This window comes from Mixophyes fleayi, chromosome 1 (assembly GCF_038048845.1).
Source record: "Mixophyes fleayi isolate aMixFle1 chromosome 1, aMixFle1.hap1, whole genome shotgun sequence".
NCBI lineage: Eukaryota > Metazoa > Chordata > Amphibia > Anura > Limnodynastidae > Mixophyes > Mixophyes fleayi.
In genome coordinates this window covers 43088292-43226316 of record NC_134402.1, presented here as the reverse complement: position 1 = coordinate 43226316, position 138025 = coordinate 43088292, and the positions used below count along the sequence as shown (strand labels likewise).

The 138025-nt window shown below is 39.6% G+C and overlaps 1 protein-coding gene across 1 annotated transcript; it reads right to left on the bottom strand.

The window, feature by feature from the left end:
• Nucleotides 1-81860: 81860 nt before the first annotated feature.
• LOC142104314 (uncharacterized) lies at nucleotides 81861-123831 on the bottom strand. Its single transcript, XM_075188913.1, has 13 exons — nucleotides 123625-123831; nucleotides 122962-123069; nucleotides 116417-116503; nucleotides 115303-115428; nucleotides 111562-111624; nucleotides 108542-108568; nucleotides 101705-101785; nucleotides 98631-98723; nucleotides 98478-98504; nucleotides 98023-98049; nucleotides 89724-89999; nucleotides 83814-83849; nucleotides 81861-82322 (listed from the first exon to the last, which is right to left on the bottom strand). The coding sequence occupies exons 1-12, from the start codon at nucleotides 123632-123634 to the stop codon at nucleotides 83827-83829; spliced, it is 948 nt and encodes a 315-aa protein (XP_075045014.1). The 5' UTR covers nucleotides 123635-123831; the 3' UTR covers nucleotides 81861-82322; nucleotides 83814-83826.
• Nucleotides 123832-138025: the final 14194 nt, after the last annotated feature.

Genomic DNA, 138025 nt, shown 5'->3' with positions numbered 1-138025 from the left:
TTGATTTTGCGGTCAGATGCAGCTGACTGCCGACAGGAAGGAGGGAGAGTGTCCCGTTGCCTAGCAATTGGACACTGATGTCAATGCGCATGCACGCGCACTGAAAACCTGGAAGAGCGCGGCCAGCAAGGAGAGACAGGTGCCCGTCCCCAGCACCTAAGAGAAGTGCTGAGATGGTGCCTGACACCTTGTTAACATAGACCATATATTTGGGATCTACTTGTGGATGTTGTAAGGGGTCCAGTGCGGGAGTGTGGATGTCCTGATCAAAGGAGGTAGAGCCAGGAGGCTGGAATTCAATACCATGAAGTGTCAAAGGTGCTGACAGAGTGGAAAGAGTTTGTTTATTGGTTAATGTGAGAGAGGCATGTGAGGGGATGTGAGTCACGATCCTGTATGATAAGGAAGGTGTAAGGGGGCTGGTTTGTCTGTGTTTGGAGGGATGATTGGTGTATGGGTGAATTTTACAGGTTGACAATGTCCACGGTGAACTATGTATCAACAGCCATACTGAATCCTAGACTATTAACTTTGTTTTAATATTATGACCTATCTCTATCTATAAATGTCAAACAGATAAAGCTGACTGATGTTGATGATGATTGGACTATAAGCAGCAGGCTAGGGCTATGAATATAACTGCATCAGCAAATCTCTGTAGGGGATACCAGCACATATGACATGTTTTAAGTCAGGCCAGTTATGTTCCTTGCCTCAGATAGAATTGAATCTACATAGAAATGTTGTGTTATGAAGAAGATCAACAAAAATTTAAAAAAGCTCTTTCTACATTATATAATGGCTTTGGTGAAATACAAAGATGGGAGCCAGAAAGATAAAGCAATGCATGTAGCAATAGTTGCCAGAGAGCCTGCACAAAGTGATATATTAAAGTCTGCTGAAGTTAATGCCCCCTCCCAAGATTGGGAAATTGTATAAGGTTATTAGAGTTATCATCATGAAATACTACCACAAAGAAAGAATGATAATTGACACAAGTTGCAATCAGTCTGTTTACTCATATTGCTGTAGTGAGTAGAACTGGGCATTTGGTAGAATTGATAGATGTTTTTGAAAAAGGATGTGTGGCTTGGAGAGACATGTCATGAGCTTACTTAGAAATCAATTCAATTTATTTTATCTAAAATGTATTTTCCTTCATTCAGTTTTATTTACAAACACACGGTACAGCCATGGACACTAGGTTTACTCCAAGCTTTGCCCACTTGCTTATAGGTCACTTTGAATGTCAATACATTTGTTCTGTGGCAGATACAAAGAAGATTTTTTTATTTTTTTTTAGAAACACAATCTTTAAACCATGAACAATCTATGTAGTGAGGAAGGTGAAAGCAGTAAATAGTTAACACTTTATGACTTGCCATGCCAAATTTTAAATGAGTGGCTAGTGCTCTTATGGAGATGGTATCAGTTGTAAATTGTACATTTTGTCTCCAGACATATAAAGTCTCACATTCAGGAACAGAATAAAGTCGCAGACAGAGATAACAACCACCATGTAATAATTACCCACTCGATGGGATACTCACTTGTAGATGCTTGTGGTAAAATCCTCCGATAATGCCAAAACTGTGGAGCAAGTACAGACTCTAATTAAAACAAGAGAAATCCAAGACCCCAACACCAATAAAAGTGATGAGAGCCACAAATGAAATTCCAATAGCGGCAATATGCAAGTCATGGAAACACCTTCCCTCCTTATTTTTTGACACATTTCGTTCACATAGATCTTTATCAAAGCATATTCTGCAATGTACCCACAGGCAACTTTATATCCTGATACCAATGGTAAAAGGAACGCCCATCTTGCTAATTAATTTAGGCAACACCTGTTTTCCTGTTTCTTCATTTCATTAGCTTTGTTCTGTTTCATTCTGATTAAAAATGTAATCATACCCAAAATATAAATCTCAGTTGAAAATATTATAAGATCATTGGTAATAAACCATTATAAATGCATAGCAAATGTTCTAAGTATTGAAACAACCTTTGTTACTACATTTTTGCATACATCGATTGCAAATATATAAGAATTAAATAGAAAAATAAAAATAAACATTCAAATAAACAATTTAAATGTACTAACTATATTAGCAAATACATTAACCTATTTCTTTCTAACATACAATAATGCATTTATTTCTTAACAAATCATTTTATCTACTACTTACTATTATAATTAGGGACTCCAAATCTTAGACAACTGATAGTAAAAATGCATATGTTATATTCCAGCATTGCCACACAGACTATTTTATATACCTGCATTGCCACAAAGACTATTATATTCGCCATTGCCACAAAGATTGTTATATATCTGCATTGCCACAGAGACAGTGTTATATTCATGCATTGGCACAAAGACTGTTATATCCCTGCAGTTGCCACAAAACCTGTGTCCTGCAATAGACTCAATATTGTTTTTACTACAACATTGCTTTATATTCCTGTGACTTCCTAATATTACTGAGACTGATATGTCACTTAACCGTTTTCTACCCATTGTCTATTTTACATTTAGTCTCTATGTAAAACAAATAATCTGAATGTAATATTAATTAATAGGATATACTTACCCTGATCGTTGGTCCAGAATGGCTGTGGACATTCCCCCCTCCAGATGGCATCTTAGAGAGAAAAAGTATATCACAAAATTTATGACCATCATAAACATGACACTACTTTAGCTGGTTCTGGTAGTCAAAGAACTGACTATAATAATGATATTTTCAATGCTAGAGAAATGTTATGATAATAATATAATAAATAAAAAACTATAACAATTGTGTGTGTGTGTGTATATATATATATATATATATATATATATATATATATATATATATTGTAACAGAAGACAGGCAGGGCGCCTCAATGTGTATTACCACTTATATAGTATAGATGGATATAATATCATGCGTACCATAAGGTATTGGTAGGTCGTCTAATCAGAGAAGGAGGATCCTCTTCATAAATTGTTCCTCCCAGTTGGTGAAATAATGGACAATGCAGAAAACAGAATATAACATAGAGTAGTATTGTCAGGATGTGCAATCACACCACCTGTGGAATATACACCACCTATAGGACTTCCTTATCGTGCAGAAACACATATGCCCAGAAATCAACAATTATGATATATAGGACACCCGTGTGTACCAGCCCAAAAAAGGGTATAAAAATATAAACTGCGTACCAGATGGTCTCTTCAAATTGGCACAAAATCAATCCTTTGGAGGATCAGTTGTATAGTCCCTCTCTTCAAATCTCAGTCATTGGCAGCAATAATGATAAGAAAGGAGGTGTAAAAAGTACAATAGCGCTTTATTAAAAAATAAATATATGCACTTACATCAAGGAGTGCAGATAGATGTTAAAGGTAGTAGGCTCAACGCGTTTCGTCCCGGTAAAACGGGACTTCATCAGGAGCAGGAGAACAGCAGATACATATACCGCTACATTACCGGCTTTAAATAGAGCCCGGACGCCATCTTGGCGCATGCGCAGATGCCGCCACTTACTGCGCATGCGTCAGAACAACTTTATTGATATTCACAAAAACACTAGACGGAACAGTAATCCCGCATATGCAGCGTGACACTCCAGTGGAGCCACCCATATGCCCCTTAATAGACACTAATAATATATCAAGATATTTGCTCTCATTAGCTACGTTATATAGTGAAGGGATATAGTTGCACATGTTACATAATCCCCATAACGCCAGCGAAATCTGTAATATAACATCCATATACAAGAAACATTAAAAACAGTTATGCATGATGTGATACACAATATATAAAACATATACAAAAAACACATATATGCATGCACATACATAATCACATATAAACTAATCAAATCTACCAAAACAGTGGGTTAATCTATATCCATTATACCTAAACTCAAATCTGGTGACAATATACCAGATACAGATACCAATTTTGCTGCTTAGTACACATCATCAAGCATTAATATCCTAATATTATGAGATGACACCTAATGACTATATCTCTGAACCTTGAATATAATAACTAATAGGAGCAATAAAGTTAATAAAACCAATACCACCCACAGATTAGCATCCTAATAATGGACCCGATATAGTGACTGTACCTTCTAAGAAACTAAAACATTATATGTTTACCAAGGACACCAAGCTGTATAACCTGGGTGTAAATCAGAGAGCCATTGATAACTTTAAAGAACTACACTGCCACAGAATGGGGGGAGGGGAAGGAGGGGGGAGAGGGGAGAGGGGATGGGGAAGAGGGGATGGGAAAAGGGAAAACACACTTGTGTTGCCTATTGTATCTTATGACTATATAGTAGAAATCAATTCTTAGGAATCATTATATTGCAACCGATGTGTGACCCCAAAAAAGTAACAACCTGCACCACAATGGATAACAGTATAAAAAGAATATTTAGAACTACAGTAAATGTCAAGGACCCCCAACTTCCAAACTACAAGAAAGGGGCCAGCTCATAATTCTCATTGAGTCCAGATGGAGTCATAGTACCTAATTGAAAAATCCAAAACATTTCTCGTTGAGAAAGTTTACGCTGTAGATCTCCTCCCCTTGAATTGAGAACTACTCTTTCCAGAGCCATAAATTTAAGGTGTTTTGGATCCCTATTATGGTTTAATGCAAAATGTCTGGAAACTGAATGACTTTGAACTCCATTTTTGATGTTCCGGATGTGCTCCTGGATACGTCATTTTAGAAGTCGTTTGGTCTTACCAACGTACTTCAATTTACATGGGCATTCCAACATATAAACAACGGAGGTTGTTAAACAATCCATCCGCTGTTTAACATTAAATTTTTTACTGTTGTCATGATTGTAAAAAAAAAGTTACCGCTGGATTCATGTACTGACATACATTACAATGAGTACATTTGACTGATCCTATCCTATCAGGTATAAAACTAGAGGATCTCTCAGTAGGTTTATTATTAGAGAGTAAACTTGGAGCTACCAATTCCTTCAAACTACGACTTTTCCGAAATATTAAAAGTGGTTTGTCCGGGAGTATTGTAGAGAGAATAGGATCTCTCTGCAGGATACCCCAATGTTTTTTTATAGTTGACCTAACCAGATGTTCTCCACTATTAAATTCCGTGATAAACGGTATGATTTCCTCTTTCCCTGATTTAGTGGTATATCTTAAAGTTTCAGTCCTATCCTTTTTATTAATTTTATCAGTAGCCTCATTAAGAACCTGTTGTGGGTATCCCCTTTCTTTAAAACGATCGACATAAATACTGAGTTGTTGCTCAAAATCAGTATTGTGACTGCAATTCCTTTTTATTCTATTAAACTGGGAATACGGAATATTATCCTTCCATCTTCTCTGATGACAGCTATTATAGTGTAGATAGCTGTTTGTGTCAACAGGCTTGATATAATTTTTGGTAATCACTTGTGTATCGTTAGATGTTAAAACAAGATCCAGATATTCCACTTGTATATTACTTATGTTGGCTGTAAATTTAAGATTATACTCATTCCTACCAATATACTCAAGGAATTCCTCAAATTCATCACAAGTACCATTCCAAATAAGTAGAATGTCGTCGATATAACGTTTGTATAACTTAATTTTATCTGAAAAGGGATTGAGTTGATATATATACTTAGCTTCCCAGCTTCCCATATGAAGATTGGCGAAGCTGGGTGCAAAAGTGGTACCCATGGCTGTACCCCATGTTTGAAGATAGAACGTATCCAGAAAATTAAAATAATTATGAGAAAGTATAAAATGAATAAGATCACACAAAAAATCTCTGTGTTCTACTGAGATAGAGCTGTCCTGACTTAAAAACTCTCTACAGGATTCAATACCCTTCTCATGTTGTATAGAAGTGTAGAGGGATTGTACGTCAATAGTAACCCAATGGTAGCTATTGTCCCACACAAAGTCTTATAGTATCTGTAAGATACTCGTCGTGTCCTTGAGATATGAATTCAAAGAACTAACATATTTTCTAAGAAAAAAATCTATATACTTAGACGAATTACAAGTAAGGGAATCAATACCCGAAATTATCGGTCTCCCTGGTGGCTTCAACAAATCCTTATGGATTTTAGGGAGGTAATAAAAAGTTGGAGTAACAGGACAAGATGTAAATAAAAACTGAAACTCCTCTTTGGTCAAGATGTTATCGTGGAGCCCTTTCGATAGTAGCTCCCTTATATCAGAGATATAATCAGTGGTTGGATCTCTATCTAATTTTTTATAAGACAGATGATCCCCCAATAATCTATTGGCCTCAGCCACATAGTCTGATTTATTTAAAATAACAGTGCCCCCTCCCTTATCGGCCTGCTTAATGACAATGTTGCTATTAGTTTGTAGTTTTTCCAAAGCCTGTTTCTCATGCTGGGTCAGATTCCCATGTCCCTTTTTCTTATGATTGGTACGACATAAGTCTTGTATGACTAAATCCTGAAAAATATGTATATAGTTACTCTTAGATTCTAAGGGATAAAACTTAGAAGTCAATCTCATGCCTGATTTTGATGATAAATTATGGTTTTCCTCATAGTTTTTGAGGCAAGTCATGTCCTTCCTTGCAAAGTGTCTTTTTAGAGTCAATTTACGAACAAATTTATGTACATCTATGTATGCCTGAAATTTGTTAAGATGACTAGTAGGAGCAAAAGAAAGACCCTTATTTAATACAGATATTTCAGGCTTCGACAATTGATGTTCAGATAGATTAAAAATACCCTTTTTTCTTAGCTCATTGTTAGAGGTTACAAGAATCTTTTTTTGTGAATTCTGGATTCCCCCTCTTCTACTTCGTCGTCTATGTATCTCCTTTTTAGGGGGGAGGCTACCCTTGTATTTTCCTTGCAACGGGTCTTGTAATGTAACAGCTTTTCCCGTCTGGAAGGACCCGGAGATAAAAAATCATCCGTCTCACTTTCAGATACTGAAAGAGTAGAATACCTATTCCTGAGTTGGGGTTCAAAATGAACTTGTTTATTAAATTTGGGACTAGATGACATAGTCCCCCTTCCCACTGGAACCTTGTTCCATTTGTTAGTGGAAGCTCTTTGGGATGATTCACCATATGAGGATTTGTGATTAGTTTTAAATTTGGACCATTTTTTTATTTTTGCTAGTGCGTAATCTCTTTTGTCTCTCTGAAATTTACGCTCTTTAGTTCTAATTACATCCGCTTCAATCCTATCTAGTTTTTTATTAAGTACAACCTCATTGGCTTTAAAGTTTTCATTTTCCCTAAATGGTTGTAAAATGAGTTCTTTGGCTTCTAGTTCTTTCTCAACATCCTTAAAAATGTTAGTTTTTTCAAGTATGATTAACTTGATTAATTTCAATGAACAGTCATGCAATATATTATCCCATTCCTTAATAAAGGTATGGTTTTCCTGTCCGAACGTGGGTGTTTTATTAAGTCTAAGACCCCGAGGAATCCTATTGACCTCAAGGTAGGACTGTAAACATTTAATGTCCCACCATGCTTTCGTTTCCTTAACCAACAATTTCTCAATATCCCAAAACAGTTGATCAAGCTCATCATTCTTATTAATGTTCTCAATATTATCATCAAAAATCTTTTGACTGCAATCCTTTCTCTGATTGAATCTATTAGTTGATTTCCACATTGTCCTAATCTTTATAGAAAACGTGAGTATTGAGCAGCCTATATCAAATAACCAAAGTAATAAAAAACAAACAAACAGATATATAAAATGGCGCTCACAACCACAACGTAGTCACAATATTGTAGTATAATAAACAGCAGAAAAGTTCCAGATGTATAAATAGCTCAAGTATGAGCGGCAGCCACGATATCCTGTAGCCAGATGGTTAATCCGGAAATGAAGACACTGTAACAGAAGACAAGCAGGGCGCCTCAATGTGTATTACCACTTATATAGTATAGATGGATATAATATCATGCGTACCATAAGGTATTGGTAGGTCGTCTAATCAGAGAAGGAGGATCCTCTTCATAAATTGTTCCTCCCAGTTGGTGAAATAATGGACAATGCAGAAAACAGAATATAACATAGAGTAGTATTGTCAGGATGTGCAATCACACCACCTGTGGAATATACACCACCTATAGGACTTCCTTATCGTGCAGAAACACATATGCCCAGAAATCAACAATTATGATATATAGGACACCCGTGTGTACCAGCCCAAAAAAGGGTATAAAAATATAAACTGCGTACCAGATGGTCTCTTCAAATTGGCACAAAATCAATCCTTTGGAGGATCAGTTGTATAGTCCCTCTCTTCAAATCTCAGTCATTGGCAGCAATAATGACAAGAAAGGAGGTGTAAAAAGTACAATAGCGCTTTATTAAAAAATAAATATATGCACTTACATCAAGGAGTGCAGATAGATGTTAAAGGTAGTAGGCTCAACGCGTTTTGTCCCGGTAAAACGGGACTTCATCAGGAGCAGGAGAACAGCAGATACATATACCGCTACATTACCGGCTTTAAATAGAGCCCGGACGCCATCTTGGCGCATGCGCAGATGCCGCCACTTACTGCGCATGCGTCAGAACAACTTTATTGATATTCACAAAAACACTAGACGGAACAGTAATCCCGCATATGCAGCGTGACACTCCAGTGGAGCCACCCATATGCCCCTTAATAGACACTAATAATATATCAAGATATTTGCTCTCATTAGCTACGTTATATAGTGAAGGGATATAGTTGCGCATGTTACATAATCCCCATAACGCCAGCGAAATCTGTAATATAACATCCATATACAAGAAACATTAAAAACAGTTATGCATGATGTGATACACAATATATAAAACATATACAAAAAACACATATATGCATGCACATACATAATCACATATAAACTAATCAAATCTACCAAAACAGTGGGTTAATCTATATCCATTATACCTAAACTCAAATCTGGTGACAATATACCAGATACAGATACCAATTTTGCTGCTTAGTACACATCATCAAGCATTAATATCCTAATATTATGAGATGACACCTAATGACTATATCTCTGAACCTTGAATATAATAACTAATAGGAGCAATAAAGTTGTTCTGACGCATGCGCAGTAAGTGGCGGCATCTGCGCATGTGCCAAGATGGCGTCCGGGCTCTATTTAAAGCCGGTAATGTAGCGGTATATGTATCTGCTGTTCTCCTGCTCCTGATGAAGTCCCGTTTTACCGGGACGAAACGCGTTGAGCCTACTACCTTTAACATCTATCTGCACTCCTTGATGTAAGTGCATATATTTATTTTTTAATAACGCGCTATTGTACTTTTTACACCTCCTTTCTTGTCATTATTGCTGCCAATGACTGAGATTTGAAGAGAGGGACTATACAACTGATCCTCCAAAGGATTGATTTTGTGCCAATTTGAAGAGACCATCTGGTACGCAGTTTATATTTTTATACCCTTTTTTGGGCTGGTACACACGGGTGTCCTATATATCATAATTGTTGATTTCTGGGCATATGTGTTTCTGCACGATAAGGAAGTCCTATAGGTGGTGTATATTCCACAGGTGGTGTGATTGCACATCCTGACAATACTACTCTATGTTATATTCTGTTTTCTGCATTGTCCATTATTTCACCAACTGGGAGGAACAATTTATGAAGAGGATCCTCCTTCTCTGATTAGACGACCTACCAATACCTTATGGTACGCATGATATTATATCCATCTATACTATATAAGTGGTAATACACATTGAGGCGCCCTGCCTGTCTTCTGTTACAGTGTCTTCATTTCCGGATTAACCATCTGGCTACAGGATATCGTGGCTGCCGCTCATACTTGAGCTATTTATACATCTGGAACTTTTCTGCTGTTTATTATACTACAATATTGTGACTACGTTGTGGTTGTGAGCGCCATTTTATATATCTGTTTGTTTGTTTTTTATATATATATATATATATATATATATATATAAAGAGAGAGAGAGAGAAATACTAAAAACATTGGAAAACAAATTAAAAAATATAAGATATTATGGGATTATAATTGGGAATAGTCCATTTGTGGATGTAACAGGGGCTGGGCTAGTCAAACCAAAACAATTGACCTGTGTGATATTATTGACTGACTGGCCGGCAAGGCTGGGGGGGCAGGGGGCCATCTGCCCCTCCTGGGCTGGTTCCATAGTGGGCTACCTTGGGCTGTGTCACTGGGCCACCTGCATTTTTTTTCTTTAAAATGTTCCTAATAGGCTCCTGAGTGGAGACTTGCCCCCGGGCTAAAATTTGTCAGCTCTCCTCTGTTGGCTAACCTGTCTGAAGTGCTGCCGTCTACCCCAGAAGACAGTAAATCTGTTCTGATTATCTCACACTAGCTTATATATATATTTTCACAATATATCATTTCTCACTGTTTTTCAACCTATAAACACACACCGCAGTGGATCACAAATAATTATTAATCAAATTTATATTATTATTTATATTAATTTTAATATAATCACTTTAGGTTTTTTAATATGACATTTAATAACAATAACACCATGGATAAAAAAGATCATACACGAATTTACACTAGTATATGTATTTTAATTTAAAGTTGTTAAATTATCAAATTTCATTAAATAATTTCATTGCCGCTAAATTATTTTGGTTTAATTAAAGCCCTCAAATATTAAGATACATATAATACACAGTAAATAATAAAAGCTACAATATTAACTTAATGATTTGAGCCAATGTAACCATGTTTATGAAACATTAAGGTTTGATTATATTTATGCAATATTGAATTATCATGAGTAGGGAATTATTACAATAAAACAGAATTTATCTATCAATGAGATGCTATTATACTATTTTTTTCATGTTTTAAATGTAAATAAATATGAGACAAAGAGATTGACAGGTTCAAGTGTTAATCAATCAACTCTATTAATGATTGGCATCAAGAGAATTAAATATGACAAGGTAGCTCTAAGATGAGCGATTACTTCCATTCATTTCTACATGCCACATTCAGTACAGTGATCATAGCTTATTGTTAGCACATGAGAGTACCTTTGAATGAATAGATCATCTGTCTCACTAGCGTGAACACATTAATTAATGCAGCTTCTATGCTTTAGACTGTATTTCTGGGAAGTGAACCTACTATGGACTTTTTCACTAATTAAAAATAAATACTGTTATAATCAGTTCATAAGAATCAAGAGTCTACAAATATTATACACTTTTTTAAATCTACAAACAAGTAATAATTTTTACATCATAACACAGACTCACTGAAACATATTAATGAACTTTTTGAGTCCGGTTAAGTTTACCAATGTAACCTAAGTGATTATATGACGTTGAAAAGATTATTAATGGACAATGGTAGTTATTTTATTCATGCAGAATATTGTTGTGACAGGGTTAGTAAATGTCAGCAGAAAAGGTCAGTGATTTGAAGAAGTGAATTCACTGACTAATAATCCTGTTGCAAATATCCTACCTATGGCAATCAAATATTGTTTACTGATACCATGGAGAAAACAGATATCTGCAACAGTATGAGTGAATTAAATAATATAGCGTGTAATGGTGAACAAATTATTAACCCTCTCCCATTCTCTCTAATAAGTGCCTTTCCTAAAAGTTTAAACTAAAAAAATTAAGTTTTTACATCATAGACTGCAGTTGTGTTTAACTGATGCACATTCAAATTAAATATCGCTATAGAAATGTATACATAATACTAGAGGATCACTGGCGGGGGTCCGCAAAGAGTGACTGATACAGAATAATTCCATGCCTACCCCAGTTAGAATTAAAATGCATTGAAATTGGGATTCACAATAATAATAGATGATCACTCAAATGAATGGAAGATCAGCAACCCCAACAATAAGATCTATAAGTATATGAAGAGATAGATACCCAAGTTTGGGGATTGATATATGATTTAAGTTTGTGTCTTTGAGTAATATAAATGATGGGTATTACAGTTGTTGTGTCCATAAACAGAATCTCATTATACAAGAATAAATAATGTTAAAACAATGTGGAAGCGTAAAAAATTTTTTTTTATTAAATGAAATATTAGTTTAAGTTAAGGTGGTTACCGCCGGATATCTCTAGTTATACAGAATCCTTTAGTAGTGTGGATTGAGCAGATAGATTCACAACAAAGATTCATTGCATATGATTTTCTGTGCGGTAGTTCATCAACCTTATCCTCAACTATGTTACTTAACTTGTTTGGCCACTCACACAACTCTCCTTTGCTTTTACAGAAAGCAATTGAGACAAGAATTCCTTTGCTATAAAAATTAAAGTCCTCCAAAATTAAGTTTGCTAAGCTTATATTTTTAAGGTTATAATTATCGATCTCTGTTTTATTTGATTGACTCTGTAATGTCATAATACTTGGGGAATATAAGTTTTTAATAAATTACGGTGGTTTTATTGCACAGACTTAATTTAGTGCCATAACTTAATATTAAGAAGCATTATTTTTCAACAGATATTTTTCCACGAGAATCTTTCTGTTAGTCTATTGATTCTCTAATAGTATATTGTTTTCCAAATGTGTAAGGAACCAATTCCCTCATTAGTGGGAGCAATGAGCTATCTCAGGCTATTTGAGATATAACCTATATAGTCTACTTTTGAAAATATTGTGCTCAGGAATATTCATACTTGACAACTCTGGAGATCACCCCTCCAGGAGATTTCCAAAGTTGGCCATGTCTTGGGGCGTGGTCACACAAATTGCATCATTAGACCCTGCCCCTGCGGTACAATACAAATTTCAGTCTATTATAGCATAGGGCGCTGCCAGGATAGTGTGATTAGCCCCACCCACTTCACAAACAAAGTGGGTAGGTTTCGGGAGGTTGCCCTGCTCTCCTGGGAGTCTGGGAGAGCTCCCAAAATTTCAGTAGTCTCCCGGAATGTCCGGGAGAGTAGGCAACTATTGGAATATTTGAACTACCTATTCTGGCACCATCTATTTGTAGGGGTGATTTTTTTGATTTATAACAAGTCTGCCTCTAGGATTTCCTGCTTCGATAGATTCAGTGTGTCGACATGGTTAAAATGTGTACATTGTGACTGTCGACAGGTAATAAAGACAACAGAATGTCGACATTCAAAAGACAATGCCAGCGGACCCAGCGGCACAAAATAGTTAATAAAAAAAAAAACACAACAATAAAAATAATTCCCCCCCAACAAATTAACCAAATTAACCTGCTGGTATTTGCAAAATCAGGGGACAAAAACTGTAGGGTCTGCCGGGATAACCACAAATGCCAGCATGGGACATGTAGTGTACCAAGACAAAATGTAAATAATCACACACCTCGTGGTAAAAATAATTTTATTTGAAATAAATGAAAAACCCTGGTAATACTCACCAACATTCAGGTTCTTCATCTGTAATCTCAGATGGTCCATAAAATGATGATCCTCCATATAGCACGTTGAACCCAGTAAAAAAAAATAATCCATAAATTTATATCCCTTGATCTGGCAGCTTGCACCTAATAGAAAAGCTATAAAAAAATAAAATATATATTTTTTTCTGTTCTTGAAACTAAATAAAAAAAAAAATCCACAGGAACATGCTTGAAAAAATAACAAACCCTTTCCATATGATGCAGACTAGTTTGAACTCACAAGCTCCTGCCGCATAATGAGGAAATTATACAGATTAGGTCTATTTAGAACACTGGGGTTTTCCACAACCTCAGAGCTGAGGTGGACCAGCCTGGGGTTGTTATTATGGCAAAGGGACCCCACGCTGCGGGTTCCCCTGCTATAGTGCTACCAGCCTTGACCTGGCAAAGCTGTTACTAGTAAAATTGAGGGGCCCCATGCATTTTGTTCCCCTCTCCCAATTTTGCTAGTACCAGCCTAGGCTTGCAGCACTAGCTTTAATCTGTTTGGGGAAGGGGGGCACGCTGTTTCTTTTTTGTTTGTATTTGTTTTAACTCTTTTCTGTCTTAATGTGCTTTGGGTAGTATTGCTGTTTGATTGTCGACATTGTGACTTAGTACCTGTCAACAGTTACAATGTCCACATTTTAAGCAAGTTGACACACTGAATTTGTTGAAAGCCAGGCAGTTGACAGATTCACCATCAACCGAATAACTACATCCCATGGCTGATGGCTGCTGATACTTTGTATAGTGCCAGCAAGGAGAATACACCCACTATTGGTTATAATCTAAAATTCAGCACAAATAGAATTTGCAGACTGGTAAATGAAGAACCATCCTACAGTCCAAGGGTCAGAATTCATGCAAATAATTGCAGCATAAAGATTCCAGTAATAGATAGTAGACCCTGGAGCCTTGGAGGTCTTGGAACACTCTTTTGAACTGTACTAAAAAATATATACTGTATATCCTCTAGAATGTAATCTTACAGCAGGGTCCTACCTAGTGTCTCATGTTTGTCTATTACCTGACTCCCTCCTACGTCCTGTCATGTCTTTTGCTATACTCTGTGTGATTCCCCATAGCATTACTCACACTCATCTGTGCTACTTATGTGTATTGCCTTATCTATTTGGGACTTGCTTACTGTATCTGGCGCGAGTCTGTGGCGCCTTATAAAATGTCACACACACACACACACACACACACACACACACACACACACACACACACACACACACACCCATGGTAAAGATTTGAGAATGACACAAGTATTGATTTTCACAAAGTTTGTTGCTCCAATTAACCTTTTTATTTAATAAAGGTTTTTAGACCTTTTTGTCAGATGTTGCTATGGTATACTAAAGTAAAATTACAAGCATTTCAAAAGTGTCAAAGGCTTTTATTGACAATTACTTGAAGTTTATGCAAAGGGTCAATATTTGCAGTGTTGACCTTTCTTTTTGAAGACCTCTGCAATTTGCCCTGGCATGCTGTCAATCAAGTTCTGGGCCACATACTGACTGATGGCCACCCATTCTTGCCTACTCAATGCTTGGAGTTTGTCAGAATTTGTGAGGTTTTTTTTGTCCACCCGCCTCTTCAGGATTGACCACAAGTTCTCAATGGGATTATGGTCTGGGGAGTTTCCTGGCCATGGACGCAAAATTTCAATGTTTTGATCCCCAAGCCAGTTAGTTATCACTTTTAGGGATAAAATTATAAGGCGCTGCAATTAACCCTTATGTTACAGCTTGTGCTGCAGCTCTTCGAAGACAGAATCTGAAACTGTCAGAAATACTTACTTGTATCCTACCGGAAGCATTGGATCAGGACTGACTATAGAAGTTTGGAATCCACGGGCTCACGAAGAGAAGCTAAGTACCTGTTTGATATCCATCGGTGCCTATTACACCTATTGGTGCATTTAATATCTGGACACTGACACAGGTTTCTCTTATATTTGATATTGATTGAGCCCTACGAGGATTAGAACATCATTAATGATATAATCTCTTCAGTCCGCGGTATGGACATTCGCTACGGCAGTGTATTTTTTCTATATATGGTACCATATTATATCAACCTTTTGGCCATCAATCCTGATTCTGTCTGACTTGGCTTAAGTCTGTGAATTTAACAGCTGTCAGCGACTACATCAATATTGATATCAATATATTGGTTATATGTCTTATCCTGTTATTATTATATTTCAATATTTTCATTAAATAATTAATTATTTTTATATTATTCTTGTTGCTTTGCACTCTTCCATTTTTGCCATAGTTATCACTTTTGCCTTATGACAAGGTGCTCCATCATGCTGGAAATGCCATTGTTCGTCACCAAGCTGTTCTCGGATGGTCGGGAGAAGTTGCTCTTGCTGTTATGGCCACCAATGCATCATAAACTTGTAGAACTAGCAGAAGAGGTCTTCACCTATAGCAGCCGCCTTTCCCGTAGAGACTGGTTATGCTCACAGGTACTGGGATGCCCCCAGGTCTTACACTCAGCATAGTACAAGTTCATGGTCATGCCGCGGCACTCAGGACTGGGAGGTAACACACAGAGTAGGGACATGCCAGAGGTCTGCGTACTGGAACAGAGATGATAATGTCTGACAGGCCTAACAGAGCGCAGGTGGAGACGTCAGGTGCAAGCAGGGTCAGGGCCACAAGCAATGGTTCAAGTCCAGGTACAGGCAGAAGGTCAGGACAACTAGCGATGGTTCAGCGTCCAGGTACAGTCAGAAGGCCAGGGCAACTAGCGATGGTTCAGAGTCCAGGTACAGGTGTCAGGGCGACTTTCTGTATTTCCTCTACAGATGCAAATAACTACCTTCAAGTCAGTGTTAAAGTTACCAAGTGTAGTAGCAGTAGTAACGATTGATCAGAATGGAAAGTTTCAGTAACATAAAAGTATATATAAAAACAAGGTAGCGGTCAAGCTTAGTAATCTCAAAATGCTAATTGTCATCAAGCTCCTTATCGATTCTGAGAATCAGAGTTCTTTGAGGCTGTCATTGCTTCTTGATTCTGCAAAGTTTCACATTCATAAGCACTCAGCCAGTTCCCGTTATGGCTAGCTTCTTGATTTCAAACAATCATGCACACTAAAATATCTGTTTTAATACATTTAAGGAGATATTACTTATGTAGAGAGAAAGGATATAAGCATCATTATTGCAAAAATGCTGAGAATCTAATTAATAAGTTAACCTTAGCAACATTTTACTTACTACAAGTGACCCTAGACCCTCACAGTCCCTTCTCTTTATCATATTAATTAGGGTTTGTTTTGTTTATTTTATATTCCCTTCCTAACAGGAATTAAGCTAAAAGGCTAGGACAACGTTGTTGGTGACTACTTTTCTCAATGACACAGAGCTTGTCCTCTGATCAGAGCAAAGGTAATAACCATTCAGTTGCCATACCCTAATCACAACCTTCTATGACTCTATCGTCAAGGGGGGGTTCTCTCTCTCTTAAATCTGCATATGTCTCGTAAATGTTATCCTCTGCTCTCCTTCCAGCTCTGAATTGCCCCCATGTTTCGTAAATGTTGTCCATTGCTCTCCTTCCAGCTCTGGGTCATCCCCATCTCCTTAACGTTCAAAAAACCAGTTTCGTCATAGATTTCAGTGATATTGTCCAACAAGTTTGCTAACTTTATTATCATATTATAGTTGGACACAGTTCCCCATGTTCCAAAGGTTATTATATTACCCAGAACAATTGCTACTCTGTGTCCATTTGATTTTTTGCAGTAATGGAACATGCTTTTGTTTTATTACTTTTACTTCCCTCTTTTGGATAAAGTGATGCGCTCGTGTCCTATCTTCAGTGGCTCTGAACCCTTGCAACAGCTCCTGTTGTGATAATATGTATGCTGATGGTACCACTCGGCCTACAGTACAGTTTCTATGTCCACCATAGGGCAGCCACTTGTAGGCATAGCTACCACATAGGAAATAAAGCTCATCTGGCAACAAAGGGGGTATTCCTGTCCGTATCTTTCTTACGTTCTGCATTCCCTGTCTGGCTATGGTGGCGTTTACATAGAGTATTGTTTTGTTGCTCCCTGTTATATTTATCCAGTGGGGCAACTCCTTTTTTGCCCAGAGCCCTACCTGGTGCAATATGGTACCATTCCATTTTACTCTATACGGTGGATTTGTATGGTTAAGAGGTATATCTTTTTGTGGTGTCAAAATTTGGCCTATCTGGATCATAACTTTCCTACATGGTACCTCTCCCTGATGTCTTTCAATAGGAGTTTTAGCTTGGTCCCCATACACCAATCTTTCAGATGATTGGGGGGGGCGAATGATAATACAGAATGATATGGTTTGGTTAGCTAATTTAACTTTCATTCGAGGAGGATCCTGAAAAACAAATTTATTCATTGCTATTGAGATCATATGTAACCCATTCTTCCCATGTCAAAGGGAGGAACACCCATATTATCCCTTTCCCTGAAACAGGGGAGTGAGAGCACACCCAACAATCTGACTTATTTGTCATCATGTTGATTGACTGATGCATGTATAAAAATACGTTTTCCGGTTGCCATTGTGGAGATTTGCACCACCTGATGCATCTCTGCTCAGGAGGCATCCCACAATACTCGAAGCTACATTTGGGTATAGGAGGTAGGTGGTCACAATTCCTATTTCCTATCTGTCTCCTATCCCTATGGTCCCTAGGTGTTAATGGCGGGATTATAGACAGTTTTTAATTTTTGCAACAATGTCTCATGCATTGGCTTCTCATGTGTATTCTGGGGGGACATATGTATAACCAACATATCTCTATTCTTCTGAGTTTTACATATCTCTCCGAGTACAGCTGCATTGGCCCATTTTCCTGTTCACCTGTATTACTAATGCATATTATTGAAATGCAAAAAAGGATATAACATCTCATTTTCCTGCTGGAGGTTCAATCGTTATTCTGGTCTTCTTGCAATGGGATGCGTGTATCCAGGTGTCTCTTCCCAGAACCTTAACTAATGTGGGGGTTGTTAGCACAACTTGGTATGGTCCCTTATATCTGAGTTTGAGGGCTCCCCTTACGTGCCTCTTGAGATACACCCAATCTCCAATTTTCAGTTGGCGAGGGTTAATCAGGGAACCTGAATCAGGAAGAGAGGAGAAAACTTGTGCATGCAAATTAGTAAGTTGCTGAGTAAGACACAACATATACTCTGTTAGGTCCCCATGTTTATTCTGTAAGTCTTGGGGAAAATAACAAATTGTTTTTGGTACTCACCCAAATAATATTTCGTAGGGGCTTATCTTCAGCTGTTTTAATGGCGTGGTCTTAACAGCGAACAAAGCTATGGGTAAACATTCAACCCATGTTTTCCCTGTTTCTCTCATTGCTTTCTGGATTTTCAAGCAGTCCTGCTTGTTTCTGCATTTTTGCCAGGTCTTTTGTTGTTACCTCGTTCTCTTCCTCCGAGGATACTATGTCTGTGGCATGGTATGATTTAATAATGGGCTTTATTGCTGCTTCTTTGGCCATTTTATCTAAGGCATTTCCTTTTGCTTCTTGTGTTTATGTTTTTGTGTGAGCGACAACCTTTATAATGCCTGCTTTAATTGGTAGTTCTAGTGCTCTTGTTAGTCTTTCTATTAGGGCAGTATTCTGAATAGTCTTGCCTGTTGATGTCCAGAAATCCCTTCTTTTCCAGATCTTGCCATAGTCTAGGGCTGTTCCCCATGCATATCTTGAGTCAGTGTATATATTTACTGTTTCACCCTCCGCAATTTACAGTGCTCTCAATACTGCCATTAACTCCGCAGCTTGTGCTGAAGTACCCGGGTGAAGTGGTTCTGCTTCAATTACGTCACACAGTGCAACGATTGCATATTCTGTTTTGAGGATTCCATCAGCATAGTAGCTAGAGCCATCCTTAAAAAAAGAAAAATTTGGATTATTTATAGGTTGATCAGTCAAGTGCGTAGGATACACCCTTTCCAGATCCATCAGTGCCACACAATCATGCTCTTGATGTCCCCTGTTGTCCTCATCATTCATGGCACTCAGATCTGTCCACTGTTTGCTTCGTTCCCAGTCCTCCAGATCTGGTCTCCCTTTTCGTGAACTGCAAGGTTCATATAATAAAGGTAGAAGTGTTACTAATGTTTGGACGAGCTAAGAAGCGCTACTTCATATTTTGTTAATCTGGCGCTGGAGATATGTCTTGTGGTAGCTTGATGCAGTATCTTCATGACTGCATGTGGAACTTGAACTGTGAGTGAATGATCCAAAACAATATCTGCACATTTGTTCTGACTTGATGCAGTTTGGTAATGCCAGTGCAATGAGGTCAAGCAGCATTGAGTAATAGGCTAAAGGTCTTTGTTTCTTCCCATGTTCTTGTATGAGGACTCCCAACGCATGTCCTTTGTGCTCATGGCAAAATAATATAAACGGTTTGTCATAATTTGGTAGTCCTAATGCTGTTGCAAAGCAGATAGCCTGTTTAATAGCCTGAAGTGCTACTTCTCTTTCTTGATAATTGCCATTCCCTTTTTTTAATAAAGTTGTACAAGGGTTGGATGAGTAACTAGGCTCCTGGTAGTCATTCCCAGACAGCTTACTATTCCCAACAGTCCTCTGATCTGTCTCTGTGTTTCTTGTACCTTTGCCTCCATTATCACCTTTAATCTTTCTGGTGTGAGGCGTTTCATCCCTTGAGAAATGCAATGTCCCAAAATTGTCACAGTCTCACGAACCTCTTGCATCTTGTTTTTAGAGACCCTACAATCTACTTCTGCCAAGAAAATTAACAGGTGCTCAGTCTCCTGCTGGCATTCTTCCATGCCCTCAACAGCAAGGAGTAAGTCGTCTACGTATTGCAATAGATGTGTCTTTTCCGGATAAAGTGGGGTCCATTTCTTTAAAATTGTTCCCATTGCTCAGTGAATTTGAAAGGACTCATGGCTCCTCCTTGTGGAAATCTCGTCCAACAGTACTGTTGCCCGTCATGTGTAAATGCTAGATACAGTTGTGATTCTGGAGTGATCGGGACTGAGAAGAAAGCATTAGCCAGATCTATGTCTGTGAACCAATTTGCTTCTGGTCTAATGGAGTTCAGTAGAATTCGGTAGAGTATGGGGATTTGGTACTATAGGCGTCGGAATTGCCATCTTTTTATTGATTTCCTGAAGATCGTGTACCATCTGGTACGTAACGATCCCATCTGCCTTTGATTTCTTCTTAACAGGAAAAAGTGGAGTGTTATATGGTGACTTGCATTTCCGTATGATTTGCTTGTTCTCATATGCTGAAATATACTTCTTTATCAGTTATCAGATTTTCTGGTACATCTTGTTCCCTCAAAACTGTTTGGCTAGCCCCCATATCTATGAGACATGCCGCTTGGTTGCCATTTGGTAATTTTATTGAGACCAAATTTGAATCTAACTCACCAGGGGTGTATTGGAGCGTGTATATGGGGGTGCCAAACCTTCAGTCCATCTGGGGAGGGGATCCCTGCCCCTTTTTCTGCAACCATTTCTTATATTTCTGGCAGTTCCTCTTCATATGGCCTGGTTGGTTACAAAAGAAGCATCTACCTGTGCTCGGGGATTGGAAACGTTTGGGCTTTGTTCCTTGGTTACCTTGTCCTTTCACGTCAAAGGTGTAAATAACAATGCAATTGATTACTCACTGTACGGATTTATGTAGTAAGTCATTGTGGATCGTTATGGAAGATTGGGTACTCCTGCCAGTTGATGTGAGGTCCCGGGTTTCGGCACCAAAATGTCGGGGAGACTTTCTGTATTTCCTCTACATATGCAAACAACTACCTTCAATTGTCAGTGTTAGAGTTACCAAGTGTAGTAGCAGCAGTAACGATCGATCAGAGCCCAGAAATGAGAAACCACACAGAGTCTGGTGTCTAGACTGAACTTTTGAAATAGCTCATATATTATACAACAATCAAGGAAATGGAAAGTTTCAGTAACATAAAAGTATATATAAAAACAAGGTAGCGATCAGGCTTAGTAATCTCAAAATGCTAATTGTCATCAAGTTCCTCATCCATTCTGAGAATCAGAGTTCCTTGATGCTGTCATTGCTTCTTGATTCAGCAAAGTTTCACATTCATAAGCGCTCAGCCAGTTCCCGTTAAGGCTAGTTTCTTGATTTCAGACAAACATGCACACGAAAATATCTCCTTTAATACATTTAAGGAGATACAACTTACATAGAGAGAAAGGATATAAGCATCATTATTGCAAAAATGCTGAGACTCTAATTAATAAGATAACCTTAGCAACATTTTCCTTACTCCAAGTGACCCTAGACCCTAGGCAGAAGATCAGGGCAACTAGCGATGGTTCAGAGTCCAGGTACAAGCATAAGGTAATACACGGCAAAGCAATCCAAAGGTTTATCACCAACACAGCACTGAAGCAGGTAGCAAACTGGAACAGAATGCTATAACCAGCAGTGAGGCTCAGTTCTCACTTCCTAAAATAGTACTGGGAACCAATGAGTGCACAGAGTGCTCAGCTGCATAATTAGCCAGAGCTGCAAAGTAATAGACCTAATCAGCCATGGATGGCTGAGCCTAAACAGCCCTGCGTGCGTGTGCGCCCAGCTGTTTGACAGCTGGCCGAACGCGGTGGCAGGGAGCCCCAAGCATCCCGGTTGTTGCTTAGGCAACCGGGACGAGGAAACTGAAAATGACATTCAGGTCGTCATGGAGACGGCCGGGACGCCACAGACTGGAGGTAGTGAGTTGCGGCTCCTAACACTTGGAGGATGTTTTAGTACCATTCTTTATTCATGGCTGTGTTCTTAGGCAAAATTGTGAATGAGCCTACTCCCTTGACTGAGAAGCAACCCCACACATGAATAATCTCAGGATGCTTTACTGTTAGCATGACACAGGACTGATGGTAGCGCTCACCTTTCCTTCTCCAGACAAGCATTTTTCCAGATGCCCCAGGCAATCTGAAAGGGAAATCATCAGAGAAAATGACTTTATCCCAGTCCTCAGCAGTCCAATCCATGTACCTTTTGCAGAATATCAGTCTGTTCTTAATGTTTTTTCTAGACAGAAGTGGTTTCTTTGCTGGCCTTCTTGACACTAGACCATCCTTCAAAAGTCTTTGCCTCACTGTGCATGCAGATGCACTCACTCCTGACTGCTGCCATTATTGAGCAAGCTCTGCACTGGTGGTGCCCCAATCCTGTAGCTTAATCAACTTTAGGAGACGGCCTGGCATTTTCTGGACGTTCTTGGGGGACCCGAAGTCTTCTTCACAACAATTGAACCTCTCTCCTTGAAGTTCTCGATGATCTGATGAATGGTTGATTTAGGTGCAATCTTACTAGCAGCAATATCCTTGCCTGTGAAGCCCTGTTTGTGCAAAGCAATGATGACTGCACGTGTTTCCTTGCAGGTAACCATGGTTAACGGAGGAAGAATAATGATTTCAAGCACCACCCTCCTTTTAAAACTTCCAGTCTGTTATTCTAACTTAATCAGCATGACAGAGTGATCTCCAGCCTTGTCCTCGTCAACACTCTCACCTGTGTTAACAAGAGAATCACTGACCTGATGTCAGCTGGTCCTTTACTGGCAGGGCTGAAATGCAGTGGAAATGTTGTTTTTGTCATGGCAAAGAGGGACTTTGAAATTAATTGCAATTTATCTGATCACTCTTTATGACATTCTGGAGTATATGCAAATTGGCATAATAAAAACTGAGGCAGCAGACTTTGTGAAAAATAATATTTGTGTAATTCTCAAAACTTTTGGCCATCACTGTACATTGATATTTGTCTATATTACAAATGACAGTAATTGTATACTTTTAAAGTAATTTGCAAATTCATAATTGATTATTTGTCTGCAGATTTTTCTTTAAACATAAAGCTGAAAAATGCAGCTTGCAGAAGTATTCAGTACTAGTACTGGCTAAAACTACCTTTTGCTGCAATAACACTTTAAGTCTGTTAGGGTAAGTTTTTGGTAGGTTTGCACAGTTTGGAAGTGATTTTTGCCATTCTTCTTTGCAGATTTGTTCAGGTTGGTTGTGGACTGCAAATTTCAAGTAGTGCCACAGACTTTCAATTGGTTTGAGATCCGCACTTTGACTTGTAGAACATTCACCTTTTTGTTGTTCAACCATGTTAGTGTTGCTCTTATCTTGTGCTTGAGATGATTGTCCTGTTGAAAGGTGAACCTTCTCACAAACTTTAATTGGCAAGTTGTTTTGCAGCATCTCCCTGTTTTTTGCAGAATCCATCCCCATTCAATTTTAACACGATGACCCATGAAGATGAAGAAAAGCATCCCCACAACATGATGCTACCACCCCCATACTACACTGTTGGGATTATGTTTGCTCAGAAATGGGCATTTTGAATTGAGGGCAAAGATCTCCATTTTCGTCTCATCTGACCACATGTTACCGGATGGGCTTACTTTACCACAAGGTCTGTTAGGGGAAGAGGATGAAAGGATGTTCTTCTTACACAGTTTATCTGGGTTTCTTTCTCACCATCAATGACCTATTGTTACTGACCACTCCTACAGGTGTCATCTTGCCACAAGACACTTGCCGACTGTGAATGCCAACTGCGCAATGGTTGTAGGAGTATCTCGCTGCCACCACTAGGCTCCTTTATGGCACCTAGAACTGCTTATTCATGGGTAGCTGCCACCTGCTACAGCACCTTTTTGTTGTGGGTTGGCTGGTAGCTCCTGACCGCTTACTATGGATCAGGACTGCTGGGTTAAGGAGAGAGCATTGACACAGAGACGCTGGGTTCAACACAGGAAAGCCTGGGAACGGATTAAAGTGTAAGCTTTTATCTGTTGGCCACAGGATACATCAGTTAATAGTCGCAGGCAGAATATTCAACAGTGAGATTTTATTGCTCAAGAGTCTTTACAAGGAAACTTTCACACTAGTTAAAGGTACTAGTGATCTTCCAGAAGTTCAGATGGTATACTACAGTACATGGTCAAACAGGGCTCTTTAAATACTGTTTCTGACACACATGTTGTCATGTTGTAAACCAGCCCCCTGATCCTAGCTGGCACCACAAAGTCTGAGATATTACATTCAAAATTTAGCATTAGGATGTAATATGTTATCTAAACTTAGATTTAAAGCATTTTAAACTTAACAAAATTCACTCACTCTGTGATTTCCTAAATTACTTGCTGTTACTTTAGTCATGTAGTTCACTTATCTTTTTAACAGGCAAGGATACACAGGATGAGAAGGTAACAACCCCCTGCTGTGTATTCAGGCTAAAAAGATGTGTTGGTCACTCACATGAAAAGACTTACTTAGCATGGAATTTACATTCTTCCTTTCTTCCAAAAACAAATTTCCTCCAACATATGCCTACTGCATCAGAAGTCAATACATTTCCAATGCAACAAATCAGTACATTTGCAATGATATACATTTGCACACTGCGCCCCTAATTTAAATAAATTTATACAATAAGTTATTTATAAGTGATCCACCCACATCAAGTTGTATGCAAAGCTCTTGATTTGATTGCCTGGTGCACCTTCAATGCAATCTCAGCCACTAAACTCTTTAGCTCCTTGAAAGGGATAGTTAGCCTCTCTGTGGCTTCCCTCACAAGTCTCCTTCTTGTTCTGACGCTGAGTTTTGAGGGACGGCCTTGTCTAAGCAGTGCCTGTGTGGTATGATGCAGCTTCCATTTCCTCACAATTAATTCAGTACTGCTCACTATATCCAAGCACTTGCATATTATTTTGTAGCCTTTTTCTATCTTGTGCATGTCTATAACATTATCTTTCCTTTTCTTAGAATGCTCTTTGGTCTTCCTTTTTACAATTTTTCTTCAGATTCACACTATGACCAATGCTGTTTGAATTAGGGGGTATTTTATCCATAAAAGCTGACCTTTTGTAATGATTCACAGGTAAAGGCTAATTGAAGTGAATTGGTATGACAATATCTTTTATTTGTGTAAACTTGGTGCCTCTACAGCTGATTCAATTAAAAAATAATAAACTGAATTTTGTTGATATCTCATTTTCATTACACCCAAACCTCCTTCGCATGTCCAGACTTACTATTACTGTAATTGAATAAATAAGTAACCACAGGGACACCAATGTAAATTTGGAAAAGGGTCACATTTGTGATTTAAACAAAAATGCTTGCGGAGAGAGCAATATGAGTCAGCTAACAACTAATAGCAAAACCAAACATATGAAGATCAGATTGCCATTATACCACTGGTCCCAGAATATAATCCTCTACGATGTGGCGGCTTCCTAGTAACTGTCAAAACCTTTCCCATAGAGTTTCACAGATACTCAGATGGCCCCAGTACTTAACTCAATGTAGTAAAAGCTTATGAGCAGGTATCGATATAGCACAGAGATAGGAGAAATGGGGCCAAGAGCACTCTCCTCATGTCCACTCAAGAGGCAGCAATAATTAAATTATAGCCGCACGCCCCGGCTGCCTGTCACTAGCCAGGGTGCAGCAACGGTGTGAGGCGTCCCGGTTGCCCTGGTGCCAGAGTGAATACACCCCTTCTTGGGGACCACTTCTGCTGCAAGTCTCGGGCAGTCCCCATTACCCTAGGGTTGGACGAAGCTTACCCCGGGGCAATGATTTTTCCGCCCTTCCTCCCACATAAATGTTTACGAGTCCCCTGGTTTGATTAAAAAACAGCATTATGGCACAGATACCTCACTCCAAGGACAATGCCATCTTTACTTGCACCATTTTGCAATGTGCCCTCTCATCATCTTTTAAATGTCTACTAATACTGCTATCTGTAGTTGTCCACTGTTGTCTTAATGAGGGATTTTGTAAATCTGCCAACGGTGCACTTACTTTCTCCAATTCAATTAAAAAAATAATTAACCGCACATTACGGTTCTCTAACTCCATCGCATAGCAGAAATCATCATCCATCAAATCCCCATCGATACATGTATTCTTTGCCAGGTCTAAAATCTGTTCTGTTAATTTCTCAGAATGTGGACTTTCAATTGCATTGTGAAGACATGTTTTGGTCAACCAAATCTGTATCAATGTAAGTATTATACATAGTTCCATGTGTGGTAAGGGTGACTATTGGCCTATCTGAACTGTCTCTTTCACATATTTCTTACACATCACTAGATAGAACATATAAATATAATTTATATATATTCCATATTTATATACAATGGGGACCACATCCGCTGCAAGTCTCGGGCAGTTCCCTTTTACCCTGTGGTTGGATGAAGCTTACCCCAGGGGACTTATTTTCCCTCCACTCCTCCCCATAAATATATACAAGTCCCCTGGTTTGATTCAGAAGGGCAGCATTATGGCACAGAGCATATATGTAAAACAAGGTGTTGAAAGCCATGCTCTTGGCAGCCGATGAGTACTCTGGCAATATATTGGGTGTCTAATCTTTGAATTTTTGTAATAGGGGTGCAGGTCACATTCATCTCTCAGCATCATCATGTATTTACATAGCGATTGCAGGGTAATGAAAGCCATGCTCTTGGTAACCTACAAATACTTTGGCAATGTATTGCATTCCTATTTTTTGTAGTAGGGGTGCAAGCCACATTCATCTCAGCATTTTTTTTCCAAAATTATTTCACTTGTCACTGTCCCATAAAAGTTTACTTTCACTAGAAAAACTTTCAATTTTAAATAGTCTGATAATAGTCTGATAACAAAATCACTGTTTTTCTCAAAGAATATACTAGTTAGTTTAGAATGATATCTATCTAACTCAGTTTGTATATACTGTCTAGTACTATTAGATATATGACATACAATGCATTAACAATAACCAGTAGCTACTATTCTGGGTAAAGTGTATTAAGATTGAAATTAAATTGATTGATCAACAAACTATTGTAGCAGAATGATCTCTACAGAACTACTCTACAATAATGACAGGATTCTATTGTTTTCCTATGTCCCCTGGTTCATCCTGAACACTATTTTTTGAGCAGAGCACCTCAGCTAACCTCCTCCCTACACGCTCTGTTCTAAAATGGCACTTGAGAGAACAAGGGTGAACTATATATACAAAAGATGGTGATCCAAAACTTGCGAGTGTTTTGCAAGGAAAAATCACAAAAATAACATTTTGCCTAGTTTTGACATCCGAGTCACGACTCGGTTTCACTCACCCAAGCGTCAGATATTGTCGGATTCCACATAATCCGAACTTTTCATTCATAGTATTGTTACACCAGGCCTCAGGGAGCCTCAAAAGATGCATCCAATGCTAGTTATGTTTAACGTAAAACTAATTATCGCAGCCCAGAGTTATCTTACATCCAACTGTAAATCCGACCTATAATATTAACCAATATTGTGTGTGTGTCAGTGGCAGAGAAAAAAGCTGTTAGTTAAGACAGTAATTTTTCTGTTCAATTAATTTTGTAGTTGCAAACGTGTCAAATTGATCTAATATCTATTGATTGGCAGATGTGTCAGAGCAAGCTGCAAAAAGGGGGTGATAGAATAAAAACATAAAGAGAAGGCTCAGTGGAGCACACACAAACCAAGCAAGTGCAAAACACTATCTATGGTAAATTTATATCATGATACTGTGGGAAACAATAAGAGATCAAAAAAGGTATTAAGCATTATTGCATGGAAGAGGCTGATTTTCAAGGTAACACATTTCTGCAGTCCCTACTTTTCCTACCACACCTACCTTAACCTGGTGTGTTGTCAGCTAATACAGAATATTGTTTGTTATTTGATTTATTTTCCAGTGACAATGCAGTACATGTTGTCGCTGCTAATGTCATCATCAGTAGCACTGGCAGGATGACTACTTCTACTAGTAAAGGGAAATTCTCAAACAGGGCCATGTAAAAAAAACTCATTGGTCTGTCCCAAAACAAGAGCTCTTTAATGCATTAAGAGAAAACATAATGATAATAATGATTGTGATGAATTTCAAAACGAAAACAAAACATCCAACATCCCATACACCACCTACAGTGGTAAGGAAAGGCTCAGACCATGGCCATTGTTTTTACTAGTGCTGGTCCTACTACCTGTCATTCTAGAATGCCCAGTGCTAAAGTGAGTGCCCACCAAGGTTATGCATCTTCTGCAACTTCTCATGCATTACCTTCTAGCATAGGTCTTTTACCTCAAAAACACATTAATTATTCTGAAGAACACTTTGGCTGAAGAAAAACCATTTAGGCCTTCATGCAATCCTGACGAGAGTGTAAGGGTGTCCATGAGTTCTAGGTCTGCCAGAAGATACCCACTATGAGCGTGAATCCTAATCCCTAAATGCATTGCTCTTTATTTTGGGGTCCCAAATAAACCAAGCTTAATGGAAACTACTGAAGAGGAAAGGGATCTGGGAGTCACTATTTCAGGTGACTTAAAGGCAGATGAGCAATGTAACAAAGCAATGAGAAATGCAAGTCAGATGCTTGGTTGCATAGAGAGAGGAATCAGTAGCAGTAAAGAAGGAAGTAATAATACCACTGTATAGGTCATTATTACTGCCTCATCTAGAATACTGTGTTCAGTTCTGGAGGCCATATCTCCAGAATGATATAAATACATTAGAGACTGTACAAAGAAGGGCAACTAAATTTGTGCATGGCCTGTACTACAAAACTTATCTAGAAAGACTAAAAGATCTTAATATGTATAGTTTGGAGCAAAAAAGGGATAGAGTGTAGAAACTTTCAAATATATCAAGGGTTTTGACAAGGTACCGGAGGGAAACATTCTTCAAAGGAAGAGAAGTATTAGAACACGAAGACATGCACTCAAACTGGAGGGAAGTAGATTCAGAGGATATTTGAGGAAAAATTCACAGAAAGGGTAGTAGATAAATGGAATAGCTTCCCATCAGAGATGGTAGAGGCTAATACAGTAGAGCAATTTAACCATACTTAGGATTAGAGATGGTCACTGACCCCCGTGTTTTGGTTTTGGATTCGGTTTTGGATCTGGATTACCGTCGTGTTTTGGTTTTGGTTTTGGTTTTGCAAAACCGCCATTGCGTGTTTTGGTTTTGGTTTTGTTTGGTTTTGTTTTGCTATTTTTTTGGAAAATCCATGTTTTTGGGCCTAAATTAACCCAATTTAGTGCTCCAACTGTTTTAGAGACAAGTAATCTAATTGTTGAGGTAATAAATCATCCAAAAAAACAGTTTAATTCTTCGTTGGTAGGCCTATTCTACACACAAAACAGATTGTCTTCCTCTCCATCTATGCATATTGGCAATGCAGCCATCGTCTTTGAATGTATATTACACCCTACACTTATAGTTAAATATGTAAAGAAATGGAAAAAGCCAGTTTGGTTTCTGTCTCTCAAGGCCCCCCTCCACTTGTATAAAATACCAAAAAATTCAGCCATTATAGACTGTACAATATTAATTGACATGGAGAAAGCCAGTTTGGTTTCTGTCTCTCTAGGCCCCCCTCCACTTGTATAAAATACTAAAAAATTCAGCCATTATAGACTGTACAATATTAATTGACATGGAGAAAGACAGTTTGGTTTCTGTCTCTCTAGGCCCCCCTCCACTTGTATAAAATACCAAAAAATTCAGCCATTATAGACTGTACAATATTAATTGACATGGAAAAAGCCAGTTTGGTTTCTGTCTCTCTAGGCCCCCCTCCACTTGTATAAAATAACCAAAAATTCAGCCATTATAGACTGTACAATATTATGAAAAATGGACAAAGCCAGTTTAGGGTCACTCTGTCTATGACACCCTACCCTTAAGGATAAATTGCCCTAACAGCAGCCTTTCAAGATGGTATGTGATATGGAAATGCCACAAGTCCCTTTCCTCTTTGGGGGTAGATTGCACCCTACACTTACATAGAAAGTTTTAAAAAGATGTTATCGGCATCATCTTCAGCTTAATCCTCACCCTCATCAGTGTGTACGTCATCATCACAGACTATCAATTCATCGCCGCTTGAATCCGCCATTAGAGAACAGTCAGTGCTTGGATGTCTTGGATGGTGAAGGCCTTCCTCGTGGAAGATGTAGTTCATTTTTATAAACATCATTTTCTCCACATTTTTGGGAAGTAACCTTCTACGGCGATCACTGACTAAGTTCCCTGCTGTGCTGAACACTCGTTCAGAGTACACACTGGAGGGTGGGCAGCTTAGGTACTGCAAAGCAAGTTTGTACATGGGTTTCCAAATGGCCTGCTTTTCTTCCCAGTAAGGAAAGGGACTGTCTGACATTTCCATATCAACTACCTCTTGAAAGTAATCCTCCACCATCCTTTGCATGTTTATACTCATATTGGATGGAGTTATGGGCAAAGTGACACATTTTTTTGAAAAATCCTTCAAACCAGCCCAGATGTTAAATTGTTCTGGTCTGCCCCCTGTGTCTTCCCTGCTTCTTTTTTGGAAATTTAATTTTTTACGAGCAACAGCTTGAGAAAGTGAAGGAGGACACGTCGTCAAGCCGAGGCCCAGTTCAGCGGCCAACTTGCTGAGCAATAGCTCCTTGCAAAAGTTCACATCTCGCTCATTTACAAGTAAAGACTCAATGTAGGTTTTAAACCTTGGATCAAGCACAGTGGCCAAAACGTACTGATCCGAGTTCAAGATCTTAATAACTCGAGGATCATTGTGAAGCGAATTAAGTACTTGATCGACAAGGCCAACATACTTTGCTGAATTGCTTGCTTTCAGCTCCTCCTTCATTTTCTCAAGCTGCTTTTCCAATAGTCTAATTAAAGGAATGACTTGGCTCAAACTAGCAGAGTCTGCACTGACCTCACATGTCTCAACTTCAAATGGTTTCAGCACCTTGCACAGCACTGAAAGGATTCCCCACTGTGCAAGAGTGAAATACATCCCCCCTCCTTTCCCAATGTCATGACTTGTGCAATATGCTTGGATGGCTTTGCTCTGTTCCTCCATCCTCTGAAGCATGTACAGGGTGGAATTCCACCGAGTTACCACCTCTTGCTTAAGTTGGTGGCAGGGCAAGTTAAACTGCTCTTGGAGCTGCTGTAATCTCCTACATGCTGTGGCTGAATGCCTGAAATGGCCTGAAATTTTACGGGCCACCAAAAGCATCTCCTGCACCTCACGGTTATTTCGTAGGAAGCTCTGTACCACCAAGTTGATGGTGTGAGCAAAACAGGGAATATGTTGGAAATCACCCAGCTGTAATGCTCGCACTATATTGTTGGCGTTATCGGAAATGACATACCCTGGGGAGAGTCCGAGTGGTATAAGCCATGCATCAATCACATCTCTCAGTTTGCGTAACAAATTGTCAGCCGTATGCCTGTTAGTGAAGCCGGTGATACAAAGAGTGGCCTGCCTGTGACAAATGTTACGTAGTGGTGTACATGCTGCTGCTGTTCCTGCTGGTGAAGGTGAATGACCAACCCAGTGGGCTGTCACAGTCATATAGTCTTTGGTTTGGCCACTTCCACTTGTCCACATATCTGTGGTTAAGTGAACAGTGGGCAGAATGGCATTTTTCAGCGCAATCTCTACATTTTTACACACTTTTTGGTATAGTTGTGGAATAGCTTTACGGGAGAAATGGTGTCGCGATGGAATTCTGTAACGCGGACACAAAACCTCAATTAACTGTGAAAAACCAGCTGCGTTTATTGTGGAGATTGGACGCAGATCTAACACTAACATTGCAGCCATGGCGTCTGTGATTCGCTTGGCGACTGGGTGACTGCTGTCATATTTGCTTCCCCTCGCAAATGATTGTTTCACAGTTAATTGCTGAAATGTAGGACTGCTCATTTTATTAACCTGCCTCTGGGATGACGATTCACCCCCAGCAGCAGCAACAGCAGCAGCAGGACTAACTCTTTCTTCAGAGGAATCAATAATAGTGCCGGAGTCATCCAGCCTTAAGTGGGATGCCGGGCTAACTCCGAGCGCTACTGAGGATATTGATGAGGATGGTGTGGTGGGTGTATTTTGTAGCCGTCGGTATGTCGGTGAGCGGAGGGTCTTAGCTGATGAGGGAGTGCTTGTATTCTTTTGGGAAGAACTTTCAGCTTTTCCCAACACTTTGCCATGAACTCTCGTTAAATGGCGTAACATAGACGAGGTTCCAAGATGGTTAAGGTCCCTCCCTCGACTGACTGTGGCTTGACATACACTACAAATGGCTATACAATTGTTGTCTGGATTTGGGTAGAAATAATTCCACACATAAGAAGTGGATTTTTTTGTTTTATGCCCAGGCATGACAATGGCCTTTTTCTTGTCACGTGCCAGAACTGCTGCCACTGGTGCAGGACTTACACAAACAACCTCATCCTCATCAACATCCTCATTAGCGCCCTCGTCGCCTACACAAATCTCCCCCTCATCCTCTTCTAATTCTAAAGTGGCATCCTCAATTTGGGTATCACCGGCTACACTCGGGCTATTAAGGCACACATCAGCAGAATGCTCACGATTAGACATCCCACTGTTGGATGGACTCTCCACAGGGATTGTTGTCATTTGTGAATCAGAGCAAATATTCTCCTGTAATGCCTCACTGTTATCTTGCAGCTCGGCTTTGACGCGTAACAGTAGTTGTGCACCAATTGTAGGCTGGGTAACTTTTTGGGATCTGCCACTAATAGCCAAAGGTGAAGGCCTCATTCTCTCTTTGCCACTGCGTGTGTAGAATAGCATGCTTGCAATTTTTTTTTTATCGTCACTTAACTTTTGCTCAGTTACACTTCTTTTTCGCTTCAATACAGTAAATTTTTTTTTGGTTTTTGTTTTTTGCACTAATTTGAAAACACTCTGTTGTTTGACATCGCCTTGGCCAGATGACGTACTGGGAACACTAACATCAGGACTGGTGACAGAACCTGGTTGCTCATTCAGATCATATGTGGACTGCTTTGAATCCATTCTGAGCGCAAACCACTGGGGAGTGCTAAAAATGATTTAGTAGATACTGCTGACAGATATGACTTTTGACAGCCAGAAATATTAATGCACAATTAGGGAGGACACCCCAAAAGCACTGAGGAGTGCTAAAAATTATTTAGTAGATACTGCTGACAGATATGACTTTTGACAGCCAGAAATATTAATGCACAATTAGGGAGGACACCCCAAAAGCACTGAGGAGTGCTAAAAATTATTTAGTAGATACTGCTGACAGATATGACTTTTGACAGCCAGAAATATTAATGCACAATTAGGGAGGACACCCCAAAAGCACTGAGGAGTGCTAAAAATTATTTAGTAGATACTGCTGACAGATATGACTTTTGACAGCCAGAAATATTAATGCACAATTAGGGAGGACACCCCAAAAGCACTGAGGAGTGCTAAAAATTATTTAGTAGATACTGCTGACAGATATGACTTTTGACAGCCAGAAATATTAATGCACAATTAGGGAGGACACCCCAAAAGCACTGAGGAGTGCTAAAAATTATTTAGTAGATACTGCTGACAGATATGACTTTTGACAGCCAGAAATATTAATGCACAATTAGGGAGGACACCCCAAAAGCACTGAGGAGTGCTAAAAATTATTTAGTAGATACTGCTGACAGATATGACTTTTGACAGCCAGAAATATTAATGCACAATTAGGGAGGACACCCCAAAAGCACTGAGGAGTGCTAAAAATTATTTAGTAGATACTGCTGACAGATATGACTTTTGACAGCCAGAAATATTAATGCACAATTAGGGAGGACACCCCAAAAGCACTGAGGAGTGCTAAAAATTATTTAGTAGATACTGCTGACAGATATGACTTTTGACAGCCAGAAATATTAATGCACAATTAGGGAGGACACCCCAAAAGCACTGAGGAGTGCTAAAAATTATTTAGTAGATACTGCTGACAGATATGACTTTTGACAGCCAGAAATATTAATGCACAATTAGGGAGGACACCCCAAAAGCACTGAGGAGTGCTAAAAATTATTTAGTAGATACTGCTGACAGATATGACTTTTGACAGCCAGAAATATTAATGCACAATTAGGGAGGACACCCCAAAAGCACTGAGGAGTGCTAAAAATTATTTAGTAGATACTGCTGACAGATATGACTTTTGACAGCCAGAAATATTAATGCACAATTAGGGAGGACACCCCAAAAGCACTGAGGAGTGCTAAAAATTATTTAGTAGATACTGCTGACAGATATGACTTTTGACAGCCAGAAATATTAATGCACAATTAGGGAGGACACCCCAAAAGCACTGAGGAGTGCTAAAAATTATTTAGTAGATACTGCTGACAGATATGACTTTTGACAGCCAGAAATATTAATGCACAATTAGGGAGGACACCCCAAAAGCACTGAGGAGTGCTAAAAATTATTTAGTAGATACTGCTGACAGATATGACTTTTGACAGCCAGAAATATTAATGCACAATTAGGGAGGACACCCCAAAAGCACTGAGGAGTGCTAAAAATTATTTAGTAGATACTGCTGACAGATATGACTTTTGACAGCCAGAAATATTAATGCACAATTAGGGAGGACACCCCAAAAGCACTGAGGAGTGCTAAAAATTATTTAGTAGATACTGCTGACAGATATGACTTTTGACAGCCAGAAATATTAATGCACAATTAGGGAGGACACCCCAAAAGCACTGAGGAGTGCTAAAAATTATTTAGTAGATACTGCTGACAGATATGACTTTTGACAGCCAGAAATATTAATGCACAATTAGGGAGGACACCCCAAAAGCACTGAGGAGTGCTAAAAATTATTTAGTAGATACTGCTGACAGATATGACTTTTGACAGCCAGAAATATTAATGCACAATTAGGGAGGACACCCCAAAAGCACTGAGGAGTGCTAAAAATTATTTAGTAGATACTGCTGACAGATATGACTTTTGACAGCCAGAAATATTAATGCACAATTAGGGAGGACACCCCAAAAGCACTGAGGAGTGCTAAAAATTATTTAGTAGATACTGCTGACAGATATGACTTTTGACAGCCAGAAATATTAATGCACAATTAGGGAGGACACCCCAAAAGCACTGAGGAGTGCTAAAAATTATTTAGTAGATACTGCTGACAGATATGACTTTTGACAGCCAGAAATATTAATGCACAATTAGGGAGGACACCCCAAAAGCACTGAGGAGTGCTAAAAATTATTTAGTAGATACTGCTGACAGATATGACTTTTGACAGCCAGAAATATTAATGCACAATTAGGGAGGACACCCCAAAAGCACTGAGGAGTGCTAAAAATTATTTAGTAGATACTGCTGACAGATATGACTTTTGACAGCCAGAAATATTAATGCACAATTAGGGAGGACACCCCAAAAGCACTGAGGAGTGCTAAAAATTATTTAGTAGATACTGCTGACAGATATGACTTTTGACAGCCAGAAATATTTATGCACAATTATGGGGGACACCCCAAAAGCGCTGGGGAGTGCCAAATATGAAGAAAAAATAATAAACCTCTATCCTCCTCTCTGCACTAGCGATTTTGGTTAGAGCAAATGCAAGAACAATATTGTATTCTCTGTCCCTGCTCTATTTAGCCTATGACTACACCCTGCTCTCTCCCTCTGTCAAATGGCGATGGATTGCTGTGGAGGCGTGTATTTATAAAGTTGAAGTATCGCGAGAACCGAGCCCCGAGATCCGACGACGTCACAATGACGTTCGGCCTCGATTTGGATTCGGAACGGGCGGGAGAGTACCGAGCTGCTCAGCTCGGTACGCGGATACCCAAAGTTCGGGTGGGTTCGGTTCTCGGAGAACCGGACCCGCCCATCTCTACTTAGGATACACATAATGATATCCTTACAAAGAACTAAGGATCAAATAGGGTTTGTGGTTACCTTAGGTTTAAAAATGGGCAGACTAGATGGGCCAAGTGGTTCTTATCTGCCATCAAATTCTGTTTCTATGAAGCCAAAACGTGGAGAATGAAAGGAAGGGGTTGGAGCGCAGCCTAGCCCTTGCAAAGGGCATACCAACATAAAATGCACATCTACTATTGCTCTCATCAAGATAGGTCAGGGGGAGCCAGTGTTCTCACTCACCCAGGGCACTAAAATGCTAAAATGTCTAGTTACTGTTCTGCCTACAACTTTAATACATTAATTGGTTGAAGTTTATGATAGCATCCTGGTGGCTGCCGATCAGAAGCCACCAGGCTTTATACATTAAATAAACCATTTTGTAACGTATAAAGGTTTTTAAAAGGGTTTTTATTTGTTTTTTAAAAAAAAACAAAAAAACTTCTACACTTTAATTTATTTTTCCACATTAGTGTCTCATGCATATGCACAACTTACCCTCCAGGCTAATGTCACAGAGCATTGCTGAACTGCCCTGGTGATACTGTCTTGATAAATTGTGTTGTTTTTTTAAATCTAAATTTCTATTGTTTTAACATAAATAAAATTAATTAAACACTCTGGCCATTTTGTTAATGTTAGTTTAGACTACTGGACTGTTTCCTCAAATTAGGGACAATGAAATTGACTTTTTATTTTACAGTATTGTAATTTCGTGCATAGTTCAGCATGTGTGGACGTTTTACACCATAGTTGCCCACTCTCCTGGAATGTCTGAGAGATTCCCAAATTTCTAGGAGTTCTCCTGGACTCCTGGTAGAGCAGTGCAAACTCCCGCATTCTGCCCACTTCCCACTGTATTGGGCCAAGCAGTGCGGCGTAGGGCTTAACAATGTAAATCGCGCGGCATTGCCACCACACTCCAAGAATGTCACTGTCTGCAATGAAAGTATCGGCAAGTATGAATTTACATGCCGATATAAACTGTTTAGCACGAAAAACACCCTGCTGTGGTTAACAGTATGTTGTGCTTTATTTTCCCTTTATGTGAAGTTTGGGCTATTTTTAGACTTCTCTCTCATTTTACACTTCCTGATACTGGTGCAAACAAAAAAGGTGAGACATTGGATTAATTTTCCATTCAGCTACTTATTTCAGGTGCTCGACTGTGTTTATTATGTTCCTGCCCTCCCCACTCCTAGGGCAATAGCATATTTGATATCATTGTACAGTCTAAGAACTACAATTACATAATACGTATACTAATAATTACAATGCTGAAAGCCCTGTGCTATGACAATCGCAAATTTGTTTTTTTTTCGGGGGGGGAGGTTGAGGGTAGTGCTAAAGAGTCATTTCATCCTCGACCCCACTTGGTCTAGAACTGACCCTTCCAGCAGGGTACAGAAGAGGGGTGTACTGTCTGCTAAAGTATAATGAAAATGGGTAACATATAGATATTGATTAATTTGTTTTTAACCGTGATGTCTAACATGCACTCTACAATTTGGTTAACAAAAAATGCACTTCTACAAAATTACAGCAAACATCTGGGGGTAAATGTATGAATCTCCGGATTCTTCATCTCCGGCGTGTTTAGCCTCTCAGCGCTTAAATTTAAAGCGGCGCTGCATTATAAAGGGAAACTTCCCTTTACAATGCAGCGCCGCTTTAAATTTAAGCGCTGAAGAGGCTGAACACGCCGGAGATGAAGAATCCGGAGATTCATACATTTACCCCCTGGTCGTCATGGGGTACAGCGCCTATTTTTCACAGTTGCTTGTGAACTAGACTTAATAATGATCTCCCTGTGATGCTTAATTAAGACAAAGACGTTTTCTTGGGACTAGTTGTTGAGTTGCGTGTTTGTCATGCTAGATATCAATTTGGAGGCTTCTGTTTCAGGTAGAACTCAAGCGTATATGACATGTGTTCATGGTTATTTAGAGAACATCCTATAAGCTGTACATATATAATTATAGGTTGATTTAAAAAAAAAAAATTAGATCGCATGTTAACTGATGCTTTAAGTGAAAGAAAAGGGTAATTCAATCTCTGCAGGGTGCCAACTTAATGCACAGTGACAATGGTGACTGCAGTGGCAGATCCAGAGAGGGTTGATCGGGGCAATCGCCCACCCCCTAGCAGGGGAGGGCTACCTGCGGCTGCACATTAAATGCATGTGTCTGTCAACTGAGATTGTGATTGGTTTAAACACAATCAGAGTAGCCAGGCAGCATCCTCTATCTGCCTGTCTCTAACCACAAAAAAAACAAACATATTAATTTATTTTTGCCAACAGTAAATACTTGTGCTGAAGATCATAAATTTCTGTATGTATTGTTATATCAGGCCTCAGGGAGCCACAAATATATGTCTTCGAATTTGGAGATGCATCCAATGATAGTTATGTTTAACTTAAAACAAATTATTGCGGCCCAGATTTACAGTATTTTACATCCAACTGTAAATCCAACTTATTATATTAACCAATATTGTGTTTGTGTCAGTGGCAGAGAAAAAAGCTGTTGGTTAAGACAGTAATTTTTCTGTTCAATTAATTTTGTAGTTACAAACGTGTCCAGCGGCGCACAGAGGATTGTCGGGGAGGGGAGGGGGGGGGTCTCCCCCCGCCGACCCAAAAAAAAAACCCAGAGAGAGAGCTGCTCCGTTTCGCCAGCGCTGTCCTATACAGCAGCCGCGGCGCTGTCTAAGAAGCGTCTGCGGCGGTGCTGTATACAATACAGAACCGCCGCGGACGCTTCTTTGACAGCTCCGCGGCTGCTGTATAGGACAGTGGCCACTTAGTTAGCGCAAGGGGGGGGTTTCTAGAGACTCAGAAACCACCCCCTGCGTGCGCCACTGGTGTCAAATTGATCTAATCTAGATTGACTGTCAGATATGACAGAGCAAGCTACAAAAAGAGGGTGGTAGAATAAGAACATGTAGAGAGAAAGCTCAGCGGAGCACACACAAACCAAGCAAGTGCAAAACACTATGTACGATAAATTTATATCATGATACTGTGGGAAGCAATCAGAGAGCGAAAAAGGGTATTGAGCATTATTGTGTGGAAGAGGCTGATTTTCAAGGTAACACATTTCTGCAGTCCCTACTTTTCCTACCACACCTACCTTCACCTGGTGTGTTGTCAGCTAATACAGAATATTGTTTGTTATTTTATTTATTTTACAGAGACAATGCAGTACCTGTTGTCGCCGCTGATGTCATGGATCACTAGCACTGGCTGGATGATAACTTCTATTAGTAAAGGTCATGTTAAAAGAAAGAAAACAAGAGCTCTTTAAAGCATTAAGGGAAAACATAATGATAATGATGACTATGAGGAAGTTCATAATGAAAAACAAAACATCCAACATCCCATACACCACCTACAGTGGTAAGGAAAGGCTCAGACCATGGCCATTGTGTTTACTAATGCTGGTCCTGCTACCTCTCATTCTAGAATGCCCAGTGCAACATTAAGTGCCCACCAAGGTTATGCATCTACTGCAGCTTCTCATGCATTACCTTCTAGTATAGGTCTATCACCTCAAAAACACATGAATTATTCTGAAGAACACTATGGCTGAAGAATAACCATTTAGGCCTTCACGCAAACCTGAGGAGAGTGTAAGGGTGTCCATGAGTTGTAAGTCTGCCATTTCAGAGTCTGAGGTGATGATCCTGTTGACATCAGTGCTTACACCGATGAGGATGATGAGCAAATTGAGGAAGATACCCACTCTGAGATGTGAATCCTAATCCCAAAATGCCAAAATGTATTGTTTTTTATTTTTGGGGCCCAAACGGACCAAAAACTCCAGCTACAAAAGTGATGCTCCCTATCACTGGAGGGCTTGGTTTGTTAAATATTTCATGTTCTGTTTAATCTACAAGGATGGGTAAGAGGGCCAAAAGACAATGCCATCTTTTTGTACTATTAGCATTAAGAAGTGCTGGACAGGTGTTAGTGCATGGTTACGCAGCGCATTAGTTGTCATAGTAAATTGGGTGCCAGACCAGCTCTATATTGCACTACAGCACATTCTTAAACTGTTGCTAATAAAGTAAATATGTCAGTTCAAATACACATATACTGTCTCTTCCTGCACAGTTCTTAATGGCTACATAGACAGAATATTAATTGGACAGTCACATTTAAAATGGTGGCTAGCACACTTTCATCTCTCTCCGCAGTGTTCACTCATCCCTCCTGTGCAGGTGTAATATCTCCATTTACTTGGCTCACTCTCAGTCCTGCTCATCCCTCCTCTGTGGGGGTGACTATTCACTTACTTGGGCACTGAAACATACAGTACTTTCTAGTGTTCTCTGAGCCCTGCTCACCCCTTCTCTGTGGGGGTAACATTACTCACCTGGTTTGGTTGGTGTCTCAGTCTTGCACATAACACTGTCTCTTTAATCTGGTTCTGTTTATCTGTTAAGATGTCACACTCAGTCTTTGGCTACTGTCTCTCTCACTCATACTGTTATATTCTGAGGTAATTTGGTGCATTCCCTCTGACTGATGGGATACAGCCATGTTCAAAGGTAATTTCTCCCTCCCATTTCACTGATATTATGTATGTCATGATGTACCTTGGCCCCTCATGGTAGAAAGTCATGGAGCCGCTCCCCAGATTCCGGGATTTCCTCCCCTCCGTCCCGGGTCCCTGGCTGTCACTCTCTCACTATAGACTTCTCTACAGCTCATACCAGCCTTTTGTTGCTAAGCAGCAGTTCCTGGTATGTCGCCTCTGGGACCTAGTGCCAGCTCAACACATTAGCAAAAAAGTTTTTGCATCTTTAAGAAGTTAGTGGACAGGATAAGTGTCTGAGCATTTACCCACTATTGAAAAGGTACCCCAAAAAAATTTGAATGAAGAATTGGATCAGTGAAATAGAATGTGCTCATCAGGGTCACACTGCAAAAGGACCTTTTTTACATCAAATTGGGGGCATGTCACCTCCCCTGGGGGTATAAACAAGCCCTTTGGAAGGGTTGGGCTGTCCACAGCCCCCTTTCACCTCCGCTAAAATTATCCCTTCAAAGTGGCATGCTCCTGCCACTGGTACACACGACAATGAAGGCCCATCACTTAGTGGGAAATATTGGCCAACTGTCCATAAATGGAGACAAAAGACCTTTTAAACAGATTTGAGGAGACTTTCCTGTAATTAGTTCAGTTGGAAGGCTGTGCTGCTCTCTCCTACCTGTTCTTGCAGCTTTGACAACCTGCATATATATATATATATATATATATATATATATATATATATATATATATATATATAAAAGAAAACAGGGATACTCTGCACTCTCCAAACACATAATTAATGCTATATCAAGTACTGTTCTATATTAAAAACAGGGAATGTTAGTTCCACATATTGCAATATATGTTTAAGCTGACCAACTCACGCCAAAGTCTTCCCATTCTGGTCAGTCCTAATATATATATATATATATATATATATGTGTTGCTGCTTGGCCAGATCCTGGAATGTTGGGACTCTGGAAAAATATAGATATTATTCACTCCTGGAAAGCTGAGCAACAAGGGAACGCTCTAGCCCCCCCCCCCCCCTCCTCCCCCAAACATTAATGCAATAACAAATAACATTTAATAAATCAATTATATGGAAAATAATATTTCAGGGGGCTCTGTCCCTTCCTCAGGCACCTGAAATTTTTAATACTTTGGCTGTTTTGGAATAAAATAACTCCTATGGGAGAATTTGTTCCTTTATCTGATTGAGTTGCGGCTTCTTGTTTCTTTGTGTGTATAATACCTACTCTTCTCCCACATGTAGCAATTAGAGGGGTCCCTCTCTTGCATAAGATGATCAGATTGTGCTCTGTCATCAAGAGGAGTGAGAGTTCATCAATGCTTTTCAAATGGAGCTGAATAAAAGTGATTTGTTTAATATCTATAGGAGAGACATGGATCAGCCTCCATGTAAAAGGCTGCTAGTATGGTATTTTGTGGGGGCAGATAAGATAGGTGGGACTTGCATTTTATCTGAGATATTAGGACTGATGTCTTTTCAATATGACCAAATGGTTTTACTTATCTCGCTTTAACACAGGACTAACATTGTTTTAAACTGAAGACCAGGAAGCTTCTTCGACATTAAAAAACTTCACTCTAAAAAAAAACACCTTTTTACTCCCTTTGTGAGAAAAGTACAAGACGGTATAATTTAACTTTCCACCTAGCTCTACCAATCCCGGGGCAAATGCAGGTCTTTTAAAGAGATTTTTCAAATGCATGATTTTTGTAACAAAGCAGAAAATAATAATAGGAGATAAATGACCCAGTGGGATAAGAATGGCTGTAAATTTGTTTAACTCAATAAGTGGTATATACAGTGGTTGTAAATGGTTTTCACCCTCATTGGGCATTTTCACATTTTGCTGTGTTACAAATGGAACCATGATGGATTTATCTGAAATGTATTCCCACTAATCAACACAAAGTACTTGATGAAGTGGCAAAGAAAATTGAATCCAAAAATATTGCATTAGTATTTACTCTCCCCTCAAAGTTAATACTTGGTAGAACCAACCACCTGCGGCAGCAATTATAGCTCTATCTATTTGGGTAAGTGCCTATAAAGTTTGCACATCTAGACACTGGAATTTTAGCCCATTCTTCTTGGCAAAATTGCTCAAGCTCCCTCAAGTTGGATGGTGATCATTAGTGGACAGGAATTTTTAAATTGCGCCACAGATGCTCAATTGAATTTAGATCTTGGCTTGGACTAGGCCGCTTCAGTAAATTAACCTTTTTGATGGGATGGTAATCCACTCCACTGTGGCTTTTGCTGCATGCTTTAGGTCATTGTCAGGTTGGAAGATAAATCTTCTTCCAAGTCCAAAAGCTCTTGTAAACTTCAGCAGGTTTTCCTGCAGTATTTTTCTGAACTTTGTTCCGTTCATTTCCCCCTATATTTTTATGAGCTTTCTAGTCCTACTGCAGAGAAGCACCCCCTTAACATAATACTGCCACCATCATGTTTCACTGTAAGGATGGTGTTTTCAATGTGATGTGTAGCATTGAGGCTGAAGAGTTCCATTGTGGTCTCATCAAACCAAAGAATCTAACTCCACATGATCATTTGTCCCACATGTCTTTGGGCAAACTGTAGCCGGAGTTTGTTTCAACAAGGATTTTCTTCTTGCCATCCAACCCACTTTATGAAGCGTAATGCTACTGTTGTCCCATGCACATTTACTCCCCCCTCCCCTGTCGGCCTCTTGTTGAACTATCTTAATGCAAATCTTCCTACCCAGACACTCAGTTTTGCCAGACAGCCTGTTCTAGGCAGATTCAAAGTTGTTCCATAACTTATCTATGTTTGTATGATGGACTTAACTGTGGGGTATTTTCAATGCCTTGGAAATATTCTTGTACCCTTTTCCTGATTGGTCATTCTCAATGACCTTACTGTGGATCTGCTTGGCATGTTATTTTGTCTTAATTTTGTAGTCTTTGCTCGAAAATACACTAACTACCTGAGGGAGGTCACAGAGACAGCTGTATTTATACTGTAATCATTTGACACACACCATAACTGCACACAGGTTGTGAAGATACCAGGTTTATCTGGCCCAATTATACCTCACACTGGATGGCCACCCAGGAGTGCCTTACTATGCCAGGGAATCCTACCCAGTATCTTCTAGGGTTCTTATAGCCACTCATGCAAATGCAGTTAGAATAATACAACAGTATATTTATTGTAATGCTGCATTCAAACAAATAAATGCAAGGCAGGTTTACCATATTATCATTCCTTTACCCCACTAGCTTAAGAAACTTCAGTCACCTGGATGTTCTTCTGAGCTGCAGATGTACCAGCTTAGTCAAGTAGAAGCCTGGACTTCAATTCTGGAGTTGTTCCCAGGATCAAATCCAAAAGCCCCTGTATATTTCCCATGCTCCAGGGGCTCGGTCAGGGAAGGCCTTCGATAGTGGGATCCTCTGAGAGTGGCTGTCTGTTAAAAGGGGCTGTTACAGGGATGTTTCCTTCTCATCTCAATACATCCCTCGATCCCCTGCTGGTGGAATACAACCTGAGACAATGGGGACATAGTATACGTTAATTAAGGGGCAAGGTGATTAAATGACACTCCCAGTATTAACCCATTACAAGCTATTTCAGTCAGAACTAGCTTACAGGTGATCAGGACTTCCTGTAGAGAAAGGAGAGGAAAGAATGAATGTAGCTAACACCCCCTCACCAGTATCCTGGAACTGTACCCCTCCCTATCCTTACACATACCCCACCTGACTTCAGTTTGAGAACAATGCATAACATTATCACTTTAATAACAACAAACACATTTTTACAATGGGTAACATAGAATGAAAAATGAAGAAGTCTCCTATATAGGCATAGCTACAATCTCCACTTATCCACATGTAATTAGACACTGTATTTGCACTGTGGTGTGTTGGGGAACATTAACAGGGCTATAAAAAGTACATATTGTTATGCTTCACATTTTGTAAGAAATGAGGGACAGACTGGTTAAGGTGTTATCAAACTTTACACAGGTGGACTGCAATAAACTATCAATGTGACTTGTGAAGAAAGCTGGTTACTTCAGAGAAAAGCTAGTATGGATATACCAAGGGGGTAGATACTAATGCAATCACTTTTTCAGCTTTTTGTTCATAATTAAGTTGGACAATTGGTTGGATTACATTTTTCAGGGCATATTATCGAGTACTTTATGTTGATTATTGGGAATACATTTTCAATAAATCCAGCATGGTTCCATGTTGTAATAAAGCAAAATGTGAAAAGCCCAAGTAGGGTGAATACCTTTTATAGCAACTGTATAATAATATACTCAGTTGAAGAATTGTATAATCAGTTTGGATATGATAAAAGTAAGAATTGCAAAACATATAACTGATAACAGAAATAAATTAAAATACACTGTATAATAACTTATAAGCTCTGTGTGGAATTATGCTGGTAAATAAATAATTTGTTCATATATTGATAAATGCACTACTGGTAAATAGGTATTTTATTAATAAATGCATTAAAAAAAAACATTCTTAAAAACTTATTTTGGTATTGGCATCTTAGCAACTATGGGGCCCACCAAGTTTCTAGGGAGGAACATCCCAGTTCTCTCCTCCGACCCTGACAGCTTACCTTCACTTTCTCCTTGAGGAAGATGGGAACTGCAGAATTCACTTCCCAGCTGAGCAGAATTTAATTTGGAGCTACAAAATGCCATCTTGTACACTGCAGTCTGGGGCTTCACATCCCTAGCTGTAAATAATAAAATCAATAATTCACCTCAACGTATGCTACACAATATCACCATATGGAATAAGTGATAAAACGGGGTAAATAACTTCAAATTATCAATAGGAGTCCATATAGCGTTCCATGTGACTCTTCTCTGTACCATTTCGAAATCTCCAGAACATGTAAAAAAAGAAAATATAAATTTAGTGTAGTAGGTCAAACCAGATAAAAATTTATCCAAAACAGTGTAATTAAAGTAATACATAAAACATAAACCAAACAGTTATCAAATTCCACCTAGTGGTATAAATATATATGTAAACCATAATATAAACAGAAACCACCCAGTGGTATGAATAGAAATTTCAAGCACCAAACATCTTCTCTGGGATTTCCCCTTATCTGAATGTGCTTACTTAACTCCTAAAAATAATAGGCATATGTGTATCCAATACAAATCATCTGGAGGCTTTCCACTTGTCCTATATGAATCCTTTAAAGAATTTGAATGAAAAAGGGAAAGAGGAGCACCTAGTGCATTATCTCACTTTAATTGATCATAAAACATGTTAAAAAGCAAACACAGTATGAACAGGCAGCAAACTTGTCAATGGAGACATTAGAATCTATCTGCCTACCAGAAAACACAAGATGCAAGGGTGATGCCTGTTTATACTGTGTGTTTGGTTTTTAACTTGTTATCATTTTAACTTTTATGATCAATTAAAGTTAGATAATGCCGGGTAATTCATATTTCTGGAAATACATTTTCTGAGTATAGATGCTTTAATGTTTATTTATTAAAGTATATCCTTCAATGGCTGAACATCGTTTCTCTAATGGTTACTCACATATCTCTGGCAGCTGACCACTCCCCCTTCAGGAGTGTACCTCCCCTATATGGTACGCACACACTATTTCTTGTGCCCCTTCCATTGCATGCCTCGTTATGCTCCAGCCTGACACTGCCTGAGATAATGAAATAAAATATATATTCCTGGACGGGACGTGTTACCTCCATCAAAATGAACATATTCCTGAGACTACTTTATCTGTTTCAGACAATGCCAATAAGAATCCCTCCTGTGGCTTTTTCCTTCCTTCAACAGGTATTTGTCTAGTCTGGGGGGAAAAAAATGCATATTGTTCAAAGCTGATAGAGGCCTGGGTATCCTTTACTTCCGCATGTATTATTTTGCTGACAGGATGGACCAATGGGTTCAATAGAATTTCCATGGATAGCAGAGTGTTGATCGACATTGAAATAGGAGTTCTGTTGACTAGTTCCCTGCAAAAACATTTGTGGCTCCCGCCAAAACTGAGAATGACTTAAGTTTGATCCCTTCACATTGTCCACCAACCCCTTTTCTTTTGAACATACAGTTGTAGATTTCACAATTTCTCTTCAAACCCCTCCCTCCTCATCTTTATGTAAAGTAATCCCATCTGGACTATTCTCACATATTGGCACAAATTGTATTAGGGCAAATTTAAGATTTTTAAGTGACCTTATGAAATTAGAGACCTTCCCACCTTTTCAGATTTGCAGGAATCTCATGGGTTCTCAATGGGGCAGTTCCACCAGTAGATAGGCACTTTTATTACACCTCCAGAAATCGCCTATTGCGTAGACCTGTATGTAAAGACTTTGTCCTAGCAACCACTCATCTCAGGTCTACACTCTACTCTGCAATGCTAATCTCATCAAGTGTGGTCAAGGAACTTCATGGAATTATATGGACAGCAGATCTTGGAGAACAGTTAAATTCAGAGCATTGAGGGGATATCTGGGAAGTGGTAACAATATCCTCCATAAACCTAGGAACCAAAAAAAAACCTCTTACTCTTAAGAGATACTCTCTAGATGATATTATGTCCAGGTCAAACTAGGCAATATGTTTCTGAATGTATTGTTCTTTTGTTTAGCTTTATAAAGGAAGATTAAGGCCTTGTTTCCCTGGAGAAGGTAAATATTTATCCTGTATTTGATTACCTAGGGAATGTAATTTCCTGCTCCTGTAGTCAGTGAAAATATTCTTGCTTTCATAATGCATGAATTCAATTTCAAAGATGGGAAACCCATAGAACTAGTTTAATTCATTGTAACCATATTTTGTGTTTAATGTCATTGTTCAAATATTTAGAATTAATAGTATGCCGTAATTTCTCTAAAGTGAAAACATCAGAAGTGCAGCTGCCAGTGGCGGAACATGGCATGTCCAGGCCCAATAGCAAAATTTTGAGGAGGGCCTAGTGATTGTGATCCACCCTTCTTCAGGCACCTGTTACAGGGCTGTCTTTCCCATTGGGTATGCTGGGCTACTGCCCGGGGGTCCCTCGGGCAATGGGGCCCCATAGGCAGGGCTCTGAAGTAATAAAGAAAAGAAAAAAAACCATATGTTTTTACGGTCATGCTGTGGTGATCCGGCTCCCTGTTCCTCTCCTCCGTGCTGCGCTCACACTGAAAAGGAGGAGCTCAGCATGGAGGAGCCACAATGCAATGGACAAGCATGCGAGGAAGAAAGGAAACAGAAAAGAAGAAAACAGAAGAGATATAGGCGATAGAAAGGTAAGTGAAGGGTGGCAAATAGAAGAATAATGGAGGACACAGGCACAGTATCTGATACAGGAAGGGGGGCGACCAAAAGCATTATGAAGGGGGCAAATAGAAGAATAATGGATGGCACAGTATCTGATACAGGAGCAAACCAGAAGCATGATGAAGGGTGACAAACAGGGGCATAATGGAGGGCACTGTGTGTTGAACACTTTGATAATAAATTATTCATAGTTTAGAATAATTTTGTTTCTGCTGAACACTTGATTAATAATAAATAATTCATAGTTTATAATTTTGTTTATGATAAAAAAAAAATATGTGGATTAATCTCTGTATTACAGCATATTTTTTTAATGTTTAAACACTGACTTTTTTTGCAGGTAACAATAAATATAAACTTAATTTTATAGATAATTTACATTTGTATTCATGTGAGTGGTTGTGTAGGTAGGTAGATAATGTTGTTAAGATGGCCCTGACCTATTATACTCTTATGCTCTGGCATCCTTGCATGCTCAGAAAAGCAGAGTGGGGGTCTCGCAAATGTGACCTGACATTGCCAGGACCATACTTGCCTACTCTACTGGAATATACCTGAGATGGCCAAAATTCCCCTGGAGAACGGGCCTTTCATCCTGGATCCGCCCCTATCAAGTTGGCGGGACGGGGACATCAATGACACGATTTGTCACAAATCTAATAATTTTTTTCTGCCCCCTGCTGCTCACTGACACAATCACTGCTTTTCAGTGAGGGGGTAGGACCCAAATGACGTTATTTTCGTTGCAATGCCCCCTGCACTTTTCACTTGACCTTCTCTTCGGGATGTGTCAGAGGGGAGGTTATTAAAGTAGCCAAGTATGGCCAGGACCCACTCTCCTCCAGGCCCTGTAGTGGCCACATCCCCTTCAGCGATGGTAGTTCCCCCACTGCTAGATACACTCAATTGGCCTTGACCTAATGATCTTATGACAATGGGACCCCGTGCTGCAGGATTTACCTGTTATAGTGTTACCAGCAACATCTCCACTTTTTCACACCCACAGTTTAGTAAATATACCCCCTAATCTCAGATAATTAAAACAGATGATGGCAAAAATGTTTAATGACTTGTTACCCTATTGTTAAGCATATGCTCCTATCTTTTACCTATACCCAAATGAATTTTTATCTATCTGGTCTATTGCAGGTCTACCTGTACTTTTGTACTCTTGCATCAACTGTCTATTTGTCTATCTTGTAGAAGAGTTTGTTCAATACTGTTTGCCTGTATAAGAATTTGAATTGATTGATATATTAAATACCTTACTTCATTGGCTCTCAAATTCTGTTTTTGGTCTAATAAAGTTACATAAACAATTTATATTATTGTTGTTCATTTTAGTGTTTAGTGTTTTGTGCCTTATCATATTTTATATATAGAACTAAAGATACTTCCTTTTTAAAATGAACACCATTAGCCAGTCCCCACATGCAAAAAATATATTTGTTAATAGTATGAAAATATTTGTTTAAAGATCCCAAACCTGCCCTGGTGATTGCATTATACAAACTTTGTGGATCCTAGTATATAATGGAATCCTTGGATAATTCATGTACTTCCAAAATACCCCTAGTAATCCCACAACAACAAGTCTAAATAAATATGTCCTTTAGCATGGATCTGCTAGGCAATGGGGCATCTCCAGTTTTTAAGGAGTCTCTACCAGGTCAGGTGACCTTTTTATTTCCATTCTTCATCTCTTGGTTTTTCATGTATTCCCAGTTTGAAGTGAGTGTGGATAGAACAACTTGTAACTTATAAAATCATCAGGAGGCCAACTATATGTTTTAATTTTCTGGTAAGCAATGACCCATCCACAGATTAAGTCATGACAGAGTGGAATTTAGAAAGGCAGTGGCATGATGATGTTACTATGTTATATTGTACTCAGGACACCATAATATAGGCTCTTAATTGTACCATGGTGGAAAGAGCAAGGGCAATTTAATATGCTGTGGTCACAAGAATAAGGAGTCTCTATTGTACTGTGGTCACCAGAAAATGGGGTTTCCGTTGTACTTTGGTCACGAGAATATGGGGTCTCCATTGTACTGTGGTCACCAGAATATGGGGTCTCCATTGTATTGTGCTCACCAGAATATGGGGTTTCCGTTGTACCGTAGTCACCAAAATATGGGGTCTCCATTGTACTGTGGCCACCAGAATATGGGGTCTCTGTTGTACTGTGGTCACCAGAATTTGGGGTTTCCGTTTTACTGTGGTCACCGGAATATAGGGTCTCCATTGTACTGTGGTCACCAGAATTTGGTTACTGTATTATAATGTGGATAAATAGAATATGGGCTCTGCATTGTACTGGGTTACAGAATATGGTCTCTGCATTGTACTGAGGTTACAGAATATGGTCTCTGCATTGTACTGAGGTTACAGAATATTGGCTCTGCATTGTACAGAGGTTACAGAATATGGGCTCTGCATTGTACTGAGGTTATAGAATATGGGCTCTGCTTTGTACTGAGGTTACAGAATATGGGCTCTGCATTGTACTGAGGTTATAGAATATGGGCTCTGCATTGTACTGAGGTTACAGAATATGGGCTCTGCATTGTACTGAGGTTATAGAATATGGGCTCTGCATTGTACTGAGATTACAGAATATGGTCTCTGCATTGTACTGAGGTTACAGAATATGGGCTCCACATTGTACTGAGGTTATAGAATATGAGCTCTGCATTGTATTGAGGTTACAGAATATGGGCTCTGCATTGTACTGAGTTTACAGAATATTGGCTCTGCATTGTACTGAGCTAAGCTTGATTTGGTATTAGTGATATATCAGCTGAGTAATCACTCTGGCAAAATAATGCACAACACAAAAGAACAGAGAACAATTGCAAATAAATAAAATTTAAACATATTCACAACGGAGTAACTCCTTCATAATCAGCATAAAAAAAATAACTGAAAGCCTAGGCTAATGCAATCATAGTGCCCCCTTGTCTTCAGCGCCAGGCTAATATGTAGTAGCTGAAACAAACCCACCCCTAATTAAAAATCTGTCTTCTTTCACCCCCTGCCCCCACTACTGCCAATGTTTATGTTTTAGTGTATTTTGAAACTCAGCCCCACTTGGCTTTTTAAAAGGGTCTTAGGAATCTTTGTCACTCATTTCGCTTTTATTAAAATCAGAACTGTATAGAAGAACCAAAGTATGAACAAGTGCTACTGAGGGTGAAGATATGATGGTGGAGAACGCCATCCTTGCCTCTCCTACTCGCTTATCCTCGTGCCACGTCCAACGATGACTTGTTGTCTTCAGCTTGTACCATGGGAATACATCAGGATTATAACCTTACTATATTTTACCTTTTTCCTTTGTAGAACAACCATTCTCTTATTTCAAAATGAATTTCGGTTTATACTTCTCCCTGTCTCAATTTTGCACTCAAAAATGTTTGCACCCCCCCTTAAAGCCTAGCGCCCTAGGGCGCAGCCTAGTCAGCCTACTGGATAACCAGGCACCGCATAGTAGATTGATTTAGAATTTTGAAAGTATTTACACCTAGGGCCTGAGTCATTAAGGAGAGCAAAGCAAAAAAAAGAGAGTGACTTTGCACCTTGGCAAAACCACGGAGGGGGAGGTAAATTTAAAATGTAGGGACAGATTTATGGTTGGGATAGGGCATGTCCCAGATCAACTTTAAATTTCAGCGTAAAAATAAAGTTATCAAGTATTTGTGTGTTATATGACAAATACAGCCAGTATGTTCCTTACATGCAAAATAATAACCTAATTTACACCCTTTTGCGTTGTAACATGGTCTGTTCAGTATCAAATTTACTTCTTTAATTGCCTTGCTCTCCTTATTAACTCAGGTCCCTAATGTTTATGAATAGCGGCAGAAATTGCAGAATATACTTTTTAATAGTTTCCCCAATGTTTGTTATTTGTAATATAAGACTAGGGCAGGTTAGAAGTGTCAGAGCACCTTTTCAGCTGCAAATTTATACTTCATACATATGGTTGGATATGAATTTATTTGGTGCAGTGGACAGTGCACTATCAATGAAGATTATTCTGCGACAGATCAGTGGTTATTTTAGTGATTATTTTAGCTGTGTGTTGCATTGAATTTTTTTTTTTAATTACAACATGCACCATCTTTATTATAGAAACATTGTCTTCTCCCAGCACTACACACTCATCAGAGATCGTCTTTCTTACGTTTGTAAAACATGGGATGCTGGTTAGAGTGTAGTCCTGTGGGGGGACTAATCTGTGCTGCACTTACTCCATATCATCATCGTCATCATCATTATCATCATTATCTGCTATTTATATAGCGGCACTAATTCCACAGCGCTGTACAGAGAACTCACATCAGTCCATTGGAGCTTATAGTCTAAATCCCCTAACATATACACAGACAGACATACAGAGAGACTAGGGTCAATTTGATAGTAGCCAATTAACCTACCAGTATGTTTTTGGAGTGTGGGAGGAAACCCACGCAAGCATGGGGAGAAAATACAAACTCCACACAGATAAGGCCATGGTCAGGAATCAAACTCATGACCCCAGTGCTGTGAGGCAGAAGTGCTAGCCACTCAGCCACCATGCTCCATACTTGACTTGACTTGACTTGAGAGCAGGCAAGTCTTCCGCATCCTGTTCCCGACAGGCCTCAATGACACGACTTACTCCCAGGCCAGGCAACGAGTGTGTCTGCATTATCTGCTTCGCCACAGTGCTTACCACATCCCGCTGCCCTGTGCTCTCCTATGCTTCCACCCCCTTCTACAGTGGCTGAAACAAGCGGCAGTTCCCCGAGTTGGAAACTCCTCAACTCCTCTCCATGTTATGGACCTCAGTGATGTCAGTTTCTTATTTAAATTCAGATGAGAAACTCACTGACATCTTGTTCAGAAGAATTCACCCTGAAACAATTGTACCAGAAGTGCATATATTATGTTTCACATTACAAAGCGCTGTATATAGAATATATATAATCATTCGCATCAGTCCCTGCCCCATCAGGTACATGTCCCAAAAAGTTTTTTTTCAGTCAAATGATGTCTTCCTCATTGGAGCTTACATTCTAAACACACACGTTTTTGGATTTTGGGAGGACACTGGAGCACCTAGAGGAAACCTAGAACATACAAACTCCAGACATGGGGCCATTGTTGGAATAAAACTCATGATCCCAGCGCTGTGAGAAAGCAATGCTAACCAGTGTGCAACTGTGCTGTCTTATATATAGTACAAGATGTATATTGGGAAGCGATATAAACACATATTAAATGCAATCATAGGTGCGCGCAAAGGGAAACCTAGAGATGAATACTCTGCACCACAGCTCGCTGATGGAGGGGCGTGTCCAGCTACATATAGAGGGGAAGAGTGTCTAGAAGTGCCCCAGATCATAAAATGCCACACAGTAGTACCCCCAGTTTATATTAGGGGGGTGTCTAGAACTGCCCCAAGATCACCGAATGCCACAAAGTAGGGCCCAAAGTTCATATTATGCCACACAACAGAACCCCAAATTCATATTATACCACACATTAGTGCCCCCATATCACATTATGCCACAATATTGCCCACAGTTCATATTATTCCTCACAGCAGTGGCCCCAATTCATATTATGCCATGCAGTTGTGCCCCAGTTTATATTATACCACTGTAGTGCACCCAACTCATATTATGCCACACAGTAGTGCCACAAATTTCATATATACACATATTTTCAATAAACACTTTTAGTATACCAACCAGCATTAAATTAATGTACCCATAACCCCACCTTAAAGTAATAGGCCCCCATATTAAATTAAATACCCCACTGTCGCTCCACAAATAAATTACTAGCACCGACTATTAAATAATTAGTCTCCAACAACCCACCCACACTCTACCATTAAATTAATAGCTCACATTATACCCTTATTACATTAAGAATCTCCCGCCCCCCACTCACACCTTCTTGCAGCCGCGCTGTGTTGGAGAGGCAGACTCTTCTGTCTGCCTCTTTTGCAGTTTGTGCACATGGGATGACACCAGCATACTTGCCAACATTTCATATTTTTTTTTAGGGAGCTGCTAGTAGGAGGTAGGCGTGTAGGGGGCGGAGCCCCAAAAATCGCGTCATTTTAGCTCCGCGGATCGCGGCATTTGAACCGTATTCTGCCCACTTCTGGGCAGATCAGGGAGATTGCCACACTCTCTCGGGAGTCCGGGAGACTCACGCAAAATGCGGGAGTCTCCCGGACGTTCTGGGAGAGTTGGCAAGTATGGTGTTATGTGCGTATAGTCGCTAACCAATAACGATTGTCGAACCTCGAGTTGTGTTTCCAACGCACAAAGATTTATTCGCAAAAAGTAGAATAATATGCTCAAGCAAAGTGATAATAAATACAACCGTTACTTATCGCAGGTGCTCTGGATCCAGTGTGCAGCATTCAATCCTGAAGTCTGGGGACAAGATGTCTGAACACTAGATGTGAAGCTGCTGCTTATATACACACAAAAATACAGTAACACAATGAAGATGGTATAGCTTGCATCTATTAATCCAGGTCTCAGGAAGGTCCAAGGGGTTGTCAATCATTGGCTAGTTCATCCTAAGGAATCCAAAGGAGGGGGTCACCTCTCCAGGGGGTATGCTCGGCTCTTCCCGCCAAGATTCCTTACTCTTAAGTAGTTCATAATTCCCTATCATTCATAACTTGTGTATGCACTCTGCGATTCCCTCGCAGAGTGAACCAAACAGTAGGATATGTAAAGAGGTTTATTATGATACCACTCATGATATGATTCCTTCAACCTGTTCCGTGTATTTCACTAATATGCATGTAACTCTAATATAACATATAAATACTACTACATTTCGACATAACTGACTATGTGTTGCAACTACCATTAATGTGTACTATTTTATAAGTATGCGTGTTTGTGCGAATGTATGGTAAAAGACCAATTACTGTTGCTGCCACGTGTAGTAGATGCGTACGCCCTTTCACGCCGTAGCGTGCCCTTGTACGCCGTAGCGTACCGTACGCATCTTTTCAGACAAAGACAACCAAGTTTGCTCGACTTTAATTGAAATGACTTTATCCAATTTGCTGACTTCGACAATGGACACCAGTCATGTGGTGCGCATCCCATGTAGGACATCATCAGTGACAGAAACACATAGGGGAGGAGAGGTGAAGGACACAGATAGAGCAGGGAGTGGACACACTTAAGGAAAGGAAGGGAGGGAGGAGCGGGTCATATTACCCGCAGATACATGAGGGTGGCTAGTCTTGGAGAAGACACAAGCCACCAAGAGCAATAAAGTGCCATTAATCTGGGCCATGGCACTGTTGCCAGCCGCTGTACATAAGGGTGTGCCTGGCACACATTGTGTGCACACCTATGTCTGTAGTTTGCATAAATTATATGGGGATGTATTAGTAATAAGAACTAATTAATGCAATGTGAGTATTAAGACAGTGGTAACTCAGTAGCAAGATAAAACAAATATAAGAGCACAAACAGTTACCAAAATCTACTACAAGGGGAAAAATATATTTTGCTTTCCTACTTCCTTGTGTTGAACTTCCGTTTATTCAATTGCCTGGTAAGTGAAACTCCTTGCTTGGTTTTGTATGAACGGTGAAGCCTCAGTTAGAAGCACCTGAATCTTAAATAATTTAAAGGTGATTATACATTTTCTTTTTCCCTCCCACTCATCTATTACCACCTCCCTCATATACTGACAATGCAAGAAAAAACCCCAAAGCATAAAAAATACCTAATTCAAACTATATCATTGTATTAACCTTGGTAAAAGGAAAAACCTAGCACAGCTCAGAATCTGTGTTTAGTTTTGTTGTTAAGGTGCAGTGTCGGTTGTTTAACTACTTAAAACTGTATGCTACACAAAGCTATGTATAACAGCCACTACGTATAAATGCTCATAAAAGTTTTGAATATTTGTAATGACAGCAAATCATGAAATGTATCTCACTGATATACAGTTGCAATCAGCACTAGCGTGTCTCATTTAGCAATTATGTGAAGTGACGCGTTTCATTTAAATCAGTGCTCTCCCGACATGGAATACTTACTTACCTGCTTTTCAAACTTCTCCTCCGCGGAAGCCTGGAGGAGAAGTCATGTGACAGGGGGTGGGAGGGGGCATAGTGACGCCATTGCAAAAATCACAGCATTTACCAGCAGCGGCGGGTCTTAGCAACGCCAAAACCCGTTATTAACCCCCGCCTCCATCACATCTGGGACGACGTTTACTCATCCGGAAGTCCGGGAGGACCCTCCAAAATTCCGGAGCCTCTTGGAAATTCCAGGAGAGTAGGCAAGTACGATGAAACATAGTTGGTTTTGTGGTTCACCCAGTCATTTTATAGGAGACAGCAGTAGCCAAAGAATTAAACATAATAGTATTTTATGTTATGTCTACTTGGGCAAAGTTTTGAGACAGTATAAGTGCTTTCATATCAATAGCATAAGATGTATGAAGATCAGCAATGACGGAATGTATGAAAGGTTGGTTGTGGTTCACAGGTTACATTTTATATAGGTACTGATGAAAAGTATATATATAGTTCAAAGTCTCTACTTTCACTGTTTTGCACTTACTTGCAAGGGTTTCTAATAATTCTTATTCAGATGGCCATCCTTACAGAGAATTCGCTTATGCGTTTTTAATACACTAGTTTCTATACACGTACTGAGCTTCTCCCACTAAGCCTATATCAAAATCTTCATGTTGCATAATAGCTGCCAGCATTGGACAACACTGATTTATATACCAGGGTATTAATCAGTGTTGATACTGCCTTACTCAGAATTAGTTTATGTTTACACTGACATATATATTTTATTTCATACTTGTAATTGCTTTTTACAAATATTTTTTAATATTGTTAACGTTGCGTTTTTGATCTCTCATCATAGATAGATATACCTAATGCATCAGTATTCTTTTCCAGTGGTGGATCATTTTCTTCTTCTACGCTCTCAGATATTTAAAACACAAATAATTTTGTTTTTGTTTCTTTATGGAGTTTGCACATGTTTGACAGAATAAGAGGAAGGTAACTTGCAGCAGAAGTTTGTAGCATATGATATAAGCATACAAAGTACAAAGCCTTTGTGTACCCTGAAAAACAAGGATTAAGGTATTGCTAGCAGAATGACTCTCTAATCTCTCACTGATCTCACTAGTAATGTTTGTAGAAACTGCAGCTAGTAACTGTTTTTTTATGTAAACCTTCAGTGAACAAACAATTCACTAAAGGAAGAAAAAACTTATTTTTTTAAAGACCTTTATTTATAATATCCATCAGACATTATACACAAAAAAAGTCAAAGCAAAGAGGGCCAAATTAATTGACATCGTAGATGTCAGACAGAGAAGGTGTAACCACCAGCGATAGAACAAATATGCAATTAAATGGAATAAGCAGGATATACATTTAGGTAATTGGCCCCGTTAAGGCATAGATAAAACAACACCAGTATGGTACGATGTCAAAACGTCATGTAAATGGGAATAGCGAAATTTTAATGTCAAATCTATAATAAATCTATAATAAACCTTTTTTACATGCTCCATATGTCATTCATGTTTTCCTGTATGTAAGTGTATACAACGTGCATCGGTATCACAAATGTGAAAATACATATTCTCATTTAAGTACCATGTATTTACTGATGTGATATGTGTTCATCTCTTCAATTCTGTATTAGTAGATTAACATTACTACTTGTTTTTTTTTCCTATACCTGTGTGAATTAACATTTTTTTTAAATATGAATACAGAGTAGGAATATAATTATATATTTGTGTATTGATACGTCTACTTTTCTAATTTTACCCTTTCTGTTGATTTATTGTGGCAATTATATTAAAATAAATTGTGGTAATCATGTAGTTGCACACTGAGTTAACGCATGTACACTATACACAAAGCTGTCCAATAGAATGATTGCTGATGATGTATTTCCTTTTCCTGAATCTTTGAATGTGGGTATTGTGTGCGCTGAAGTTCAGCCTGTCATTTAAATTTATTGAGCATATTGCTGCTGGGAGGCCATAGATCCATTCAGTGTGTACAGAGTCACAATCTTTTGAGACGATGTTACGACAGGCAAAAATCACAGTCTGGACACTAAATCATGTAATCATTGCTTAAAACACGTATAGTGTGTAGCATCAATCGGTATGCTGATCGGAAATTCAGTCCTTAAATCGCAAAATCATTACAGATAGCACATCAGTCGAAAATTTCTGTAGTTTGTACCCAGCCTTAGGGATTGGGTTACGGTTAGGATTAGGAATAGGGTTAGAATTAGGGATATTATTGTTGTCCTAATAATACTGTCTACATTTGATTGTTGACCTAATAATACTGTCAACATTTCAACTGCCAATGTCATTATTTGTCACCTTTCCAACTGTGTCTATATTATGGTGTCAACCATATAAATATCGATCATGTAGCTGTCGAACATATGTATCACACCTGATTACAAATACAAGTTGCAATCACAATTAAGCTCTGATTAAATAAAATTATTGTACAGATAAACAGAATTGTGCACGTAATGATACAAGTTTTATATTATAAAAAACAAGAGGGAGGGCGTAGTGAATGAGGGGACGGGGGTGGTGGTCGCTAGTAACACTTAATAACGATTTCAGAGTTAGTGAGAGGATGGAGTCATAACTCAATGCACAGTTGGGGTGATGAGTATTAACGAGATGCTGTTCGACTGTAAGTTTGGAGAAGGAGGGAGAGTAGACTACATGCATGGCCAGGAGGCCCAGATCTGGTGGAATTTATCTTCTTTATCATACAGATGATAAGCAATCTTTTCCATACAACCAATTAACCAAATATAGGATTTTAGTGAATAGACAAGGGAGGCTCATCCCGCTTACCTGATTCAGCAATGAAACACCGGCCTTAGCCAGGATATGAGAAGCCAGATTTGTTGAATTGTTGTTTGTATCTTGGAGAGGGTAGCGGAAGCGAAAGGACCATGGGTCGTCCAGACTTGGCACAAATGGAGCAAGGAGAGGAAAGTCCCAACCTTATCCCAATAGGAAGATATCTTTGGACAGGACCAACAGATTCCTGTTTGCCCACATCCAGTGGGCAGAGGGGGTAGCAGGGTATATTTTGGCAAGTATGTCTGGTGTGAGATACCAAATAAATTAGAGATTGTAAGCATTCTCTTTAATCATAGTAGAGATTCAGCTAGAGGCCACCTTTGCCCTGATAGCCTCTGATAGTTTCCATTTTGGCCCAATGCCTCTTCTGCCTCAATGCCACCTCTGATTTCACCATCCACTGTGTCATCATGATTAAATACCAGCCTAGTAGCCTTCATTATACATCAGCCCAGCACACAGGGTTGCACACCTGTCCAGAATAGTGTTCACATGATTATATACCAGCTCAGCAGGGCTCAAATGGTTAGTTAGAGGCCCATCACTGGCACAGTGCACACATAATTATATAAAAGCTCAGCACAGTGCTCGTGTGATTATATATATATATATCAGCTCAGCACAGTGCCCACATGATTATATAAAATCCAAGCACAGTGCTCACATGGTTATTTACCAGGCACACAGAGCATCCATATGAGTACCACACCAGCACAGTGCCCACATGTCAATGCTCAAATAATTGTTGGCCAGTCCACCTGTCTCCAAATGATTATGTAATAACCAATGTGCCCACTTGAGAATATGCCACACCAGCCAAGTGCACATATTATTATTTACCACACAACAGAGTGCCAACATAAAAAAGCTATTAAGAGCCCTATTGTTTATATACCAGCCAAGCAATATGTCACCCTAGTATATACCAGTTCAGTAGAGGGCTCATAGAAGCCAGTCCAACACAGTGAGTATATTATATTGTAGCCCAAATCATTGCCCACATAGTTAAATACCAATCCAGCAGAGTGAGGATACAATAGCTGATCACAGTGTCCACATGATTGTATACCAGTAAAGTTCCCTTATTATTATATGTTGGCCCAAAACAAATTATAACATACCAGCATAGTAGAATGAGTAGAATGATCATATGATTATACCAGTTGTGTTCTTTGCGTTATGTATACATCAATATCTGCCGCACTGTTGGGTGCTCCTGCAGAAGTGTTGGTTCATTACTGGTCGCTTACTTTGAAGACCATACACAGCTGTTAAGCACCAGTACTCAGTGGGAATCAGTAGTTCTCTCTGCCATACTGACTGGTCTGGTAACAGTACAGGAGTAACTGAAGTTATATCATTGTTACACTGATATCACATTCCAGTCAGTCTCTCCTTCACTGCTAGGCAATCTGTACTGTGAGTCAGAACCCTGCACTGATGACTATTTGCAAACACAACAAGTGGGGATTGGTGAAGGAAATAACCAATGTTGACATCCAATGGGTATACAAACACTTAAAGACTCTCTGTTGTAAGGTGATTTTATTTTATCAAATACTCAGAAAGAACAACAACAGGAACTGTTATAGCCTGTTACAGCCCACAGCACTTACAGAATCCTAAGCATCTGCCAAGGTTGCATAGCAGGTAATTCAGCCCTGATAATGATATATTTTGCTGAGTCATATATATAGATAAACATTGGTTTTGTTTTGAATATCTTGATAACGTAGAAGTGTAATAAAAACTGGCTTACGGGTTCACTAACAAATAGACCAGTTCTAATTACAATGGAGTCTGTATTGCGACTTACTAAATCTATACTCACTCATAACTACTTCTCTTTTGGCAGTGACATATGCCTACAGAAAACAGGAACAGCAATGGGGAGAAGAATTGTGCCATATTATTCAAACCTGTAAATTGTGAGACTTGAAAGTTTTGTCCACATTCTCTATCAAACCTATACAACTGCAACTGGAAGTAATAAGGAGACAAGAAAGGAACTTTATACTGCACATGGGCAGTTGCTCCAAAAATATCAAAAATACTCCTCTCCTGATTGCTGTAGATATTACAGTTGAAAGAGAAAGATGGCTGCTTAGCGAGGGCTTTAATGTCATCTCTCCCACTACATATTGCGAACAAAGCTAAAGCGATGTGCAGGGCCGTGGAGAGCAATCATTTGCCCGGCTAGGGGGCTTTCTGGGTTCCCCTCTCCTATATCATTCATCACTTCCAGTGTATATGCAACATGTATACCCCAGGGTATGGAGTGCAGATTGTTGTTGACTGGAGTAATCATGACAATCACATGACTCTAGGGTGGGTCAGCGCATATGTGGCTGCACCTCCGCATAGGATTGTCCAGGGTCGCCAAGAGGAATTTGGGACCCCTGTATAGCAACTTTCTGGGCCCCCCTTCACACATAGTAGCAGGAAGGATGTGAATGGGGCGTGGTCACATAGTGATGGGGGCGTGGCCAACATGGGCTGTGGCTGCGTCTCTTTACACATGACATTATAGAGGGAATTCAATAAGCCACAAAGTGTCTCGGGAACATCCATGAGACACTTTGCAGTGGAGATTTTGTCAGAAATGTCTACTGTAATTGTCGGCAATGTGTGTAGCGCGATGTCCACGCGCCACATCGCCAGCAATTGAATTCCCCCCATTGTGTAATAAAATGGTGTTGCTCTCACCTACCTGTTATTGCAGCTTTTGCAGCCTGGTACTGGATTCTTGTATGGATTCTGGAATGTTCAGACCTGTTTAGAAAATGTACACGAAATATAGAAAATAATTAGTGGACACAGTACACAACACAGATCACACAATATATAATTATATAACAAGCAAAATAGGTTTGATAAAAATAATCACAGATACCTATATGTTTGGAAATGGTCAAATAATGAAACACAATTGTAAGTGTATAAGAAAAATGGCTGCCTCTAGGGGCTCTACAACCCCATACAAAGATAAACACACAATAAAAATTATGAGGCGCTCAAAAACCCTTAAACATAAATTCAATAATGATGAGAGAAAATTGCATAAAATTTTAAACTCAAAACTAATGTATTCATAAAGTAACATGGCGGAGATTCAATTGCCGGCGATGAGGCACGGGAACACTGCGCTGCGCACATTGCTGGCAATTACAGTTGGAATCTCCGCTGCGAGGTGTTCCATGGACTTTCCTATATATATAAAATTATGTTTTATTATAATTTATGTATTATATAAAAATTAAGAGGCGCTAAAAAACCTTTAAACATACACACACCTACACACATATATATATTTAAGTGTTTTGAACGCCTCTTAATTTTTAGCATGCAATATAAAAGACATACATTATAATAAAACATAACATATAACACGCCACCACCCCGGCCACATCACGCCACCCCCACAGAAAGATTACGCCACAGCCACATTACAACTTCCCCCAGACATATCAAAACACCCCCCACAACCCCAGCCCAAGTCACTTCTCCTTGCTGATGGGACACACTGTCTGGGGACCTGTAACTCCCTCCCCTCCCCTTAACACTCCTCACACCTGCAATTCGAGGGTGCGTGCGAGCGCCACCTGCTGGTAGAATTTATTAACTTTTTTAATAAAAATACTAGACTGTAGGGCCCATGCCCCTCAGGCAGGCCGGGCCCCGGTAATTTGTGACCACCCCATCCCCCCCTCAGCACCCCTGGGGTTGTCCACTCCTATGCACTAGCTTATTCCTGGTTGTTTTTACCCAATTCAGTCTGAAATTAATGTGTTATATTATCTATCATTACTATGTTTTTTAAAAATCCAAACAGGAAAATAATAAATAATAATAATTAAATATTTTTTTTCCTGAGTTGCTAGTGGGCCCACCAGAGGCCCAGGCTTTGAGGCTTCACCCCACCCTGTCATCAAGCATGGGGATATGTAGTTTTCCCAGCTACAAGGTCTTCAGGCACTGCCCAGTATTATAACTGATTATCAACCCTCGGGATTAGAGGCCCACAGATAATAACAAGGGTTACATACAGTATATAACCCCCTGTTGCTTGGTGTGCTTAGATGTTTTCCCTCAACAACACCTCGGTATCTTCATTTCTGCCACCAGGTTCTCGCTCAGTCTATCTCACCTCAGTTTCCTGTGTGTGAAGTTGCAAGCAGGTGAACATCCAGTATGTACTTTTGCTTATCTACTGGCTAACATAGTACAAAACAATGTGTCACGGGCACTAGGAGTTCTGCCCAGGATTCACCAGTTGACTATGCTTACCAGAGGGGCGGAGTTTGCACAGCGGTCCTCTGGCAGCAGGGTGAATAGTGGAACGTATATAACAGCAGATGGAGAGAGGATGCCAATGGAATTGATGATAGTCAGTGACTTGCAGCTATACTGGTAGATGAGTCAGCGACTTGCAGCTATACTGGTAGATAAGTCAGCGACTTGCAGCTATAGTGGAAGGCAAGTTTCAACCACGGAGAGCCAGGTGGACGTGAGCAGGTGAAGGAAGGTAAAGGGAGAGTCAGTGGTCTGCGCTCTGCAAGTTGTACCACTGCTGTGAAGGGAAGACTTGTCCAGGTGCAGGTAGGTAGCGGGAAGTCAGTGGTCTGCGTTCAGCTAGTTGTACCACTGCTGTGATGAGAAGACGTTTCCAGGTGCAGGTAGGTAGCGGGAAGTCAGTGGTCTGCGTTCAGCAAGTTGTACCACTGCTGTGATGAGAAGGCTTGTCCAGGTGCAGGTAGGTAGAGGAGGCGTCAGTGGTCTGCGGACAGCAAGTTGTACCACTGCGAGGAGGTGAGGACTTGTCCAGGTGAGGAGAAGTGGAGGAATGAATAGAGTCAATAATTGTATGAATACAATGAGAGCACAGAGGAACTTGCTCCAAACAGATATGCAGCATTATAGCTAATAGTCTATAGCGGGTATGGATACCGCTGCTGAGTAGGGAAGCTTGTCCTAAGCGGATATGCAAGGTAACAGTTGAAAGTCAATAGCAAGTAAGCATACCGCTGCTGAGTAGAGAAGCTTGTCCACGAGGATATGCAGGCACAGCAGGAGCGCTGAACTGCTGAAGCGGGTATGGGAACCGCAGGTGAGCAGAGCAGGTAATCCAACAGACAGCTGAGGACACGAGCAGGATACAAGAGTCAGTAGCGGGTATGAGAACTGCTGATGAGCGGAGCAGGTAATCCAGTAGACAGCTGAGGACACGAGCAGGATACAGAAGTCAGTAGCGGGTATGGGATCCACCGATGAGTAGAGCAGGTAATCAGCAGGAAGCTGAAGACACGAGCAGGACACAGGAGTCAGTAGCGGGTATGGGAACCACCGATGAGTAGAGCAGGTAATCAGCAGGGAACTGAAAACACGAGCAGGACAAAGGAGACACCTTCAGAGACTCACAGGGAATGAGACTCAAGATCAGGCAACGATGTAATGAGCACATGTGCCTTAAATAGGGAGAGGTGCCTGATCCACCAATTAGATTAAAAGCAAAGGTCATAAGAGTTCTTGGAGGCTGCGCATGCGCAGTCCATTAAGATGGCGGACGGCTGCGGCTCAGGACAGGCGCCGGCAGGAAGGCTAGAGAACCACGCACCAGTGCAGAGGCACTCACGGTCCAGTGAGTGACACAATGATTAGTCTCAAAGTTACATACTGTTACGATTATGATGCCTTAGTCAGTATTAGCACAGGCTTACCTAGGGCGCGGAGTCTAACGGCCTTCCGGTTTTCACCAAGAACCACCGCAAGGTAGTGTGGACTTTGCTGCCGAAGAACCGCAGGTTGCGGCCCCCAGATTAGCCTACTGACGTGAGGGAGAAAGTTCTAAGTGATGGCAGGCAGACAAGCAATAAGACAAAGCGGTGCAAGTACAGGCACTAACCGTTAATTCCAGGCGTTGTAGGTCTGGAACAGTAACCGGTAGATGCACGGAGCCAATGGGTGCGTGGCAGGATAAGGGTCCAGAGACACGACCGGGTCAGTACACAGGTGATATCAGATATACGGTGCCAGAGGGAGATCCAGAGAATAGTTGGTAACACAGCCGAGTCGGTACACAGGAGATAGTCCAGTTCGTGGTGCCAGGGATAAGCCAAAGAATAGTTAGGTCACAGCCAGGTAGGTACACAGGAGTAGGAGGAATAGAGGGATACACAGGGAGCAGGTTCACAGGAGTCAGGAACACAGGAACTGTAGCCAGGAACAGGAAACACATTGCTCTGACACAGGCAGCGTGTCAGAGCAGAGAAGATATAGGAGTTTGAATTCCCCGCCCAGGAGTCACATGATCGGCAGCAGGAAGAACTCGGAAGTGCGGCAGCGCCATCTGGAGAAGCGCTGCACGGATCAGATACCGCTGTCAGACCACGCTGACAGCGCAGCGGAACGGGGATCAGGTAAGTTCTAACACATACATCTCAAATCTCATATCACAATACTCTCCCCCCCGCCCTCTTAGATCTACCTCTGACCTGCGCCTTGTCTCGTCTCTGGTAACCACCTCTCAGTGCTGCCTTCAAGACTTCTCCCGTGCTGCTCCCTACTTATGGAATTCCCTACCATGCTTAATCAGACTTTCCCACAGCCTTCAAATCATTATACGCTCTTTGAAAACCATGTCTTTTTTAGAGGGGACCTTATCCCCAATAACACTATTCACAATAATGCACCCTCACAACTATCCAAATCTTTACTCTGAGACACATTTACTCCTCTTGTTTCAGCTGTGCCCTCTTACACTTAGAATGTAAGCTCTCTAATGAGCAGGGTCCTTCATACCCTTTGTTTTCATGTCTGCATTTGTTTTGTCTGCTTTGCATGTCCTTGTTCTATGTATATTCTGTTTTTCCTACTGTATGGTGTTGCAGAGCATTGTGGCGCCTTACAAATCTACGATAATAATAATAATAATAATAATAATAATAATAATAATAATAATGAAGTTCAACAGTGACACAAAAATCACATTACAAAACAGCCCAATTCTGACAAACAGAGTGCCAAGCTGACCTACATTATTTATGCCTTTGTTTCTGCATATAATTAATATTTATCTTAAAACATATTTAAATCTTTCTTTACACAGTACTAACCTGTACAGTAGACTTAACGAATAAAGACAAGTGAGAACAGAGGTGTAATGAATAAAAATATCACTAGATGGCAGCAGCGGCATTAACCTTTATGTTGTGAGATTCCATGTTTCCTAAACTGAACACTATAAACTACTGTCTTTTTTATAAAGACAGCACAAAGCAGTCAGATTTCACACTTCAGTTCAGAGATGGGCAACATGATATACTTAAAGGTGACCCTCCAATCTTCAAAAGAACTGCACATTACGCCGGGGGCAGCCCTAGACTTTAATTTTAGGGGGATGTGATTTAGCACAGTCACGCCTCCTTCATTCTGATCGGCTGGTCCCGATTGTCCCTGCCCCTTTTTTAGCGCGTCTTGCCAATTTAAAATGTATGCTTGTGCTGCCAGGGGTGGCGATTGCAGCCCCCCCCACCCCCCTCTGGATCCACCACTGCCAGGGGCGGATTGGCCATAGGCCTTACCGGGAATTTTACCGGTAGGCCGATGACCTAATGAGGCAGTCTGTAGGCTGCTTGGTTTTTTTTTGTTTTTTTTTCCATTCTTTTTTTTTTTGTAAATCACTGGCCGCCCGGATCTACTTAATCTGGGCAAACCAACACTGTGCCGAATGAGGGGGGAGGCCAGTCTGATATACCAGCAGCTGGACGCGTATTATTATAGTTGGTGGCTGGCCCCTTCCCCGGGACCAGCCACCTTCCCCCTAGTAGCTGCGCCTGCGATCCCTCCCTCTTGTGTGGCTGCAGTGGTCACATGGGACGCGCACCACATGACAGGTGCCGTCCCATGTGTGCTTAGAAGCGCGGCTGGAAGGTAAGTGTGTGTGTAAATGTAATGTAATATTTGTGTGTAGGGGGCCTCTAAATGTAATGTAATGTAATGTGTTTGTGTGTGTAGGGGGCCTCTAAATGCAATGTAATATTTGTCTAGGGGGGCCTCTAAATGTAATGTGTGTGTGTGTGTGTGTGTGTGTGTGTGTGTGTGTGTGTGAGGGCAGGGGGACATATGGCAATGTAATGTGTGGATGTGATGTCAGGGGGGCATATGGCTGTTTAATGTGTGTGTGTGTGATGGCAGGGGGACATATGGCAATGTAATGTGTGGATGTGATGGCAGGGGACATATAGCTAATTTAATGCTGGGGTGGTTTGTGGCTATTAATTGAATGTGGAGACGAGTTTGGAAAGGAGGGCTATTTATTACTGTCCTGAATGTGATGGGGCAGTTCCGAATTTGAGTGACTGTCTTGCTTAATCAGGATTTGATCCAACAACAAGGACAGTTGGGAGATATGTCCTGCTTCAAACTGTACTGCTCTTGAAAGCAGAGCTGCGTGCAACTAACAGTAGTGCACACAGCTTTGTTTGTGTATTTGTCTAAAATGTATACAATATGATAACCCCCCTGTTTTAAGTCGTCACATCTAGGTTTTCTTAAATGTAACTACAACCATATTCCAGTAGTTCTAAATCCTGCATACTTTAGTGTTGGCCCCACCTACAGTTGATTTGGTCCCGCTCACACGAGGCCCCTTCAATAATTTTTTCCAGGGCCACTTTAAGTTCCCAATCCGCCCCTGACCACTGCATTACCCTTAAATTAAGTAATGCAAAAACAGCCCAAAAAATGCCCACACATGCTTTCCACTTGCTCCAAAATTCTCCCATATGCCCTCATACCCCACTTGCCACAAAATGTCACCACATACACTCGGATCCCACATGTATTTCAAATATTCCCCACATGCCCACCACAAGCCACTCAGACCTCCCCACATGTACACCACAAGCCACTCAGACCTCGCCACATGCTAGTCGGATCTCTCACCTGCCACCACAGGTCACTCAGATCTCCACACATGCCACAGAGATCCAACATGCCACTCAGACCTCCCCATATGCCATTCAGCTCTCCCCACATGCCACTCAGACCTCCCCACATGCCCACCACAAGCCACTCAGACTTCTCCACATGCCCACCACAAGCCACTCAGACCTCCCCGCATGCCCACCACAAGCCACTCAGACCTCCCCACATGCACACCGCATGCCATTCAAACCTCGCCACATGCTAGTCCGATCTCTCACCTGCCACCACAGGTCACTCAGATCTCCACACATGCCACTGAGACCTCAAACATGCCCCCAACATGGCACTCAGACCTCCCCATATGCCATTCAGCTCAGCCCACATGCCACTCAAAGTTCCTCACATGTTAATCAGACCAACTTATAAGTGCCTACTCACTGGTTAATCTAGTAACCTAAATTACAGCCTAAAAATTACAAACATACCTTTAGTCCAGAGGCTGCAGAGGAAGGAAAGAGACCATGTGGTGCAGAATAAACTGCACTCCCTCATACTCTTCCTAGTTCTCTGATGTGCTCCTGACCTCCCTTCGTGGTGCAGGGGAGGTCATGTGATGTAGAATCCAGCTGCACCTTCTAACATAAAACAGATAATAAGTTAGAGAGGAGCTTTAAGTTGGGGGCTGTAGATAAACGCTTTCCACCAGCTGGAGACCCATGGGCTGCCTGTCGCCCGCATCACTACTTTAGGCCATTCCTTTATTTTCTCTAAATCTAAAAGAAAATGCTGCCTTCAAAAGTTTTCTTTCAAGTAACGTTGGCAAAAGTCTCCTACTTCTATTGACTTCTTCAAATTTACTGCCTCTTTAATACATTTAAATATATTTTCAACCTTTGCAAACCAACCGCTCTGACTACCATCAATGCTAAAGCTCTTGCTTCCTACTTTTAGGAAAAGATTGACAAGATCCCATTTGAAATGGTATTCTCTTCCTCAACCAACAACATGCTCAATTCTTTTCCTGCACCACTTGGAATCTTCTCTTCATTCTCATTTCTACAACTGTGCCTGTATTTTTTTTTTTAAAATGTATGTAATAAGACTTTGTTACTTGTTTAACCTGTGTTTAGTTGCTGCTCATTGAACCAATTTTATGGCTCTGGCCTGGCTTTTATATAGCCTGAGTAAGCCCAATAGTTCCCCCCTCCCTTTTCTGATCAGCTGTCCAAATAGCACAGATGTAACTTATTTTGAAATCATCCTCACTATTACCGTATATACTCAAGTATAAGTCGACCCGAATATAAGCCGAGGCACCTAATTTTACTACATAAAACTGGGAAAACTTATTGACTCGAGTATAAGCCTAGGGTGGAAAAGAGCGCTAATTTAAAAACCTAAATAAAAATGATAGGTTCAATCTATGAAATCATTTTTAGCTAAACCATAAATAACAGTAGATGACAAGGAACATTCATAAATGATTATAAAATCATTGGCATTGGGTACAACCTAACCTAAATAAAGAAGGGGTATATAAGGGGTAGGGATATAAATGTATGAACATGGTGGCTGTATTGTTTGTTCATCATGTAATTGCACTGTAAATTAAAAAACCAAAAAATGAGAGAGAGAGAGAGAGAGAGAGAGTTTAGTGGACAACTTCTTTGATGTTTTGGTACTTAACAAAAACAACATAACAAAATATATATAAATTTTATACACAAACAGTTCTACAGCAAATGCAACTAATGCTACTGGAGAAACTATGGCTCCCGTCTTAAATGGTCCTGTATAGATGAGCGCCTTTTAGTATGTATAAATGGGAGATTATGCACACCCAAATTCCTGCCAGTCATTGCATTGGCTCCGTTTCTTGTAACTTAAAAATCTGATTGATTTGAGATATATAGATCAGTTACTTGTGCCTTTCCTCTTGCGTAGATACGTATGGATGCACTGGGTCTCCTCTGTGAAAGTCACTGGAGCACTGAAGTGGTTTCGCTGGATGAAATGAGTTTGGTTAATTTCTTTCTCAAGTACTCTTTCTCAATTGCACTGTAAATTAAAAAACAAAAAAAAAAAGAGAGAGAGAGAGAGAGAGAGAGAGAGAGAGAGAGATTTTTCACTTACCTGGCAGTGGAACGCATATGCAGAAGTTGACAGCCGAGGGACCGGACACCAGGTAAGTTCACCCGTGTATAAGCCGAGTGCCCTTTTTCAGCATACAAAAGTATGCTGAAAAACTCGGCTTATACACGAGTATATACGGTACTTACCATTTAGTCTGGGGGAGACGTATGTGGGGGCAGATGAACTGATGATAATGGAAGCATAAATAAAGGTATGTAAATTCAAGTAAAAGAAGAAAACATAGATTTCTTTAGTTATACACAATAACATGTATGTGATATGTGTAAAATACTAGTATGGATGATTACAGTCAGGGGAGGGCTGGCAAATTTCAGCCAAGGGGGCAAGACTTGACTCAGCAGCCTATTTTAAAGGAAGAAAAATGCATTGACCCAGCCCAAGGTACCGGCCCAGGACCGGCCCGGGGGGTGGATTCCCCACTGTCCCCCTGCCCAGCCTGCCCCTGATGACAATATACTATAAGCTGGTTACAAAAAGCGCTACGTTATCCCATGTGTAAGCTTAAAATAACATACAATAATATCTGCTGATAGTCATGATCTGCACATGATATCCCCATCTGACTGCACTGCTTCCTGGGTGAACCAAATACAGACTGTGTCTTTCAAAGAGACTGAAACACAGCATCAGCCTATATGAGTCCAGCTGTAGAATAACTTGCAAATTTAAGTATTGAATCAGGAAAAAATGAAAATCAGTCGTTTTAATGTATGAGCCAAATTATTGCACCTTAATGTTTCTTTTCATCTAAAGCAGGGTTGTCCAACCCGTGGCCCGTGGGCCGCATGCGGCCCAGCACGCCTGTAAATGTGGCCTAGAAGGAGTTTTGGTTGTGGCAAGGGGGCAGCACTGTTAATGGAAAAAAAAATTGTCCAAAAAAAAGAAAAGAAAATACTTACCTTATGGACAAGCGGTCCCGTCAGCTGGTACTCCGGCTCCCTCCCTTGTCTCCTCCTCCGTGCGGTGCTCGGAGTGAATGTCGGGCGTGATGTCATCGCGCCCAACATCCATTGCGGAGCGCAGCACAGAGTAGTCACCCGCGCGGAACAATCAGCAGCAGAGAATTGGAGAAAAGAAGAGAAGAGGACAGGAGAACAAGCCGATTAAAAGGTAAGTTAAGGGGGATTTTTTTTTATTATTTCAAGGGACGCTGACCAGTGAATAAAAGTCACCTGGTCCTGGAGCATCATGGACCTTATCTCCCTGCTACATACTTCTACTTGTAATACTAATGGGGCATTATATATTATTCTCTTTGGCCCATTATAAGTTGTTATCCCTTAACTAACATAGTGGTGTAATTATCAAAACAGGTCACAATTTGGGGTCACAGTGATGCATATGTCAGGTACCGCAGGCCTGGTCAGGGCACCCTGATATACAATGCCTGGCTTAAATGCACTTTATTGATATTGCAGCGAAACAATACAAAAGTGATTATAGTATAATAACTAGAGAGGATTTTTTGAACAGGGCGATTGAAAGGTAAGTATAGGGGGATTTGAAAAAAAAGTGATATATATATATATATATATATATATATATATATATCACTTTTTTTCTCATATATATATGTTAACTATGTTTTATATGATTTTTTGGATGATCAGCTATCGTTATTGTTAGTGTATCTTATGTGCGGCCCAAACCAACTCGTCGTCTTCCAATGTGGCCCAGGGAAGCTAAAAGGTTGGACACCCCTGATCTAAAGGAATTGTGTGTATATAATAAATATGATTTGCTATGATGCTCCCCTTTACAGGAATCCCTGCTCACTTCCTCCTTTGGGGGCATATTTAAGAAGCCCCGCTTAATATGAAAGATAGTTTTCAATCCTCATCGCATTGATAAGGATTGAACTATCTTTCATATTTATCAATAAACTTCAGCAGGGACAGCAGTTACATTAAACTGCTGTCCCTGGGAAGTTTTTCACTTAGCTGTTCGGCAAACCTCTTCAGTGCGAAGAGAAGGGTCTAAGTGCAATCTTCCTTAAATTCCTAGTGCGCATGCGCAGACCGAAAGTATCGGCCATGCGCACTGGGAGCCATTGTAGTGTGACCATGACTCATATGACAGGGAGGGATCACATGATCCCTCCACACATGCGCTGTGCAGCTCTGCTCTTCGGAGCAGAGATGTCTTCAGGGAAAGTTTTCAATTATGCTTCAGCAAAAAAGCAAACATGGGAAAAAAGCAAATTTGTGTTTTTGGTAAATAGCATTACCGAGCACTCACCATACATTGTTATGGGGACTTCTCAGGAAAATGAAGAGAGGTGCAAAGCAGCAGATATCTATGATATGATATGATTTAACTGAGGATTTATATTTGATAAATAGGCCCCTTAGACTCTGTCAGTGACCACATTGGCAGGCTGAAACCCCATATTTAAGTGGTACAGTTGTTAAATACTCTACATAACAATGCTATCACCAGTGCTAAGCCCATTGATGAATTGGGCGAGACAACAATAAGCTTTATCATCAGCTATAACACACTTTTTTACATACAATGGGGCTTTTTATCCTTTTATAAACATGCACCATAGTATGTCATATGCATATAGATTATATATACAGAAAAAAAATATGGTATTGGAAGGCATATTAAGTCCAATCAGGTGGCCCAAGCACTACAATCAGCGGTGGGCTAATTACTGTTGTAGGAGGTGCAGCGACTATGGGGCCCAGAAGTGAGGCCCACAGCCTCTGCACACTCTATGACAGCGATAGTTATTACTAGTTGATGCAGGCATTAATAACAGTACAGGCTGTTCCACCACTGCCTGAGCCCACTAGAAACTAATGTGCAGTGAAGCCCAAGAGGTTCTTTAACCGATTAGTAGAATCAGCTCTAAACTTTTCAGAAATTCTTGAACTTTAGCTAAACCCCAACTTCAATCCCCAGAGACAATTTTTGGGTAGAGTAAAAAGTGATCTGGTTATTAGGTACAAATAACAATGGATTTTCACAAAATTGCTGATAATATTGCAGAAAGACTATATATCTGCTGCTCCTTAGGTGGCTCAGATTGTGATTACATTTTGGTAAATATAAGTATTCTAATTTTCCTCATAGATGTCCCTGAATATACATGAATATAAGCAATGGCCCACTCCCAACATTGTGCACGGCTACCCCAGCAGGCCTTCTGTTGGCCCACAGAGTGGAGATTGGGCATTATACACGGTGACTGTGCTGCTGAATGCAAAGCAAAATATAATAGCCAAAAGCAAACCAAAGACATAATAAACACTGACTACACAAGCACAGAGTAAGATAAAAAAATGTTTATTGAGCCAGCAACAATGAAAATAAATTGACACTATAAAACATGGAAATAAAAATTAAAAGAGAACAAAACTCTGTTTGTTAACAATAAGACTTGCAGTATGATAGTACGTTTTATCTTTACCCATATTGTTTAGTAAACTTTTTTTTTTATATACTTTCATACTACCGTATATACTCGTGTATAAGCCGAGTTTTTCAGCACATTTTTGTATGCTGAAAAAGGCCCCTCGGCTTATACACGGGTGAACTTACCTGGTGTCCGGTCCCTGAGCTGTTAACTCTCTCTCTCAGCTCCGCAGTGGAACGCATGTGCGTTCCACTGACAGGAAGTTTTGCATTTGTAACAGAAATGCGGGGCTGAGAGAGAGAGAGATGTCAGGACTAACGCGGGAATACAGCTGCTGCTGAACTGATTAAAGAATCAGAGCATAAAGTGAAGGACTTTGAGGACCAGTAAGCTTCATCCTTCTTCTTGAATCTCTGGGGATGTTGTTGTGGATCTGTGGGGTGACACTTCTGTCACAAAGGATTACGCCTTAAAAAGGGATACCCCAGGGTTGGCTACCAGCGCATCTGAATGGTACTGTTCTATGTGTTCCTCGTAATGGTGACAGTGGTCTATGTTGTTGTTCCTGTTTCACAGTACACATTTGAAAAGAATAGTAAAAGGTTTCATACATTGGCTAAGAGAGAGAGAGAAGCCTTTTACTTATATATGCACAACAAAAAAAAAAGGTAAAAAAAACCCCAAAACCTTGATAATGGCGCAAAACATAGAGAGAGTACCAATAGGGCTATACAAATGGAAAATAAGCACCATGGTAAAACAGCTATATAGAGAGAGCTAAAAGGAGCTAGCTTCATTTTTATTCTTTTATTTTTTTTTTAAATTTACAAACCCAATGATCTGCAGATGCATCAATTTACATTACACAAGAGCACCCTAGGGTATTGCTTAAATTATCTTTGATTTATTTGTTACTTTGTACCCAATGATTTTATAATCATTTATGAATGTTCCTTGTCATGTACTGTTATTTTTGTTCTAAAAATAAATTCATAGATTTAACCTATCATTTTTATTTAGGTTTTTGTGGTTAAATTTGCGCTGTTTTGCCCTGTTTTTTCTTTACCTTGTCTTTTTGTTTTGTGTTTCCATGTGCATAGAATCACTATAGAAATGTTTGAGTTCTGAAATCATTTGTTAAGACTGTGATTATCCTGATTGTTTAAAACTCTGACTGAAATTACAGTAATTAAACAGAAGTGAGCTTTTAAAAAAAAAAAAAATTACCAGTAGCTGCTGCATTTCCCACCCTAGGCTTATACTCGAGTCAATAAGTTTTCCCAGTTTTTGGTGGTAAAATTAGGTGCCTCGGCTTATATTCGGGTCAACTTATACTCGAGTATATACGGTAAATTGTTTAGCTGACTGGAATATGATCCTGTGTTCATCCTAATAAATGGATGCCTCCAACAATAGAATCAATACTTGTTGCATTGCATATAATGACTTTTATGCTAATGATTTATAATACATTCTACTTTTAGATTTTATTCAATTCAAAATTTAGAATTACATATTTTAATTTAACATTTATCTACACAGCATTGGTCCCCATGGAGACCTTTAGTAAATTTCGGAGGAAATGTATCAAACTGCGGTTTGAGAACATTTCATTTTTCGGTGATTTTTTCAGGCAGTTTCGAAGACAGCAGATATGAGAGGGCAAACTAATAGAAAAACGCTGGAAAACTGCAGCTTTCAAATGCGTCATATAGCAAACTGACCTTCCTGGCATTTAGCTATGAATACAAAGCGTGAGATGTGTCAATCAAGGGTTTTGCAAACCACCAGGAAATCCTTCAAAATAAAGAGGTGGTCCTGATATGCAAGATTGCTCAAACATGTGATGACGTTAAGGGGAAAGTGTATGTCATAATGCTGTGTACTATGTATTTCTCATGGAAGAGATGGAAAATGGTTGCTTTAATGATGCTTTTCTTCTTGTTATTTTACATTTCCAAAGACTGTGTAGCTCACTTACAAACCACGAATAATATTCCTCCACATGACATGTAATTGTGCACAGATATGGCTATTTCTCCACCTCATATATACATAGGTACCATAGGCAAACCGAGGGGGGGTTTCCTAATGCCTGGAAAATCCCCCTCCAAGCCTGGGGCACTGTATAATTGAGGTGACTGGCCCTGCCCCCGCTTCACACGGCTCTGCTTGAAAAGGGAGAACTGTGTATACCTAACAGTGCACGCAGCATTGCCCATGTATATTATAGGGATAGGAAGAGTTGGAGAGCAGCCAAGCACTGTCTAAATTTATAGCCACGCCCCCCATGCATGCTGGTCACGCCCACTGGTGGCGTGGTGTGGAAAACCCCCTCTACAAATCCTGCGTTTGCCCCTGGGTACACAACCAAAGGCAGAACTAGCGAGCTGTGGGCCCCAATGCAGGGAGGAGGGAACCAGGGATCCTGACTCTCTGCATTTGCCATGCAGTAGATTCCATTATCTCCAGGGGCCACAATGCACGGCACCTGCTGCACCAATGATAGTTCCGCTTCTGTACACACCTATATACTGGTTTTGGGGGTTGTACAAAACAATAATCACTCTGCATCTACTTTTGCAGGATTCCGGGTCCAGGTTGAAATGAGCATTGTTCAAAGAGTAAAATATCACCTCAATGTCCAGTCTACCATCACTTTAGTACAGTCCCCTTCATTCATTGGAATGCTTCTGTATTACTTTTAAAATATTGTTTGATTAAGCCTCATTTATGGCTGTGTGAGAGAACATCAGGATTGTCTTTAATGCATTTGTTACTCTTTGAAGTAATTAAAATGCATTTGCAAAGTGCTGTTAATGTTATAATAATACAAGTTAATAATAATAATAATAACAATAAGTGTGCCTGAAAGAAGCAAAACACGTATCACTGAAAGTATAGGCCAAGGCCTAATAACCACCAACTGTGAAAACTTGTGTAAGGTATGTACTTTGCAGGGAGAAAAAAGCTGCAGGGAAGTCTGACGCTGGACCTGATTCATCACAGCACGCATACTGAACTAAATGTTTCTTTTAAAATGCCCGTAAGTTGGCTCTGCGCTCCCCCGAATTCATCAAGGCATGGATCTCAAAATTTGTGCACTATTGAATTCGGTGTAGGTCTGCTGTACTCTACAACACAAGATGCTGCATGACATATCCAAAGTCTATGTGGATTATAAATTCTCAAAAGAATGTACAGAAACAAGACAGCAAAAAAAAAAAAATCACCCATCCCACAATGAAATACATTCATTAGGATGTTGCTAATGTCTACTGAACATAGCATACATTTTACAATTGTTCCTTATTACAAACACATGTTATAGCATGCATAAGAGACTGTTGTAGAATCCTCTCAGTTAAATAAAATATTGTCCACTGCGATTAGTGTGGTTCCAATGCAAAAAGAGATTTTATTGCCAAACATAGAAAAGTATAACCAATATATTATGCTGCATACTGGATCCAGTAACCGTCATCAATCCTGAAACCTGTGAAGAGACCGATACTGTGTCCGGTGGCCTGTATTATACAGTTTTGACTTGTAAAAAAAAAAAATTGATGATGTCACCATGTATACACAAAGATAACACTAAGATCATTCTTCTTTGGTTCAAGGTTCAGGACAGTTCAGTACAAGGCAGGTCATAAGTCAGTTCAAACGATGCTTCTCCGAAGGTGGGGGCAACTCACTCCAGCTGTGTACGTGCTTTTCCTCAGGAAATCACCGAAAATCCAGTTAACCTATTAACATATGCTGCTCAGAGTATTATTGACTATGGCAAACACCCCTTCCCTGCCACTTTCACTTCCAGAAATCGTAGGCTGTAAATGTCCTTTGCATTCGAAGACAGAGCAGTTAGGGCTGTATTTACTGACGTATGCCATGGTTCTCGGCATGCGCTGATTTTATGTATGATGCGCACAAAATCATCAGGTGCATGTCTTAATATATATATATATATATATATATATATATATATATATATAAACACGTTGTATATATGTAATTAATCACAAGGGAATTGTGGTTACACCCTTGCTCTCCTCTTACGGCACTGCCTGGTAAACCGTTTCAGAGTGAGGCAGAATGTGTCGGTGAAGCTAAATATATCAGTGTAGATTAAAGAGCACATTGTTCTCAGGGAATCAAATACAGTTTATCATATTCCTGCTATAATACAAGAATGTAAATCATTTCACTTCCAGCAAAACTGTTATTGTTTCGTGAAAGACTAGTGCTCTTGTTAAGGAATAGAATAGTTGTACATTGCTAAATGTATCTAAAAAAAAAAAAGCAAAAGACAAAAAAAATATCAACTTTCTTCTTTATTTTTTTCTTTGTGACTAAATAATGGTTATGCATAAATAAGTCCATAAAAAATGTTTCTTATTACCTTTGTATCAATTAAGTGCCAATTAATTTTTTTATTTGTCGATTTATGGATTTATTATATGAAGGATAATAAAGTATACTGTATTACCAGGCTGTAATCCCAAATGACCTTAGCTTCCTTTTGTATTGTGATCTACATGAGTGTGCTGTACAGCAGATTTAAACGAATGGAAAAACTATAAAATAAATGATAAATAAATACCAGCAACATAGCCGCAGAGAAGAAAAAAACATAATCAACTCAAGTACTAGACAGGTTGGGCTTGTTACGAAGTGAGATTCCCCTGTCATACAGCAATGTGATAGCGTGGGACTATAATGGCAGGGGCAAATGCAGGGTTTCTAGAGGGGGATTTCCACGGCATGCTGCCAGAATGGCATGCCATGGAACGGGAGCGTGGCTATAATTTAGTAGGCTGCTATCCAACTGTTTCCATCCCCTTCAAATACACAGGCAATTGTAGCCAACAGTCCTGATTCTGGTAAAGCAGTCCTAATTTTCAATGACTGTCCTGTCTTGGCCTCCTTCATCACACTTTGCCCCTTCATCACACTGTGCCCCCTCCTTCATCACATTTGTGCCCCCTCCTTCATTACTGTGCCCCCTGCTTTATCACACTGTGCCCCCTTCTTTATCACACCGTGCCCCCTGCTTTATCACACTGTGCCCCCTCCTTTATCACACTGTTCCCCCTCCTTTATCACACTGTGCCCCCTCCTTCATATCTCTGTGCCCCCTCTATCACACTTTTTTCCCTCCTTCATCCACTGCATTGCTTTACTATAGTAGTAGAGTGCCATAGGTTTGCTCTTCTTACCTCATTGTACACCATTGTTTCATCATAATTGTTTGCTTTTCTATAATATTTGAGTTACATATTATTGATTTTACCTTCCTATTGCATAGCAGCTGTTTTTCTGATTGTTTACATTGCCACGGTTCTGATCTACCTTAACCTAGCTGTGCCTCATTATCACCCTGCCATATTACTTCTTTGTCACTGTCACACCTCACTGTGTTTTATTCCCCTATGTCTTATCATTTCTGTCTTAAAGACTTTTATCTGCTGATCCTATTGACTATTTTTGACCACCTTCCTCTCCTGTGACCTCTCCCTTCTCTCCATCCACTTGCCTAATCGTTGTCGCAACCACCTCACCTCTAATCTCTCATTGTTCTTCTTCCTCATTCATACTTTCAGTTCACATTCTCAGACTTATCCCTAGCCTTATTATGCTTTGCTCCTCTACCTTATATCCTCTCCCTCTATCCTTCTGCTCCCCTTGTCCAACCTTCATACTCTCTCCCACTCCTTCTCCCCTATTCTTCCATTCTTTCCTCCTATCTCCTCCCTTATTTCCCCCTCTTTCCTCGTCTCCCCCTCTCCCCGCTATTCTCCCCCGCTGCTCTTCTGTCTGCTTCCTTCTATTCCTACCTGTCCTCTCCCCCACAAAACAACTACTATCCTCCCCTACTTATCCCTTTATGTGTTTGCTCTCCAGGTCAGCTCAAAAGTCTGCCCACCCTTGCACTGCAGCAAACCGAACAACCTCATCCACATCTCTCCTCTTCCCTCTCACTCTCTGGAGTACCAGATTAGTATGTTACAAAATTGCCTACATCCATTATCTCTTTATCTCTATTACTTTCAAACTGCTTACCCACACTGAAACCTGGCTATTCCCTGATGACACCACCTCATGCTGCTTTCTCTTTCAGGGGCTTGTCCTATTCCCAGACACCCACAGCCGGCAAGTTGGCACCATTAGAATTCTTCATTCCCCCTCACTACACTTTCAGGTTATTCCCTGTGAACCCTCTCTCTCTTTTTCCTCCTTTGAGGTACAAAGCATCTGCCTCTTCCACTGGGCTCACCTCCATGTGACCATTATCCACTGTCTTTCTGGTCCCATCTCTCAATTCCTGACAAATTTGCCATCTGGCTCCTTCAATTCTGACCTCTTCCTTGGGGAACTTAATATCTCTATAGGCAATCCCTCCAACTTTGCTACCTGCAAACTTCTCTCTTTCTCCTCCGCCCTGTGTCTCTCTCAATGGACCTTCCTCCCACAACAGTGGTCACTCGTTTGATCTAGTCTTTTCCCATCTCTGTATTGTCTCCAACTTCAGCAATTCAGTCTTTCCCTCTCATTGACCCCCATCTACTCTCTTTTAGCATCTCCCCACCTTTCTCAACTTCCCCCGGCCCTAAAGTTACTGTCACCAGCTGCAACCTGGATACCATTAATCCTACCAGTTTCTCCTTCTCTCTGGTCTCACTCCTCGACCCTGTCACCACTCTTTATTGTCCCAATTAGGCTGTCTCAAACTACAATCACACCCTTACCTACACCCTTAACTCTTGTTGTCTTGATCAGCCCTCACCTCAACCTTGCCACTCCAAACTTACCTGATATCTTCTAAAATACTCTTGTAGGGTGGAGAAAGTTGTACTCTCCTGCTGAATTCCTTCAATTTCATTCTCTCCTCTTAAAGTTCTGCGCTATCACTCTCTAAACAGTCCTACTTCAAAGTTCTCATTTCCTCTCAATCCTTCAACTCTCATTCTCGCTTTGTCATGTTCAATTTCCTCCTCTCCACTCCCCCTTCTTGCTCTCAATTTTGCTAGAACCTTCCTTAAAAAAATGGAGTCCATAGATCATAGCATCTACTCCCAACAGCCCCTTCTTGCTAACTCTATCACCCCTTCCTACCCACTTTGTCACTCATCCTACCCTCCTCTGTGGACACTATATCCACCCCCACTCACCACTGACACCCCCACGTGCAGACCCACTCTATTATCTGCCCACTCCATTGTCTGCAGATGAAATCTGTGCCATTCAATCCTCAGCAACCCCCCCCAACCTATCCCCTTGGCCCCATCCCCTCTTCCCTCCTATGTTCCCGCTCTGTCAAGGCCTTGCCCACCTCATCAACCTATCCCTCTCTTCTGGTTCCTTTCCCCTACTTCTTCAAACATGCTCTCCACTCTAATTAACACCCTATCTCCCACATTCCTTTGGCCTCCAAACTTCTCAAACAGGTTGCTTACATGATAATTATTAATCACCTGCACCACCTCTAGATTATCACCCCAACACACTATGTTCCTGTCTCTAAAACTACCCCCCCCCCCCCCCCCACACCAACACAATTCAATGGCCACTATAACTGGGAATTATTCCCAACCTCACAGTGGATGAAGAAGTATATCACTTATCACAAGAAAAGAAAGCATTATGGATACAAAATAAGGCTGATATGAATAAATGCATCTAGTAAGTGGATTCCCATCAAGGAACACTAATTGGGAATTAATTTTCCCATATCACCAAGTTTATTTTTCTTTGAAACATGTTTGTTGAAACAAGTTCCCACTACGTTAAGTTTTTATTTTTTTCCATATATATGACAAACATTATTTGAAAGTTTTGAAGAGTATTGGAGGAAGAACACATACTCCAAGAAAAGAAATGTAAGTATGTTTTTTATTTTTATTCTTATACATGCTGTGAGAGCAATGCCAATAGCGCTGGAAGCTCTATTTTCTTCTTTCAGTATAATATATGTGTTTAGAATTTATGTGTGATTTTCATTGAGTGGAAAGCTGTGGTTGGTAGAAGCGCTGTCTGTCGCCTATCACTTTATATTTCTAATACTACGAACAAACCTGATTACAGATTAACTCTTTTATGGCACCAAACTGCCTTTTTTTACCCCATCCTGGTCACCTATACACCTTTGGGCCCATTACCTGCCCTCAGTTAGCTTACTGGTCAGCTGTGCGTTTCTACTTAATTGTTTAATTGAATTAAAAGCGCCACTTTTAAAGGATACCACATATTTGGCCCCTGCAGCTTAACATTGTTGTTATATGCAACCTATTTGATTTTGCAAACGTACATCATGTCCTAAAGTTCAATATGGCTATTTAAATAATGTAAACAGGCATTTTTTAAGATGAACATATATTTTTATTATTCAATATATGAACTTTAAACATTGATTTATTAGTTTATTTACTTTTTTTGATCTTTTGTCCTCAGTCTCTTAACTTGGACAATGAGGAAGCACCTGATTATTGGTGAGCAAAACAGCAGTGGGTGTCTATGGCTCCTGGGGCTCTTGCTCAACTGGCAGCTATGCCCAACTTCTCACGTGCCATCAATCAATTGAGCATCCATATTTTTCCACTCAGTCGACATCACTTGCATGATGATATTTTGCACCAACACTCATCAGAGATTCTACCTGTCGTTCTTGCACTGTTGCTGCTGCCAAACCTGTAATGCATTTTGGTTGAACTACACTGCTGCAGCCCTGATGGACTGCAGCTCCTGGGCAATTTGAGCACCAAGAGGTCTCTGTTCAGGTGCTATTTCAGCTTCCTGGGTTGGGGTTGGTGGGAGCTAGGCAAGAAGTTCTTCTTAAACTGAAGAACTGAGAAACAATGAAATATTAAAATAAACTGTTTAAAGATTTTATACTTAGTACATAATGGTAGATGTGTGGCTTACAAAAGACTATAATCATATTTTTGCCAAAACATCCACATTACATTATCAGAATAGAATATACCACATAGACCAGAGAGATAAAACTTAGACAAAGCAAAAGCCGAAAGACAAGAATATTAAGAGATTAAAAAGATAAGAACATAAGACTTCATTATGACCACAGACATCTGCAGTAAAATCCACTACAGTTAGGGTCACGTGTGAAATACAGGAAAATATGAAGCTTCATTTTTTTCCTGTTCTGTTTAACATTCTTTTAAAAGTAACACAACTCTGCTTACATTGCTTTAGGTAGACATACAGGGCCTGAATCATTGCAGAATGCCCGTAAGCCCTATTCAACTACAAGAAGATCTGAAGAAACGTCTCTTGCTGAATACAGATGTAAGTACGCTCTGCCTATACAGCACTTGCCGTATGCAGACAGACACAACACACTGCACAATACGAGCAATACATATATGCAAGATAAAGTCCCAGCAGAACGCACAGATAAAAAGTAATCAATTATTGTCACCTGTTAATATTATAATCATTAAGAAAGACATAATAAAAAAAACTTTTTTTATTCATCAAATAGATTTATCGGGATGTTCTCAACACTTGTTGAGGCATACATGTCCGTCATCACTATCAATCGGCACTTACACCTGACCTGTAGCTGGTGCAAATGATACTGCTGAAAGACACCTACTTAAGATTTATACATAAACCCATTATCAAGAAACTTCTGAAAACCAGGAAGAGGAAAAAAAGGAAATAATTGCTTTTGCTTGGTGATACTGTTATTCACACACATGATAACCTCATGTTCCTTCCTAAAATTACCATGAGGAGCTCTGCTAAGCAATTTAATAATGAAGATAAGGCTAGGGTGTCATGTGGGAAAACATAGAGCTAGAATCTGATTGGTTGTTCTAGGCAAAATTTCCACTTTTTCAAACCTGCCGTTTAGTAGATATACCCATTTATTTGGGAAACCCTAGCCGCAACCATTCTGGATATTAGATCTCATACCTGTAATTCCATTGTAAACATTGAGTAGTAACCAGAATTTAGAAGGGCATGGACTCATGGATCACTATAAAGTTTAATTCAAATTAAATACAGAAAGATCTGTCTGGAAATGTGTGTGTGTGTGTGTGTGTGTGTGTGTGTGTGTGTGTGTGTGTGTGTGTGTGTGTGTGTGTGTGTGTGTGTGTGTGTGAAATGGAATATGCAGCAAATAGGATGATAGCAGTTGTTTGTATTCCTAGGTGTCTATTCTCATTACTCATTTGCGTTTTGAATGATTTACAAATGGAGCATATCATACAAGAAAGGAATCTATAGGCATAAGAACAAAGTGAGCACAGAGTACACAGACAAGTAGAAACTGAGAATTCCATACAAAATATATTTTTTATTTACTTACTGGAATCGTGTTCTTATTTGATATATAATGAAGGTTCTGGAAATTAAGCAAAATAAAACATATAGTAAGAATATATAATACAAACGTGCATGAATGAATGACTGAGAAAAAGGCACAATATTTAAGCTGTTACATCAAGAAATTTGTACAGGGGGGGAATACATCATTAAGATAAGCTAAAGTAATAAAAATTAGGTTTTCGTTACAGATGGAAGAGTAAAAGTCTTACGAATTCAGAGGTCTGCACTCTGCTGTGGGGTGTGAAGTGTGTCCATGTAGTGGGTCATAAATCCAGGTGTTAGATTGAGCCCTTTAGTCAATGACTGGAATGTTGTTATCAACTTGAATTCCCATATTTTTCTCTCCCTGTCATTTTTAAAAATACCTTTCAGTATTAGGACTTTTACATCTGTTATTCTGTGTTCTGGTCCAGAGAAGTGTTCACCCACAGGGGTGTCCAGAGTCTTCTTTATTGTGTGTCTGTGTAGATTCATCCTGGATGCAGTTTCTGCTTTGTCTTTCCAATGTAAATTCCCTCAGGGCATCTTGTATCATGTACACCACATTGGAGGATGTACAATTAGAATGTGTCAGTGATTTTATAGTCCCGTTGTGTGTCGGGTATGTGGACTGTGTTTGTTGGTAGGACATAGGTGCAGGTTTTGCATTTTTTGTTTTTGCAAGGGAAGGTGCCAGTCTTTGATGGTGATGGGAGGGCACTTCTAACGAGGAGATTTCTTAAGTTGGAAGGCTGTTTGTATAAAAGGAGAGGTCAATCTGGGAATATTTCCTTCAGTCTATTGTCTTTCTGAAATATGGGTTGAAGGTCAGCAGCAATTTTCCCCAAGATGTTCATGTGGGGATTGTAAGTGACCACTAGGGGCACCCTGCTGTTAACCTCCTTCTGTTTGTAATCCAGGAGGCTACTCCTTGAGATCCTTGTGGCTCTTTGGATCTGTTCATCTATAACTATTGGATGGTATCCTTGTTGTAGTAATGTATTTCTCAGTGATAGCAGGTGTTGTTTTCTGTCTTCACTGTCTGAACAAATCTGAATGTATCTCAGAGCTTGAAATAATGGACTTCTTTATGTGCCTTGAGTGAAAGCTGTTCCATCTCAGATATGCTGGGTGGCCTGTAGGTTTATGATAGACTGATGTTTGTATAGTATTGTTTTTATTGTATAGGGTCATGTCCAGGAAATGTATCTGAGATCGTGAGTAGTTAAGAGTGAGTCTAATGGTTGGGTGAAATTTGTTGAAGTTTTTATGGAAAGTCAGCAGCTCATCTTCAGATCCAGATTAGTAGGAAATCACCAATATAACGGAAGTATGCTAGAGGTTTCATTGTGCAAGTTGATACAAATTCCTCCATGAAAAGATTAGCATACAGAGGTGACATCTTACTACCCATGGCAGTTCCCATACACTGCAGGTGTACGTCATGACATTACCACTCACCACTCTGAGAGGCAGTTACAAGGCATCCTTAGTTTTCATGGCCAGCAGACATGTAGAGAGGAGATTAAATAGGAGGTATTAACTCCAGAAGCCAGGGTTCCAGGAACTTTCTTCCATCCCATAACCTTTCCATTTTATACGATTATATTATCCATGGTGATGGAGCGAATCTAGAATGTTTTCCATGACATTCCAAAAGTCCTTGAAGTATAAGCAGAGGTAGATGTGCAGAGTGTCCCAGACTGTGAAGAACCAGTTTCAAAAGAGAAGTGTGCAAACTGTATGAGTGCAGGAACAGGGAAAACGAAAGTGAATGTTAGGATTACAAAAGGCCCGATATACCATTCAGCTAACTTGTGCTATAGGCGTCTCAAACATGTAGAAGGCAAAACCTTTTTTCCAATGGTAAAAATAGAAGGAATTCTGCAGCATTTACCTGTTTGTTTTTTGTAGGTTTACTGAGCTTTACACATGCTATGCTGAAGTCCTAGTTTCATTTGAAACAGTTTAAAATAAAGATCTAAAATTGCAATTAATAAGCAACTAGACATGATAGGTGGGTAAATTTGTGGGTGAAAGAATTCTGATTGGTGGAACTGTGAATATAATTATTATACACAAATTCAACATTGGGCAATAACTGTACCCAGTGTTTTGTTGGTAATTGCTGGAATTTTGCAGCTACTGTTCCAGAGTCTGATTTAACTCATTCTGTCTGCCCATTGGACTGGATGGTAGGCACCACACAGATGAAGAGCAGGGACTTGCAGAAGGTTCTCCAAGCTTGGAGGTGAACTGGACTTCTCTGTCAGAAACAATGTCCTCTGTACATCCGATAAATCTGTAATTCTCTTTTAGGAAAGTACGGGCAGTTTACACAGTCATGGCTTATCCTCAAAGAGGAACAAAGTGTGCCTGTTCAGAAAAGCAGTCTACCAATAAAAATACAGTGCTATGTCCTTCTGATTTTTAATTAAGACAATTGACCTTGAAAACCACAGGCCAAGGGAATATATTCTGACTCAATAGCCAGGCTGTAAGTGTAAGGCTCCTGAGACAGTTCCTCTGTTTATGTCTGTATTGAACCAGTACTTACACCAAGAAATGTTGTCAGACAGTGTCAACTCAACTAAAAAGGCACATATGAAGAATCCAGATAAAAGGTTTATTTCTAGCTTATATTCTTGTAATTATGCACAATTAGTAGGTAAAAAGATGATAATTTGCCAGAACTCAACAGGAAACAACTGAAAACTAAAATGGCAGATACACAATGAACTAGAGATAAAAAGAAGGGAGGACTAATGACATCAGAACCTACAGAGAATCTGAAGGGACAAATTTAACCATATGCAAGACTTTGCAATATTAACATGACAGTAACTTAACAGTATATGAAATACATATATATATATATATATATATATATATATATATATATATGGGACATGACAGAATAGGTAGTGGCTGTTAAAGTCCAATGTAGTCTTATTCGGGCACATGTAGGACAAACGACTATATTTTGTTGGACAGTTTAACAGAGAGGGCCTCCAGTAGTGTCTTCTGGCTAGTTTGAGGGTTTGACATAACAAACCTGGATCTATATGTTAGACAACCAATCACTATTCATTATTCTGGGTACCTTCTTGAAGAATGTGGACATTCGTCATTTCTGGCATGTGGCCATTGCCACTCTAGTGCGTAACATTGGAGAATGAATTACTGTGAAGAAGGCTTGTGCTGGTAGAACAGTCTGGGAGTGACATTGAAGTGGCTTTTGAATTGTCTGGAAAGAACATCAGCCTTTCCATTTCTTGAATCAGATGACCTCTTGTTGAAAGGTTAGACTTCTTGCTATTTCCAAATACTCAAGTTATTTGTGATCCATGTAAACTGTTATTGTAATAACGGATCCCGCAAGTAATTGTCGCCATGGTGCAAATACTTAAAAGCATTACCAGATAATGAAAATGTCCACACCAAACTCTGAACGCAGTCTTCCACTCATTGCCCTCTCTTACTCCGACCATATTATAAGCCCCTTTGAGTTTATATGCCCTTTTGGTTGAGTTTTGTGAAGATTGTATCAGTGCATACTTTTTCGAGTAGCTCTAAGATGAGAGGTAGAGGATATTGTTTGTGTACAGTTATCTGAATTAAATCTCTATAGTCGATATAGGGTCAGAGGGAATTTGTCTTTTTTTAACAAAGAATGTAGGAGCTCCTGCAGGTGTGGTGGAATGCCAAACTTTTTTAAGATTATCATCTATTCCTTTAAGGCTATCAATTCTGGTAGTGCTAGGACAAAGATTTGTCTGTAAGGTTTTTGTATGCCGGGTAACTATGCAATCAGACAGTCATATGGTTAGTGTCAGCATTACCCTTGGAAAAAACATTGAAGTAGCTGTAGTAGACCGGAGGAAGGTTTGTCAAATCCAGAAAAGTGGAGTCTCCCCTACAGCAGAAATGATGAGGTCCTGTTGAGGTGCTGGAAGATAATGCTGCTTGCAATATGTGGACATAAAGCTCACTGTTCTATCAGTCCAGTTAATAAAAGAAGGATGCATTGCAAGCCACTGTATACCCAAGATAATTGGGGAAAGTGGAGAGCTGACCAGGTCCAGATGGAGCAATTCTTGATGTGCACTATGTGCTTGGATCTCTAGGGGAAAAGTTTCTATGGTGGCAGGACCAGAAGCAATGTGAGTATAATTGATAGTTTCTAGTTTCTTTTTGTCATTACTGGCTCAGTGGGAGCAGCGGGAAGCTTGCTCCAACGTGATGCCCATTGGGGGCTGGTACTCAGTGGGCCTATCTCATTACGGAAAGTAAGGACAAAAAAGGAGTTTTTTTTCTCTTGGACAAACCATGCCAAATGCAAGTTTATTATTTTGCACATATATATATATACTTTTTCAAGTAGCACAATACTTGATAGCCTTAGATTTATTTGTATACTGAAATTTAAAGTTGATGTTGATCTTGGGCATGCCTTACCCCAACTATAAATCTGCAATCACATTTTAAATTTACACCCCCCCTCAAATGCAACATGGTTTTGCCAAGGTGCAAAGTTACTCCTTTTTTTGCTTTACTCTACTGAATGAATCTGGCCCAGTGTGTCTACATCTGCATAGGCCGGTTAAAGCTATTCGTTCCCCACTTATTCTACTCAGTTGGGGGATTAGTTTCCATGCTTCTGCCGTGCAGTTCAGTGGTATATATATAAACTCACCTTCAGATCCCATAGCAAAATTGGAGGCTAATGGGAGGCAATTATCTGCTTGCAAATCCCCTCTCTGCCCTTTTGTGCAAGATGTGAGGGTCTCCTGGAATTGAAATCCCAAACAGAGCTTCATTGCCCATGCATCGGACCCTGGGCATGCTCAAAAGAGTAGAGTCAGATGCCCCCCATAGAAAATGAACCTGTATAACCAGGCCCCACTCACCACCGGCACCATAGTTGTCGCATGGGCTGCTCTGGCAGTAATTCCACCACTGTATTCACTCTAACATGATATTTATTTCCTTTATTTCAGATGTACAACACTGTTTCTAATATAAGACACACTGTATGCAGTTTAGGAGAACCTACAGGACATCACACAACCTACAGGACATCACACAGGGATTATCCCAGAGCAGTATGTTACAACCTTTCTCACTTGCCTGTTGACACAGATCATCATCATCAATTTATATAGCGCCACTAATTCCGTAGCGCTGTACAGAGAATACACTCACATAAGTCCCTGCCCCATTGGAGCTTACAGTCTAAATTCCCTAACATACACACACACAGACACAGATTAGGGTCAATTTGTTAGCAGCCAATTAACCTACCAGTATGTTTTTGGATTGTGGGAGGAAACCGGAGCACCCGGAGGAAACCCACGCAAACACGGGGAGAACATACAAACTCCACACAGATAAGGCCATGGTCGGGAATCAAACTCAAGACACCAGTGCTGTGAGGCAGAAGTGCTAACCACTAAACCACTAAAGTTAGTTGCTTCAATGTGGGGCTACAGGCCCCTCCACGGGATCATAACTAGTCCCTTTTAATCTTCATTTTCCCCCACATAATCTCTTTTTTTCCTTCTCTCTCACCTTGAATCCAATCTCCAGGCCATTTATGTAAATAGGGGAAATTCAGAAACAGATGAAAGCAGAACAGCACAGTGCTCTGGTAGCATTTGCTAAACTGGAATCCCTTCATCTTCTTTACTGTCCTACTAACAGGTCATTACCTTCAATAGGCAGATTTACTGAGAATGTGGTGTAAATATTGAGTCTGTCCATGATCTATATGGCATGGGTCTGACGTAACAAATGTCGATAAGCCAGTGGAAGTGGTGTTACAAAGCATTCCTGTATACCAATATTTCCACATACCCGTCTAAGCACATTTACAAGAGAGTATAACAATCTAGTTGTAGGCTTCCCTTACCTGACCTTGTACATCCAAATCTAAATATGGAAGCGAGATGTCCGTAGTCAATGACCTCTAAAGCAAATATGAGCTCATTTGTGCGGTTTCTGATTCCAACCTGGTCTTTACTCAACCAGAATAGGATCATCTGGTACTTCTGTTCTCTTACATCTGATGACATTATTCTGCATGTCTCCATCTCTGCGTTGCTCATATTAAGCACCCTCATTAGGTGGATCCAATCATTATTTTCAACATGTTGTATTAAATAGTAGAGATCGACGGCACGAAAAGCTAGAGACAGAAAGAGGCATGTTCTTATTGTAACTCTATAACCTTATGCTTTGCAATGTACATACATTGAAAAAAATATAAATGGTGTGACAGTTTTTTAGTATTTGTAATGGTGGGCCTCATTCATTAAGGAAAGTAAAGCAAAAAAAAATAGTAACTTTGCACCTTGGCAAAACCATGTTGCATTGGAGCTGGAGGCAAATTTAAAATGTGATGCCAGATTTATAGTTGAGGTAAGGCATGTTCTAGGTCAAATTTAAATTTCAGTGTAAACATAAAGCTATCAAGTATGTGTGTGCTACATGAAACAACGGCCAGTACTTAACTCATGTGTAAAATAATAAACTAATTTGCACCCCTTGCATTGCAACATGGTTTTGTCCAGCAGAAAACTTACTCTTTTCTTTGCCTTACTTTCCTTAATGAATCATGCCCAACTTGTTTAACTATTTGTGCTTCTATCTCAGCATCACAAATATATCATTTAACAGAAAGCTTTTTTTTTTTGTACGGCATACCATAATAACATAAATAGTGATCAGTTTAATGAGCTTAAAGTTATTGAGTCTGGTTAACCCTTTAATGATCTGTTTTATTTGGTATATGTAGATTAAGCGATAATAACTTTTTTGTTAGGGTATCCAAGTGAATTCTATGTGGCAGATAGGACTTTCTTTTGGTAGTATGTTTAAGTAAACAGTTTTATATTTTTAATGGTCATAAAGTTAAGCGTGAAAAAAAGTTGATTACTTCTGTAATTGACTATTGTCTGTTTCTTTAGTTAATAACAATTGTTAAAAGTTGTGCTTTTTATTTGACATTAGAGAATATTTTGTGTTGAGCACTGGGAAGATTACTGAAAAAAAAATTATTCCATAATGTAAAAAAGTAAAATGTGGAAAAATGCTGCAGGGGGTGGATAGTTTTTATAGCTATTATCAATGGTGAAATTTAAATTATCTAGGGCCCCAATCTGCACTTAGACCTTGGGCTCTCACCACAAATGCGAGTCTTGACTTTCTCTCCACCATTCTTCATATAGTGCTAGATAACGATAGCTGCGGTCCCCTAGGTAAAAGTCTTTATATGCGCAGCTTGGCGTGATGAAAATGAAAATATAGGAAAAATATTTGTGCTGTCTCCTCAGTACCTTTAAAAGACAGTATTTGAATAGGATTTACCACCACTCTTGCCCCTTGGACCAGTCCTCCCCTGAGATCTTCCGGAGAAGAGGTATAAAAAGTAGGCAAATATGTCATACAGAAAAATGAGCGGTCTGGGCTGACTGCTCATTATGGTTTGCTACCTGGTATGATAGCAACAGGAACAGTAGAACACAATCAAGGCTTACATGAAGGAGATCTAACCTTTCCCTTCAGGGCTTGATCACAAGCATCTCAGAGTGATTCCAAAACTCCTAATATCTCTTTTCTAGGGAAAGAAAGTGTAAATTCCTGCAGCAAATTAGGTGTCAGACAACAACAGTCGGGAAACTGAGGGACATAGCGCAAACATAGAACCTAACAAGAACCCCCCCCCCAAGAAGTAGTTTTATTCTATCTTATTGTACACCCACCCCTATAGAAATGTATGTCTTAAGTAAGGAATTCTTCAGCCATATACAATGCAGCTACAGCTACCACGTACAGTGTCCGACTATGCAAAACCCAACCATGGCACACCAAACAGACCCGCTACCTGCAAAAGTGCTCCCATAATGCAGTCACTGGAGGAAATCTAGTCCCTATCCCGATTTCTTCCATTATAAATTCATCCTTTCATCTTACAGCACTGCCCTGTCACTTGCCAAACATTCTTCAAATTTCTAATATCCGCCCACTCTTCTAACACGTTCTTCTTTGAAACCTTTAACTTACTTCTCTGCCTAGCTGCACCCCCCTTCCTCTCTCACAGCCCATGATTTTGTCACCTACTTTAAAGACAAAATTAACACCATTCGACAAAATATTTGCTCATGTCAAATTCCACACACTCTACTCTTCTTCACCTACACTCCCTAATCCACCCTTAATTAATTCTCTCCAGGAACTGAAGACTTGGGGCTAGGTTTCTAAAGGGTGGTTTACTCAAACCGCCGCTTTTTGGCTATTTTTCCGCCGGATTTACTAATGGCCAAACCGCCGTTAAAACTGCCAGAATAGACATTTTTTCAAAACCACCACTTTACAAACCACCATCCCGATTTTAACAATGATGAACAAACAAACAGCCAGATTTACTAAGCTAGGGTGCTATGAACTTACCTTGTCCCAGCTCCGCAGCGCTGTCAGCGTTGTCTGGCAGCTGTGTCTCTGCTGTTCGGCGCTTCTCCCGATGGCGCTCCCGCACTTCCGGTTTCTCCCTGCATCGTGTCATGTGACTCATGGGCGGGGAATTCAAATCTCTATATCTACTCTGCTCTGACACGCTGCTTGTGTCAGAGCAATGTGTTTCCTGTTCCTGGCTACAGTTCCTGTGTTCTTGACCCCTGTGAACCTGCTCCCTGTGTACTACCTGATACCTCCTGTGTACCGACCCGGCTGTGTTACCAACTATTCTCTGGATCTCCCTCTGGCACCGTATACCTGATACCTCCTGTGTACCGACCCGGCCGTGTCTCTGGACCCATATCCTGCTATGCACCCATTGGCTCCGTGCATCTACCGGTTATTGCTCCAGACCTACAACACCTGGAATTAACGGTTAGTGCCTGTACTTGCACCGCTTTGTCATATTGCCTGTCTGCCTGCCATCACTTAGAACTTTCTCCCTTACGTCAGTAGGCTAATCTGGGGGCCGCGACCTGCGGTTCTTCGGCAGCAAAGTCCACACTACCTTGAGGTGGTTCTTGGTGAAGACCGGAAGGCCGTTAGACTCCGCGCCCTAGGTAAGCCTGTGCAAATACTGACTAAGGCATCAAAATCGTAACATAGGGTTTTCAAAACCGTCGGCAAAATAAAAGAGGTGGTTGTGAATGGCGAGATTGATCAAACAGCATACTGTTTGAGCTATGTTGCCATTCAGAAGATAAGAGGAAGCACCATTGACATTTAAATTATTTGGGCAATCATTATTTTTTGACTAAGGGGCAAAATGGATTTAATATTAACTTATGAATTAAAAAAAATATTTTTTTTTTTTTAAGGGGACACTATTATAACATTTTATTATGTGGGAAATGTGAATATATAATATTATTTACTGATTGTTAATGGTGGATATAATTATTTATGTTGCACAATTTGTCATTACATATTGGCCAAATAATATAATAATTTTTTTCCCCTCATAAGTTAATATTAAATTCATTTTGCCCCTTAATCAATAAATAATTGCCCAAATAATTTAAATGTCAATGGTGCTTCCTCTTATGCTCTGAATGGCAAAATAGTTCAAACAGCATGTTTGAGCTATCAAACCATTCTGAAGCAGGTATTAAAACCGTCCTGAAGCGCAAAAAAAGTGTAACTGAGGAAAAGTTAAGTGCCGATAAAAAAAATTGGCAACATGCCATTCTATACACGCAGTGGCAAAGAGAGAATGAGGCATTCACCTTTGTCTATTAGTGGCAGATCTGAAAATGTTACCGAGCCTACATGTGGTGCACAACTACTGTTACGCGTCAAAGCCGAGCTGCAAGATAACAGTAAGGCATTAGAGGATAATGTTTGCTCTGAATCACAAATGACACCAATCTCTGTGGAGAGTCCATCCAACAATGGGATGTCTAATCGTGAGCATTCTGTTAGTGTACCTATAAAGAGGGACCCTGTCAGCAGTTCTGCTGATGTGTGCCTGAACAGCCTGAGTGTAGCAGGTGATACACCAAGTGAGGATGACACTGTCTTTAGAAGAGGATGTGGGGGAGATTTGGGTATCCGACGATGAGGATGCGGTTGATTGTGTAAGTCCTGCAGCAGTGTGGCACCAGTGGCAGCAGTTCTGGCACGTGAGGTTGTGGCACTAATATCCACTTTCCAAACACAAGCAGGGATGACGCAGGGGGTAGAGCACAACAGTTTAACATCTGGGCTGGTTTGAAAGATTTTTTTTAAAAATGTGTGACCTTGACCATAACTCCAACCAACCCTACTATTAACATGCAAAGGATGGTGGAGGGCCTATCAGGGATTAAACTGTATTTTTACTAATTTGCACTCATAAGGTTTGGGTGTAATATACATCCAAAGACGAGTGCTCAATTGCTAAGAGTCATTGATGAAGAGGAAGACAAGCAGGCTTGTCTATAGAATTTGCAAGACCAAGTAATTTGAATTCCAAAAGTGGTGCACAACTATTGTTATGTGTGAAAGCCGAGCTGCAAGAAAACACTAAGGCCAATCCCTGTGGAGAGTCCATCCAACAGTGGTATGTCTAATCGTGAGCATTCTGATAATGTACCCATAAAGAAAGGCCCTTTCAGCAGTTCTGCTCATGTGTGCCTGAACAGCCCGAGTGTAGCCGGTGTTACACAAATTGAGGATGCCACTTTGGAATTAGAAGAGGATGAGGGGGAGATTTGTGTAGGCGACGAGGGCGCTAATGATTATGTGGATGATTAGGATGCAGACAGATACCAAACTGCCTTTGTCCATTTCTTTTATTATTCTAATTCTACAGTCTATGCAGGCTGCTTTTTTCTATTCAACTACAAGTGGAGGGCGGGGAGGAACAGACAGCCACCAAACTACCTTGGTCCATTTATTTTTTATATTGTTCAGTCTATCCAGGCTGCTTTTTTTTTATTCAACTACAAGTGGAGGGGGGTGGCTACAGAGACAGAAAGCAAACTGCCTTTGTCCATTTCTTTAGATATTTAACTATAAGTGTAGGGTGTATTATACACCCAAAGACGATGACTGCATTGCCAATATGCATAGATGGAGAGGAAGACAATCTGGTTTGTGTGTAGAATTAATGAAGGCCTACCTACCAGGAATTAAACTGTTTTTTTGATCATTTATTAGCTTTACAATTACATTACTTATCCAAGAAACAGGTGGAGCACTACATTTGGTTATTTTAGGCCCAAAAACATTTATTTTTCAGCAAAATAGCAAAACAAAACTAAACAAAACCAAAACCAAAAAACGACGGTAATCCAGATCCAAAACTGAATACAAAACCAAAACACGGGGGTCAGTGACCATCTCTAGTTTTAACCAAACCGCCAGCAGTTTACCTTTTTCAATCTGCCATACATCACCATTCATTTTAAATTGAAGCCTCAAACCACCCTATAGTAAATACGGCACTAATCCACTGGCGATGGGTGGTGGTTTAAAATCGCCACCAAACTCAATTCTTAGTAAATCTAGCCCTAAGTCTCTACTCTCATCTCATCATCTTACCCTATAACCTGTCCCCTCGATCCTATTCCCTCCCAATTTTTCTGCTCCCTCTCCTCCACTGCATGCCCATCTCTAGCTCACCTCTTCAACCTGTCTCTCTCCACTAGCACATTTCCATGCTCTTTTAAACATGTGCTCATTTCACCAATTCCAAATCTCTCAATCATGCCTCTCTCTCCAACTACTATCATATTTCTTTCCTCTCATTTGCCTCCAAACTACTTGAACAATTAGTGTAAAAACGCCTGTCTCACTTTCTCTCCTCTCATTCCATTCTTGACTCTCTGCAATCAGGTTTCTGTCCTCAACATTTCACTGAAATTGCTCTCACAAAAGTGATCAATGATCTACTTAATGCAAAGTCTATGTCAGGATTCGAACCCAGGGCCTCTGCTTCTGTGGTTTGCTGCTCAGCGACTGAGCTATTCTGGCTGCTGGACAGCTCCTTGCATTCACTCATTGTTCTAGCCCAGTTTCAATGTTCTCCTGATGTTCCAGCATGTTCTGACTCCTCCCCTTGACTTCCTAGAAAGCCTGGCTTCTTCCTGTTTTCCTTACCAGATTATTGTGCTCTGCCAGTGATTTAGTGTTCCTGTTGCTGCATCCTGTTGTGGGCTATTACTACTCGTGAACCGACCTTGGCTTGTCCTCGACTACTCTTCTTTCTGAACTCTTTACTTATATACTTACTGTGTACCGAACCCGGCTACATTGGACCATTCTTTATTATTTAATCTTCCTGCGGCTTGCCTTTCTTACCGCCACTGGGCTCCTATTCTCCGGACCATTACAGTCTGAGGGTCATTTCTCCATACTCATTCTCCTGGACCTCTCTGCACTAATTCGTTCATTCGCCCTCCAGTTACACCTCTATGCTAATGACACCCAAATCTTTATCTCTTCCCTTGGCCTCTCTCCTTCTGTACTATCTTGTGTAACCAACAGTCTTCAGCTATCTCAACATGGATGCCCTAATGCTACCTAAAGCTTAACATAAACAATACAGAACTTATTATCTTCCCTCCTGCCAGAATCACCACCTCCCCTCAAATCTCCCTCACTGTCAATAACACCACACTTTCCTCAGTCTCCCGAATCTTGGTGTCACTTGACTCAGCCCCCTGGTTTATTCCTCACACCCGGACTCTCTCCCAGTCCTGTCGATTCCACTTCAAAACATTGCCAGAATACGGCCTTTTCTTACTCGGCATACTAACAAAACTCTTATCCATTCTCTCATCATCTCCCGTCTTGACTACAGCAACCTCCTGCTATCTGGCATTGCTGACACCCATATATCCACACTTCAATCCATTCTAAATGCTGCTGCAAGACTGATCTTCATCTCTCACCGCTCAATATCTGCTGCATTACTTTGCAAATCCCTACACTGGCTCCCTGTGTCCTCCAGAATCCAATTCAAATTACTCACCCTTACCTACAAATAACTCAACAACACCACCCCTTCATACATTTCAAAATCTCATATCAAAATTTTCTCAATTCCACCCTCTTAGATCTAACTCAGACCTGCGCCTTGTCTTGTCTCACTCACATCTACAAGACTTCTCCTGTGCTGTTCCCCACTTTTGGAGTTCCCTACCATGCCCAATCAGGCTTTCCCACAGCCTTTTAAATTTTTAGGCATTCTCTAAAAACCCATCTCTTTTTTTTTAAAGCTTACCTACCTTATCTTCAATAATACTATTCACTCTAATGTACCCTCACAGCTGTCCCAGTCTCCACTCTTAGCCACAATTGTTGTTTCACCTGTGCCCTCTTCCACTTACAATGTAAGCTCTCTAATGAGCAGGGTCCTCCATACCCTTTGTTTTCATGTTTGCATTTATTTTGTCTGCTTCTTTATCCTTGTTTCATGTGTCCTGTTTTCCCTACTGTATGGCGCTGCAAAGCACTATGACGTCTTACAAATGTTATTCAAACCGGAGCCAACAATGAAACTGATGATTTTCTCATCCAGGATTTTCTTACAACATCAATTATTTATATACTTGCTAAGATCCACAAGTACCTAGACCACCAACTGAGTAGGCTGATTACATCTAGGAGGGGGATCTTTATGCCAAACTTTATCCAAATTTGTTTATTACTTCTTGTCTGTCATACAATAGATACCAAATTATATATATAAATACTAGTGATATGAAGCCCATTATTAAGCCCCTCTTTGTGTAATACTGAAATAAACAATATCTCTTGAAGTTATCCTGAAAGAAATCATACTGTCTTTAGAAAGGGAAGATAATGCAGAATGGTTGATAAACCTAGCTGACACTGATGGCAATGGTGTGATTAGTTCCATTCCTCCGTTGTAATTGGATTCATCAACAGTATTGTTTCAATTTACAAAATGGCTGCCTGCACTGTATGTTGATGAAAGGTATTCAGATTCATCAGGAGTCTGAATTAAACTAAGAATTGTGAATTTAATATTTAAAAATGTGAGATACTGTGATAAAAATGAGATTCTCAGCAGCCCTAATTATGTCTCTCAGATTTTGTATTGTGCAATATTTGTTTATACACAGTAGCAACAAACATTAACATATGACAAATTCATGTCTTAATTATATGTGTTTTGAGTTACGTGATATTTTGCACTGTGGTCTTTTTATAGTGCGAGAAAGGAAAGATAAGAAATTATTACTTACGTTTTGGGGGCTCATTGATGAAATGAGCTAAAATAGAGGAAAAATTATATTGATAAAACATTCCTATCAACATTCCAGTTTTGTCAATCGGGAAAGGGGTGGAGTCAATTCACCCCAGGGCATGGATAGCACTTCTGACCCACAAGGCCGCCCACAGTACCCTCTTCCTGCCTGAAACACTTCTCTATTACAGCCAGCAACTGATCAGCTCTGCTATAGAGAACATCTGTGAGCGGGGCATAGCTCCCAACATTCCCAGCAGCCCATAATTGGGAATGCCTCACCTAAATATGACACTTGGAAATTAATACTGCAATACATGAATACATTGTATTACTTTTCCAGTTCTTCCATTTTTCTTTCAAACTCAAATGATATCACTCAAACTTATTTAATATTTTGCTCTATAACATTTCCATAGTGCAAGAAACAAAACAGAAAGAATTATTACTTACATTTTGGGGGTATACTGATGAACTTTGCTAAAACAGATGACATTTTTTTAATTAGTATAGTGACACAAAGGCTCTTTGTACATTTGAAAGATGTTACGTAGAGAAACAAAAGGAGATTGGAGCACGAGGTATATAATAATATAGATAATGTACATTTTACCGCAGTTTCCAGTTCATCCAATTTTCTATAAAATTCCTCCATAAGATAACTCAAACTTTTGCCCTTCATCGTTGTAGGGGCTTGAGCTGAAAGTATAAAGAATAAAATAAAAAAGATAAAATATTTAACTAACAATCATGATCTTTAATAATTTTAGAGGTTATGTAGAGTTGGACACATTTGCGTGCAAAACGTCAAACGCATTGTGCAAAAATGTCACATCTGTGTGTTTATTTTGTGTTGCATGACCCTCTCCCCCAAAAGTGCTGGTCACGGCTTTTGCAGAGGGACCCCTTGCATTAGCAGTAACCAGCTCAGGCAATGAGTACTGATGCTTGGTTTACTTTTTTGGGGGGGGAAGGGAGAGCACACTTAAAAATAGTTTATTTTATTTTTTTTAACACCACAAAAGTCTTTGCTGATGATGACCATCATCATCAGCACAGATTTTTGCTCCAAGGGATAAGCACCTGCAAGAGATATGTCTCCTGACAGACGCACCTGAAGCTAAATGAATCAGTTACATAAGCATGGCCTTACTTTACTCAGCCTAGGTTTGCACGCCTCTTTCCTCCACCATTCTGCTTCTCTGGGTATAAGGAGGTGCAACTAAGCTATACGCAAAAATCGTGTTCAGGACATAAGCGTATGATCCCGAGGGGGAGGTGGGAGTGTGGGGGTAGGGCTCGATGATTAGTGTCCCCAAGAATCGCGTCATGGAGGCTTCAAATCCTGCACACTTCACTAGAAAGTGCCCTACTCTTCCTGGAGTCCAGGAGACCTACCTGGAATTTTGTGAGTATCCTGGACATTCCATGAGAGTAGACATGTATGCCTTGTAATACCCTGCAAAGCACAGGTATATTACTGTATTTAATCATTCAGAAGAAAACAGTTCCCCAGAGTGCCTCTGGGAAGTTAAATGCAAATTGCATGTGCTATTTTGGGATGGGCAAACTGTAGTGAATGAACTAGAAGGTTCTAGGAGATTCTTGGGAAAAGGGGAGAAGGCAAAAAACGGACTAGCTAGTGAGAGAAGTGATGTGTGTGACTGCTGGCTAAATTAATGAAGGATCTTCCAACAAAGAGTCACTGAATGTTATGGCTGAATTGTTGTCCTGAGGGATGTTTGCAGCCAGCCGAGAAAGAAGCACCTTTACAGTATAGGAAAAGATCTAACTTGCCAATGCCCATGAGATGTCAGCAGGACTCATATGAAGAGAGATAAGTTTCTTTTGCTTTGCTATGTTCAAGTTATTTAAGTGAGACATAAAATTGTGTTATTAAAACCTCTGACCGGGACTGTAATATTGCTATCGAGAGCTGTTATAGCACTGGCTAAAGGAAGAGTTTGTTCAAGACAAATCTGCTGTATTTAAAGTTATCTGCAAGCTGACTGAAACTGCCTAAAATGGATGCTGATGAGAGAATTGCAAGTTCTTTAACCCTACAGTTGCTGGGAGTGAGTTGCTTATTTCATTAGACGGATTGCTAAGTGGACACTGTCCTTTACACTGGAAATCATTTATTGTGCAGAATTGCTGTTGTTTACAGAGCTCGGAAGTCACACATGGGTTAAGTTGACTACCGATTTAACCTTGTACAAGTAAATAAGCTTCATGTGTCAGCTGAAACTTCAATTAAACCTGTGGTTTATAATTTACCCCTTTTGGTTCTATATATCATAAATTGAACTAGAAAGCATATAATCTGAACCAGCTGGATTACTCCTTGTTGCATCTCTACTGATTTTTATGTGATAAGTATGATCTGTATAATTGCACTAAAAGTATTGTGATTGAGTGGTCTATATTATTTGCTGTCGCAGCATTTAGTGTAATGGTCTAATTAACTTGTAGCAACCGGTTGTCTCCTACAGTATCTATCCAGTGGAATCCATTTCACTGATGCACAGTGCCTAAGTTTAAAGTGGAATAAATTTATTCAGTGACCTATGTGTTGTGTTGATTTATATTTGCATATTGTTGAACCAAGATTTCTAAAATGTTATTTATTTTGTGACATGTTGAATAACATTGCATGTTGATGGTATAGTGCTATTACTTTTTCTACACTACCGCTACTTATCTGCTGCTGGGGTAAAGCCTTATGCCACAAGCAAAGAGAATAAACCACAAGTTCATGCAGGTTTAACCCTGTGTTCCTTGTTTTATTCCAACACTACTTGGGGAACCCTCACCTGTCTACCATACTATCGGGCAAGTAAAATCCTCCCTTACACTACTTTTGGGGTGTCAACCATCTGCCCCGTTACACATTTATGTTGCAAGAAAAAAAAAGTACTTATTTTCTTAGCCCTCAAATCTTTATACACTCTCTGGAAACTATCTATTTACTAGAGTCTGTCCTACTCCCACCGAAACTACTCACTGCTACATCCTTGCTACTGTCTCAACCTACTCACAAGATTGTAATTTCTGTCATGAGCAGGGCCCTCCCTAGCATTTTTGTTTACATATGCTCTTATATTATCTCTTTTGTTTTATGTTATGATCCTTCTCTCCCCATTTTTTTCTTTTGTACCCTTCCCTTACTACCATGCAAAAACTTAATAAAAATGTATTTTAAAAAAATACGGGGTATTCGGGTATTTTCAATTGTGCAAAGGCAGGCACATAAAATTTAGACGTTTACTAGAATCTTTTAATTGTTAACATTACCTTAAAATCAATCAATGTCACTTTTACAAATATTCTGTTATAAAATATTATGATATTGAGCTGCTGTTCTAATTATATTTTCCAGAAGCTGTGTCACATGTAAATTTGTGCATATTACAGTGGATCTATATTTGCACAATGGTTCCATAATTTACAGGTTAGCACAAGCACTGTGTGAACACATCTGCTCCAGAATTTTGCTGGTTGCAGCAGTGTGTGCCCTCTTCTATGTCCATGTTCTGGAAAAGTGAAAACAAATTCACATAGTATTGCCTATTACCATTAATAGACATTTACAACCTCTGGAAATAAGCAAAAAAACATGTTTTAACATACGTACATATATAGACAGTAATTTATTAATACAATAAATGTATCTTATTTACCAGGTTTATTGATCTTCATTTGGGAGACAAGGTGATCCAGTGACGTAATGCTTGTTTCCAAAGTATGCTTCATTAAATCTACTGTTTGGAACAATAAAAAAAGAAAAGCGATCATTAATACAAGAGTAGCCTGAAATAAAACTAGCCTTCCATTGTCAATCAATATACCCAAAATTCAACTAAAAATAAATATCTAATAAGACACACAAAACACAGTGCTGACAGCCAGTAGACACAGGATCTGCTGAAACAATCCGTGAGAGTTAAAAAAATATGTATTTTTATTATTACTCCATAAAAGAACTGCTGACTGAAATCCCGATGAATTGAATGAGAAAGGTGTGGCCACACCAATAAATGGGATATTATAATCACAATAACTTCATATAATAAACTCAATATCACAGTACGGGATTCCTCTAGATGCAGATAAACGAATGATGTCACTTATAAGTGGATGTTACCGCTCTTTCACGATCCACTCGGGACACTTCCCACGGCTCTCCCTCTTAAGATATGGAATAAAATGCTGTACAGATCTTGGTGAGAACACTCCTCCCGTATAGTGGTCTGGAAGATATAGAAATCCTAGAAGACAGCGTGTTCCATATAGTCGATCATTAGACAGTGATCGGAAAGCCTGCAGTTCCAACAGGAGTGCTAATGATCATCTGATGTGGAGCCATATGTATACACGGACAACAGATCCAACAACCGCAGATATTCGGCAATGAAAACGGTAACATGAAATCCAGATACGATATGGAACCAGCAGTGTACTTGCATGCAATCAGTTGAAGCTCAGCGTGCTCGCTCTCTCTCTCTCTACCTGACGCGTTTCATCACCTGTAGGTGATTTCATCAGAGGTGGTTTGATCGCTGTAGTACAAGCTTCTATTTAATAGCCTCCATCTAATTAATTAGGTAACTCCTGAGTCAAAAATGGGCGATAGTCTTCCTCGCGGGACAGATAATTCTCCTTTTCTCATAAATAAAGCTCTATTCCGAAGCCAGCTATTATGCTGTTAAAAACACTTAAATATTCGTTTTCACACCTAAAATAATTCTCATACCCATATCAGTAAATTAAAATAAAAATAATAATAATAAAAAAGGCATGTTATAAAATAGATGCAGCACATTGCACCAATATCATATTCAATTAAACAACAACTCTCACGGAATGTCACTTAAAAATAAAAAATAAAAAAAATAAAAAGTATAAAAAGATTAAAGAATAATAAATGTAAAAATTAACAATGACACTGTTTGGAGACGAGACATGACGGAATATCTTCTCCGTCAGTTCTCATCTTCACACTGACACCTAGAAAAAGATCCCTGCCAATGCACAGTTTGTGAATATCTTATCTCTTATTATTTTTTCTTTTAGGATTTTTTATATATACATATATATGTACATTACTTCACATCTTTTATTGATTTCAGGTCTGCATCCATAGTGAGTAGTTCAGATAGATAGACATAAATTTATATGGAGCCTCTATATCTATAGTGGCTCCTTAGTTGCTTGTTACAGATCTCAACAGATGGATATAGATCTCACCAGAATCACATAACAAATATGTATTTAAAGGCACAAATGTCATACAAAAGTTATATATATATATATATATATATATATATATATATATATATATATATGTCTATACTGGTGCACAAACATGCACCTACACACAAATGCCCATATACGCCCACTGACAAACACATCACGTGTGCTGAAATATCCCATATGACGCCCCTCTCTAATCTGGGGTGAATAGTCTATGGCAGTGGTTCCCAAACTTTTGCAGTTCGCGGCACCCTTAGAGTCTCCAAAAAATTTTCAACGCACCCCTCCAAAATAATTACCAAGCAGTCCCGTTTTATAAGTAGTCAAAAAGACATAATAAATATTTAGGTCAGAACAGAAATACTTATTTAGTTGTATAAAAAAATAATACACATAAATCCAAGGGAAAAGAATTTATTTATGTATATTTTTTTCAATTATATTTCTGTCAAAGAATAATTTACAGCTAACACACTCTGTGCCCCCTGCATCCACACACTCAGTGCCCCTCTTCATCCACACACTCTGTGCCCTCTGCATCCACACACACCGTGCCCTCTGCATCCACACACACCGTGCCCCTTGCATCCACACACACCGTGCCCCCTGCATTCACACACCGTGCCCCCTGCATCCACACACACCGTGCCCCCTGCATCCACACACACCATGCCCCCTGCATCCACACACACCGTGCCCTCTGCATCCACACACACCGTGCCCCTTTCATCCACACACACCGTGCCCCCTGCATTCACACACACCGTGCCCCCTGCATCCACACACACCGTGCCCCCTGCATCCACACACACCGTGCCCCCTGCATCCACACACACCGTGCCCCCTGCATCCACACACTCAGTGTCCCCTGCATCCACACACTCATCCACACACTCAGTGCCCCCTACATCCACACACACACTGTGCCCCCTCAGCCTCTGCCCGCTCTGTCCCCTCAGCCTCTGCCCCCTCAGCCTCTGCCCCTCGCTGTGCCCTCTGCCTCTGCCCGCTCTGTCCCCTCAGCCTCTGCCCGCTCTGTCCCTTCAGCCTCTGCCCACTCTGTCCCCTCAGCCTCTGCCCACTCTGTCCCCTCAGCCTCTGCCCACTCTGCCCTCTCTGCCTCTGCCTGCTCTGTCCTCTCTGCCCCCTCAGCCTCTGTCCACTCTGTCCCCTCAGCCTCTGCCCCTCGCTGTGCCCTCTGCCCGCTCTGTCCCCTCAGCCTCTGCCCGCTCTGTCCCCTCAGCCTCTGCCCGCTCTGTCCCCTCAGCCTCTGCCCGCTCTGTCCTCTCTGCCTCTGCCCGCTCTGTCCTCTCTGCCTCTGCTCGCTCTGTCCCCTCAGCCTCTGCCCCTCGCTGTGTCCTCAGCTTCTGCCCGCTCTGTCCCCTCAGCCTCTGCCCCTCGCTGTGCCCCCGCCGTGGACAGGAAGAAAAAACAACTACTTACCAATCCGGCAGCGCCCGGGACCCAGCATCCTCCTCCTTCCTCGTTTCTCTCTGAATGCCGGGTGTGACGTCACGCTCGGCATTCAGTGAGAAACGAGGAAGGAGGAGGATTCTGGGTCCCGGGCGCCGCCGGATTGGTAAGTAGTTGTTTTTCTTTTTCCTTCCTGTCCACGGCACCCCTGTGACAGCGCCGCGGCACCCCTGGGAGCCGCGGCGCACAGTTTGGGAACCTAGGGTCTATGGGATCCAAACCTTGGAAAGAATTTCATTTAACTCCAGTGCCTCATTGAGTCCTCTAGGGCTCGAGGCATCCAGTTGGTGAATCCAGAAAACCTCTTGTGTGCATAATCTCTTAAATCTGTCACCCCCTCAAATTGTTTGTTTTACACGTTCTAATCCACACAACATCAGGTCATCTGTTCTGTTATTGTGGACTAGACTAAAGTGTCGCGAGACACTATGATTCATTTTCCCATTGAGAATGTTCCTCCTATGCTCTAGAAAACGCAGCTCGAGTGCTCTTGTGGTTCTTCCTACATAGATAAAGTTGCTGTAGGAAAAAAGTTGATGTAGCAAGCTATCTACATTATAAGAGCTCACATTATAGGAAATGGAAAGATAACATCCCGAAAGGACAATTTATGCGTCTCAAGAGAAATTGTACCTCCGAAGATGTGTTTAACACACAAGTAGAAATGATGGCTGAGGATTTTAGAAAAAAGGGATATCCAGATCATGTTTTAGAGAAGGCTCTAAAAGAAGTATCTATACTAGATAGGGATGCACTGCTACAAAAGAACCATACAGAATTTCTAGCAGCCAAAAGGGAGGAACAAAATGAGTCTCACCCATGTGTTGCTTTATTTCAAAATTTAATAACAAATAACAAATCTGGAGAAATTAGGAGAATTATTACTAAGAACTATCCTATTTTACATCAGGACAATACTTAGAGAAAAATATTACCAGCACACCCCAAAATACTTTTTAAGAGGAAAAACATCCTGGCCCCTAGTTTAGTTCAAGGTGCACGAGAGGATTCACAGAGACCATCATTGATAGAGAGTTGGATACCTAAACAATTGGAAGGATGTTATAGATGTGGCATGAATAGATGTATAACTTGCTCATTTATTAAGAACAATATGAAGGAATTTGTACATAAGGAGAAGGTGTTTAAAGTGAGGGGTTTTATCAACTGCAACACTTGTTACATCATCTATTTGCTCAAGTGTAGTTGCAACCTTATCTATGTAGGAAGAACCACAAGAGCACTCAAGATGTGTTTTCTAGAGCATAGGAGGAATATTCTCAATGGGAAAATGAATCATAGTGTCTCGCGACACTTTAGTCTAGTCCACAATAACAGAACAGATGACCTGATGTTGTGTGGATTAGAACATGTAAAACAAACAATTCGAAGGGGTGACAGATTTAAGAGATTAGGCACACAAGAGGTTTTCTGGATTCACCAACTGGATGCCTTGAGCCTTAGAGGACTCAATGAGGCACTGGAGTTAAATGAAATTCTTTCCTAGGTTTGGATCCTATAGACTATTCACCCCAGATTAGAGGGGGGCGTCATATGGGATATTTCAGCACACGTGATGTGTTTGTCGGTGGGCGTATATGGGCATTTGTGTGTAGGTGCATGTTTGTGCACCAGTATAGACATATATATATATATATATATATATATATATATATATATATATATAACTTTTGTATGACATTTGTGCCTTTAGATACATATTTGTTATGTGATTCTGGTGAGATCTATATCCATCTGTTGAGATCTGTAACAAGCAACTAAGGAGCCACTATAGATATAGAGGCTCCATATAAATTTATGTCTATCTATCTGAACTACTCAATATGGATGCAGACCTGAAATCAATAAAAGATGTGAAGTAATGTGCATATATATGTATATAAAAAATCCTAAAAGAAAAAATAATAAGAAATATGATATTCACAAAATGTGCATTGGCAGGGATCTTTTTCTAGGTGTCAGTGTGAAGATGAGAACTGACTGAGAAGATATTCCGTCATGTCTCGTCTCCAAACAGTGTCATTGTTTATTTTTACATTTATTATTCTTTAATCTTTTTATACTTTTTATTTTTTTTATTTTTTATTTTTAAGTGACAGTCCGTGAGAGTTGTTGTTTAATTGAATATGAAATTGGTGCAATGTGCTGCATCTATTTTATAACATGCCTTTTTTATTATTATTATTTTTTTTTTAATTTACTGATATGGGTATGAGAATTATTTTAGGTGTGAAAACGAATATTTGAGTGTTTTTAACAGCATAATAGCTGGCTTCGGAATAGAGCTTTATTTATGAGAAAAGGAGAATTATCTGTCTAGCGAGGAAGACTATCGCCCATTTTTGACTCGGGAGTTACCTAATTAATTAGATGGAGGCTATTTAATAAAAGCTTGTACTACAGCGATCAAACCACCTCTGATGAAATCACCTACAGGTGATGAAACGCGTCAGGTAGAGAGAGAGAGCGAGCACGCTGAGCTTCAACTGATTGCATGCAAGTACACTGCTGGTTCCATATCGTATCTGGATTTCACGTTACCGTTTTCATTGCCGAATATCTGCGGTTGTTGGATCTGTTGTCCGTGTATACATACGGCTCCACATCAGATGATCATTAGCGCTCCTGTTGGAACTGCAGGCTTTCCGATCACTGTCTAATGATCGACTATATGGAACACGCTGTCTTCTAGGATTTCTATATCTTCCAGACCACTATACGGGAGGAGTGTTCTCACCAAGGTCTGTACAGCATTTTATTCCATATCTTAAGAGGGAGAGCCGTGGGAAGTGTCCCGAGTGGATCGTGAAAGAACAGTAACATCCACTTATATGTGACATCATTCGTTTATCTGCATCTAGAGGAATCCCGTACTGTGATATTGAGTTTATTATATGAAGTTATTGGGATTATAATATCTCATTTATTGGTGTGGCCACACCTTTCTCATTCAATTCATCAGGATTTCAGTCAGCAGTTCTTGCTATCTATACCGAGTGGCATTGCCTATACCACATTTCAGCATGATATTTTGGACATCATTTATTGAGTGATTGCTATTGATTATATTGTGATTTAGTCAAATCACTGGCCAGTGGTGTTTTCTCTTATTTTATTTTAATTACTTGTTTTATGAAGTAATAATAAAAATACATATTTTTTAACTCTCACGGATTGTTTCAGCAGATCCTGTGTCTACTGGCTGTCAGCGCTGTGTTTTGTGTTTGTTGTCTCTTCAGTTTTAAGATCTCACTGATCTTGTCAGCTGCAGACGCCAGCATACCTCTTTCTGCACATTAGAAATCATCTTCTCTTTGCGCCAGGTGTAGTGTTTTATACATATATAATAGCCCTCTATCATTACCATTCTCTACTTCATGACTGTAGGACAGTAAGCATGATCACCAATTTGACCCCAGATGAATTTCAAAGAAAGAAGGATGTCAGCCTGTGGAACGTAGAAGTCATGTAGCTTTTATTATTTGCTATGTTGACTTACGTAATTTTGTGAAATTGGACTGGAGCTGCAGCTAGCATATGACCAATACATTCAACATTCCACGCAATGGAACACCTCATCTTTGAAATCCTCCCAAATCAGAGATCACCATGGCACAGCCATACCACATTGGTTGCCGAACTGATCAGAGAGTGGTCTACGAGGATCAGAGGTGTGTCATTTTTATCCTACCTTTGAGAGTTCTGGCTAAGAAGTTCTAATTTATATAAAATAATGTCAGTGTATTATAGTAGAAGACCACCCTACTCACATTCTTTCTCCACATCCCTCAGGTTACCTGAAATAAAATATACATTTATTATCGTGAGAGTTAAAAACATCTTGATAACAATATTGCAAAACAATGAAATGTGCTTTTGTATGGAATCAAACAGGTTTGGCCAGCCATTAAAGGCTTTATTGGGAACTTACATACTATCTAAATACATTGTAAAATAAACATTGCTTACCTACCTGCAATTATATGTTAGTAACATGTTCAGATCCATTGCTGTGAATGGCTGCCTTTTATTGTCATGTTCCTGCTGATTACCAGAAGCAACCATAGACAGGAATAAACACATTGGGCCTGATTCATGTTCAGACATTAGTCTGTTTAAGTGTCATATCCTGCGAGAAATAGCTCTGTAGATGCTCAGAAACGGACCTTACACCAATGAACACAATTGCATGGAATTCATGCCTGAACACAATGGACACAACTGGCTATGACTTGAGAGGCCGAACGGGGATGGATGAACATAGTCCATGTACAGTAAGGGGGTGTCGAGGGCGTTCCGACGCAGGTGCGGCCGATTCAAGTCCTGTGTTTCTCATATGTACGTCTGGTTTCAGCCATATCACTTATAACAGCTGCAGGGCAGGTATAAGGGGCAACTGATAGTAAATGACGGACATGGCATAAACTTTGTATTAAAAACTACATGTATGCATGCTACTAGATTGCATAGAATTTGTGTATCCAAAGTTGACCCTATGAAAGTGTTGTATGTAGAGTACGCATTAAAAGCATCTTGTGTTATGTAAAAGAATTAATGAAATTATTTTTATTTTAAATCAATATTTTTATTAATGTTTATACTATTAAGAGTCATTATTTTATTTTATAGATAGATATATAAATATATATATATATATATATATATATATATATATTATTATTTTTGTTTTAATGTTACCTTTTTAGTGAACAGATCCTTATGCGTATGCTGCAGTCTGTTCTGTCTACTGTACATATGATAAGTAAAGTTTAGGCAGAGCGTATTTACACCCAGATTGAAATGGAAACGTATCTTGAGGTACTTTTGGATTTCAATACAATGAAAACTACGCCTTTTTTTTTAATGTGCCAAGATGCTAAAAGGATGGAATGGGATCATTGGCAGATCAAATCATACCATTACTGTGTGTTCGAGAAACACATCCATCTTAACACAACAACTTATTGAAGAGGAGTGAAAAGAGCATTGTCGACACATTTAGCTAAGAATAAATATACATTTATGCAAAGTTTGACTTAACGTAGGGAGAAATTTATCAACGATTCATTTTGTGTGCGGTTTTGAAACCGCCACAAATATCCGGCGATTTTTCCCTCCAAATCACCGGACTTAATATTCAGCGATATGAAGGATAAAAGTCATGGCGGCTGTTTCAAAACCGCTATATCCCATAAACTCCTGAATCCCCTAAAACCCTAAACCACACGGAGCAATCTGCTAGTGATGGAAAACAAAAATCCTCCCTCCCATTTGATAGCATTGATCCTGGTCCACTTGCATGGGAACCCAAACAAACGTTCGGGTCGCTACACTTAGAAATATCCGATCCAGTGCTAAGTTGCATTGGGCATCTCCTGGTACCCGTGAGCCGGTGGGTACCGAGGGAATAAAACCTCTTCTTTTCTTGATCCAACATAATCCATATAGTGAAAAAATCATTGAAATGAACTGGATTGCTCCCAAGGAGCTCCTGTTGTGGAAAGAGTAATAGACTTGCAGCCAATCAAAAGCGACCTCTTTTTATAAGAATTACATCAGATCAAGTAAAGGAGAAGGTAAGGAAGCATTTAATATGCTGCACTAAAGAAAAAAAGGAGCACATATTCATTACATTAACCATATAGTAAGCATTATTAATGAGATATAACTATATGTATACATATATATATATATATATATATATATATATATATATATATATCGCCCCTGACACTGGTTCCCTAAAGGATGTTGATAAATAGTGTGCACAAGGAAGTCTTCTCACCTTCTGTCCCCAGTGCAGTCCCTCCACCACCTACTGGGAGAACCCGGCCCCAAGCTGTACTTAATGACACTATAAACAGGCAATGGGTATACTTCGCAAACCACTACGGTTTATTGATAGGGGAAGTAAAGATTGTGAATGGGGCAAAATGGATGAATTGGAAAGGATTGACTACAAATTATAATAAACAAGCTTTTAATGGACATTTGTGAGGCAACATGGTGACAACATATGGAAAACCTTTTCTGATGAATCACAGTCACGCAATTCACAAACAGCCAACGATTGTGAAAATATAAAGTAATAATGAAAAATAAATCTGTAGTGTAGTCATTTTCACCTTGTGTCACTCAGCTATCTTTACATGAAATCTCTCTCAAATGTCTTTCGGCTTTCTCCCTGCCTCTGCTGTCTGTTAGTCTCTCGGTGACAGCTAACACCACTTCTCCATGACAGCATGACCAACTCAACTCTCTAACTGCTAAATTCTTTCTTTTCTCAACAGTCAGAACAGCTCCTCCCATTCAGCACATTCCTTTTCTCTGCGGTCCTCCCACGGGTCCTAATGCCATGATATATATATATATATATAGTGACCTTGACCATAGAATGATTTTTGGTTCTGGTGGGGGGTGGTGTTGTTTGCTTATCTCAGAAACTGATGATCTCCTGAAATTTATTGCACAACAGATTATTGTGTTTGCAGAGAATGGTGCACAAAACAAAAATCATTCAGTGTGCATGATACTTCCAGCAGGATAATGTGTCATGGTATAAAGCACACTTCATCTCAGGCTTGTTTTACAAACATGACAATGAGTTCAGTGTATTCCAATGTTCTCCACAATCACCAGATGTCAATCCAATAGATCACTTTTTTGATGTGGTGGAATGGGATATTTGCAGAATGATTGTGCAGTCGACTAATCTGCAGCAATTACATTATGCTAACGACCAGAATCTTCTCTTTCTCTGATATACTGTATATATGTTACAACTACTTACTGTCGTTTTCCTCTATCAAATTCAGCAACCTTCTTCTGTTGGGAAAGCTCCAATATTCGTTGGCTGTAGGTATATATATTAGAGTTAGTACAAATATTATTATTATTATTATTATTATTAATAATAATATTATTGGTGTCAGGAGGAAGGCATAAATATGATAGGATTAAATAGAATTTTAAATGTCAGGGTCCAAATAAAATATTGCATTGATACATAGAGGTGAACATGATTTTCTTCTCAGATAATAATATGTTTTCTTTTTAAAACATTTGCTTAAGTTAGCCCTGTAGGGGGAATTAGGTTGAACAGACCCTTTGTGAGGAGACTAGCTTAAGATATGCAGATACTAGACATCCATTGTTTTGATCCTGTATTCCACTTCCTAATTGACTTCCTTTCAATAGGTAGTGTAAACACAGAAGAACCACTAGGTGTAAAATAGAGAGAGCCATATGCCTAGGTGAGAATCTTACAGACAAAGAAAGCATTTGAAGGCTGCCTATACAGGTATATAGAAATGTGAACTTCAAAGAAGTTGTCTTAAAATGTTATGTTTTGGGAAATCTGTCCCCACTCCATACTGAGGAGCAGAAATCAGATCAGGGTTGTGAATTACAGGTACTAGTGGTATCAGGCAAAAGCTATAATCACATGTTTTCTGGAAAAGCATGTCACATTGTTATAATTCCATCACATTTGGTATTTAAATGTGCAGGAGATTATGATTGGTTTATTGAAGGAGGAGATATGTCTCTGGGATATATCTGTGAAGAGTTACCAAAGGTCAAAACTTTGGGAATATTTGTGAGCCAACTATATTGACAGCCAGGGGACATCCCTCCCCCCTTATTAGCATTAACAATGTCCCATTTCATTTTGCTTAAAAAACCTGTGTTGAGAAGTAGCAAATTGTCAGTTTTTTGGGGATCAATCTAATTGAAGGACTGTCCATATTTTCTGCCTACCACCAGGCATACAGATTATGATACTTAAGTGATGCTCTGTACTTTCATCTCATTTGTTTTTATAACTGTTTGCAATTTTTTACTTGTATGTCAAATCTTTATCTAATTGTTTTTTTTTTATTATTTGTAAGCACCTTTTGTGTATCAAATCTAAAAATGTAATAGTTCTGTCCTTATTGCTCTAAACGAATCCATTGCCTGTTTAGAAAAGACAGATTGCTTGGCTGGATTAACTCTATAGCAACCAGTGTGCGAAGGGTTAACTGTTTAGCTACCAAAGCACAGAGTGTGAGCAATTGAGCAATATATATATATATATTATTATTTTTGTTTTAATGTTACCTTTTTAGTGAACAGATCCTTATGCGTATGCTGCAGTCTGTTCTGTCTACTGTACATATGATAAGTAAAGTTTAGGCAGAGCGTATTTACACCCAGATTGAAATGGAAACGTATCTTGAGGTACTTTTGGATTTCAATACAATGAAAACTACGCCTTTTTTTTTTAATGTGCCAAGATGCTAAAAGGATGGAATGGGATCATTGGCAGATCAAAACATACCATTACTCTGTGTTAGAGAAACACATCCCTCTTAACACAAAAACCTACTGAAGAGGAGTGAAAAGAGCATTGTCGACACATTTAGCTAAGAATAAATATACATTTATGCAAAGTTTGACTTAACATAAGGAGTCATTTATCAACAATTCATTTTGTGTGCGGTTTTGAAACCGTCACAAATATCCGGCGATTTTTCCCTCCAAATCGCCGTACTTAATATTCAGCGATATGGAGGATAAAATATTTATATACAAGTTAACCCGTGCATAATACTCATGCATTCTAGTCAAATCAAGCTACTTAAGGTCTTAAAAAGGTTCTTGTCATGCATTTGGGCCTAGCCCAGGCCTCCTCAGGGGAAGAGCGTTACTTCCCGACGCAAGCGCCCTTTTTAATGTGTGTTCTTGAGGTAAAATTACCTCACGAAAATGAGTTTGACCCCTCAACTCGTAAATTTAGCCTTAACTACCCCTCCCACGGGGGGAAGGGGGGATGATGGAAGTTAACGGACTTCACTTTTCTAATTTTTTTGTCAAATAATGTCAGTATACCAAATTTCTGAAAAAATAGTTTTTTCCACAGACACACACACACACACACACACACACACACTAACACACGCCGCTACACATGCAGGGGCGGATCTAGAAAATGTTTGTTCCACGGGGGGATGTTAGGGTGGGGCGATTTAGGCCCCACCCCCTTTCCGACTTCTGAGGCTGCCGGGGGCTGCACAGTATGTGCAGGTCCGCTCGGCAGTAACAGGCAGGGACAGTGTGCTGCCCGGCTGCTCTGATTGTGTTTTAAACACAATCAGAGCAGCCGGGCAGCACACTGTCACTGCCAAACGGACCTGCACATACTGTGCAGCCGTCGGCAGCAAACCCCTGCTAGGGGGGGCGATTGCCCCGATTGCACCCCCCTGGATCCGCCAATGTACACATGTGTGTTAATGAGGTAAAATTACCTCACGAAAATGAGTTTGACCCCTCAACTCATCAATAATGTCAGTATACCAAATTTCAGCCCTTTTTGAGGTTTTTTCCACACACACTAAGAATTTAGTAGGTCAGTTAACCCGTGCATGATACTCATGCATTCTAGTCAAATCAAGCTACTTAAGGTGTTAAAAACTCCCCACTGTCACCCCCGGCAACCACCAACCACTCCCAACTGTCACTTCTCCTTTAAGAAATATATAGGTCAGTGTATAACTCTGTCCAGCAGGTAGCGCTGCAGCTTGTTTTTTTTTTTCCCCCACACACACACAGACAGACTAACACACGCCACTAGACATTTATATTATAGATATTAGATAATGCTAAGAATTTAGTAGGTCAGTGTATAACTCCGCCCAGCAGGTGGCGCTGCAGCTTGCTTTTTTTTTTGATGTTTTTTTTAAATGTTACCTTTTTAGTGAACAGATCCTCGTGCGCATGCTGCAGTCTGTTCTGTCTACTGTACATATGACAAGTAAAGTTTAGGCAGAGAGTATTTACATCCAGATTGAAATGGAAACGTATCTTAAGATACTTTTGGATTTGAAAACGATCAAAACTACGCCTTTTTTTATGTGCCAAGATGCAAAAAAGATGGAATGGGATTATTGGCAGATCAAAACATACCATTACTGTGTGCTAGAGAAACACATCCCTCTTAACAGCACAACCTACTGCAGAGGAGTGAAAAGAGCATTGTCGACACATTTGGCTAAGAATAAATATACATTTATGCAAAGTTTGACTTAACATAGGGAGAAATTTATCAATGATTCATTTTGTGAGCGGTTTTGAAACCGTCACAAATCTCCGGCGATTTTTCCCTCCAAGTTGCCGGACTTAATATTCAGCGGTATGGAGGATAAAAGTCAATGGGCGTTGTGAGGCTGTTTCAAAACCGCTAAATGCCCTAAACTCCTAAATCCCCTAAAACCCTAAACCACACAGAGAAAACCGCTATTAATGGAAAACAAAAATCCTCCCTCCCATTTGATAGCATTGATCCTGGTCCACTTGCATGGGAACCCAAACAAACGTTCGGGTCACTACACTTAGAAATGTCCGTTCCAGTGCTAAGTTGCATTGGGTATCTCCTGGTAGGGAAGCATTTAATATGCTGTATATATATATATATATATATATATATATCATCCCTTGACACTGGTTCCCTAAAGGGTGTTGATAAACATTGTGCACAATGAAGTCTTCTCACCTTCTGTCCTCAGTGCAGTCCCTCGACCAGAGTTCACATAGTAGCTTGCGGGACAGGGACAAGGATCCTTCAACCGTCGATCTCTGGTTACTGGGAGAACCCGGCCCCAAGCTGCACTTAATGACACTATAAACAGGCAATGGGTATACTTCGCAAACCACTACGGTTTATTGATAGGGGAAGTAAAGATTGTGAATGGGGCAAAATGGATGAATTGGAAAGGATTGACTACAAATTATAATAAACAAGCTTTTAATGGACATTTGTGAGGCAACATGGTGACAACATATGGAAAACCTTTTCTGATGAATCACAGTCACGCAATTCACAAACAGCCAACGATTGTGAAAATATAAAGTAATAATGAAAAATAAATCTGTAGTGTAGTCATTTTCACCTTGTGTCACTCAGCTATCTTTACATGAAATCTCTCAAATGTCTTTCGGCTTTCTCCCTGCCTCTGCTGTCTGTTAGTCTCTCGGTGACAGCTAACACCACTTCTCCATGACAGCATGACCAACTCAACTCTCTAATTGCTAAATTCTTTCTTTTCTCAACAGTCAGAACAGCTCCTCCCATTCAGCACATTCCTTTTCTCTGCGGTCCTCCCACGGGTCCTAATGCCATGATATATATAGATATATATATATATATATATATATATATATATATATATATATATATATATATATATATATAGTGACCTTGACCATAGAATGATTTTTGGTTCTGGTGGGGGGTGGTGTTGTTTGCTTATCTCAGAAACTGATGATCTCCTGAAATTTATTGCACAACAGATTATTATGTTTGCAGAGAATGGTGCGCAAAACAAAAAACATTCAGTGTGCATGATACTTCCAGCAGGATAATGTGTCATGGTATAAAGCACACTTCATCTCAGGCTTGTTTTACAAACATGGCAATGAGTTCAGTGTACTCCAATGGTCTCCACAGTCACCAGATGTCAATCCAATAGAGCACTTTTTTGATGTGGTGGAATGGGAGATTTTCAGCATGAATGTCAGTCGACTAATCTGCAGCAATTGCATTATGCTGATGAACAGAAACTTCTCTTTCTATATATAGATACTATATATATGTTACAACTACTTACTGTTGCTTTCCTCTGTCAAATTCAGTGACCTCCTTCTGTTCTCCATTTCATTGTAATCAGATCCATGAAAGCTCAAATGTTTGATGGCTGTAGGTATATATATTAGTGTTAGTATAAATATTATTATCATTATTATTATTATTTGCCTTAATTTATATGGTGCCACATGTGGTCTGCATCGCCATGCAGAGGACAAACAACAAGACAGTGCATGTTATAATACTACAATACAATAAACAAATAACACTACAACTTTCAGTACAACTACTAATAGGGGCATATTCAGCGCAAGCTGAAACCTGTGCCCATTAGTGGGTGTGCAACAAACAGGTTTAGAGCCACTCGAAGAGGTGCAAGGACAATTGAGGAGTGGAGTCAAAGGGCAGAGATCCCAAGGTGGAGTTGCGCAGTGTAGCTGGTGAGGAAAAGTTATAGGTAATGAGAACAGGAGGGAAGAGGGCCCTGGTCACTAGAGCTTACAATCTAAATGGAAAGGAGCAGACAAACGGTTGACACATGGGGGTGAGCAGTGAAAGGAGATCTGGGGGCAAGAGGCAAGAGTGGGAGAGAGAGAAAGAGATGGAGGATTAAGGTGGGTGAGGTATACTACATGGTGAAATGCTTAAGTGGAGGACTGGTAGGCTTTAAAGAACAGGTTGGCTTTCAGTGACCGCTTCAAGCTATATAGGCTAGGGAATAACCTTATAGAACAAGGGAGATCATTCCATTTTATAACAAAATGACTATATAGTATTGTGCTCTATCACAAGTGTTTAATAATATAAAAGCACCCTTGCAGTTTTTTCTCTGTGGCTGAAAACTTGCTGATCTTTGTGAATTGGGTGGTGGGAGGCCTCACTATTTACAGTTGTGGTCTGGGTTGTCGATGGATTGGGGCTTGGTCTGGGCAAATCAGTTTGGCTTAAAATGTCTTTATTGGGAAATCTGAGAGGTGTGTTGTTATATGGTGTTACCTTTAAAGTTACAAGTATGTCCAGCATTGGTAGGCCTTATCGTCATGCTTGAGAAAAGCATGTCAAAATTACTTTACTTTACCGTTGTGTCTAAAACCACCTGCTTTTTAATGTGTTAACTATTTTTGTGTAAATTGCATGTGTTGTATATTATATATTACATTTGGAGTTAATGGTGGCCGCATGGTGAAATTCCAAGGTGGGACATTCACAGCTCAACTATACATTGCCTACAATCAAAATGAGAAAAATGCAATTAAAGTCCTGAATTCCTGGATATCAAAAAGCTGGGATTGGATAGGAATCCTGACACCTTCTCTCTCAAAAGACCTGACCAGCCAAATATAGGTATCATATGTTTATACTGTCCCACCATTATATAAGTTATACAAGGAGACAGCACCCTGCCAATTTCTTTAAACTTTTTCAGCTTAAGGGCTTGTCTCCCCACAGCAAATGTCTCACTTAATGTTTCATTTAACTTATTTGTATGTTGTGGTCTGTAGAGGCATTTGGGATGAGCCCTGCTAATATTTAAGTATTTTTTTAATGTGTCTTTGCCAAATGTTTTTAACCACCCCCTACGTATAGATTCTTTCAAAGTTTAATTTCTTTTTAAGTTTAAAATGTCAAAATAAAGCTTATGAAAAATAAAGTAGGGTGTGTGGCCAAAACAGCTAATGACTCAATATCAGTATTAATACTGACATTAATTGCATGGGGGGGGAGTTGACTTCACAAAAGTGGTAATTACAGTATTTTCTTGGTAGAGGGGGGTGGGAAATTAATTGCCAGAGAAAGAGGGTGGGAAATGAACTACAGGGCCAGTGGCATATCTACCATGGGTGGAGGGTACATGGGGTCATTGGTGCCCTGAACCATGTTGTTGACTTATTGACCCAGCCTACACCCATAGTAGTGCACCCTCACTACTGTCCCAATCTCTACTCTTCACCCCTTTACCAAAGAATCCAGATTATAAAGTTTTAGAAACCCTCACCACAGAGGCCAGTTACTTCTGCTGTTAATGAATGTGGATTAAGCTATGAACCAATATTATGATAAAATGAACAAACCTGAGACGATGCTGGTATACAAATTAAACACCAAGCAGGGGATTCATTTATCAGAGTTACTCAAACTCCAGCTGAACAATTGCTGCACAAACCAGAATATATTTTAAGATATTTTGCATCCTGCTATAAACATTCTTATGAAGGTATTTCAGAAAACCATAAACATCCCACTACCTCATTACCACCTTTCTTTTTCACAAATAATGATATTGATCAAAATTTCTTATCTCAAAAGTCATCCATACCATATGGCTTTCACCACGGCTAGTTTTGAAACATTTCTTAATTTTCTTTCCTGGTTAATGTCCTACTTGAGACCAATGTCTCCATAAAGGGACTTGCTGAGGGTGAACATTCCGGATAATCCAAATCAAGCCAAGGATGCAATAATCTGCATCAAATACAGAACCATCTCCCAGATGTTAAACGTTTCACCCAATTGTTTGGGCACTAAAAATCAAACAATTCTTAGAATCCCTGATTCATCCCAACCAATTAGGCTTTACTGTTTCCAGACGTACAATAAATAATAAGCGCAGAATACTTACTATTTTTCATTTGACTTACAAAGTTAAGGCTCCCTGATGCTCTTAGCTCTTAATGCAGACCATGTTAATTGAAGGTGACTCTGACCATTCTGATTAAGACTCTGTACAACTTTCCATCTGCAAAAGTTCCAAACACTGGACTGTACAGAAGTAGCAAGCTTTAAATTGACATTTAGGGTCTGATTTATTAAGAAACGTAAATGCCAATACGTGTCTTATTTTGCGTAAAATCATTGAATACTTCTCTGTTTCTGTGCATTCTTTGGGACTTTATATTCCATATATGTATTGGACGTATCCTGAAGTGTACTGTGTTTGTCAAAGAAGAGCGCACCTAGACCGTTATTCAACAAGACGTTTCTTCAGATTCGTTATGAATCACATACATTAAAAAAAATGAAATTTACATTCTTTTTGCATCCCTTAATGTTATTCACATGTGATTCAGGCAAAAAGAATGTAAATTAAAATCTAGCCCTTAAAATCTAGCCCATCTGGACCCATGGAGTACAGACATGTAAATCTTCTCTAAAGGTATTCAAAACAAAAAAAAAACTTTAATCACAGATGATATATTGTTCTCCATAACAAAACCATTGAAATCCCTACCCAATTTATATTCATCAGCAGATTATGGGAAATATCAAAATTCCAATTCCAATCACTCTGAATCAGAAGACATACCCCTTTCTAAGCTTGGTGAGAAAATTCTAGAGATTAATTTTCAATTTCATGGGCTGATAGACCACCTGGAGTACTTGGAGGTACATATCACCCACCAAATTATTATCTTTAATTAGACAAGGAGAAAAAGAAAACGAAATTTAGAATCAATGCTTTAAATATTTATATGTTTCCCTGAATATTACATGCCCTCTGTTCCTAGCTGCATAAATCCGTAATTCTTACCCTACAAAAATATATTGTAACCTTTGTATGGTCTCAGAAAACTCATCACATCTACACTAACATTCTTATTTGTCCTAAGCGAGAAGGTGGCTCTGAAGCCAAGTCTGAGCTGCTCAACTCACCCAAATGCTGCCAACGTTTTAACAAACATCTTAATATTGCTTGGAAGTAGAGTTGCTCCATTTAGGCTTAATGGGCCTCAGTCATTAAGGAGAGTAAAGCATTAAAAAGGAGTAACTTTGCACCTGGGCAAAACCATGCTGCATTGGAAGGGAAGGTAAATTTAAAATGTGAGGACAGATTTATAGTTGGGATAAAGCATGTCCTAGATCAACTTTAAATTTCAGTGTAAAAACAAAGCTATCAAGTATTTGTGTGCTAGATGAAAAAACAGCCAGTATTTAACTTATGTACAAAAAAATAAACTAGTTTGCACCCCTTGCATTATAAAATGGTTTGTCCCGGAGAACATTTACTCCTTTTTTTTGCCTTACTTTCTTTAATGACTAAGGCCCAATATCTTTAGGGGATAAGGTGTGACTCATTTCAACCACAAACCATTCCATTTTTCGAATATTTACATTATGTTCAACTTTCACATGTTGTCACAAGTGTCAAACTGGGTGCCTGGATGACTGGCCTAAAGTGTTTAAAACTCTTTGAATGACTAAGCTAACAAAAGGAAAATATCTACTTTTCATACATATACTTTGCTGATTAAACTATCTCTTGGAATCAGAGGGTTTTATTGTGGCTACTGCAGAAACCTGCTGATTTATTTTTTATCAAGGCACTTTTGAACTGCTAATGTTTTATAAAAATATTAAATGTGTATTTATCAGTGGATCCATTCACAGGGTTTGTGAAATATTTGAATGGCGTCCATGCTTTTAACAAACAGTTTTCACTACAGAAAGAGCGGGGAAGAGACCACAGTTAAGTTGTAAGTATACTCATAAAAATGAGGCAGATACAAGTACATTTGCAAAGGAAAAAGTCCTAACAGAGCTCTCAAAACTGAAAGTGGACAAATCAATGGGGCCAGATGGGATACATCCAAGGATACTAAAAGAGCTTAAAGGGGTGTTGGTAACACCATTAACAGAATTATTTAAACAGTCACTTGCTACAGGAGTAATTCCAGAGGACTGGAAAAGAGCAAATGTAGTCCCACTACATAAAAGTGGAAACAAGGAAGAGGCAGCAACTACAGACCAGTGAGCCTTACATCAGTAGTAGAAACATTGATGGAAACACTCTTAAAAGAAAAAGTTGTAGAATATCTCAAATCCAGTAATTTACAGGATCCCAAACAGCATGGATTTACTGAGGGGAGATCATGTCAAACAAATCTTATTGACTGTTTGACTGGGTGACTAAAGTAATAGATCAAGGAGGGGCTGTAGATATAGCTTATCTAGACTTTAGTAAGGCTTTTGACACTGTCCCACATTGCAGACTGTTAAATAAACTCGTGATTGGATTCAAAGATGGAATGGATAAGATTTTGGTTGCAGGATAGAAAACAGAGAGTTATAGTAAGTGGAGTACATTCACAGGAGGGAAAGGTTACCAGTGGAGTAACCCAAGGATCTGTACTTGGACCAGTGCTTTTTAATATCATTATTGGAGACATTGCAAATGGTTTTCAAGTGAAAGTATGACTTTTTGCAGATGACACAAAGATATGCAACAGGGCAGACACAGCAGGATGGGGTAAAACAAATGATTGATGATTTAGGTAGACTAGAAGAATGGTCAAGAGAGTGGCAACTACAGTTTAATGCCAAAAAATGCAAAATCATGCACTTGGGTCTCAAAAACCCAAAGGCTAAATATTATATTAATGTCACTATAATGGAAACTACTGAGGAGGAAAGGGATCAATGAGTCACTATTTCAGGTGACTTAAAGGCAGGTAAGCAATGTAACAAAGCAATGAGGAAGGCAATTCAGATGCTTGGTTGCACAGGGAGAGGAATCAGTAGCAGAAAGAAAGAAGTAATAATGCCACTGTATAGGTCATTGGTACGGCCTTATCTAGAATACAGTGTTCAATTCTGGAGGCCATATCTCCTGAAGGATATTAATACATTAGTAACCGTACAAAGAAGGGCAATTAAAATGATGCATGGCCTACAGCATAAAACTTACCCTGAAAGACTAAAAGAACTTAAAATGTTTAGTTTGGAGCAGAGAAGGTAAAGGAGGGACATGATAGAAACTTTCAAATATATCAAGGGTTTGAACAAGGTACAGGAGGGAAACTTTCTTCAAAGGAAGAGAAGTATTAGAACACGAGGATATGCAGTGAAAATGGAGGGAAGTAGGTTCAGAGGAAATTTGAGGAAAAACTACTTCACAGAAAGGGTAGTGGATAAGTGGAATAGCCTCCCATCAGATGTGGTAGAGGCTAATACAGTAGAGCAGTTTAAACAGGCTTGGGATAGACATAAGAATATCCTTATAAAGAATAAGGGATCAAATAAGGTTTAAGGTTATCATAGCTTAATAAAACAATGGGCAGACTAGATGGGCCAAGCGGTTCTTATCTGCCGTCAAATTATATGATGCCCACATAGCCAAAACAATTACCTTGCTTCCAACCCATCAATATCCCAAAGTAAAAAACACACACTTAGAACAGTGGGAAGGGAGTTGTTGGGGGACTGTGATGGAGGGAATAAATTGCAACTGAAATTATAACCAGACACAGTATAAAACAAATAAATGTAAAGCCAAGAAAAAAATAATAAGGTGTGTCTAGTATACTGTAATCCCCATGAAAAATACCTCAACAGGAACAATGCATTATAATATCCAATTATGAATAAAAAAAATGCATATATGAGCTAAAAAAAAGGAAATCTCCAAGTAACAGACTTGTGTCAATATTTATCAGAGGAACAAAACAAGACATATTTGATGAATTGCACCCCTTAGTTGACATTAAATATGTGTTCTTAGTTCCTTAGCAATGGATGGGGTATGTGTGCGAGTGTGATATATTACTGTTCTCTCAGGACTCCGTCACATACCGGACAGACTCGGGGATCCACTGTCTCCATTTTTGTTACTCAGCGTTTCCACCACTCGTTCCTTTAGTGATATCTCTGACATTAGTGTTTGTGCAGCACTGACAGATCCTATGGATGAGATTATTATTTATATTATTAGAGATTTACAAAAGCGTCAGTTTTTCCCCAAGGATGTAACTATAGCTCTAGCAAGACATGTAACTGCTGTAGGGTCCGGCAGCACAATGCCCAGAATAATAAATGTGTCTTTAAGGGCCCTCAATATGTCTGTCAACTAATTTGTCCAGGTAACAAATGCAAATAGTGAAGATAATAGAAATGATCAGACTGCTGTACAAAGTATGTAATATAAAAGGTACATTATAACCCCGAGTGTACATTGTGAAAACAGTTTCTAGTATTATACAAGTGAATCAAGTTCTTGTGGGCTCAGGTTATACTAACTAAAGCAAGCAAATGAGTTACCTGTACAAAATACTATTAAATATGAATAACAATGCATTGACTAAGTTGTAGTACACAATACTTACATTATGCTGATACACCATAAATAGAATGAAGATTTTGGTTGTAATCCACAGATTAATAAGGACTGTAAACCAATAGCAACATTAAAAAATATTCTTATGGCATACTAGGCTTGTTTTTTTCATAAGTGCTTACTTTTAGCCATTTGTATTTCTTCCTGTTTACTCCCTCCACTTTACAGACAGTCACTCTCTAATGGCAGGACATTCTATGCAAATCGTTCAGTGAGATATTTTAGGGATTTTCCTTCCGCTTATCTGTGACAGACATTCTTCTATCTTTTCCAAGCTGGAATTGCGCCCAAGTTGATACTGCATTCCGAAACTCCAAATCTTCAGATATAGGGTCTGGTGATAAATGCCAAAACAAGGTTTGATTATTCTATTAGCTTTTGTCATAGGTCTACCTCTACGTTCAGCATTAAATATTGGGTTGCTCTTGTTTCTTATGTGTTCAGAATTATATCATAAACTGCGTAAAGTGGATGCTTCTTTCCACTGCACAATAGACCTTTTTTACCCATTAAACTTATTACTCTAAATGAAATAACAACATGGACACAGATATAAGTTTGACAAATAAGGTGACCATTTTAATTATAATTAAATTGGTGGCGGAAAGCAAAATGTGAGTTCAGCGAAACAACCAATACTAAATCCAACGAGTGGATGGTCAACTGTCCCAGAAACCACTAACCCAGGATATCATCCTTTACTGTATGGCCAGCACTTAGTCTGGCATCAGAGAAACAATTGCCCCTTCTGAACTCATAATAACGTGTCCACATAAAACAGGTCAAGGGGTCCGTCACACATAAGGACCAAGAGTCACTAAGTACAACGGACACACAGCCCGCCACCAAGTGAACTAACTAAACCCCAAACTTTCCAGTAAATTTGCTCAATAAATATCCACAAACCCTTCATCTGTCAAATGCACCCCATCCTGTCTAAATAAGTGTACCTGGTCAGCAGTAATCAGGGGATCTATAACCCCAAGAGTCCTAACAGCATGGCCAGTAACCTTGTTAAGCATTTTTAGTAGACTACTCAAAATGGGGGCACCAATATTGCCCCTTCACCTGGAAGATGAACCCAATTGTGCCTTAACAAATGACATGATTCACTACAAACAAGGGGTGTTCAATTACCACTCCCGGAGCTCCTTAACTAAAATGCCAGAGGATCTTGTGGTACTCCAACTGATAATGTAAGTGGAGAGGAGGTGGTTCCAGAGAAATTAACACTGAAAGAGCGATTTAGATAGGTAAGATGAGACCCAGGATAGGACAGTGTCTTGAAGACCTAGGGATTTGTATGAGGAGAGAGCGGTCAACGGTGTCAAATGAAGCAAAGAGATCCAGGATAATTAGAAAAGAGTAATCACCTTTAGTTTTAGCTGTGATGAAATCATTGACAACCTTGGTTAGCACAGTCTCTGTGGAGTGTTGAGAGCAAAAGCTTGACTAAAGAGAATCCAATAGGTTGTTTTAAGAAAGGAAACATGTGAGACGAGTATAGGCAATTCTCTCAAGAAATTTGGAGGGGCATGGGAGCTGAGAGATGGGGCAGTAATTTGAGAGAAAGTTTGGGTCAGAATTTAGTTTTTTCAGAATAGGAGTAATCACTATGTGCTTGAATAGTTATGATAAGATACCAGTAGAGAGTGATAGATTACAGATTTTAGTTAGAGGTGGAATGAGCACAGGAGACATGGACCTACCAATTTGTGAGGGTATGGGATCAAGAGGACAGGAGGTAGAGTAGGAATATAAGAAGAGAGTAGATACTTCCTTTTTATATGTGGGATCAGATGAAGCCGTGGTTTTGAAAAAGTGGAGATGTTACCTATAGCCACCAATCAGATTCTAGCTGTCATTTATTTAGTACATTCTACAAAAGCTAGAATCTGGTTGGTTGCTATAGGCAACATCTCCACTTTTTCAAATCCGCAACTTGATAAATTTATCCACCTGTCTCAAGTATATACTAGGGAGGGAGCATCATATATACTACAAGTTAACCCGTGCATGATACTCATGCATTCTAGTCAAATCAAGCTACTTAAGGTCTTAAAAAGGTTCTTGTCATGCATTTGGGCCTAGCCCGGGCCTCCTCAGGGGAAGAGCGTTACTTCCCGATGCAAGCGGCCTTTTTAATGTGTGTTCATGAGGTAAAATTACCTCACGAAAATGAGTTTGACCCCTCAACTCGTAAATTTAGCCTTTACTACCCCCCCCTCACGGGGGGAAGGGGGGATGATGGAAGTAAACTGACTTCACTATTCTAATTTTTTTGTCAAATAATGTCAGTATACCAAATTTCAGGTCAATTGGATGAGCCCTTTCTGAGAAAATTGTTTTTTCCACACACACACTAACGCACGCCTCTACACATGTGTGTTCATGAGGTAAAATTACCTCACGAAAATGAGTTTGAGCCCTACCAAATTTTTTTTCCCACACACACTAAGAATTTAGTAGGTCAGTGTATAACTCCGCCCAGCAGGTGGCGCTGCAACTTGGTTTTTTTTTTCCACACACACACAGACAGACGCCACTAAGCATTTATATATTAGATATTTAATCATACATACAGGCTGGCTATCTACCCTGGACATAAAGAGAATATTTATATGAACATCTGTTCAACAAAAGGTGACACATAGTGCGGAGGGTTGTCTTCAATGATCCTGGCCTTTGTTGACATGGCTGTAGGTTATTGTATCAACAGACTGCATTCCAACTTATTGTTTCTGTAGGCTGTTCCAGTTACTCTAGTCTCCTGCAGTGTCTAAGTCAACATATTGTGCTTACAGGTATGCCAGAAGTGTGAAAAGACTCTGTGTTCCTGTGACCTTGTCTAAGATGTTTTGTACAACTTCACTGGGTGTAGGATGACAACACACATACAATGTGAAGTATAAAAGACAAATTAGCAAAGAAAAGAAAAAATCTAAGGGGCATATTTACAAAACTCCGGGTTTGAAAAAGTGGAGATGTTGCCTATAGCAACCAATCACATTCTAACTATCATTTATTTGTTATAATCTACAAAATGACAGCTAGAATCTGATTGGTTGCTATAGGCACCATCTCCAACCCATCAGTTTAGTAAATATACCCCTAAATATTTGCACACTGAAATAAACGCAGTGAATGTTAGTTACTAAGATTTCTCTATGGATAAATATTGACATCACACAATAACTATATTGTTTGTACCTTGCACTATGTTTGGAGCACAGCTACTTCTGCTAAATAACCAGAATAACCACTATGCAGACAAGTGCTGTGCAAATCCCTTGCAAAGATGATTTGTTGTTTTTGAAAACTCGCCACAAGCATCCACTGATGTAAAATTGAAATAACAAATCTCAATTTTCTTCTTTTACTCAGCTCATGCACTTACTGGAGGTCTCCAACATGTGTCAATGTTTTTGTAGTTCTAATCTAATCGTTGACAATATTTCTCACTATTTTACAGGGACACTTTCAATACTGTTGTCTCTTAAATACGATCCTCATTATTTGAATAATCCTCTTCAAAAAAATATAAATATACAGCCCAAGAAATACAAATAAATAATGAAAATTGCATACAATATAAACAATAAAAGCAAGAGTTCCTCGGCACAAACAGGAAAATAAGATAGAGAGAATAAAAGACAAATATAAAGGGTAATATTTTTAAAACAATTGTAATATTATTTTTTGGTCAAATATTGTGTTTTCACCTATTCAAGACGAGAGCAAGATCTCATCTAATTCTGATTATTATTATTATTATTATTATTATTATTATTATTATTACTATTATTACTATTATGACTATAATTTATTTATAAGGTGCCACAAAGGGGGATATTTACTAAACTACTGTTTTGAAAAGGTAGAAATGTTGCTTATAGCAACCAATCAGATTCTAGCTGTCATTTGTAGAATGTACTAAATAAATGATAACTAGAATCTGATTGGTTGCTGTAGGCAACATCTCCACTTTTTGAAACCTGCAGTTTAGTAAATCTATCCCTAGCTTTTTGTGTTATTTCCCTCTGTATCACCCAACTTCATAGCAAATTTCTACTAAGTAGGTGAAAAAATGGATAAACCATAATAGCGTACATTGTGATGAACAAGGAACAACAGAAAGAATCTCACCTGGAGCAGTCACAAAATGTGTATTTCAAATTTGTCCGACTTTCTTAGGTAGAATCGACATCTAGTATATGGTATTCAAAACAGAAAGAAACAAACATAGCGCTCCCTCGTTTAAGTGAACAAAAGTTGTGTATACAGTGAGTCACAGCAACGTTCAATAAAAGTCCTTTTTTCTAGCTGTTGTGATAATCCCTGGTTAAACACGTTTAACGCGTTTCATGTGGGAACTGATCATTTCATCAGAAACTCTTACTCAGTTCAAATATATTATATAATCATTCTCCAAAAATGTAATAATACAACCTTCTTATTATTATTGAGATGGTCAGGGGCAAAATGATATTCTGCTAAAGGTACAGGGATTGGACTGCTGAGGACTGGGCTAAAGTCATTTTCTCAGATGAATGCCCTTTCAGATTGTTTGGGGCATCTGTCCCGAGAAGGGAAGGTGGGCGCTACCATCAGTAAAGTGTCATGCCAAAAGTAAAGCTTCCTGACACCATTCATGTGTGGGGTTGTTTCTCAGCCAAGGGAGTGGGCTCACTCACAATTTTGCCTAAGAACACAGCCATGAATAAAGAATGGTACCAAAACATCCTCCAAGAGCATCTTCTCCCAACCATCCAAGAACAGTTTGGTGACGAACAATGTCTGTTTCAGAATGAGGCAAAGTGATAACTAAGTGGCTCTGGGATCAAAACATCAAAATTTTGGGTCCATGGCCAAGAAAATCCCCAGACCTTAATCCCATTGAGAACTTGTGGTCAATCCTCAAGAGGCGGGTGGACAAACAAAAACACACAAATTCTGACAAACTTCATGCATTGATTAGGCAAGAATGGGCAGCCATCAATCAGTGTTTGGCCCAAAAGATGATTGACAGCATGCCAGGGCAAATTGCAGAGGTCTGCAAAAAGAAAGGTCAACACTGCAAATATTGACTCTTTGCATAAACTTAATGTAATTGTCAATAAAAGCCTTTGACACTTATGAAATACTTGTAATTTTACTTCAGTATACCATAGCAACATCTGACAAAAAGATCTAAAAACACTGAAGCAGTAAACTTTGTGAAAACCAATTTTTGTGTCATACTCAAAACATTTGGCAATGACTGTACATTATTTATGTAAACATGGTGAATATTGTTGTGACCCTTTCCCATACATAACATGAGCATGGGAAAGGGTTAATAAAAACAAATCCACCTGGTTTGTCTAAACTGAACTAAAGAAATATATTTCACACTCACTATGAAACACAAAATCAGTGCCACTATCAAGATTTAGTTCAAGCGCTGACACTCTTAGGAAGTATTCAGTTACTCAAAGAGAGATCCCAAACTGTAATCACTTAATTAGATATACTGTAAACCAAACAATTTTGTTGTTGATACATGAATTATTTATGAGCACAAATATGGAACGTCAATAAATGAGATTTAATATGTCAAAAAGTCACAATGATTTTTGAATAAAAGTGGTGATAACAATTTGACATACAGAAATATAAATTCATAACAGTTTCTATAAAATAAAACATAGCAAATTCACAGAAACAGAAGAATTAATCTCATACTTTCCAGGTAATCTGCAGTCTGGGGATGGCTAGAAGGTGGACAGTTCTCAGTAACAGACAACCCCCCCCAACCTGTTTCTCAAAGGTTTTATTGCCCTTTGAATAAGTACAGTCCTATATATAGCCCTCCCTTGTGTTCTCATCTGCCTTTTTACAACAGACAACGTGTAGGGAGGATGTCAGCTGCACTGATCTGCTTTGAAAATTGCATTTAAACTAGACAGTGTGCAAGGGACAGAAGAAAAAATAGATTAGCTGTAATTGATTATAATTTATTTTAATGCAAATTAGTTCTCCAGAGATCAGTGAGGTAGAATACTTTGCAGATCAATGTTTCCATATATAGTACTATATGAGTCAGCCAACATTCTGAACTAACTAATATTTAGTGGAGAAAAACAGTGTGCATTTTGGACAGTAGAGTTAGTTATTTATAAAAGTAAATTGATTAAAGTGGCCTGCACTCATAATAATAACTTCAAAGACTAGTAATATGCACTTCTTGATGGGCAGTGCATTCATTGTGGGGCCAAGAGAGGAGCTTTAAAATATATTATTTTACACATAAGTGTTGTTTATTCTATGAATAAGGTAGATCTGGCTGAATAGTAATATGTTACTATTAATAAAAGTAAAAATAATAATAATAATATTAGTAATAATTCAATACAGTTTGAATGTTACAGGGCATCCATCATACACAGTGAAGCTACGGTAACAGGCCGAGGTCTTTGGATGGACAGTGATATGAATGAATAGAAATTTAGTCAAGTAAATAGAAGAAGATGAACTGAACCCATAGTAAAAATATTGAAAGACCACTTACATAATACATTTTTAACATAAGACAGCATGCCTCATGGAAAGTGCAGAGGTGTAAGAAGTAGAGGTCAAGGAGAAACCCAATTGTAAAGTGGTATGTAATTTGCTGTCGCTATATAAATAAATGTTGATGAAGATAGACGAAGGTGGGCTGTACCCATAATAAAAATGTATAGTAATTCATTGGTAGCCAAGAGTGAGTCCTTCAAATACCTTGTTTTTCTTATAAGTGGTTGTTTATGCTATGAGTAAGGTAGATCTGGCTGAATAGTAATATGTGTCGTAATGCTGCCCTTGTGAATCAAACAAGGGGACTTGTATATGTTTGCCAGTTACCATGTCTAATTATCTACATCCTATATTTTCTACTGAAGGATTGCATTTGTTAATGTCAGATTTTTTTGTATAGTTTTATGAGAATGTTGTTCATGTTTTGTAACTAACTAACTAATATACAGTTGGAGATTAAAATATCTATCTCGATTTTTTTCCTTTGGATAAGCTCAAGTGTAGTATCTGACCTAGCACAGTTGGTTCAGAATTCCCTGAAATGATGGGTCTCCTTGGTCTGATGCAGAAGGCTGGTAGTGTTTGGAGCCCAAAGTTGCTGTGCCATCGCGGGACATGGCGTGGAGGTAACCTGAAAATGGTGTGTTTTGTAGTTTAGTAAGTTTGGCTTATATAGGGTGGGGTGCAATGTATGGGGTGTGTAAGGATAAGAAATTAATTTAATTAGATAAAATAAACAACAACAAAAATTAGTGTAAGGTGCAAGGGATACAAATGTTGAAAAACTACGCACAAAATAAATTTTGAACTATGCATCATGCAAAGTGAAGAGGCAGTAACTATCAGATGTCATCAGATGGACAGTGGCATCAGTAGACATTTATTTAACAGATGATGATAGACCACGGATACAATGCTTAAATTGTGCAAGATGGAATTGACCTCGGACCCATCCACCCACTCACCCATATGTTGAAAAGTACATGCACATAGCTTAACTAGCCAAGCACTTCAGTGACAGGGGCTGCCAGGTTGCTGAACTAAATCATGGACATTTGGATAACAATGGTCACTGGTCATCTTACTCAATGGTGACAAATGGCAATGTTATCATCACCCTCATCATCATCCTCATCAAAGATGTCTACTTCAACTACACTTTAATTTTAAAAAAAGAAGATACATAGGTAACTGTTAACCAGCATTTTGTGACATATTGGAGAGGGTCAGCAGCAATACATTGGAGAGGGTCAGCAGCAATACTTTGGCCAAAACTGGTGAAAATTTGGACAGTTGTGAAGAGTTCATTAGAAAATAGACCTTAAATTATTGTGAATTGTTATTATAAATAGTAATATAGGAGCAAAAACAGATCAAAATCACATTTTACTTATTTTTCACTCTTTTTTTAGTTAAATTCAGATGCAAAATCAAAACAAAACCTTTCAGGATTTTTGGGCAAAACCAGTAACAAAAGCAAAGCACGAAGAAATTTTAGAACTAAAAGCAGATCCTAAAACCGAAACACTGGGGGCAGCGTACATCTCTACTATAAATATTATAACTCTCTTCTGGAACATAACAGAGAAGTCCATAACATTAAGTCCACTGAAGATGATATGACATTTCCTTATGAAATATGATTATGGTATATGAATTCCTTTGGAGATATATTATCCCTATAGTTTCCTTATGGAACCTGTATATGTTGATGACACATTTTGTCTGGCTCATTTAAAAGGTTACAATTTTTTACAGAGGTGTTCACAAACAAGTATTACAGGAAGTATTGTTGTGATCATGACAATGCAGTTTTGAAGCTTGGGGCACCCTGTTTGAAGTAACAGCTGTGGGGCGATCACAGTCTTTACAAGTGCTCTCTAACCCATCTCTCTAAATAATTACATAAATGCATTCTAAACGTGCAACTACCCCTAAGACTTTTAATAAAAATGGAAACATATAAAAAGCAATTAAATGTAAACTGTCACCAGTATACAATATTCAATCATTTGTGTAATTCTGTTAAATACAACAGAAAGGAAGAGTTTAGCATTGTTCTCACAACAATTATATATAATAAAGTACACCGAAAGCACTTATGCAAAATACAACCATTAATCAGTGAGAGCAGCTGATGAGGGGGAATCCAACCCCCTTTAAAAAAATTAAACTGTATTCCATTTTAACAATTATATATACGTATACAATGCACTCACTGACAGAATATAGAAAAAACAAGACAGAAACTAAACAATATATGACCATTTTTCTAATGAAACTTTGCATAGATTAGTTATATTTTATTTCTCACACTATGTGTATCTTAAAATGTATTTTTATATCTTTTTATCCAATTATGGATGTGAAAACAGTTTGACTTACAGGTAACTTATAGGTAAATTCTTACAGTATTCGGGAACTTCAACTCCAGTACTTTACCTCTGAGGATTAGTGATTGGCAGCTCAACAAGAAGTGCGTATAGTCTGTATCCATTCAATATATACAAACCTAGATATTTACTAACAGAAGAATAATAAGAAAACTCATCTCCTGATTACTGATTAGAAATAAAGTCTTCACCCTCCTCTTAAAATTGTAGAAACAAACAGCTAAGGATACTCACACGTACCGGACTGTGTACAGTGACAAGGAAATGAAAGTCAGATACACAGGGACCTGATTAGCATATAACACCCTTACAGGTATTTCAAGATCATGTGATTCTTATATACTTCTAACTCCTGGAGGTTATTCTACATGAGTGCAATAGCCAATAAAATGGATGTAAATTGTCTTTAAAAATGTGTGCTTTCAGAGGATTTAGGGGCTGATGCAGAGTAGTCTGTAAAATTCGAGAAAATGAATCTTAGAAAAAAAAAAAGCACAGAATATGGGTGTATTTCTGTCCATATGCAGAGTCGTCCATATCTCCATCCACAGCATATGTGGCTTATGATAAGTCATCCTCATCAGCATGTATTGCATTTGCTCTATAGCAGGTGCAAAAGATACTCTTCCTGACAGGCATATATGTGTATTTGAACAGAACTGCGCAAGCCACACTTGCCTCTAGTGCTCTGCCAACATTAGAACACCGCTTACTTCCCCTGTCCCGCCTCTCCAGACGTATAGGCGCTAGATACGTGCAAGGCTACAGAGGCGCACTTGCATGCAGCCACTTACTGGGCATATCCCGGGTGATTTCACACAACATATACCAAGCAAACTTGGCATAAATGCCATTCTGCATCAGCCCCTTTTTCTCCATTTTTATTTGGATTGAGAATGGGAAAACTGCTTAAAATTACTGCAGGTTGTCGAAGTCAGATAATTGGATGTAGTCATTTCAATTAATATCGAACAACTTGATATGTCTTTGTCTGAAAATTATGCATATGGCACGCTACGGCGTAGAGGAGAGTATTCAGCTACAACACGTGGCAATCATTGTTGGTTTTACATTTACACACATATTCACGAACATGCACATTTGTAATTAGTACACATTAATAGTAGTTGCAACACCTAGATATTTATGTTGAAATGTAGAAATGTTTACGGTTAATATTATAAGTTATATACATGTTAGTGAAATCAAAGCTTCAGGTTACAGGAAACATGTCATGTTTAGTATCATTTTAATCCCCTATTTATCCGCAGCTGTCCGGTTCATTCGCCGAAGGGATCGCACATTGCATACTCTAGTTTTCGATGATAGGAAATTAATTTTTAAAATGTTATTGTCTGTGTAGTGTAAATTAACTAGTTTAAACTGGATTCTTGGCTGGAAAATCAGAGTGCATTTCCTGGAGAGCTGACCCACACCTTTGGATATTTTCATTTAAATTGGCCAATGACCTACAGTACACTGGACCCTCCTGAAGCCTGGACCTATAGAAGCAAGCCACATCATCTGCATTGTTATACTGTATTCTCTGACTGTATATAAGCAGGGGCTCTGGACCCAGTGGACATTCTACTTGACCACAGCCTTCAGACCTGAATGACTGTACACTTGATTCAGGGCGCCTGCGATAAGTAACGGCTGTACTTGTTTTATTCTGATTGTTATTCTGCTACTTTTGGCTATTAAATCACATTGTGCTTTGGAACCACATTACGGCAATCGACAATAGTTATTGGACAGCAACTAAACGTGCATAACAAGGTACAGGGATAATTTATTAATTTGCCTTCATGTGTCTGCTGTTCAGATGGGTGACAGTGTACCGAACAGAAAGTAGTGCGCTATAATTCCAGCATTTTGTTCAACAGAAAAGGTGTGTAGCCACAGGAATCAATGGTCTCATGCCAGAAGTAAGGCGGTGTGATACACACTGTTAAGAGCGTTTTGTCGCTATCCAATAACGATTGTCGAATCTCGATTTGTGTTTCCAATGCACAAATATTTATTCTCAAAAAGTAGCAGAATAATTCAAGCGAAATAATAATAAGTACAGGCGTTACTTATCGCAGGTGCCCTGGATCCAGTGAACACTCATTCAGGTCTGAAGTCTGTGGTCAAGATGACTGAATACTAGATGAGAGCTACTGCTTATATGCAAACAGAGATACAGTAAAACAATGCAGATGGTGTGGCTTGCTTCTATTGGTCCAGGTTTCAGGAAGGTCCATGGGGTTGCAAATCATAGGCTAGTTCAACCTAAAGAATCCAAAGGTGGGGGTCATCTCTCCAGGGGATATGCTCCGATCTTCCTGCCAAGATTCCTAGTCCTACTAGTCCATAATTTCCTAACATTAATAACTTGAGTATGCACTCTGCGATCCCTTTGCAGAGTGCACCGGACAGTCGCAAATGTAAAGGGGATTAATATGATACCACACATGACACAATTTCTTCAACCTGAACCATATGTTTTACTAATGTGCATATAACTTATAATATTACACGTAAACACTACTATATTTTGACATAAATAACTATGTGTTGCAACTACCATTAATGTGTACTAATTTACAAATGTGCGTGTTTATGCGAATGTATGTAACAGCGTAAATTCTGTTGTTGCCACGTGTTGCGGCTGCGTACGCCTTTCCACACCGTAGCGTGCCATACGCATCTTTTCAGACAAAGACAACCAAGTTTGCTCGATTTTAATTGAAATGACTTTATCCAATTTGCTGACTTCGACAACACATACATATGAAAACAAATTATTTCAAGGCATATAACCTTCTGTTTTTTTGCTACTAAGTGGAAGCCATTTTAAATACATAATAACTGTTTGATGGCTCCAAAATAAATATTCTTGATTTATTTTTATTCTTATCACAGGATAATTTTAATCACTTAAAAATTGACTATTCGTTTTTCCACCACATAATATATTGTAGGTCCTATTAACACAATGTGGGGCTCTCTATTAAGTGTCTGGGCTTATGGGGGGGAAATGTGAATGCTATTAATTTGATATTAAGGATAGTTGGGGAAATATTTTATAAATTGGAATATTATTCATTTAATGTTTGGGTTTGTGGGGGATAGGTCTATTTATTAAATGAGAATGTTATTGATAATATGTTGGGCTTGGTTATGGGCCAATAGGTCTATTTATTAAATGAGGATGCTATTAATTTAATGTCAGCGCTGATTGAGTGAAAGCCAATTTATTAAACATAAACAATTAATTTAATGTCAGGCTGATTGGAGAGAAAGGGGAGAAAATATTAATTGATTTAATGTTGGGTTAGGTTACAGGGAGGCATAAAGCGTTCACTTATTGCTTGGCTTCCAGAAGAGAGTAGCATAGTTTACCAGTAATTCTGATTTTTGTGGACTTTCCTGTGCTGTCAGGACTGTCCCACTTCATCCTGCTCTGCTTGAAAAAGGGGAGCGACGTACACCCAACAGTGGTGCATGCTGCATTTCCACTGTGTTTGAATGGGAAAGAGAGTGCTTGGCCTAGCACAGAGATAGCCACCCCGTTTTGTGCTAATACAAGGATCAAGAAGAACCCACAATAGACAGTAGGTTGGCCACACCTTGTTTGGTAGGGTGCCGCCACTTCAAGGAAGCATTTACTATCAATCCCACCAAGATTGATGGATACCACTAATCTTTCTCACCCAGGGCACTAAAATGTCTATTTACTGCTCTGTTAGCTTATAAAGCCTAGAATATATAAAAGGATAGAGATATGCAAAATAAGTTATACACACTGTGACACCGGTACTTCCTTTCAGAGGTGGCCAAGGAAGTGTCCCTCCTATAGAGTTCGGTGACCTGCACACTGAGACCTCTATGGACAGTATCACTGTTGGAGCACAGGATCTGTGCCTGCTATAACTTAAGAGGAGGCCATCGCTGATTGCTGGGATTAGGTGAAAATTCCCTGCTCCCTGTTCAACTGCTGCCTGGGGTCGAGAATCTCCTTCTGCTGACTGCACTTAGTCATCAGTTTGACTGACTGTAAGTCCCTGCTCTCCTGTATGTTCTATGTCAGCTTCCTCCTATTGGAGCTGACCTGTGAAGGGAGTCAGTGGCGCACGCAGGGGGGGTTTCTGAGTCTCCAGAAACCTCCCCCTGCACTAACTAAGTGGCCACTATAGCTGCACTGTCCTATATAGCAGCCGCGGCGCTGTCAAAGAAGCGTCCGCGGCGGTGCTGTAGTGTATACAGCACCGCCGCGGACGCTTCTTAGACAGCGCTGCGGCTACTGTATAGGACAGCGCTGAAGAAACGGAGCTGCTGCGCATGCGCAGCACCTCTCGCGGGGGGTGTTTTTTTGGGGGGGGGTCGGGGGGGAACCCCCCCCCCCCCCCCCCCGACAATACTCCGTTCGCCCCTGGGAGTGTTTACTATATCACTCCTAAGAGGGCTATATATTTCCCTAATACTATGTTTCATTAGGCACAGGGCAATCTATAGTCACACAGAACCCTAACCATATCCATAGAGGCTGACTACGCTTAAAGTACCAAGTAGTCACTACAAACGTTAACAAGAGTGAGGCTGGCATTCTGACACCAGTGGGTGGGTACCTGGAAGAGTGATTGGAACGCCCCAATTGGCTTACAGTATCAGTTCACCATAACAAACAATGCTCCATAAATCTCAAGTTAACATTGCTGGAACTTTATTTCCAAGACCTCTGTTCAACTAACTTACACTTAGTGCTCTATCTGAGCACTATAAATGCTCTGTCGCCACCCTGTGACCAACAACGATATTAGTGCAACCTTTATCCAAATTGATGGATGCTCTGAGTTTAAACATTTTTCCACTTATGCTGCAAATTTTGTAGAGGTACAGTATGTACAGGCTGAACAAACAGAGTCTATTGGAGTTATGCTCTTATCCTGTGACTATTTAAGACACTACAGCCTCATTTATCTGCTACATCAAGAAATTAAGTCTGTGAGACATACAATTACATTGTGGTTTTTCGATTTTCTCCACTGCTGGTATAACTTTACAGTCTGAAAATATATGACTTTACGGGGGAGGATTCAATTACCCCTGAAGTTCCGCCACGCTAAAGATATTACCGTTATTACGGTAATATTAACCCGGCTTTCTGCTCGCAGCTCAAAAAGTCGGCGTTAGAACTACCGTAATAACAGTAATTACGTGCACTATTACCATAATAACGGTAATAATGCACAGGTTGCGTTACTTTTAACAGTAATGCGGCCAATTGAATTCCCCCCTACAAGCACAGGCGCAGGCCAACCTCTTATCATTAAGTAACAATGTTTCAAAAATATTTACGTTCCTAAACCAAGTCCTCCTTTTTCCAAAAACTAAAGATGATTTGTCAGCAGTAACCATTACTAGGAGATGAGCCCGAGGGGGGGGGGGGGGGGTCCTAGTGCATGGAAACCCCCCATCCCAGCCTGGGGTACTGTATGCTTGAGGTGGCTGCACCCTGCCTGACCCGGGACCAGCCGCTTTGCAACTTGTGTGCAGATCATTTCTGTCTGCACTGTTCACAGCCATCTCT

Bases quoted from the DNA above. Each gene is read 5' to 3' on its own strand.
- LOC142104314 (XM_075188913.1), bottom strand. The intron at 111,625-115,302 runs GTGAGAAGACTT...ATATACCTACAG, and splicing joins GACTGCACTGAGGACAGAAG to CCAACGAATATTGGAGCTTT. The intron at 98,050-98,477 runs GTAAGTAATAAT...CCTCTATTTTAG, and splicing joins CATCAGTATACCCCCAAAAT to CTCATTTCATCAATGAGCCC.